The following is a 121,896-nucleotide window of genomic DNA, read 5'->3' on the forward strand; positions in this document are numbered from 1 at the left end:
CAAAGGAAGGGGCACCAGGGAGCCTAAGTGTGTGCCCACTCATTAAACTCTCGTAAGATGGGTCCAAGCACAGAGATCATGATAAAAGAGGAAACCCGGAGGTTGATACACTTTATTATTTCATTTATACACAGTAAAGAATTGGGGGGAAAAAAAAATCTATGGCATTAGAAGTCAGCACAGTGGTTATCCTTGGGGAGAGGGGGGTGTGTCAGTTACCTACTGCTGCTTAACAAACCTCCCTAAACTTAGTGACATAAAACAGTGGTAACTGATTACTATTATCACTCATGTTTCTGGAAGTTGGCTGAGCTGTTGAATATGTGATTGATTGCCATGTTGGAATTCCTTGAAGGTGATGGGCGGACACAGCAGTGTGTCTAGACCCAGGAGGCGTCCAATGGGAGGCAAGAGCAAGCTTGACAATCTGTAGTCTCTTTGAGGGCCCACAACACCTCACAGGGGTGTTGTGAAGATTCAAAGAAATCATGCAGGTAAGGGCCTCACATACGGCCTGACACGCAGTAGGTGTCCCCTGTGAAAATTAATAAAAGGAAACCTACTAAAATTGGAGTCAGAGAGGCCTGTAGAGGGAGGTCTCATGCCCTACCACTCGTTGTCAATTACCTCAAACAGGAGGAGTACCAATTACCCAGACAGGAAGATGCCAGTTACTGACCCCAGGAGGAGGAGAGGTACCTTGCGCTCCCAAACAGGAAGCACAACTACTTTACCGCCCTAGCAGGGGGAAGGAAGACTTCCTTCTTGTCTTGCAACAAGCCCAGCCAATGGAAAACACCACAGCTCAGCCAGTGAGAAGCCAGTGTCACCTGAACTTTTGTTTTCCACCAATGAACTTTCATTTTTTCCTTGCTGATAACTTTGTTTCCTTGTCCCATCCTCCTTACTATAAAAGCCTTCCATGTTGTGTAACTTCCAGGAATATCTGTCTGCCATATAGAATGCTGCCCAATTCATGAATTTTTAAATAGTGCCAATTAGATCTCAATTTACCCAGGGAAAATTTTTTTCTTTTAAGTCTTTATTTTTTTTTAATTGGAGCATAATTGCTTTACAATGTTGGGTTGGTTTCTGTTGTAGAACAAAGTGAATCAGCTATATGTATACATACATCCCCTCCCTCTTGAGCCTGCCTTCCACCCCACCCCCCATAAATTTTGTTTTTTAACACCCCTAAAATGTTAGCAGTTAACTCACCACGCGGTCACCAGTTAAGATGTGTTTGGCTACAGATAAGAGGATCCAAGTCAAAAGGGCTTGAATCAGAAGGAAATGCGTTACTTCACACAGCAAGCACTCCAGAGGCAAGGTGTTTTGGGGTTGTTAAATTCAAACAGTTAAGAAAATTATATTTTACTTCCAAAAGAATTTTACTTAAAAGTACCTATATTTATTGAGCTCCAAATAATCACCAGGCATGGAACTGGAACTGGAGACACAGCACAGAAAGCAAAGTCCCTTACCTGGCTCAGTGATTAAGTGGCTCAGGTCCTTTCTTCTGCCTGACCTCCTCAGCATGACAGGTGAGTCACCATATGGTGGCATTTGCCCCCAGCATCACCTCCTTACACAGTATATCCAGAGGCACAACAGGTAGTCTGTTCTGCCCACTCTCCTTTTTAATTCAGCTTTCCTGAGGTATAATTTACGCACAATAAAATATACCCATTTTAACTGCACAGTGCAACCAATCCCAAAAGATTCCCTCTCCCCCTTGCTATTTTAAGATACAGTTTTATCACATATTTTCAAATGCCTAAACAATGTTTCTGTGTGCTTGGTTTTGAGCTTTATAAAATAGTATCATCCTATATGAAATCTTCTGAATTTTGCTCCTTTCACACATTATTTTTCTTGTGCACCTGTAGTTCCTTCCTTTTCATTGCTGCATAATGTTCCACTGTGTGACTATACAATTTATCCATTCTCCTTTTAGTGGACATCAGGTTTCCGATTTTTTGCTGTCAGTGCTATTACATACTTTCTTGGACATCTCACCTGGTGCATGTGCTGATGAGATTCACAACATGTCTACTGCACACCCAATAAAAGTTAAAGCAGTTCAAAATGCTGCACTGACGTCAGGGCACATCAAAACAAGACCTCGAGAGCTGGCTTCATGGTCCAGTTCAAGAGTTACAAGTGCGCATGACCCACATCTTACTTGTCATTTCTTAATTCGGTTAACAGATATTACTGACTCTGTGCCAGGTTCTGGAGATAAAAGTGGTGACCAGAACAGACTTTGTCCCCATCCTCATGCATTTATCTTTCTAAAGAGGGAGACAGACATTTATATTGTGAAAGTGTCCCTCCTACTGTCTCCCTGTGGCTTCTTCTTTGTCTTTGGACATAGAATATCTTTTCTGGTAGGTTCCAGTCTTTTTTTGTTGATGGCTGTTCAGCAGTTAGTTGTGATTTTGATGTTTTCGTGAGAGGAGGTGAGCTCAAGTCCTTCTACTCTGCCATCTTGTCTCCAGTCTCCGGAAGACAGACGTTTAGACGCTGACATCACAGATGGTCAGGGCTGGGATGGGGGAAACCCAGAGAGCAGAAGCCCAAAACGGATACCTGACCCACCCTGGGGGCTCAAGGGGGCTTCCTGGAGGAGGAGACATCTTGAGACCTGAAAGATGTGTGCGATTAGTTGTGAAGAGGAGGTAGGGAGAAAGGGGGGGGGGGTGCTTCAAAAAGAGGGAAAAGCATGTACAAATGCTTAGAGGTGAGAAAGAGTCTGGCGTGTTCTAGACCAGCACGATCCAAGAGAAACATAATGAGAACCACAGATGTAATTTAAAATTTTCTAGTAGCCACATTAAAAACCAAAAGCCAAAAACCAAAAACAGGTAAGATGAATTTTAATAACATTTTATTTAACCTGATATATCCAAAATATTACCATGTTAACATGTGATCAGTATAAAAACTATTAATGAGATATTTTACATGTGCTAAGTCTTTGAAATCTGGCTGGTATTTTACACTTGGAACACATACCAGGTCACACCAGCCACAGTTCAAATCCTCAGCAGCCACACGTGGCTGCTGGCTGCCTTACTGAACAGCACAGCAAGAGCCTTGTGACGCGAAGCACTGGCATCATTTGGGAGCCTGTTAGGAATGCAGAACCTCAGGCCCCTCCCCAGACCCACTGACTCAGAATCTGCATTCTAACAAGATCTCACGGGATTTATATGCACATTAGTTTGAGAAAAATGGGTCCAGTTCTGCCTAAAACACTTCTGTGGCTTCCTATTGCCCTCATGATAAACGCCCAGATATTGACCTTGGCAATCATTCATTCATTCCCGTTACTGAGAGCCTACTGTGTGCCAGGCCCTGTGCTGGGTGATGGTGGGGACACAGCAGGGATAAAGACAGACCTGAGTCATGGAGCTCCAGGCAATTAATAGATAAGTACCCAAATCCCTGTTTCATTTCGACTATGTTAAACATACTGTGCTTGAAGTTACAGAGTGCAAGGGGTGTTACAGGAGGCCTGACCTGGCTTGAGTGGAGGGGGCATCCAGAAAATAACCCAAATAAGGAAGAGGCCACTATCACGGCAGAAAGCCACACGTAGATTAAATGTCCCTCTGCAGGGCGATGGGCCTGCCAGGCAGCACCAGCCATCCACGGTCACTAGGAGGGCCATTTTCAGGCTTCAGGGCAACGTGGAAAAATGCCCGGGGGTGGGTAGGGTTTCAGGAAATGGGAGAGCCAGGGACGGAGCCAGTGATAGTATCACATCCTGCACAGGTGTGTCTGCATTTGGAAAATGAGGGGAGAGGGAAGAGAGAATCAGGAAGGTGTTCAGTTTGCCAGAAGGGGGAGGACCTGGGGCAGGGAACTGTAGGTCCCCTTTTCTTTAAAGGCAATGTCTTTTAATAAAACATACCTGGATTTGCTTTCAAATGAACTGAGCAGGGGAGGAAAAGGTGCAGGACATGGATGGAGCGAGAATGGCCGCATGCTGGTTCACTGCTGAAGCTGCGTGATGGGTGCTCATTAGACTTTTCTCTCTGCTTTTGTGCGTGTTTGAAATTTTCCCTTAAAAAAGAAAAGTTAAAAGTGTTTCTCTTTGCAAGTAATTGGGGATGTTGAAAACAGATTTTTGGCAACTAGAAAAGAAAGTCATTTAACCTCTTCTGAAAAGAAGAAATTGCAGTATTCAGAACTGTGAACATCTCAGGGGCCTCCCTGGAGGTCCAGTGCTGAGCACTGCGGGCTTTCACTGCGGAGGCCCGGGGTTCAATCCCCGGTCAGGGAACTAAGATCCTGTTAGCCGTGCCGCGAGGCCAAAAAAAAAAAAAAAAGAAAGAAAGAACATGAGCTTCTCCTTTAAGAATGGAGTCCAGGTCCAGGAGGAAGGGGGTTGAAGGCACAGACAACAGAACCAACGGTATTCCTGGGATCAAATACCTGGGATCAAATCCTGGGATCAAAGCTGCCACTTACTAGCTCTGGAACCTGAAGCAACTGAGTTAAACTCTAAATGCCTCACTGAAAAACTGGGATGATGACAGCAGCTGCCTCGTAAGGGCCATGTGAGGTTATTACTGAATTCATACATGCAAAGGGCTTACACTGGTGCCTGGCATGAAGCAGCGCCATGTAAACGTGGGCAGTGATTATTAAAGCCCGTGCCAGCCAGATGTAAAGCTGCAAAAGGTCTCAAAGCAGATGCATCCATAGTTCCTTTACACGGAATTCACTGATATCAGAGGATAAGACAAGAATTCTCCCAACACCAATGTGCTTTAGTAACCTTCCTTTAGACGTACAAAATCCTTTTCTACAAGTCAGTTGTTCCAAATGCTTGTCAAACACCGTCTGAATTACATAAGTCCTGTCTATAATGATAACTGTGAAAATTAACGATAGAAAGTTCCCTAAGTTGATGTGATTTTGAAAGGAATCTTACAAGCACTCCTCCAAAGTCCAGTCTGGGGTGACTGTTAACAGTGTGCTGAGAAACACACCTCTGTTCTCTTCCTGCCTGGCAGGATTTTGTAGGTAATACAAATGATTCTTGAGAGGTCTCTTCCTCTTAGACCCAAACAGCATGTGACTTTTTTCTTGTTTAGTTAACTCTCTCTCCCGCAACAGCTCTTGGTGTGTTATGTTAGTGGTCAGCGAAAACGTGTTTGTTGCAAAAAAATTTTGCAACTCCCCTACTTCCAACACTCAGAAATGACCACTGGTTACATCTTGTTCATCATCTTTCCAGATGATGTCTGGGAGTGTTTCAAAGTAATATGAGTGGGAAGAAAGTGGGAGGTGTGTGGACTGGGCAGCACTGGCTGGGCTGAAGGTTGCTGGGGCCAAGAGAGGGTCCGTGCCGGGGCCCAGGTGAGAGCACTGGCCATGCTCAAGGGAAGAGAGGAAGTTCAGTGTGTCTGCAGCTCAGGCGGCCAGGGAGACAGGCTGAGCGACAGTCAGGGGCCAGATCACACCAAGTCTTCAGCATTAGTCTAAGGAGTTAGGACTTGGTCCTAAGGACTCTGGAGAAACATGGAAAGGCTTCAAGCAGGAGGGCACGATCAGTTCCGTTTCACAAAAATCCCTCAGCTGTCAAGTGGGAGGTGGGTTAAACAGTGAGATGGGAGGCCAGGCAGAGACAAGGTGGGAGAGGACAGGGTTAGCCCAAGGCAGGGCCACGAAAGGCGAGAAGGGGCAGGTGGGAGAAACGTCCAGGAGTCCTAGTGGTCAAGCTCTGGAGGATGACGGGTTGGGCCGCAGGGTGGGGACGGGGAGGGAGGCATCAAGGATGTAGCCCCGGGCTCTCCCTGGGAGCCTGGGGTGTGGAGGAACCACCCCTAAGATAGGGACCTGGAGGCGGAGCAGGTCTGCAGTGTGGCACACGGTGAGAATTAGGGGCGCAGGGATCAGCCGGGCCTGAGGGCAGGATGGGGACAGGGCTTCCTGAGGCCTCAGGACCCTGAGGTCTGGGGCCCAGGGAGGAGGTGGAGCTAAGGGCAGAGAGCGGACATCATCAGCACAGAGGCAGGAAACAGACCACAGAAGAGGGCAAGACGGCCCGGGGTGGGAGGAGAGAAGAGCCTGCCAGATTTAAGAGGTCAGCGAAAACAGGAACTTCTTGCAAAGAAGCAAGACACAGGAGAAAAACCAGGGGACAGGATTGTCGCAGAAACCCGGGAGAGGGTATCCTTACGGAAGGTGGGAATGGCCAACACTGCCAATTCCTGCCAAGACGGCCCATAAGATGAACACCAAAAAGTGCCCACTGAGCCAGGTTTCTCACTGCCAGAGAAAGAAGTTACAAAGACAACGAGGGGGGAAGGTGAGAATGAACCCTCTGGAGATGGATTAGTCAGAGATAGCAGTATGGACTGAGGTTTATTTTTATAAACAGATATCTGTATCTACATACACACACACACACACAGAAATATAGATGTGTGTATACATGGGTTTGTACACATAGCTTTTCCCCAGCTCTGTCAGCTGAGAGGGACTAGAAACAGGACACCTCAGCAGCAATGACCACACTCAGTGTCCAGACCTTGGTTTCTAATACCATTCTCCATCAAAGGAACCAGGGCTCCCTGGAAAGGGGCTGATTCTAGGGCTGGGGCAAGGAAAATGCAGCGTAAGCCTGGAGCGTCTTACGGTGCCAGAAAGTAAGGAAGTGCTCAAGGAAAAAAAAAGAATAAAGAATACAGAGCCAACCTGAAAGAGCCCCTAGGGCCAAAACTGGAACAATTTGAGTGAAAAAGTTAATTATGATAGTATTGGGTTATACCCAAAGAATAAAATAAATACCCATGAGTCCATACTGATATAAATTAATGACTATACAAATAAAATAAATGGGGTAGAAGGGACAAACCTTCCTACAGAAGAATTCCCAGTAATTCATGTAGGAGAAATGAGGAAAAGAGAAAAGTATCATTAGAACACCACAGTAATGATTTTTGCAGGCAAGGTCCACAGATGAATGCCAAAATTAGTGGGTGGAACTTTGAGGAGAAATAGGACATTTGCACAGCCTCAAAGGATCTTCCCGTGTTTATCAATACTGTAGTGGTTTTGACAATATGAACACAAATTCTCTGATATTTTCCCTCCAGGAACTGGAGCTTACGGGCTGGATTTTGTGACCTGCTTCTAAACAGCGTAAGGGAAGGGAAAACCTGTCAGATTACAGTTGAGAAACCTGGCGGACACCGCTGCAACGAAGTGATCCGGGTTTCCATCACCTGAGTGATATTCTTCCCCAAACGTACAATCCGCGTCTAACCATGAGAAAAACATTAGACAATCCCAGACTGAGGGACATTCTACAAAATACCTGACCGGTACTCCTCAAAACTGTCAAGGTCATGGAAAACAAAGACTGAGAAACTGTCACACATTGCAGGAGACCAAGGAGACAGGATGAATAAATGCAACAGGGTACCCTGGATTGTATCCTGGAACAGAAAAAGAACATTAGTGGAAAAACGGGCGGAATATGAACGAAGTCGGGAGATTCAGTAGTAGAATACTAATCAATGATCATTTCTTAGTTTTGACAAATGTACTGCCATTAAGTAAGATGCCAACATTAGGGGACACTGAGTGTAAGGTATATGGGAAGTCTCTGTACTATCTTTGCAACTTTTCTGTAAATCTAAAGTTATAAAAATAAAAAAAATTTAAAGTATCTACTAACTGGGCTACAAGCAGTCACCGGCAGAGTCCCTAACTCCCTTCATCTGACTCTTCAGGTCTCATCTCATGGGGTCTCTACTCCAGGAAGTCCTCCCTGATACCTTCAACTAGGTCAGGTGCTTCCTCTGGGCTCCCCCTTCCCGCCCTGACCCCATCTGGTAAGGGGTTGTCCGCCCCCCATGTGTGCTCTGTGAGGGCAGCATGGAAGCTGTCTCAGTCATCGCTGTGTGTCCCTTACTGTGGGAGCACCCACAGGTGGCAGAAGCTGTGCTGGAGCCCCACCACCTCTCCCAACCCGACCCTAACCCTTCTGAGCCAGAGCCTGCCGGACCCCACCTTCCTGGTTTCCCCTGCCCCATCACCCAACCCAGGACGAGTCTAAGGCTACGTAAATGGTCTGTCCCACCCACCTACCAAAACAGGGTCAAATCACGCCCAACGCCTGCCCATAATACACCAACTATCAGGAACACTGTGTGAAGATCTGAGGCGACCGCCCGGCCCACAGCCCTTCCCAGCAGACAGACATCACTGTAGGAATCCTCCAGCTACAGCGGGTTGAGCAGGATTGGATGCTGGACCCCAGCAATCCGAGTTCTGTCTGGGGGAGTTTGGAATGGGGACAGAAGGGCTGTGGGGCACTGCACTGGAAGGTCGCATAGAGTCAGGGCAAGAGCCCACCCAGGGCCAGCCCAGCTGCCTGCAAACAGAGGAAGCGGCAGATGCAAAGAGCAGCAGAGACCACAGGGCCTGGGGAAGGAGGGAAGCAGAGTCGCTGCCCCATGTTCTGACTCTATTCTGTTCTCGGGAGGCCCTGGTCCATTTCTTTGTCATCACCCGCAACCAATCCATTGTGGGTTCTGCCTTCAAAGTGCATCCAGACGACTGCTCACGCCTGCCTATGCCCTGGTCCAGGCCACCGTCATCTCTCGCCTAGACGACTGCAGTAACCTCCCCACAGAGCTCGCTGCTCCCACTCCCAGACCCCAGTGCCACCCACACTCCCTTCCTTAGTGATCTCATCCTGGGCCTTAGTACCGTGAAAATGCCAGTGACTCCCAAGTTTATATCTCCAGCCCAGAACTCGCCCCTGGATGCCAGACTCCTGTATCGCGCTGCTTGCTCACCCCGCTGGGATGCTTACCACGTCCACAGGCTCCCACAGCTACAGGCCCTCTGCGCAGGCTAAAAATCTTAACAGTCGTTGACTCCCCTTTCTCCCCCCACACCTAAATCCTGCCCACTCCTTCCTTCAAATTACACCCCCAAACCAACCACATCTGCCCACTTCCACTGCTACCACGCTGGCCAAGTCACCATCGTCTCTCGGCTGCACTAGTGCAGCAGCCTCTTCACTGGAGCCCTGCGTCCACCTTGGTGCCCACATGGCAGCCAGAGGAATCCCATTAGGACGTGAGGTCACGTCACTCTTCAGCTCAGGATGCTCCAACTGCTTCCCATCTCACTGCCAATCAAATTCAAGCCCTTCCCAAGGCCCATCCAGCCCTGCAGGCCCCCTTGCCCTCATCTCCTTCCCGCTCAACGGGCTCAGTCTGGTCCAGTTCACGCCTTTCTGCTCCTCCCACACACCGAGCACACCTCAGGGCCTTTGAACTTGCTGTTTTTTCCACTGGGAATGTCCTTCTTCCCAAAACAGGTGCACAGCTGGCTTCCTCCCTTTTTGTCAGGTCCCTCCTCCAATAACATTTCCTCAAGGATATCTTATTGAAGCCCTCCCCCTAAAACAGCAGCTCTTGTCACTCTCTATCCCTACCCTCAGCCTTCATAGCTCATATCACTAATATTAATCTTTAAAAATCTACCTTCGGGGCTTCCCTGGTGGCGCAGTGGTTAAGAATCCGCCTGCCAATGCAGGGGACACGGGTTCAAGCCCTGGTTTGGGAAGACCCCACATGCTGCGGAGCAACTAAGCCCACGTGCCACAACTACTGAGCCTGCGCTCTGGAGCCCGCGAGCCACAACTACTGAGCCCGTGTGCCACAACTACTGAAGCCCGTGCGCCTAGAGCCCGTGCTCCACGACAAGAGAAGCCACTGCAATGAGAAGCCTGCGCACCGCAACGAAGAGCAGCCCCCACTCGCCGCAACTAGAGAAAGCTCGCGCACGGCAACGAAGACCCAACGCATACAAAAATAAAATAAATAAATTTATTAAAAAAAAAAATCATCTACCTTCCCCACTAGAATGTAAGTTCCACGAGGACAGGGCTTTTGAGGGTCTTGTTCACCATTATAATACCAGCACCTAAACCAGTGCTTTAAACAGTATTCCATATCTGATGAATCAACAAATAACAGAACCCAGGAATCAGGATGTTGGTTCCAAGTAACAGAAAGCCCAATTCAACTGAGCTTAAATGATTAAAAAAAAAAAAAGCTTTATTGGATTCCCTAATAAGAAAGTCCTGAAGTAACTCATTTCAGGTGAAGCCTGATCCAGCACTTTGACAACATCACCAACCACCTGATGCCTTTCTGTCTCTCCACTAGGCCTTCCAAGAAAATAGCTTCATCCCTGTGGCCACAACACACTTGGATGCGTGCTTTTCAGTAATTATCATCCCTGCTGTATATTAGATGTTTGCCCCCTGTCAGACCCTGTGCTCCTCACAATAATCCTCTGAGATGAAAAGTATTATAATTTCCATTTTACAGTGAAGAAATTGAACCTCAGAAAGGTGAAGTCACTTATTTAAAATCATACCACTAGTAACTAGGTTAATAACGCTCTAATTCCTTTTACTGTCACTTTAACAATCATGGAAATTTTAATGCTGATGAACATGCTGCTGATAATAGCTATCACATGCTCAGCACTTACTATGTGTCAGGTATCTTGCTAGTACTCCACTAACTTCTCTGTGCCCTGGTTCCCTCTACATATAAAGGCAATAATAATATTACCACATAGAATGACTATGAGGATTAAATGAGCTAATACATAAAACGGTAAGATCTCAAAAAACATTCGTTTGTTTCAGTTAGCTATTGCTGGGTAACAAGTCATCCTCAAAACACAGTGGCTTAAAATAGCAACCATTTGTTTGCTTCCGATTCTGTAGTTTGGACAAGGCTCTGACTCAGGATGCCTCGTCTCAATGCCACATGGTGTCAGCTGGAGCTGGGCTAGACTAAGATGGCATCACTCATGTGTGATTTAGCACATCGGCTAAAACAGTGGAAGAGCTGGGGGATGACTGGGCCTCTCTCTTTCCACATCTCTCTCCAGTGGGGGAGCTGGACTTCTTTCTACAGTAGCCCAGGGCTCCAAGAGAGTAAAAAGCACAGCTGCCAGGCCTCTTAAGGCCCAGGCCTTCCAACCAGCAGAGCATCACTTCCACTGCATTCTGTGGGTCAAAACAACTCACAGACCAGCCCAGATTAAAAGGGAGGAGGAGACCCCACCTCTTCATGGGAGAAGCAGGAAAGAACACGCGGCCTTCTTTAGTAGCAGCCTCCTCACTGGTCTACTTCAATCCTTAATCCCCTATAGCCAATTCCCCACACTACAGCCTGGGGGAGTTTTTAACACACGTAACCAACCATGCCTGCTTCCACTGTTTAAAATTCTTCCACAACTTCCCTGGGAATTCTGGGAAGCCGCGTGGAGAGGCCAAAAAAAAAAAAAAAAAAATTCTTCTACAACTTCCCACTGCACGTGGGGTAAGGACACAGACTCCTTACAGGATCCACATGGTCTGGCCTCTTGCTCCCCCTCAGCCTCTAGGTTCCAAGCACCACACACACACTTACCTCTTAACAGAGTTAATGCCTACCCCATCACCTCAAACCTCACTTCCTAGGGTCCAGATTAGACTTCCTGTTAAGTGCTCTTATGACACTCTACCTTTCTCTGTAATTTCATATTTGCGTGGTAAGTTGACAATCTGAACCTCCACCCCGGAGACTGTGAGCTCTCTGGGGACAGGGAAACTGTTTTGTTCTCTGCTGTATTCTCAATCCTGAGCACAAAGCAGAGGCAAGGTGAAATGTCTGTTGAATGTCTGAGACCTCAGAAAACTTTAAGGCAGCCCCTTAAGGTTCTGTGCATAGAGGATCAACAGAGTCCCTAGAATACTAGGATCGGGAATTGTACTACTGAAATCATCCATCCATTCATTCAGTAAATAGTTATTGAGCCTGTACTACATGTCAAGAGCTCTTCTAGGTGTTAGACATAAAGCATGGAGTAGACAAAAGCTCCTGCCCTCACGAAGCTCATGATCTACTACAGGGAGAGACAGACAGTAAACAAGATAAATAAATTATGCAACGTGTTAAGCAGTGATATGATTAATGCTAAGGAAAAAGCTAAAGGGAAGACAGATACGAATTTTTTTTAACAAATTTATTTATTTTTGGCTGCGTTGGGTCTTTGTTGCTGCGCGCGGGCTTTTCTCTAGTTGCAGAGAGCGGGGGCTGCTCTTTGTTGCGGTGCGTGGGCTTCTCACTGCATTGGCTTCTCTTGTTTCAGGGCACGGGCTCTAGGCGCGCGGGCCTCAGTAGCTGTGGCGCATGGGCTTAGTTGCTCCGCGGCATGTGGGATCTTCCCGGACCAGGGCTCGAACCCACGTCCCCTGCATTGGCAGGTGGATTCATCACCACTGCGCCACCAGGGAAGCCCAGATACAAATATTTGTGGCACCATTCTAGAAGGGTGGTCAAGAAAGATCTCAAGGAGAAAGTAACATCTGAGTAAAGACCTAAAGGAGATGGTGGTGGTGAGCCTTGACTATTCGGGAGAAGAGTGTTCAACGTAAAGAAAACAGCAATTGCAGAGGCCCTGAGGCCAGTGTGGCTGGAACAGAGGGAACAAGAAGGGAGTAGATGATGTCAGACAGGCCACAGGGACAGATAATGCAGGGCCTTGCGGGCCTTGGAGAGGAACGTGGCATTTACTTTCTGTGAGATGGAGCCACAGGGTACCGAGCAGGGGAGGGATGTGACCAGACCCAGGTGTTCACAGTGTCCCTTTGCTGCATGTGAGAAACAGACAGTGGGGAGCAAACAGACCACTGAGGTCTAAGCAGGAGATAAGGGTGGACAGGGCCAGGGTCACAGGAGTGGAGGTGGGAAGAAATGGTCCGATTCTGAATATCCTTTGAAGGTATTTGCTGATGGACCAGACATGGATAAAAGACAAAGAGGGGAACCAAGGACTACTCTCAAGCTTTTGGTCTGAAAAGAATGGAGGTGGCATTTAGTGAGAATGTTTGGGGAAAAAACCAGGAGTTCAATTTCGCAAAGATTACTCTCAATATCTCTAGATATCCAGGAGAAGATTATCATGTTGGCAGTCAGTCAACAGGCCAGGAGAGGGGTTCTGGGCTAGAAACAGAAATTGGGAATATATATTTCCATGCTCATCACAAATTCCTCACAGGACCCACATGATTTGACTCCTGCTGATGTCTTGAGGTTCATCCTGCACCTTGCTAAGTCAATAGTTCACACACAAATCCTGAGCCCTCCACTTCCTAGCCATGTGATCCTGGGCAAGTTACTTAATTTTCTCTACCATTAGTAATCTTATTTGCAAAAGGGAGATCTCCTGCTTCCTACGACCGTTCATTCAAAAAAAAAGTTTTATAAGCATTTTTGATACGTCAGGCACTGTCCCACAGTGCTGGAGAGATCCCTTTCGCGCCCGTCTTCGCCTCCCTCTCCCACACAGCCTGTCAACTCAGCCTTCTGGAAGTCTCCCCCACCGACATTCATCTTCCCCTCCCATCCAAGGCCCCTGCCCTGCTCCATCCCCGACACCTCCTGCCTAGGATACCACAGCTGCCATCCTGAGCTCCCAGACCCTAGTCTTTTTCCCGTCGATCTATTCCCAGCTGGCAGCAAATTGGGCCCCTTCCCTTCTGGAAATCCCTCCGTAGCTCCTCACTGCCCTCAGGACAAAGTCCAAACTCCTTAAAGAGCCAACAAAATCTTCCACGATCTAATTCACACAGCATTTTCAATAAGATTTCCACCAACACCAATCACCTGCAGGACATTCACACACCAGGCTATTTCTCATCGTTGCCTTTGCGCAAGCCATTCCACCGCAATACCGCCACCCCCAAAAGTCCCTCCGTCTTCAGGTCTCAGCTCAGACAGCACCTCCTCCCCCGGCAAGGTTTCCCTACCGGTGCCGGGCCTGGGTTCTCTCCGCGTTTCACGCTGCCTCCGTTAGCGAACACATGCAGGCCCGTATTGGGGCCTTTGCCCGTCTCTCCTACTGACTGGGGCTTCCCGCGAGCCGGGCCCAACACAGAGGCTAGTGACGCCCCACGTGGTGGGGCCGCTTCGGGCCTCCGCGCTTACCTCCTGTTCGGTAACTATGAACGCCTAACCTGCGCGCTCTCCCGGCACAGCGCAGTCACCCACCTTCCGCAAGACTTAGAGAACTCAATACTCCCGGAGAGTCTGGCCAAAGCCACCCAATTACAGCCGTCTCCTCCTCTACAGCCCGCCTTACGCATCCGGGCTCCGGCTGCTTCTGACTGCCGATTGGCTACCTGAGAACCCGCCCCTAAACACGTGAGCGAAAAGGATTCTGGTCTTTATAGTTCAGCAGCGAAAACGGGGAGAAAAAAATTGCCAACTAGAACTCCATTTCCCAGGAAGCGCCGCGCCCCGGTGGCGGGGGACGATACCCTTTGATCCTGGCGGCTCTTGATTGGCCGGTTAGAGACAGAAGTTTCCAAATTACCATGGAAACAGGCCCACTTACCTGGAACCCCGGGAATTTCTTTTTGCCTGAGAATCTTAAAATGCTTTGCTCCACAATGGTTGCGAAGAGTGAGACAAGACGTGTGGGGGTAAATTCTGTACCCACTGCCTGCCTGCCTGCCATTCCCCAGGTGGCACCAATAAGGCCTGCTACATGCACTCAGCACCTACCGGATGCCTGGCAAAATAAGCCATGCCTTTGCGGACTCTGTGGAAGCCCTGGCTTATTAGCGCAGAACCTGATGTTTCCCAAAGACAGGCCAGAGCTGGGCCTTTACCTTTCAAGGTCTCAGTTTACCCTAGAAAGAGCAAGTGTGGGCTAGCATTCTATCCAGGATTTGTCTAGCATTCCACAGCCCCAGACCTCCTGCAGCCCCATGCCTGCACCAATAGCCATAACCTCCCCAGGGACCAGGGACTCATCCCACACGACAAAGCTCTTCCAGCACCCCTTCCCCAAACACCGTTCCCCACCACGCCTCTGAGGGCTGGGTGAGGGGAGCCGAGGGCCTGCAAACGCTCAGCCGGGAATGTGAGAAAGCTCTTTACTGGGGGGTACAGCAAGGAGGAGCAAGGCCATCTCCCCCTACCTGCCCCCACCCCCTCCTAGGGCCCTGGGGTGAGAGGGAATCTCCCCCTCCCCGCACTGGACCACCACTGTCTTTGGTACAATAAATAGAAAACAAGGGGAGAGAAGGGACCAAGGGTCCAGTCCTTAGTGGGGAGGTGAGCCTAAACCCCTCTCCTTGAACCCCTGCCCCAGGCCCCAATCAGTGCAGGCCTCACCCACCCCGGCTGGGTAGCAGCAATTCCAGTCAACGGGAGAGATGAGGATGGGAGCCCAGGGCGCCCAGATTGGGTGGGTGGGGGGGTATGGCTTCAGGAGGGGCCCCAGGGAGGGGGCAGGGTCATGAGCTGGCTGCCGTGCTCTGGGGTATACCACAGAGGCCCAAGTGAGGCCCCAGAGTGGCAGGGTCATCAGGGGGTGGGAGGGGTGGACGACCTCCTGTCATCCGAGTCCGGAGGGCTGAGGCAGCCGGGTGCTGGGGGGCAGGCGCTGGGTGAGGCTGGGAGCAGTCCGGAGGGCCGCCCACCAGGCTCACATCCATCAGCTCCGGGGGTGGTGGCGAGGTTGGTGACAGGGGACGGCCAAGGCATCGGGGTTGAGGGGGTAACTGGGCCCCGGCCCCCGGCAGTGATGAGGCAGAGGCAGGGGCCTGATGTGTCTTGTGCGGCACATCACCCCCTGCCCAGGGGCGCAGTGGCTGGGAGGGCAGGACCTAAAGGAGCAAAGGAACAGTTGGTGATGGAGACCTAGGTCCTGAAGCCCCGGACACTCCACCACCCACTTCCAAAGTCCCCAAGGTCCCATTACCTGGGGGCTGTTCATCTCACAGTCAGCGATGGGGGGCCCAGGGCCCCCACAATATCGGTTGCTATAGCGGTAAGTCCGGTTGTCACTGGAGGAGCCACTGGAGCCTCCTGGAAGTGCCAGGGAAAGAGAGGACAGGCCTTAAGCGAGGAAAGGTAGGGCTGGGTTTTCAGGTGGCTGAGTCTGGTTCATGGTCCAGGCCCAGGTCTGGGCTTTGGGGCCAGCACCCAGTCGAAGGATCAGACCCAATTTTGAGATCAGGGGTCAGAGTTCAGTTTGGGGGGGTCAAAGAGTCAGAACCAGTTTTAGAGATCTGAACCCAAGCTCAGTTTCAGAGACCAAATCAGGGCCAGTCTGAGCTCGCCTACCCCACCCATTCTGGAGTTGAGGATCATGCAGTTTCATAGCTCTAGGTGAAGGCCCAGTGACAAGGCCGCCGCCAGATCAGGCCAAACCAGAGCTGCCCCGACCCGTTCTACCCCATCTGGCACTGAGCACCCACCAGAGCTGGAGATGGAGCTGGCGGTGCTGGAAGAGGGGCAGGTATCGAGGGGCGCGGGCGAGGTGGAGGCACTGCTGCCTGCCGGGCCCGTGTTGGTGGCCTCATCAGCCGTGCGGCGGAAGAAGCCGTGCTGCAGAGCCCCCAGTGGGCTGATGCGGGCGGCGGGCTCATACTCCAGCATGCGCAGCACCAGGTCCTGGAAGCGGAGGTAGTCGGCGGGGCTGTGGCCCGGCTCCCCCGCCCGCCGGCCCCCGGGCCCGCCCGTCTGCACGCCCAGCACCTCCTGCAGCCGCCGTGTCCCGGGGCCCTGGTAATCCTGGCAGGGGGAGGTGGGAGGGGGGGCAAGAGAGTGGCCGTCAGTGGGCAGGAGGGGCAGGGAGACACACACGGGGAAAACAGAGGCACAGGAGAGAAAGTGGAAAGAGAGGAGCTAAGAAGAGTTGTGGGGTGGGTAGTAGGAGAGACGGGGTGGGTGGGGGAGGAAGGAAAGGACAGACGGGGCGGAGGGAAGAGGAAGGAAGGGAAAGACACAAGGGCAGGGAAGCAGGGAGAGGGGGAGAAGGGAGCCCCAAGTGTGAGAGTGAGCGGCCACCGGGGTAGGAGGAGCGGCATGGGGCAGGGGCCGCACCTTCCTGAGTTCCTTTGTCCTTCGCAGGGTCCAGCCACCCCCAGGCAGCCGCTCAAAGTACTTTCGAGCCTTGGGTGCCTGGTCCAGCATGGGGGCTGGTGGGATGCCCAGCACCTCCACAATCCGGTTCATCTGGTCCACCTGAGAGCAGGCAGGCAGTCAGGATCATCAGGCCGGCCAGGCCTCCACCCCCTCCAGCACACCCCCTCCTCAGGAGCACACCTCGTTGGAGCCACTGAAGAGGGGCTCTCCAGTGTGCATCTCCACCAGGATGCAGCCCAGGGACCACATGTCAATGGCCAAGTCGTAGGGTGTGCCCAGGAGCACCTCGGGAGAACGGTAGAAACGGCTCTGGATGTACTGGTAGATCTGGGGGAGGAGAGAGAGCAATAGTCAGAGGTCCCGCCTCCCCGACTTGTACCAGTGACACCCCCACAGCTAGGAGGACTGACTAAGGACAGGTCTCCTGCCCCCAAAACTGGGGACAGAGGTCTCCAAACCCTGATGTTATCAACACCAGCTTTCCAGGAGTCACTACCACTATCTTATTCATCGGCTTCAGGAGTCTCTGCTGGCCTAATCTGATCCTGATCTCCATTTCTGCTGGCCTGATCCTGAGCCCCTCTTGGTCACCAGAGGCTGGGAGTCTGTAAACCTAGGCCCTTCCCACTCTCCCACACTGGACACTTTTCAAACCACTACCAGCATCATCTTAAATGCCAGCTCACAGGAAACTGCAAAGCTGAAGAGCCCCACCCCCTTCCATCCCCAGCTTTAAGAGCACAGGGTAAACAAAACTTTGCAATCTACCACGCCAGGCTCAAAGCCACCCAAACTCCCCCTCTCCCCCCCTACAATCTGGCAGCCTCAAAACTGGCTTGTTCTCCCAGGCTCCACTCCTCCCTTTCCTTCCGGCAGTATACCCTGTGGCCCTCTCCTTCACCCACTGGCCCGACCCTCCGTACCCGCAGACACCCCCATCCCAAGCACTATCCCTCAGGCATCGGCCACTTCAAGCTGCACATTACGATCCCATCCCCTCCTAGCCTCGCCCCTTGGCCCCAGGCCACCAGTTGGCCCCGCCCACAGTCTGGCCACACCCACACCACTGGCCCTGCCCCGGGGCCGCACCCGCTGGCCAAGCTGGCAGGAGCTGCCGAAGTCCACGATTTTGATGGCGCTGCGCTTGGGGTTGCAGAGCAGTATGTTCTCGGGCTTGAGGTCGCAGTGAATGATGCTGAGCTCGGGCGTGGCCAGGAAGAGCAGCGCCGTGCAGAGCTGCTGCGCTAGTTTCCGCGTCAGGTTCAGCGAGACGCCACGGAAGTGCGTGTTGCGCAGGAGGTCGTATAGGTTGTAGGAAAGCAGCTCGAACACCAGGCACAGGTGGTTCCGGAACATGAAGTGCCGCTTCAGGTGCACTGCCGGGAAGAGGACGGAAATGGGCCGAGGGAGAAGAAACTGAGGCTCAGAGAGGGCCAGCGGCGGCCTGGGGCCCACGCTCATAAGGAGAGAGGCTGGAACCAGATCTGTGTCTCTGCTTCTGGAGCACAGGCCAAACTGTGGCGTGCCCACAGGTACCAGCTGTTAATCAGGATGTTTGTATATGTCTATAACTTGTTTCACACAGGAAGTTAATTTTCTTTTCAAGTCTCTGTCAAACTTCCTGATTAAACCAAAGAGAAAGTTTACATTTGGTGCTGATGGGTTTTTTAACACCATCCTACACTTCCTCATTTAATTTTATAATATTGTTTTAGTCTCAGTTCTGTTTATTTTTGTGACAAGGGATGCTTGCTTTCCATTTACTGTAAGGATGTGTATTTTCCTTTTAAAAGAAACACACTCCTTAAATCTACTTGCTTTTTCTAAGAGGAATCAGTACAGGAAAGAGGAAAAAGACTGGCATAGATGTTAAGAGTAAAGGCTCTGGAGTCCACTGCCTGGTCAAATTATAGCTCTACTGAGTACAAACACTGCGGCCTTCTGCAAGTGACAGCACCTAAGTGCCTCTGTTTTTTCATCTCCAAGCTGTGGGCAATGATAATGGGGCTGCGGTGCGGGTTAAACAAGTGAATTTATGTAAAGTTCTCACAACAGAGTCTGACCCTTAGTGAGCACGGGATAAACTCTGACCAGCATTCTCATGTGAATAGGGTAGACATCCTGAAAGCGGCAGGAGAAATCACTGATGTCAGGGAATTACAGACCAAACCCTGCCCTGAAGACACCAGCCCCTTCCTGCACCGAGGGTGACCCATCCCCAGGCACCTCTGCCCCAGGCCTCACCTATATAGTACTTCATCTCTGTGTCATGCTGGTTCATCAGCTCCAGCAGCCGCAGCTCAATCTGGGCCTGGTTCAGGAAGGCCTTTTTGTTCTTGATGATCTTGATGGCCACCAGCTCCTGGGTCTGATGATCATAGGCTTTCACCACCTGTGACCACAGGCATGTCACAAAGTGAGGGAATGGGGGCGTGGAGGACAGAGCCAGGTACCGCCACTCTTCTCCCTCCAGTAAGGAGACCCACCAATATCACCATCAGTAACACTAATAACTCAATTTGAGTGTTCACCAACAGTCAGACACGAGTGTGAACACTGGACATGAGATAACACAACAACCTTATGTGGAGAGTCCTGTTATTTGCACTATTTTACAGAAAAGGAAACTGAGGCACAGGTAACCAAGTGATTGCACTGGGGTGAGTGGCCCAGCACGGAACTTGAAGCCACTGAACCACTGGCTGTGTGGGTCAATATCAGTGGGTGCCCGTACCTCCTAACCCCTGGATCAGGGTCGGGTGGGGGGCATCCCGCACCTGGCCAAAGGAGCCTTTGCCAATGAGTGAGTCAATCTCATAGCGCTCCAGCCAGCGCTCGCCACTGCGCACGATGTAGTCATGGTTGTCATCGTCATAACCGTGGTTCAGGACCTTTTTCTCCTTCTTGGTGCTCGAGTCCTGAGGTGGCACCTGCTGGGCCCGCCGCTTCTTCTTCGCATAGTATACCTGCCCGGCCGGCCGGGAGATGAGGACTGGTGAGTGACCGATGCCAGGACCCCTCAGCACCCAGCCGGTGTCCCCCACCCCCTGCCCACCTCATTGATGTGCTTGTAGGTCTTGATGAGGTCCACGGAGAGCTTGCGCAGCGGGGCTGAGGTCGCGTCTCGGAAGGCCAGGGGCAGCCTCCGCGGCAGTAGCCGCCCATCAGGCAATACCTGGGGGAGGCGGGGTGACGGGTGAGCACTGAGCACAGGCCTTCACCTCTGACCTCAAGGGGCAGAACTGCATGGGCAGCTGGCTCATCATTTCCACACACATTATTTAGTTGGTCGCTGTCTGACGACCCCACTAGAATAGAAACTCCCCAAGGGCAGAAACTTTATCTTGCTCTTGCTTTATCTCCCGTGCCTGGAGCAGGGCCTGGCACATTGTGGGTGTTCGTTAAAATTTGCTGAGTGAATGAAGTGAACTATTTACCCCTGATCTTTCATCACATACCTTTACTCTTTTCTAGACACCTCAGTGGGAGAGATCGGATAGAAAACCTGGGCTCTGACCCTCCCAATCCTTCACCTGAGACCATCCATTTTGGGTATCCCATGTTGAGGAGCTCCCTATCTTGCTTTATCCTCATCCCTTGGGGCCTTCCTAACCCTCACCCCCCACTCTGTGCATCTTTGACCAGTTTTCTCATCCTAAGGATCTTGGATCTGGGTCCAGGACCCTGGACCTCCTACTCCATCCTGCTTCCAGCTCTCCAGTTTAGAGCCTTAACAGTCTACCCTTGAAGGTCTTTACCCTGCGCCCCCAGGCCTTGCTGGCTCCAAGACCCTGCAGCTCAACCTTCTTCCCTTTCAACCCCTCCAGATCTTTCACTCTGGACTTTTTTTTTTTCCCTTAATGAACATTTATTGAGTGCTTACTATGTGCCAGACACTGTTCTCAGCATTTCCAATTCCATTTCATTAACTTGTTTAATCCTCACAACAACCCTGTGAGGTAGGTATCATTATAGGCCCCATTTGACAGAACAGGAAACTGAAACACGGAGAACCTAAGTAATATAACTGTGGTGCCAGGATTTGAACCCAGGCTCTCCAAACCCTGACTCCGCCAGCAACTCCTCTATACCTTCCACTCCCATGGCACCCTTCATGCTCCTGGGAGACTGTCCTGGGCAACCACACCATCTTTTTGGCCCCAAGATCCTTCTATCCCAGCCTCCCCCGACCCCCAGGCAGGTGAGGATCCAGCTGGACGCGTACCTGCGTGTGCTCTTGGGGCCCCGGGAAGCCAGAGAAGGGACCATGGCCCGGTGGGACGGCCATGGTGGGCTCAGAGGGCCGCAGGGGAGTGAGGCCTGGAGCGGGAGCCCGGCCGGGGGGCGCCTTCTCGCATCCTGCACCTCGGCTGCCACCGCCGCTGAGACCTGAGAGCGGGCGGGAGGCGGGGGAACAACATGGAACAAGGGGATGTGTTGGGCAGTACCAAGCGGGAAAGAGGAGGACAACACAGAGAAGGCAGGGCACAGAGTGAGGAAGAAGAGGGTACGACACGGCAGCAGGTGGCAATGAAGAGAGGGGACAGACAGAAGTGGTGGGGGGGGCACAGCGGAGTCCCCAACAAATGATTACCAAATAAATGAAGTAGGCAGCACAAAGAGAGGAACATGGAAAAGGGAATGATTGGCAGCCAGGCAGGGATGTGGGCCATGACAGGAAAGGACAGAAAGACATGAATAATTGCGGGAGAGGAAGAGAAGAAGAGAGAAACCACAGACAGTACAGGGAGTAGGGTTCACTCTTCTCTCCGCATATCTACTCACGGCCCTCCCCAGGGCCCCTCACAGAAGATCCCACCATCCTGTAGTCTTCCCTGAACGTCACGACCTCTTACCACAGCAAGGACCCTCCACTTCAAGATCTACCCTTCCCAGTTGGTCCCCCAATCCAGAGAACTCTAAGATACCCCCAAACCACATGAGAGTCTTCTGGGCCCCCTCCAAAGCACAGCAGGGTCCTCAGGGACCTCCTGATCACACCAAGGTTATCTGAGGACCCCTTCATAACAGGGTCTTAACCCTATGGCATTCTCACCCACCAGGGTACACCCTTCCCAGGGGACCCTCCCCATATGGTGCTAAGACCTCTTCCCTATCATTTCCTCCCACTGGGGACCACCCCTCCGTAATTTCCCAAACCATATTCCAGTTCCCCCATGCCACATCAGGGCCCTTCCCCACATTACTCCAAGCCCCCGCCCACCCCCAATCAAGGCCCACTCCTTCTGATGGAAGCAAGGGGGAGGCGTTCCTTCCCACGGTTTAGAGTGGATGGTCCTTGTCTCCCCTACCCTGGCTCCTACCTCCACCATCCCTAATCGTTATTCCTGTCAGGGCCCTTTCTCCAGTCACTCCTCTACACCAGGGTCAATCCACAACTGTGCCCATTCCTAGAAGGCCCCCATAGGTAAATCCCCCAAATATCACAGAGTTCTCCCCTTCCAGAGCATCTATCACACCAAAATCCTCTCCCCACGGGCCTTCTCCCATGTCAATCCTCTTCCCCTATGCCAAGCCTTGCCACTCCACGACCCCTCCTCTCTCTTGGAGCTCCCCCACAAAACAATCTCTTCCTCGAGGCCCTCCCACACCAGGACCCTCTCTCCCAGCCCCCACCCCCTACCCGGGTCGGGGCTGGCGCGCCCACGGGGGGCTGGGGCGCGGTGGGGCCCCCAGTGGGGTGGGAGAGCGGCCAGCATGGCGGCGGTGTCTGTGGTGAGAAGACGGCCGCCTGTCCCGGCCCGGCCGGCCCGGCAAGCCCCGCGGCGGGGAGGACAAGCGGGACAGGCGGCTCGGTAGGTGACAACAGCAGCCGCCGCCCCGCCAAGGGCGGGGAGAGGAGGGGACGAGGGTCAGCCCGGGGCACGCGGGGGAAGGGGAAAGCAGGTGGACGGGGGAGGGGCGGGTTAACCCTCGCCCCGCCAGCACCGCCCCGCGCAGCCACCCGCCCCAGGGGACCCCAGCGTCCCGCCCCCCAACCCTGGAGGCCCGCCGGGGCCAGCAGAGCCCCGGCGGGCGGGGCCGGACAGAGCTTGGCAGTACACACCTACGATGGCAACAACCTTGCCATTGGCTGCTGCTGCCAAGAGCTCAACCAATTACAGTCCAGGACAGCTGTTGCTAGGCGACGAGGATGCGGCCGGCGGAGCCGAGCCCAAACAAAGAGCGGGAGCGAGGCCCGGCTACCCCCTCCCAGCCTCCCTCCCAAGACTGCTACCTCGGGGCTCGGCCCCTTCCAGGAATCCGACTAAGAATAGCCAGGCAAGGCCTGCACCTGCCCACCGCCCCCCTCCTCTTCTCCCTCGGCCTCATGCTAAATCTCGCGGCGACGCGGGCAGGGCGGGTCCCGTACTACCCCCCTCCCGAGAGCGCGTGCTGCCCCGCCCGTAGCCGCGTCGTTACCTGAGGGCGCGGGCAAGGGAACTCAAACTGCTCGGGAAGCCCGAGCTCAGTCCTGCCCACTGGCTGAAGATATCCGGCAGACGCAGCAAGCCAGGGCCCCGATTACCCAGTAATGCAACCAGCAAAATGGCGACCACAACAAACCGGCCCCCCCACCCCGCCCCGGACTCCGCCTCCCGCCCGCCCAATCTGTTTCCCCCTCACGTGACCTAGGGCAACACTCCGCGCCTGCGCTCAGAAGAGCTTACCGGGATCTACACGCAGGGAGCAACCAACCCCGCCCAAGCGCCGAAATCCACGTTACGGCTGCGCAGGAGGCAGCTACGATATGAGCATGCGCTGTATGACCAGATGAGGACGCCCGCCCCCACCAACACGCAAGTTGACCGAGGGCGCATGCGCCCTGTTGATAGAGGTCGCCAAGCAATCAGGGGCAAAGGGAGAGACTGATTAGTCTTTTAATAGAAAAACACACGTGTAACAGTAGCAACACAGTCTCTCTCGAGATCCAGATGGCGCTGGGCTTCAGTTTTTCACCTTGGGGGGTGGCCTGTGAGAGGAAAGAGATGAGGGGACTCAGAGCTCATCACCACTGTGGGACACTCCTAACAAGTACTGACCGGACCCCCTGCTCACCTGTACACACCCACGACCACAGCGTGGTCTCTTTCGTATGGCTCTAGCGTCAACTGCTCCTGGGGCTTCATGTTCTCCTGCTGCATCTTTTTCACTTCAGAGGCAAACACGGCCTCTGCAGAGGCTGTGGAGTCAATGCAGTTGGCCTGCAGAAGAGAGGATTTGAAGTCTGCAGCAAGGCTTTGGGCTGTTTTCCCTTTTTTGTTCTTCTTTAAACCAGTAGAATTTGTTTTCATTGGAGACTAGGCTTTGGGAATGTAGGGAAAGACTTTGTTAGATAAGTTTTCAATTTGGTTTGGATTGGAACAGGAAGCCTTCAACAGAGCCCTATTTATCTAAAAGCCAGTGTTTTAAATCTTACACTCCGGGTTTTTTTTTTTTTTTTCTACTTCCTCTTCTTTAACAATAGCAATAACGCAGCTGAGAATGCTAAAACAAATGCAGCAAAGGCTGCAAAAAACAATGGTGAATCTGGTTGAAGACAATGGAGAGGCCTCTGTACTTCAAAATGAAACATTTTTTAAAATACACCTAGCATTTATCTGGTATTTATTTTACACCAGGTTCTGTTCTCAACACTCCATACATATTGAGACATTTAGTCCTTACATCAACATTAAAAGAGATAGGACTAACATTGCTATTTTACAAGTGAAGAAACAGGCATATAGGTTAGGTAACTTGCTCAAAGACACACAGCAAGATGCAATTCAAACTCAAGATACTCAGACTCAGCGATCATGCACTTAATCGCTACAGTCTATGGCCTCTTTAAATTCTAAGCTTTTTACTTTTGTAGACATTTTTCATTATGTGCTACTTGATTGGGTGGCTTATAGGGAGCTGGGCATAGACTGACTGGATTAGGGGGATGGAGGCCCCCTTGTTTTGACTGGCTGCTTGGCAGTTACAGATAGAGAAGATACTGCCACCCCATCTTAAGACTCCTCTAAGCCCCGCACCTTAATGGAAATCACAAAGTGTCCTCCATTACGCAGGAAGGTATGGGCATTCAGGGCTACAATCCGCGTCTGGTCTGGCTGGGCCACGTCAGCAAAGATCACATCCACCATTGCTAGGGAGAAACAAGTAGCGGTTAAAAGCTGGATCCACCGGATCTTCCCAGCTCCTCCCATGGGGCCTGCGCCCCAACACCAGCAGGTTCCTGGCAGAGTCTTCCCTGCCTCCAGTCTCACTTCCCCCCGTTGATCCCCCTCCCTCCACAGTGCCCCCAAGATGGGTCCAAAACCCACAGTCACACCATTCATTCATTCATTCCTCTTGTAAACCGTGTTGCCACCTACTCTGTGGCCAGCCCTGGGCCGGGCGTGGGGGACAGAGAGACGAGTCAGACCCGGACCCTGCCCTCGAGACGCTCCCGGGTCTGGGGGTGGAGACAGACACGTCATCAAAAAGACAAGTAAAGGTGAGCACTTACAGGCAAGAGTGTCTGCAGGATTGTCAAATGAAAACAAGTTGCAGAACAAAGGGTAAGGTATGAATGCACAGGGGAAAAAACTCACGGAAAGAAAAACCAGGGGGAATGCAAAGTAGTATTTTTAAGGCAGTGATTAAAAAAATAAATAAAATAAAATAAAAAACTTCAAAAAATGAAAAGATGGTGCAATGAAAACTGACTTTTTTAAAATCAGGAAAAGCAGACATCAAATTGTTCATATTGGTTACCTCTGGGGGTGGTTTATAATGCGCTCCATTTTTATACTTTGCTTCTGAATTTGTTTTTAAAACAAAGTTATTTACATTCACAATGGGCCCCTCTGGGCTAGGCCGTACTCCGTTTGTGCTTTCTGGGTTATGATCTCCCCAGACGGTGCTGATGAGGACCTCCGAAGGAGGCTTTTATGCGTAAGTCAGGGGTAGTATAAAAGGTACCACATTTTGCAGGGAGGCAGGAAGTACTGGGGTGGGGGAGATTAGGGGGAGGGGCAAGAGATTGGAGGAAAGGAGGTTGGCCCTCCAGACATCCCAGACCCTGAAGCAGGACTGCCACCTCCACAACCTCACCTGGCTCCCCCGACCCTTTTCATTTCTGCAGACTCAAGAGGCCTGTTCATCCACTCCAATTCCATCCAAATCAGGGCTCTGGAGGCCTCTTCCAGGAAACCTGGAGTGGCCTGTCCTACCCCACCCGAGCCAACCCCAGACCCCTCACCGATGAGCATGCGGTATTTGTGCGGGTGCCGAGCATCTTCAATCACAGGAATAATGTTGGTCCTCTTCTTGGCCAAGTTAATGAGGTCACGGCCAGAACGGTGGGAGAACTCAACTGCATAGACCAGACCGTCCTAAAATAAATCAAAATCAAACAAAAACGACAATGATACTAGTTCTCATGTATGGAGTGCCTACTTTGGCCCATATACTGCATGCATCTCTTCAAATCCCCAAATCAAAACCCTACCATTTAATGACTTGTTATCATCTTACATGAATAAACTGAAGTCCAAGGGTTATTCAATCCTGCTTTGCCTGATCTGAGAGCCCAGGCCCCCCAGTTCAGGTTTAAAATGGGGAAGCTAGGGCACAGAGATGACATCATAACAGCTAAGAATATTTGCAATGGGCCAGGCACTGCTCTTGGCACTTTACAGGATTTAACTCATTTATCTTCACAATGACCCTATTTTCCAGACGGGTAAACTGAGGCTCAGAGAGGGACAGTAACTTGCTAAAAGCCACTTCACTGTTAAGAGCCCACACCAGAGCCTGGGGTTTTTAACCACTAAATTACACAGCCTACAGTCTTGTAGCTGAGTGAGGGGTCATGAAGTGAGACGCATGGGTGCCCTCTCAACAGGGAGCCTGTCCAGCCACACAGAAACACAGGCCCAGAAACTGACATCTTCTGTTCTTTCAAGAGAAACCAGAAGACCAGATTTGGGGGGTATCAATTTTTAAAGAGGGCAACCAAATCAAACGTACTCTCAGCTCTGGGCCCCTCTATCGCTGGTCACCCCGATACCCACGCCCCTTCCCTCCAGGCCGAGAACTCAGGAGTGAGGCTGAATGAGGCTTTGGAGACGATGTGCTTCAAGCCGCTCCTTTCACTCACAGGCATTGTGACCAGGAAGGGCCTGGCTCCAAGCCACACGGTGCAGAGAAGCGGCCAGGGCCTCTGACTTCCAGGCTGGCAGAGGAGGTGGCCTTTCCCTCCCTCCCACCCCTTCCTGCCCCCATCTGTCTACTCACCGGGCCTACGATATCAGAGACGTGGGAGACGGTGGTGCCCGAGGCAGCCCCGAGGTAGAGCACCTTGGCCCCTGGCTTGATGTGGATCTGGTCCACGCCGCCCAGGATTGCTGCCGCCAGCTTGGAACGGAAGGGGTTCCAGGCGCGGTACTCAATTTTGTCATCTCCCTCCTGGGCCGGGAGAGATGGGGACAGAAGTCAGTGCCAGGCTCTTCTGCAAGACCCCACTGCTCTTAACTCCTGGGCCCTCAAAAGGGACTGGGCGCCCAATCACCGTACAAGAAACGAACGTGGGTGCACATCTGTGGCCCCGGCAGAGGCAGGGCCTGCCCTCTCGTGAAGGCTCCTGACTCAGGCGCAAGGGACCACAAACAAACAAGATCATCCCAGGTAACAGCAAGGCAAGACCTATGCATTCATTCTATAAACACTGACCGTGCCGGCACACACTGTGTGCCAGCCCCTATGCTTAGGAACTGGGGAAACACAGTGAAGGGGACAAAGGCCTCGCCCTCAAGGAGTGAGGGTACGCTGAGCTGACTGACACACATGGCATAATAGCTAGTGACGGGGCTAAGGAGAAAAGAGCAAGCCAGGAAGGAAGATCTGAAGTATGGGGAGCAGGGTGAGGGCAGGTGAAAATGAGGAAGGGTGGCCAGGGAAAAGCCAAGGAGGAGACATCTGAAGCAGACCTGAAGCTGAGGGGCCACTCAAGTTATCTGGGGAAGTGCGTTCCAGGCAGCAGGAAAGCCAGCAGAAAGGCAGTGAGGGCAGCTTTTGATAGACAGGGTGGTGCAAGGGGGCCTTGTAAGAGAGACAAGGTGACACCTGACCAGAGATGCTGGTGATGAAAAGGAACCAGCCACACACAGGGCTGGGAGGAAAGTGTTCCAGGCAGAGGGAACAGCAAGGTTGTCGGTGTGGCTGGAAGACACTAGGTTAGGGGGACAGTGGGAGGAGACAGTGGGGAGGGGGAGCTAGAACGTGCAGGGCCTTCCAGGCCACACTGAGGACTTGGGACTTTAACCTGAAGCCAGCGGGACGTCACGGAAGGTATCTGAGGAGGGGGGTGCATGATCTGACTTATGGAATAAGATGATCCCCTGGCTGTCACGTGGAGGACGGACGGTGGGAACAGGGAGACCAGGCAGCCGGTTACACCGTCAGCTTGGGGCTCTGGTGGCTTAGCCAGGCGCCCAGGTCTCACCGAAATCGAGACTCTCTTCTCTCCGTAAACCGATTCTCCAGGGACCAGATTCTTGGTGACCAGTGCATCCTCCTTTCCTCGACAAATGAAGACACCTGGGTGAGGGGATCAGAGCAGGGGTGAACACCCCAGCGGGCCACACCTCACCCCTAACCCCAGGGGGCTCCCTGCCTTCCTCACTCACCCTCATGCCGATGAGGCTCTACCATCACATTCTTCCCCGACTGGTTTCCTCTTCTTCCTCCCCGACCACGACCCCGGCTGCCACCAGACTGGAACCCGCCACCTACAAGGCAGAGATGCAGTGAGAGGGAGACCCCACGATGCTTCCCTCCCCGCTCCCCAAGACCAGGGAAAGCCCCCTCCATCACCTCTTCCTCCTCCTCCTCCTCCTCCTCCTCCTCGTCCACGGCCCCTAAAGCCTCCGCCTCGACCTCTGCCCCCGCCAAAGCCTCCACGGCCTCCGCCAAAGCCTCCACGGCCTCCGCCGCGACCGCCACGGTCACCAAAGCCACCTCGGCCACTGAAGCCGCCCCCACGGGGGCTGAAACCTGTGGTGGAAACAGAAACAGGAACCATCAACGGGGCCATGGAGCTTGAGAAGTTACTCCTACGCCGAGGAACTCCACTCGGGAGAGAAAGTGGAGAAACGTGCGCACGTGGGCGCCAGGAGAGGTACCCACGCGTGTCCACAGCAGCAGAACAACGGACTAACCTGAGTGTCCATCAGCAGAATGGACAAATGAAAGAGGGACTATTCACAACCAACAACGAAAAGGATCAACAGCTCCACACAACAGAGACAGAAATCTCAGAATCATGGTGAGTGAAAAAGCAAGCCCTAGAAAACCACATCTAACACAATATCCTTTTTATAAAGTCCAGCAACAACTGAGAGGTGCTATGCTGCGTGGATATATGTGGTAATCCACGCACCACCTGCCCCCAAAAAGAGGCAAGAGAATGATAAAATGCGAAACTTACGATATTAGGCTTTGGGAGGGAGAAGTTATGGGGTTAGGATAGGGGAGGAAAACACAGATAGAGGTAGATTTACTGTCAACATTCTGCTTTTCTCGGTTGGATAGTAAATGCACAGGATCTGTTCTATTATCAATATTAATTAGTCTGAAGAAGAGTGTGCACTGTGTGTGTACATGCACTGTGGCAGTAGGGTCCCCCAGGCCCTGGAAACTTCTTCATGCCCTCCCACTCCTGCCCTTGTGTGTGGCAGAAAAGCGCCAACCCCCAAACAGAGGGGAGGCATTCGACATCACATCTTTCCTGCTAACTGATCCCCCTGCTTCCAAGCATGCACAAGTCTCTCCCAACTCAGGGGGGGGGAAAACAAGCAAAAACCAAAACTGTCCTTTATGGATGGGCGACTGATCATAAGCAGTTTAGGGCTTGTCAACAAGATGGAAAGTTTAAGGGAAAAAAAAAAACATTTAGAGAGACTTTATTTTCATCACTTCAGGAGAGAGCAAACATTGTTCACTTCACTGAGCACAAAACAGTGTCTGAAGCAGACAGAACTCTCCTGGTGCTAACAGATTCAGTATTTGACTCTTCTGTGACGGCTTCAAAAGCTCTGCAGTATTTTCAGAAAACTGCATTATCAAACAATCGTTCGTGTGAAAATTAGTGATGGTTTAAAATGATCTCACTTAATGTAAACTATTCAATAACGAACTTGCTAAAGTTTTTGCAAAGGTGCATTATATTCCCACCCTATGCAGGCTTCATTCGTTTTAATGGTGTTAGAGATGAAAATGTAGAACTTTGAATAGCTAGCCCTAATTTAGTTGTTAAAAATGAACGGTTTTCAAACTCCTACACCAAGAGTTGTTGACCTCTGGTCTCCTGCTCCCTCTGCAGTCTACTGCCCACACAGCAGCTGGTGACTGACCTTTTCAAAACAGCAAATCAGCTCTCATCATTCCCCTGCCCAAATCCCTTCAAAGGTTTTCCATCACATTCTAAATGAAATCAAAATTCCTTTCTCTGGCTTCCAAAGCTAGAAATCGGTGGGTCTCATCCTTGCCCAGCGCTGTTGCTTACATCCTCATGTAAATTGTCTGGGGTGGAGGCCCGGGCATGGGGCTTTTTAAAGTTCTCCAGGTAACTCTAACGTGCAGCCCAAACAGAATCACCACCATTGGGCTTGGCTTTTGCTGACTTTTCTGACCTTACTCTCTCTATGTTGGGTCCCATGCTCTTCCTCCCCAAGAACAAACTCGCTTTGCAGCTTCTAAACCTTGAGCATCTCCTGTTCCCACTGCCTGGGTCCAGAGGGCACTGCTTGACTCACCCACTCCACTGCACTCAGGTCTCTGACCGAATGTTCCTTCCTCAGAAGGGCCTTCTCTGGCTACCTGACCTTTACTCTGCTTTCTTTTTCTTCCTATCAGTTATCATACATGGCATTTTAAAGATTATTACTGCCTGCCTCCCCCACTAGAATCAAGCTCCAAATGGGCAGGGATGTTTGTTTTGGTCATCACTTCATCCTGCACAACACCTGGCACAAAGTATGGGCTCAACAGATAGTAAATGGGCTGGTAACTCTTAAACCCCTGGGTTCTGTCTCATGAAGAAAACACCCTCTCTGTTCATTCAGGAAGCAGGGGATCAGATGGTGACCAGAGCCCCAGTCCCTCCCTCAAGCAGCTCATGTATTGATTACAGGGAGACGGCCATGCCATTCACGACCCTAGAGAGTAGGGAAGGCTTGTGGGTATCTTGAAAAGTTCACCTGTAAGAAGGAGATATGGAAATAACACAGTGTCCACCTCGCAGAGTTGTAAAGATTAAATGACAATACACACAGAGCACTTAATATGCTACCTCGCACACAGTTTGAATATATTATTCAAACTCAGGAGAATGAATCCCTCCTCCTTCCTACTTAGGGGAGAAACCACTAGGCCTAAGAGACCCTCAACACAGGCCTGATAGAACAGAGACCCAGAAAGTGTGGGCACGGCATGGGGCACAGTAGGCACGATACTCAAAACATATCTTAATCCATTTCAGGTCCTGGGGCTCTTAGAAAAATGTACTGAAAGTACCCACTCCTCAGAAAAACACACATTCACATAACTTTTTCTATAAGTTTTGGCTGGAGGGTCCACAGACCCCCTCCCCCACCCCAGTGTAAAACTGCTCTCCTGCCACAGCCTTCCCCATCTCAAAACTGGCAACTCTACCCCTCCAGTTACACACGCCAAAACCCTTCATTGTCCTTGACCCCTCTCTCTCACACCCACATACAAGCTGTTGGCTCTATCTTCAAAATATATTCCCTGACAATTTGTCAGCCAGGTCCACTGCTACCACCCTGGTCCAAGCCACATCATCTCCTAGTAGATGACAGCAACAAACTTCCCACTGATGTGTCTACTTTCACTCTTGTTCCCCTAAAGTCTTTTGCACACAGAAGCAAGAAGGATCCTTTTAAAGGTCTCAGTCAAGTCTGACTGACATCAGGTCCCCGCTCAAAATCTCCCAAAGGCTTCCTCTCTCAACCAGACTAAAATCCTCGCTAAAGAGCTGACTCCTGACAACTTCTACAACTTCTTATCCTAACACAGTGAGGGAAGGGTTGGGAAGGCGTACCCTCCATTCCTGGGACAATCCAATCCAGGCAATCAGGATGCCTGCAGGCTTGCCAGGGTCTCAGTGGGAGACACACTGCCTGGCACTTCCTATTCCACCAGTAGATCCGTAAACACTGAAGAGAAAGGGAACTTGGGAGGGGGCATGGACCCACAAATTCTGCCCCCCCCCCAGATGACCCCATCTCTCCACAGGCTGAAGTGGGGGGGGAAGAAAGGAAAAAAGAAAACCTGTACTAGGAAACAGACCCTTTCAGTCATGGCAGAAGATTTCCCCAACTCCAGGGGAGCAAGTTGAGGGGAGGGGAGAGGGGCTTGGCCTGATTCAGGAAGAGCTGAGACACCAGGGAGAAGGACCCTAATTTTGCTCCCCTTGAGAAGAAAGATAAAGATAACAATTAGAGAAAATACTATTATATGTCAAGCACTGTGCTATATGAGACGTAACTGCAAAATGTAACATTGTGTAAGTTTAAAGTGTACAACCTGTTGATCTGATACACATACATTGCAAAATGATTACCACCATGTGCTATTTTTTCTTAGCGTGCTCTCACTAAATTAGAACTGGGTGCCATTTTATTGATGAGATAACTGAGGCTCAGAGAGGTAAAGCCACTTGCCCAAGGTCACACAGTAAGTTAAGCATAGTTAGGATTGAAACTTTGAACTGAGGCCCTTCTGCTGTCAAAGCCAAGACTCTCATCATTCCACTAGGAGGGAGCTGTGGAGGGTTCATCAAAATCTCGAGTAAAATCGGAATGAATAAAACCACTCACGCCCTGTGATTACGTCCCTTGCCCACCCCACGATAATCCTATACTGGGCGTGTGAAGTTTCACCTCACCTCTCACGGCGAGTTGAGAATCACTAGGCCCAGGAGCTCCACTCCATTCTCAGGGACCCGCCCCCCTCCGGAGAATAGAGAGCGGGAAAGTGGGCCAGGGAGGGCAAGCCGGGAATACTCATCTATGCCGGCCCTCTCTGAGAAGCTAGGTTTGGAGCCAAGGGTACTGTAGTTGCGGCGGCGACAGGGGAGCATATGGGGTCCTAGAAGACCCAGCCCCGGCACCCAAGACCGGGGGCTCTCCGCCTCCCAATCAGGACAAATCCCCAAATCCCACGCCCAGAGATCCAAGACCCCAGATGCCTGGATCTAGATTCTGCTTCAGTACCCTCGACTGCCGCCCGCGGCCCAATATCCAAGACCCCTAATGACTGCCTCAATGAAACGAATCCCAGTTCAGGAAACCCCCAATTCTACGCCCAAGACTCTCTACTAACGACCGTGACCTCTGAGAAGTCAATCACAAACCTCTAGACCAGGAACCCGAACCCCAGGCTCAGGTTCGATCACAGGGCGGAACCAAGCCCTCCCATCCCCACAAGAGACCGGAACAAGACCCCTTCCCCACAAGAGACCGGATCCGGGGCTCAGAATCCTTGCCCCCAGGCCAGGACCCCGCCCCTCCGTTCCGGCCTGGCACCCCGATCCCCGCCGGACCCCAGTCCTGAGCTCCGACCCCAACCCCGGCCTCCACCTGGCTTCATAGCGAGCGTGGAGCTGCACGGCTCGGTAATCCGCGGCTTCCCGGGGTCCAAACGTCTGGGGCTTTCGCACGTGGAAAGGAGCGCACGCGCGCGGCGACGTACACTGCGTGATGCAACCACGCAGCCCCGCCCCTCGGAGCCTCAGCCCCGCCCGGAGCCTGGTGCGCGCGCTGTGGGCGGAGATTTCTGAGCCTCTCGGGGCGCCTCCCCCTCGACCGTCCTTGGAGCTGCCTTGACCTGTGCAGCGTTCGCTACTCTAAATACGCTTCCCGCTTCCCTTTTACTGGTGCGATCACCCCAGTGATCAGGGCTTATCCCCAAACTTTCGCACGGGCTGTGCCCTCTGCTTCTCTTCTCTATTCCTAGTTAGCTCCCTAAGATTCCCTCTACACTCAAAAGCCTTCCCTGATCCATTTCCATCCCCAATAACAAGGGCCGACTCTGGACTCCCATTCATACATTGGAAAAGCATTTGTTGTGCGCCTGAATGTACCAGGCACTGTTCTAGGCACTGGGAATACGGTAGGGAACAAGACACACAAATCCTGGAGCTCATCTTCCAGTGGGGGAAACAGACACCAGACAAGTTATTAAAAGCACGCTGAATGATAGACGGCAATAAATGCTTTGGAGAAAATGACAAGCAGGGAAGGGGGATAGGGACTGGTGCTGGGACGGGGGTGTGTGGGGTGTGTGTGTGTGTGAAACTGCTTACGAGGTGGTCAAGGAACGCATCCAGTGACTTCTTAAAAATTAATTAATTAATTAATTAATTAATTATCTTTTTGCTGTGTTGGGTCTTGGTTGCTGTGTGCAGGCTTTCTCTAGTTGCGGTGAGCGGGGGCTACTCATTGCGGTGGCTTCGAAGCACAGGCTCTAGGCGCGCGGGCTTCAGGAGTTGTGTCACGTGGGCTCAGTAGTTGTGGCTCGTGGGCTCTAGAGCACAGGCTCAGTAGTTGTGGCGCACGGGCTTAGTTGCTCCACGGCATGTGGGATCTTCCCGGACCAGGGCTCGAACCCGTGTCCCCTGCAATGGCAGGCGGATTCTCAACCACTGCGCCACCAGGGAAGCCCCATCCAGTAAGGAGTGAGGCATGCTCCTATCTGGAGGAAGAAAGTTCCAGGCAGCTAGGATTTTAGGTGCAAAGGCCCTGAGGCAGGAAAAGTAAGGAGGGTTGCAGAAACACTGAGGAATGTGGTCGAGACAGAGTGAGGAGGGGAGAGTGGGAGGAGATGAGGGCAGGGAGGTTAACAAGGCAAATTATGTGGGGCCTTGGGGTGAGAACTTTGACTTTTACTCTGAATGAGATGGAGGGTCCTGAACAGAGAATGGATATGATCTGACTTGGGTCACTCTGGCTGCATGTGGGAAACAGAATGAGGGAGCGGGGTGGGAGCAAGAAGACCAAGGAGGGGCCTGCTGCAGTGGATCAGGTAGGAGACAGGATGGACCAGATCAGGATGCAGGCAGAGGACGGAGGGAGGAGGGAGAAGATTCTGTGTAAATACTGAGAATTTTTTGGTAATTTTATAATTTGAATATTCATCCTCATATTCATTCCACAAAGCAAAACAAGTGCTACTGTGAGAAGTTACTAACAACCTCCAGGAGAATCCACTGGTCTGTTCTGTTCATTGTTGTATCACTTTGTACCCAGAACAGGGCCTGGCACAGAGTGGGTGCTCAGTAAATGTTTGTTGAAGGAACGAATGAACCTATGCTATCTTGAGTTCTCTGTGAAGGGTCTCAGAAACATTCCTGAAAATTTGTTTACATATTAAGATGGAAAATCTGCTGAGTCTATGCTGGATTTCCAGGAGCTATGTAATAATTCAAATGGCTCCAATTCAGGGTGATGTTACCTACTACTGATGGATTTTACTGTTTGCCTTCCAATTAAAAACGTTTTTTTTCTAAAGGATGAAAATCCTCAGTGTACAGTGCAGACTGTATTCTGGAATCCTGGCACCATCTCCTGGGTCTGAGGTATTTCACCTGCCAACTTGCAACCTGAAATGGCCACTACCAGTGAGTAATTACGGGGTGCCTTCTGGTTTTGTGCTGGGGGCACAATGGTGACTGAAAGAGTCCAGGCTTCCTGGAGCTGCCTCAGACAGTTGGCAGCCCAGAGGGGTCAGGGCCAGAATGGGGGAAGTACAGGCAGAATGGTCAGGGCTGGGATAAAGCACTGAGGGCTTTATCGGAGGTCCCCCATGTCCTCTGAACCTTCCTTTTGCCTTGCTGCTCTGACCACAACCTAGCTCTCCCATGAAGACATGCCTTTCCATGCAGCCCTTCTAAGCAGGGGCTGTTTCCTCTTCCTCAGCCTTCATGCCCCCTGGGCCTGTAGATAGCATAAGCTCCTCCGTGCTCCTCGTGGCCGCTTCTAAACCATTCTCTGCCTCTTCTCTAAGCCCCTAACTTTGAAGTTTATACACAGCACCTGCTCCCATTCTTGTAACCAGCTTTATCAACCCCCAAGTCACTGCACCTCATCGCATCTTTTTAGCTCCAGGCTCACTGCCACACAAGCTGCTCCTCTCATAATTCTTGGTGATTTCCAAATTCAGATAGATGAACCTTTGAGCATTCTGGCCTCTCGATGCCTTGACTTCCTCTTCTCTAGCGATCTCGTCCTCCACCCAACACTTCCTTCCCACACTTAGACTTTGTGCTGGGGACACAATGGTGACTGTGGCAGCCCCGAGATCCCAGGCCAGTGGGGGAGAAAGGCCCACCCCCATACAGTGGCAACCCCAAAACCACAGCCCCTGCAGAGTCTCAGTTCCATGCGTCTCACTGTCTGCCCATCACCTCCTGTCTTTCCAGCTCACTCCCTCTAAACCTATTGCTCCGAGGAGCCTTCACCCCCATAAGCTGACCTCCTTTTCCCTGCCCCTCACCCCCTTGTGACCACAGTACTCTCACCACCCAGCCCGATTCCTCATCCAGTGTTCTCTCCTTCGCTCACACCCTCAAACTTCTAACTTTATCTTTTGCACCCAGTTGAGTCCACTCTCCACCTCCTCCGCACCTGCTCACTGGAAGCTGAATATGGATGGAGAAAAACCCACACCCACCCTGGCTGGTCTCACTTCGCATTCACGACCACAAACCCAAGTGGGCCCTAATGCGGCCCAGCCATCCTATCGCATGTCCCTAATGAATTCATTCTCTCATTTCCTTTTTTTTCTTAATAGTATGGGTAATGTGCTCATTTAAAAATGCCTGATTAAGGCATAATTTACATACCATCAAATCCACCTATTTTAAGTGTATAGGTCCACACATTTTAGTAAATGTGTACAATTGTGTGCCCATCACCGCAATCCAGTTTCAGAACAGATCCATCATCCCATTTCATACAAACAAAACCATACAATATGTAGCCTTCTGCGTCTGGCTTTTGTCACTTAGCATCATGTTCCAAATGGTTGCATGTATCAGTAGTTGGTTCCTTTTCATTGCTGAGGATTCATCGTATGGCTATACCGCATTTCGTTTGTCTGTCCACCAGTCGAGCATTCGAGATGTTTCCAGCATGCAGGTTATTAATGCTGCTATAACCATTCACTTACAAGTACCGGTGTGGACAAATGCTTTCATTTTTCTTGAGAGGAGTCCCAGGAGTCAAATGGCTGAGTCATGTGATCAGAGCATGTTTACCTTTTTAAGAAACTGACACACTTTCCCAAAGCAGTTGGACTCATTTTCTTGAAGGATTGTTTTGCGCTCTCTCTTCTCATCAGACCTCAAAACTTTCTCTTTCTTTCTTACTCTTAGCTGATGACCTTGCTTCCCACTTGCATGAGAACATACAAGCAATCATAAGAGAACTGCAGTATCCTCCTATCCCCGTATCTACCAGGCAACGGCACCTGTTACCTCCTGTGCCGTAAAAGAAAACTGTTTTTGTGCTCATACACTTCACTTCTGACACCAAATGTATCTCCACACCAAGCAACTCTCCAGTTCTCTGCAGACTCCACCTGCTGACCTATAATTTAATTCAGTTCGGACACTAACTACCCGGAGTTGCATCAGACCCCACAGGTTAAGGACGGAAAGGAACAGAGGAAATCACTTTAAGTGAGGTGGTTGTGGAAGCCCTCTCTAAGGTAGCAACACGTAAGTGGACATTTGAAGGATGAGAAGCATCTAGTCATGTGATGACAGCTTTTCGCAAAGGAATGAAGTGAAAAATTTTGCCATGTTCAATACCCTGAAAGATCAGGTTCCCAAATCGTAGTTAGCAGGAAGTACAGTGATAGGAGATGAGTCAGAAGAGGTTAACAGGGGCCTTGTAGGACAAGGTGAAGGAATTTGATTTTATGACAAGATAAATTTATAGCCAGTGGTCCTATTTACATGTAAAGAAGAGTCATCTAGTGGCTGTGAGGATGAATTACAGGCAGGGAAGAGCAGATGGTAGGCTATTGTTGTTGACTTGAGTGAGGATGGTGGTGACAGTGGGCACAAGAAGAAAGACAGACAGATTTCAGGTGTGTTTTGATACCATCCAAAAAGATTTGTTGATGAACTGAATAGATGGCAAAGGGGAGGGAAGACGCAAGAACATTTCCCCATTTTCTGGCTGCTAGACTGAGGATTGGTAGTGCTATTCACTGAGGTGGGGAAGACCACAACAGGCAGGGCACGAGACAGGTTTCAAAGGGAAGAGAGACTTCAATTTTTGACTTGTAGTTTGGATGAACACATTAAATCCTTGCTCCAACTCTGAGAGGTAGGTACTATCCTTAGTTCTACTTTATTTTTTAAATATTTATTTATTTGGCTGCACCGGGTCTTAGTTGTGGCACGCAGGATCTTTAGTTGCGGCATGCAGGATCTTTAGTCGCGGCATGCAGGATCTTTAGTTGCAGCATGCAGGCTCTTAGTTGTGGCATGCGGGATCTAGTTCCCTGACCAGGGATTGAACCCGGGCCTGCTGCTTTGGGAGTGCAGAGTCTTAACCATTGGACCACCAGGGAAGTCCCATCCTTAGCTCTACTTTAAATATGATGCTTTTGGCTGAATGTTTGTGTCCCCTCAAAATTCATGTGTCGGAACCTGTCTCCAATGTGATAATATTTGGAGGTGGGGACTTTGGGAAGTGATAGGTTGTAAGGGTGGAGCCTTCATGAATGAGATTAATGCCTTTATAAAAGAGGCCCAGAGAATACCCTTGTCCTTCCAACAAGGGCGCGTGACATAGCCACCTATGAACCAGAAAGCAGGCTCTTACCAGACACCGAATCTGCTGGTGCCTTGATCTCGGACTTCCCAGCCTCCAGAACTGTGAGAAATTTAAACTTTTGTTGTTTATAAGCTACCCATTTTATGGTATTTTGTTACAGCAACCTGAGTGGACTAAAACATATAAGGAAACATTAATGTGCCAGGGTTATAAATGATAAAGTCAGAATCTATTGATCTTTCTTTTCATTTTCTACTTCTTCCGTCCAATTATTCATCTTCTCATCCATCCATTTTTCTAATCCTCCATTTCTCCATTTTCCCATTTCCCCACCCATCTTATTCCCAATCTACCCATCTATCTCCATCCATCCATCCCCTCACCTGCCAACAAACATTCATCATGTGCCAGATTCCCCAGGCATCTGACACCTACTGTGCAGGAAGGAAAGTCAGGGATGAGAAGACATAAGACAGGCACATTGGTATGCAGCTTAGCTTAAGCTATTTATTCAATGCTTTCACAGTTGGCCTCAGTGGCTCAGCAAAGGGGTAGAGTGGATGAGGGACATACAGTGACAGAGTGCATCCTTCAATTATTGCAACCTCCAGGAGGTTTGGGTCCTGAAGTCCTCATTCCCGGTGGATGACTGCTCAGTCCTGACTGCAAGAGACAGACACTTAGCACTTTTTGTAGACTGAGCACCCACCCCGACTGCCCCTTTCCCATGAGGACCCAGGTGCCCCTGCTCCAAGTAGCCTGGCTTCCAAGCTACATTCCTCACCATGGGGAGAAGTCCTGTGCTCTCCACTTCTCCAATGCTGTCTCCTCCTGGGAGTCATGCCCATCGTTGGTCTGGTCTGCGTCAAAGTTTCCGCAGGCCCCACACAGCATCCCAGCATGGTCGTCGCTGACCACCACAGCCAGCTTCCCATCGGTGCCAAGCTGCACCCGAACCCCCGCCTTCTGCTGGACTAGCACGGAGCCATCCGGATTCCGACTCACGGACACAGATGTTAACACCTCAGCTGGGAGACCCACTTGGAGACCATTCACCTGGTGGTTGGGGGAGGGTGGGTGAAACACAGAGGTGAGGCTGGAACCACAGGAGAGCTGGGGTGTTACTAGGATGGAGACCCCAGGGAAGACAACAAGTTCAAGGAGTAAAAGCAGAGAGGCGGATTCTGAGAGAGATGAAGACCTGGATGAATGCACCAAATGGAGAGATGGAAACCTAAGGTAGTTGGAGATGTGGATGGATGGATGGAAGGACAGAGAGTGGATGGATGAACAGATGGATCAGTGCATAAGCAGGCGTGCACACAACATTCCAAGGGCGGCCGGGGTTGGGGGGAAGCACTTGTACCGGATAAACAAACAGTCAGTCAAACCCCAGCATCATCCTGTCTGATTCTAGTTTTCAAAAGAAAAGAACACTTGAGCATGTCCTGTAAGTTACTGGTTCCCTAACAAGGCAACTTCATCCCTTATTTTTTCAATGCTGATGTCTGAAGACAAGTAATGACCTAGCAAGTATAATAATCATGTGAGAAAATGACTATTTCTCCATTACTGGCTGTGGACTCAGTAACCTTGTGAGTTTTTCCCTTTAAATAACTGTTGTCTGTTGGTTTTTTTAAAAAATAAATGTATCTATCTATCTATCTATCTATTTATTTACTTATGGCTGCGTTGGGTCTTCATTGCTGCACACAGGCTTTCTCTAGTTGGGGCAAGTGGGGGCTACTCTTGGTTGAGGTGCGCGGGCTTTTCATCACGGTGGCTTCTCTTGTTGCGGAGCACAGGCTCTAGGTGCATGGGCTTCAGTAGTTGTGGTGCGCGAGCTCAGTAGTTGTGGCTTGCGGGCTCTAGAGCGCAGGCTCAGTAGTTGTGGCACACGGGCTTAGTTGCTCCATGGCATGTGGGATCTTCCCGGACCAGGGCTCGAACCCGTGTCCCCTGCATTGGCAGGCGGATTCTTAACCACTGTGCCACCAGGGAAGTCCCGTTGTCTGTTTTCTTCGATGAGTTAACCCTTCTAAAGTTATATTCCCTAGCAAGCCTTGTTTCAAAGAAAAGTACTTTTTTTCTAAATGCTTTTTTATGTGACTCTTCCTCTGCCAGATGATTGGAGAGTTGGGTAGATAGACTGGAAAGATAAGTCGATAGGTCTGAAAAGATGGATGGATGGGTGGGTGAATAAATGGATGGATGGAAGGAAGGAATGGAGGGAGGGGAGGGGGGAGGAAGAGAGGGAAAAAGGAAAGAGAGGTGGAAGGAGGAAAGAAGAAGGAGGGATGGATGCAGTGAAGGATAGTTGGAGAGATGGATGGAAAGTTTCACCTGGCTGCAAGCTTCGACGATATAAGAACTGGGTCTGAGTTATCTGTGTTACCCAGCATGTGGCCTGGCGCGGAGGCAACAGGGATGAATGTATTCACAGAACCAAACGTTTCCTGGGTACCCTCTTGGTGCCAGGCCCTGATCTGGGTACCGGTGACAAAGTGATGATCAAGATGAACAGGATCCCTGCCCACCTGAGGATTATATTCTAGTAATGGAGAAAGGCAACAAACACAAAGAAATAATGGATAACCTCAGATAGTGATAAGCACTTGAAGGAAATAAAACAGAGTAACAGCACTGAGTCTGGGATGGAGTCAGAGCTTCCATTGGTAGTTGGGAAAGGCCTCTCTGTAGAAGCGATGCCAGAACTGAGGTCTGAAGGATGAGAAGGAGCCAACTCTTAGAACATCTGCATTGCAGCAGTGGGAACAGCGAATGCAAAGGCCCCGAGGTGGGAACAAGCTTGCTCTGTTGTATGAATAGAATAAAGGTCAGCTTGGCTTATTATCAGCACAGCCAATGAGGGAAGGAGTTGTAGGAAATGAGGTTGGTGAGGTTGGCAGCAGTCCGATCACACAAGGCCATGGAAGGGAGGTGGCTTGAGTTTGGAATGTTGTTCTGGGAAGTCACTGTAGAGTTTTAAGCAGCAGAATGCCCTGATCTGATTCACATTCCTAGAACATCTGCTGTGTAGAGAATCGTTTCTTGATAAGAGGAGCGAGGGAAGGTCAAGAGTAGGGGTCTGTTCACCCGAATTATGGATCAAGCAGAGGGCCAGAGAAAAAGAGTGACTGGTCCAGATTACACTAACAAGAGAACTCAAGCTTCCCTGCTTTCAGCAGGGCTGAGTCTCGGACCATCTCGATGCATTGGTGGAGGGATGTAGACAGACCATTCACTGGGGGAGAAGTGTGTGGAGCATTGGCTTTATCGCCCCACTAGACCCAGAAGACACCAGTGGGTGTCTCTGCCATCAATGAACAGGTCATGGAAACAGAGACATGGGAACTTTAGGGCAGCCTGACATCTGTGTTTGGGTCTTAGGCTCTATTACTTGGGCCACGGCTGATTAGACTCTGAGTCAGCGTCAGCCCTCAATCCGGCCAGATTCTCTCTCTAGAAATTTGGAATTGGGGTGGTGAGAACTGTGGGGTTTGGCCAATGCAAGGCCGTGGTAAGTCAACAGAAGTCAAGGGGCAGAAGGGAGGACCCACTGGGGCTGGAATGGACTCATGAGGCAAACAATGACAGGCCTGAGGGGGCCCTAAGAGCAAGCTGAAAGACGGCTGAGGGAAGGGTCAAGTGGCCTGGAATTGAGAGAGTCCAAAGGATGTTCCCACTGAGCAGGGCACCTGGAGTCCATCTTGGTCCCTTATATCCACACAGTCACCACCACACTCCATTCCCATCAAAGTGGTTCAGAGCCTGGGTGCTGGTGGGTTCAAAGCCTGGATCTCCCAGGTACTCTCTGAGTGACTTGAGTAAATGATGTCACCTTTTGGGGCCCTAGTTTCCCCTCTGTGTAAAATGGGGATAATAATAGTCCCTGTCTCATGAGTATGTTGTGGGGAGTCACAGAGAATGAAGCTGATTTGGTGGACAGCAAGTCTAAAACACAGAGGTACAAATCTCGATGACACTGCCAGGCACCTGGATCCAGACACTCCTGAAGCTCTGCCCCTGGATTTTCTAGTTATGTGGGCCAATCAATTCATTTTTACTCAAGGCACTCTGAATTTGGTTTTCTGTCACTTGCAACCAACAGAGTCTTGATTAACACTAAAATCAAAACTAGTAAGTTACTTGAATGTGTTTTTGCTCTTCAAGAGCTCAGCCAGAATAGAGGGACTAAGTTTGAAGTATTGACACAAATACAAATCCAGAGAAACAAACTGCAGAGATCTGTAAAGAAAACAGACAGCAAGACAGATGGGCTGCCAGGAATGTAGGGACACTGCAACAGGAAGAACAAAGCCCGGGGGAGACATGCCCCCTGTGTCCAGGCTTACCCACACGCCCTTGTTTCGGGTCACGGTCACCAGTCCATCCTGGAAGAAGATGTGAACCCGGCCCAGAACTTCAGCTTTGCCGTTGCAGGGCCAGACATCAGCGACCACACGGTACCACGGGACGGTCTCCTGTAGTCCTGGGCAGCGGAAAGAGAGCTCGTAGATGCCGGGGGAGCTGACGGCACTGCGGGCCCCATCGAAGGTGGTGAGGTTGGCATCCACAGAGAGGGAACAGAGGCCATGGGGGACCCAGCAGTCCCGGGCCCCAGCCTGGACCTCGCATACGCGGCCTGACGGACAGCTGGCCGCCTGGCACGTCAGGCCGGAGCTTGAGGAGCAGGAACAGCGCTCGCTGCAGTCTGAGGTCAGCAGGGAGGAGTTCACCTGTGCACAGAAAGGGGCCAGTTTACAGTGGTGTGGTGGACTGCAAAATCAGACACAACCCTTCAACCCTCTGGATCCATGCAGAGTGACTTTGCAGTAGCTCCCATTAAGAAATGGAGTTTATTTCCCCTTCCTCACGAATCTGGGCTGGCCTTACGACCATGCCTTGGTTATTACAATGCAGCAGAAGCAACGCTGTGCCAGGTTCAAGCCTGGACCTCAAGAGACCTTACAGCTTTCCTCTCTCTTTCTCGGAACCCTGCCCAGACACCACGGGCCAGCCTGCCTGAGTATGAGAGACCCCGTGGAAGAGAGACAGCCAGCCCTCAGCTGACCCACTGGGGGGCCACAGATGTGTGAGTGAGCCCAGGGGATGGCAGAAGAACTGCCCTGCTGATCCCAGCCCAAACTGCAGAGCTGCATAATTGTGAACTAAACAAACCGTTGTTTTAAGCCACTATGTTTTGGGGGTGGTTTGCAACCCAGCAAAAGCTAACTGATACAGGTAGGAGTGGGCACTGGAGATATTCCAGAGTCCTGGCACCCCCAGCCTAGAACAGAGGGCCCTGGAAACCCAGTTCCAGGAAATGGACTTTCTCCTGGTTTTCTCCTGTCTGAGTGGCTGTTCTTTCTTCACTGCATTTTCAAGTTCCTCCTCATCTCCCGAATCCTGAACACTATCCTGCCCAAGGCTTAGTCCTCAGAACCATTCTTTCTCTATCTACCATTTACCACCTGGTGATCTCACCAAATCTCATGAAGACTAAAAGCAGTGTCTGATCCTCAGTTGCACTCTGGCCCAGGGTGTGGGTCGGGTGGGGGTAATTGTTATAGAGACCATTATTGGGACAACAGGTGAAATTCAAATAAAACCTTTACGTTAGATAACAGTATCGAGTCAGTATTAATTTTCTGACTTTGAATTGTACTGTGGTCAGATCAAATGAGTTTTTTTATTCTTAAGAAATCCTAGCAAAAGTATTTAGCGGTAAAGGGGTACTATGTCTGCATCATACTCTCAAATGGTGCAGGAAAAGCAGTATGTGTGTATGCATACAAACATATATACATATGGAGATAGAGAGAGAGAGAGAGAGAGAGAGGGGATGATAAAGTGGCAAAAAAAGTCAACATTCGAAGTACCTGAGTAAAGGGTAGGCAGGAGTTCTTTGTACTATTCTTGCAATTTTTCTTAAATTTGAATTATTTAAAAATAAAAGTTTGAGAACTTTAAACAAAATGAATACATTTAATTTAAAAAAATTACCATCTCTATACTGATGACTCTCACATTTATGTCTCCAGCCCAGACCTCTCCCCTGAATATCAGACCCACAAATCCAAGAAACCTTCTAGCATGGGCAGAGCGGTCAAGGCTGGCATGGGGAAGCAGAGGGGTCTGTGGGAGTCCAGAGGAGGAGCCTAACCCAGCCTAGGGGATCAGAGAGGGCTTCCTGTAGGCGGTGAGGCCTGAAGGAAGGAGTAGGAGGAGTTTGGCATCTTCTTCCGCAGAAGTCCTACACTTCTAGACACTCTAGCCTACCTTTCTGCCGTTAATAAAACTGGGAGGAACGGGGAAGGGATGTGGTAATCCATCTTTCCTTTATTTGATAAATATGCTTTTGAAGAAGCAGGACAGCCTAGTAGTTCAGAAGGTGAGCCCAGGCTGCTGGGGTGTGCATCCCAGACTCCCTACTTGCTAACGGGTAGCCTTGGGCTGACTTCTCTTTGTCATCCATAAAATGGGGAAAATAACAATAGTACGTGTCTTGTAGAGTTGCTGTGACTATCAAATGACGTCTATGACAAACTTGGTGCATAGTAAGAGCTCAAAAAATATCAGTCACAAAAGTAAATCAATTATTAACTTTCGATTCCCATTATTAAATGACTGTAGCTGTGCTGCTGTAAATTACTATTATTTTTACTGAGTGTGATGAACATTGAGGGTGAGGCCCAGTGCTCAGTGAGTGCCTTTCAAGCACAATCACCCCCGATTCCTCAGACACCTATGGTGCAAGGATGATGATTAACCCCATTTTACAGATGGAGAAAATGAGGCTCAGGAAGGAGACTGTAGTAGGCCCGATAATGGCCACCCCAAAGACATCAGGTCCTAGACCCAGTAAATGTTACCTTATGTGGAAAAAGGGTGTTTGCAGTTGTGATTAAGAATCTTGAGATGTTGAGATTACCCTGGGTGGGCCTTAAATACAATCAAGTGTATCCTTATAAGAAGGAGCCAGAGGGAAATTTTATGACACAGAAGAGGAGGGGAAATGTGACATGGAAGCAGAAATTGGAGTGATGTGGCCATAAGCCAAGGAATGCCTGCAGCCACCAAAAGCTGGGAGAGGCAAGGAACAGGGTTTCCCCTAGAGCCTCTGGAGGGAGTGCCGCCCTGCCGACATCTTGCCCCAGTTATCCTGATTTCTGTCTTCTGGTCTCCAGAACTGTGAGAGAATAAATTTCTGTTGTTTTAAAGCACCGAGTTGCGGTCATTCGTCACAGCAGCCACAGGAAACTAACACAGGAACGTTACTAACATTGAGTCACACAGCAGGGAAGTGGTGGCAGCCTCTCTGTCCCCATCCTCGAGGCAGTCGGCACAGAAACTCTGAGTCCCCCTCAAGCTCCTCCAGCCTCCCTGCCCATCTCAAGCTCCTGCTTACCGGCAAGTATCGGCCATCATGGGTGCAGCCGCAGTCTTGGACAGGGATGCAGACACCCTGGGACAGCAGGAAGCGGTCGTCACACTCACAGCCCTCAAAGCAGCGGGTGGTGCAGCCCGTGAGGCCAGAGAGAGCCGCACAGGAGCCCTGGCAGGAGCGCGTGCAGATGGAGTAGTGGCTGTGAGCAGGGCACTGGAGCGCTGCGGAGAGAGAAGGCAGGGTGGCGTCACACCTACACACGGCCACTGAGTAACGAATGGGGCCTACTGCACACCCAGCTCTGGGCTGCCGGTGCTGGGGACACAGCAAGGAAGACAGCTCCAGGCCCTGCCCTATGGAGCTCATGTCAGTGGGACAGATAGTGATGGCCCAGGGCTGCACTGGGGAAATACAGACAGAAGGTCCGGGCCAGGGTGCGGGAAGCAGAGGCAGAGGGGTCAGGGCCAGGATGGGAGCTGTGAGGATGCAGGGGGAGCAACCAGAGTGAGGGTCTGGGCTCTGGCTCAGCAACTGGTGGATGGTGTGGCTGCCCCGAGATGAGGACCAGGATCAAGGAATAGGAGGTGTGTGAGGGACCCTGAGGACACCAAGTGGAAAGTGTCCAGGAGGTCACTGGACCCATGAGGCTGGCAGTCAGGAGAGAGGTCAGACATGGAGACAGACAGTGTCTACTGCCAGCACCGAGGACAAATCTAAGGCTATAAGGGTAGGTATGGGCCTGGATGTAGGTCCTACCCTGAGGAGAATGAAGGAGACACAGCCCTGCCCTGGGGGCATGAGTGGTCACTGCCTTGTCCAGGAGAGTCCAGGGAGACATGGCCCTGTCCTGGGGGTTTGAAGGAAACAGATAAGCCCTAACTGGGGGTATCTAAGAGGTACAGTCTTGGGCTGGGCGTCTGAGGGAGCTGCAGCCTTGTCCTAAAGGATCTGAGGGGCTATGGTCCCATCCTGGAGGAACTGGGTGAGCCACAGACTCAGGCTTTATTGTGTGAGCTTCTGACCTGCCCGACCCACCCTCCAAGGTCACCACAAAAATGTTCAGGATGGGCCTTGAGAAGAACTGTATCTGAGGTCTCAGGAGAGCGGGTCCCTGAAAGGAGTCTGAGAAGGGCCAGTCAGCCAGGCAGGAGGGAAGCCAGCAGGGTGTGCTGTGGGAGGAGCTGGGGACTGCTCCTGAGATGCAGACAGGACAGGGAGCAGGCCAGAGGGGGCCCCCGAGCCTGGGCTGAAGTCCTCCCAGGGGCCCATGGACACTCACGGCAGAAGCTGTCTGTCCTCCAGGGCTTCACGGCCACGCCAGCTGCCTGGCAGGCCGCTGTGTAGGCTGACAGGCTGCGGCAAAGGGCGGCACTGTTGCCCTTCTGGGCACAGAGGTCATACACGCACTGGCGGAAGTACTCAGAGGGGCTCAGAGACGCATGGCAGGCGGAGAAGGGGCCCTTGACATCCCGGAGCCGCCCGCAGGCCTCAAGGCTCTCATGTGGCGCCGTCTCCTCTGCTGAGCACAGGGGGCAGCCCTGGGGCCCGCAGCCCTCGCTACAGCCCTGGGAGGAGCTGGGCGCCCGCCATGCGGCTCCAAAGGCATCCACGCTGGGGGCCATGGCGCCATCGGGCAGGACAAAGTCATCATTCCAGTTGCCGTTGAAGTTCCCACAGAGGCCACAAAGCCGGTCACGGAAGGGGCTAGGGATGGATATGAGGACGTGGGCATCGCCGTCAAAGAGAAGACGCAGCTCCTTGGTGGTCTGCAGAATCATGTTCCGGCCCTCGGCGGTCACCCGCACGTGGCCCACAGCCACAGGCAGGGCTACGGCCTCACCGTCCACAGTGACCTGGATGGAGGGTCAGATGCGTCAGGGACTCATAGAAGCACAGGTAAGGCAGGTAAGGCAGTTCCCTCAGACTCCCAGGATGCAGCTGTCTCTCTCTCAGTCACATTGGGGTGGGGCCATGTCCTCCCCAGACTTCCCAGGGCAGGGTCGTGTCCCCCTCAGAGACCCCAGGGCAGGGCTGTGTCTCGTTCAGTCCCCCCTGGGGTGGGGTCATATCTCGCTCAAAACCCCCAGGGTGGGCCCTGTCCCCCTCAGAGCCCCCAAGGTGGGGCCAGGTTGCCCTCAGACCCCCAGGGCAAGGCCATGTCCACTCACCTGCGGCCCTCGAGCCAGGCCCACAACCTGGCCAGCCACAGTAACCACCAGACGCTGGGGATCTCCAGCCGCATTCTTCTCAAGCACAATGGTAAAGTCCTCGTCCCCAGGCTGTGGGTGGCAGACCTGGGCCAAGATATAGGAGCAGGAGCCATGCAGGTCATAGGCACGGCCGTCGAGGGTAATGTAGTGGACGCCCCCGCTGGCCAGGCAGCGGCCACAGCCTGTAGGGCGACAGGCCTGGACCCCGTCCTGTAACCGGCACTCCTCATAGGGCCCACAGGCCGCGCCCTCCTGGCAGCTGACCTGGCCGCCCGGCCCACACTCGCAGCGCCGCCCACACTCAGAACCCGGGTAGAAGTCCTCGCCCAGCGGGTAGTAGCGGCCCTCGTGGAGGCAGCCGCACTGGCCCACAGGCATGCAGGTGTCTCCACTAAGCACAAAGCCAGCGTCGCAGACACAGCCCTCCCGGCAGGTGGATTCGCAGCCCTCGGGCGCTGAGAGGCTCGGGCAGCTCACAGGGCAGGAGTCACCACAGAGCTTGTAGTGACTGTGGGCCGGGCACTGGAGGGCTGTGGGGACAAGAGGGGAATGAGCCAGGCAGGCACGAGGGAGGGGGACACAGGGGAGGCACAGAGCGGGAGAACCTGCCCAGGTGAATCTGTATGTTTTGTCTGAGCACATTTCGTGAGTGAATCTGTCTGGGGATCTGAGCGGGGTGCCTGATCCACTACATCTAACGGGGGGGTTCAGTGTGGGGATCTGGGGTCTCTCTGCCCAGGTAGTGTGTCAACCGGATCAAGTGTTTCTAAAGATCGAGTCGATCTGACTGGGTGAATCCAACCTCATATATCTGACCAAGATATGCAGGAACCAACTGTGAGTATCTCAGGGTGTGAATCTGGCCGGGGTGTGGGCCCAGATATATACCTTGGGGTATGAATCCACACGAGTATGCCGGACTGTCAGTGTCTGACCTGGAGCCTCTCACGGTCTCGACGACAGGGTCTGTCAGTGTGTGACTCTGACCACATGTATGTGGATTGGGTGAAGCTGACAGGATAAATCTGACCAGGAGATCTGTCTGAGGGGAACTGCCCAGGACTATCTGGCCATGAATCTGTATGTATCTGCCTGGGGCTATGTCAGGGTCCTGATTCTACGTGGGTGTATCTGCCTAAGTGTGTCTCAGTGTAAATGTGATCAAGTGTCTCTAACCAGAGGAGTCTCTGTCTGAGGTTATGGGACCAGTTCTATCCGACCCTGTGTATTTCCCTGTTTAAAACCGTCTAGGGGCATCTGACCAGGTGTAACTCTCTAGGTCTCTCTGACCAGGGGGAGCTGAGAGAATCTACCTGACCAGGTGTTATCTAGCTGTGTAGCTTGGACAGGGTCAGCCACCCCAGTCTATCTGAGCGCATGAATCCTGAGAGGGTACTGGACGCAGGGTTTCCAACCACGTGTATCTGAGTCTCTACCACTTCAGTATGTGACCTGGTATATTTCAGTGTGTGAACGCCAAGATGTTTCTTTCACAGGAGATATCTGGGCTCAGGGGAGGCAGGGTGGTGCCTAAGCCCCACCGAGAAGAAGGCTCTTGTCTTAGAGGCCTGGGAACGGGGGAGGAGGGGAGACCCCTGCTATGCGGCCCATGCATGGATCAGTACTCACGACAGAAGTCCGGCCGCCTCCACTCGCCGAGCTGGGCCCCAGCGGCCTGGCAGGCTGCCACATAGGCGGCCACGGCAGGGCAGAGGCCTCCCGGATGGCCCTGAGCCTGGCAGGTGTCCAGCAAACAGGCCTGGAAGTACTGCGCGGGCGGCACGCGGCTGTGGCAAGGAACCAGCGGGCCGTCGGGGGCAGAGATCACGCCGCAGGCGTCCGGGCCGCCGAAGGGCTCCTGCTGCTCCTGCGTGCAGGGTTGCGGGCACGGCCCGGGCACGCACTCTTCGCAGCCCTTGGCGCCGCCCACTTGCCAGCCGCCCGGGTTCCCGCCCACCGCATTCAGGTCGTCTTTCGGGTTCTGGTTGTAGTTCCCGCACAGGCCACAAAGGGCGCCCGCGTACGCCGCCGGCACGCGCAGGCGCACGTTGTTGTCTCCGTCGAAAGCCAGCGAGATCATCGTGGCCGTGGTTACCACCACGTCGGCGCCGCTCAGGTGTGCGCGCAGGCGCGAGTCCAGCTGGAAGGGCAGCGCCACCAGCTTGCCGTCCACCTACAGGGTCGGGGTGGGAGTGGGGGTAGTGAACGTCGCAGGCACAGATTCGAATCCTGACTCCACTATCTAGTGGCGGGGGGTGGCGGGTAGGGTCCCTGTGCACGTGACCTCCCCCCTTGTAATTAGTAGTAGTACTAATAATGAGCGACTATAGGCACGATGTCACTGGCTCCTCACACTACCCTCTGAAGCAGGTACTGTTCTTAGACCCATTTTACAGAGGAATAAACTAAGGCTCAGAGACGGGGAAGCCACTACTCCAAGCCATCCAGCTCCAAGGCCTATACTCTCGATCCCTCCATCTGCCCTGTTAACCTGCGAAAGGCAATCAGAGTAGTGGCAGACCCCTAACTGTCCCAGGCAACTCCAAGGCTGGCACATGCTCTTGCCTGGCCCACTGACCCCTCACCTGCAGCTGTCGAGGCCGGCGGGCACTGAGGGTGAAGCTGTGGCCGTAGATGTGCAGGGTGACAGTGCGGGTGTGACTGACGGCCTGGCTGCCCCGGTGCTCATTGGCTACAATGACCGTGAAGTTCTCTACCCCCGGGGGTAGTCCGTGGCAGGGCATACTCAGCAGGTACTCGCAGGCGCCTTGGAAGTTGAAATGGTGTCCATCCAGGGTGATGTAATGGGGGTCACCCCAGGCCTTACACTCAGCTGTGCTGATAGGGTGGCAGCCATGCTGGCCTGAGGGCAGTAGGGCACACTCTTCACCTAGCCCACAGCTGGCAGGCTTGCAGACCAGTGAGCCACCGCCAGGCCCGCAGTGGCACCGCTGGGAGCAGGTGGCATCAGCCCAAAACTCGCTGCCTGCCTCGTGGTAGGTGCCGTTGGCCCAGCAGCCGCAGCCACCATCCAGGGGAACGCAGCGGTCGGCGCTCAACACGAAGCCTGAGTCGCACTGGCAGCCCTCGGCGCAGGGGCCCTCACATGGGGCAGGGGCGGTGGGGGGTGCAGGAGACGGGCAGCTGGCTGGGCAGGGTGGGCCGCAGAGCTCGTAGTGGCTGTTTTCTGGGCAGGAGAGCTCTGTGGGTGGATGAAGAAGCGGGAGGGAAAGAAAGGGAGAGAATGGTGTCAGGAGGTGGGGTCTGAGGATAGGGTAGGAGGAGACAGACAGAGACCACGAGAGACAGAGCAGGAGACAACGAAAGACCCAGAGACAGGGAGAGAGAGGATGAGAGACAATCAAAGGGAGACACAGAGACAAGCGCCAAGAGACTGAGAGACAAAAACAAAAACAGAAAGACAGAGAGAAAAAAACAAACAGACCCAGAAGGACTGGAGTGAAACCAAACCGGCCCCAAAGAGACAGGACCCCTGCCCCCAGCTTCTGCTCTGTCCCCCAACACTCACCGCAGCCGGCCTGTGTCCTCCAGTCCTTAATGACAATCCCAGCAGCCTGGCAGGCAGCGGCATAGGCAGCCAGAGCCTGGCAAAGTATGTCCTGGGCCCCACCGCCCAGGCAGACATCCAGAACGCAGCCCTTGAAGAAGCTATCAGGGGCCACGTGGGCGTGGCAGGCAGCGAAAGGGCCTCCGGAGCCAGGGGCCAGGGGTCCACAGAAGCCGGGGCCCCTGTACTCCTCCAGTCGGTCCTCGGTGCATGTTGGGCAGGACCCCTGACATTCATCCCAGCACAGTGGGTCCCAGCCTGGAACCCGCCAGCTGCCGCCCCAGATGGGTATGGAGGGAGCCAGCGTGCTGTTAGGGAAGGCCCGGTCGTTGCTGGGGTTACGGTCCATGTTCCCACAGAGCCCACACACCGCGCCGTGATAGCTGCTGGGCAGTGTCACCTCCACTCGCCAATCCCAGTCATAGCTGACCCGCAGCCCGAAGTTGGTGGCCAGCACCGCTCTCGATGCGCCCTGGGTGACTGAAAGCCGCCCACTGGCCACAGAGACAGGCAATGCCGTCAGCACGCCGTTCACCTGGGGGAAGAGGGGGAAGGGAGGCAAACACAGGTCACTGGAGATGCCGAGGCCCGGCTCTGGCCCCCTGCCTCCCTCGCTTGTCCTGCCGTGGCTGGGAGCTGCCAAGGCCTTCCCCATGACTGCTGGTCATATAGTCATTTGACAAACATTATGGACATCTGCTCTAGTCCAGGCCCTGGAGAATGAAAGCCCCCTCTGCTGCTTTTTCTGGGTTTCTCTTTTGATCTTTGTCTCCCTCCCTTATCTCTCTCTCTCTCTGTTTCTCTCCCTCTTTCTACATCTAGACCTATCTCTCTCTCTCTGGATTCTCTATGAGTTTCTCTCACTTTGTCTCTCTCTCTGGGGCCCCTCCCTTCTCTGTGTCTCTCTCACTTGTGCACTGTCTCTCTCTGCATCTGTGTGTGTGTGTGTGTGTGTGTGTGTGTGTGTGTGTGTGTGACATTCTCTCTCTGGGTCCATCTCTCTGGGTCTTTCTCTGGGTCTCATTCACCTAGTCCCTCCCTCTCTCATCATCTCCTGTGCATCTCTGTGTGTCTGGGCATTTCTTCCACTCACTCACCATCGTTTATTGAGGGCCTGCTCTGTTCCATACCTCATTCTCTCCCTGTGAGCTGCCATTAATCTGCATCTCCATTATTCTGGGCAGAAAGGGCAGTCCATCTCTCTCTCTCTCCATCTCTCTCAATTTCTCTTCATGTCGGAGGCTCTGGGCCTCTCATTTGTTCCCTCACAAACAATCAAGGGTGCTTACCTGGGTCAGATCCTCAGCTGAGCACTTTACATGCATCACCTCACTGTGGGGCAGGGCCTGCTATGATCCCCATTTCACAGATGAGGAAACTGAGGCCCACCAAGTCAAGTCATTTGCCCAACATCACACAGCTCATAAGGAGAGCCTGGATTCAAACCCGGATCTCTAAAAAGGCAAATTCTAAAACGGCAAAATTTAAGTCCTACATTAAAGCCCTTAACAAAGGGCTAGGCTCATTTAATTCCCGATAGAGGGGTGATGTTCTTGTTGTAATTATTATTGCTCTCGCTGCCATTTTGTTTCAGGCCTAAGTGAAGAGAGAGAGCACTGAGCTCCTAACTGTGGCTGGCAGGACCCTTCCCACCCTACCTGGGGGCTCAGGGGCCATCCTTACCCGGACTTTGCCAATCTCGCCTTTGTGGATGGAGATGTTGGTGTTGAGGGTGGTCACGGTAACCAGCCTCACGTAGGACACAGAAGGGTTGCCCCGGTTCTCATTCTTGGTGGTGACAGTGAAGGATGTCAGGCCCTGGGCACTGCTCCCTGGGCAGCTGGTTGATGCCAGCACATAGTTACAAGTGCCCTGGAAGTCAAAGTTCCAGCCATCGAAAGAGTGGTAGTGTGGGTCACCCCACAGCCAGCACGTGGCCTCGTAGTTGGGCACGCACACACCCTGGCCATTCTTCTCCTGGCATGTCTCCTGTGGCCGACACGTCACACCATGGCACGGGTCTGGGGGCAGAGGAGAGAGGACCTTGAGGGGCTGCCAAGCATACGACCAGCTACTTCCCAGCATCTGCCCCAGTCTGTGCGAGGGATACTGGCTCTAAGAGCAACTGGGGGTGAGACCAGATTCCAGGTTCCTCCCATCTGAGATGCAGGCCCTACAGTCTGCCATTTCTGAGACCAGGCCCTGGGCACCCCTCCACGTCTGAAACTCTGTGTCCAAGACCCTGTCAAAGGTCCCCACATCTGAGACCCAGGCCCTGCTGTTTGTTGTCTGAGACCCAGGCCCCAAGGTCCTTGCAGCCAAGACACAGGTCCTAGGGTCCCTACATCTGACACCCAGGCTCTGGGGTCCCCTTGCTTGAGATCTTAGCCCCAGAGGACCGAGGTCTGAGACCAGAGACACAGGAGTCCCTGTGTCTGTGATGCCAGCCCTGTGAGCATCCATGAGAACATCTACAGCCCAGGGTTCTCTGTGTCCAAGACCTCGGGCCCGGGTTCCCCCATACCTGAGCTCCCAGCCTCCTGGGGGCCACCACACCTGAGACCCAGGTCCTGGAGGTCTCTGTGCTCAAGACCAAGGTACTGCAGGAACTTTCTGGTGATAAACTAACCCCAGAGGTCCCACCATTTGAGACCCTGACCCCGGGGTCCCTGTATCTAAGTCTCATAGCCTGGCAATCCCTCTGTGCAAGATTCTATCTCCCTGGGGTTGCTGTGCCTAAGACCCTGGCCTTGGGGGATCTCATTTCTCAGGCCCTACCTCCGAGGGTCTCTTTGTCCAAGACTGTTCCTAGGGCCACTGAATCTGTGAACCCAGCTTTTGGAACCCCTGTGCCCAAGACCCCAGCCTTAAAACTTCCTTCTCTCTCCCCCCTGTGCCAGTTTTCAGTTGACTGCCCCTTAGCTCCAAATCCACCAATAAAGTTAGGCTTTGTCAGCAGAGGGCGCTGGAGGGTCACGGCAGGAGGAAGGGGCTGCTCTGCTTCCAGTGGGCTTTGCTCTCCAGGCTCCAGGTGGCAAGCAGGGCCAGCAGCCTGGGGGACACCCACTCGGTGAGGTTCACTGGCCCCAGCTGGTTTCCCAGGGAGTCACTCAGGCACCCCGGCAGGTGGCTTCCCAATGAGTTTTGCCAGCACCCCAGTGGGGGTTTTCCCACCTTCCAGCTCAGGCTGCACAGCCTCTCTGCCACCCTGCAATGAGACCTGCCTCTCAGCCGTGGAGCGGGGGCCGTCTTCCCAATTCCTCCCTTCCTTAGGTGCTCTGCTGTAACCTTTGGGGGCAGGGGCTGCTCCCTACATCTGCTCTTCCTGTGTTCGTCGGCGTTCTTTTTATCCCTTAGTAGTCAATCCCTATTACAAGCAAAGAATTCTATTAAACTTTCCCTATTTAAGCTACTGTGTGGCTTCTGTCTCCTGTTGGACTCTGACCAAGATACTCTGGTCCCTGGGAGTCCCTGATATCCTGCCCATCAGCCCTGAGATCTCAGTCAATTCTGGAGGTATATCCCTTTATCCTCAGGAATAAGGGAATTATTCTGTGCCCTCCACCCCGAGAAGTCAGTCCTGTGGGGTGGCTTTGTGGCTTAGACTTAATCCTGAGGGGTGTCCCCTGCCTGAGAGTGTGTCTCTATAAATCCTGATCTTCCACTTGAGGTGGGTCCTGTATTCAAGACCCTGGCTTTGGTGGGGTCTCTGCCTTAGACCTCAGGACTCTGCTTTCTGTCCCTGTGGGTCCCAGTCTCCTCTACCCCTGGGGGATGGTGTCTGAAACCCTAAGCCTAAACCCGCATACCAGTCGCCAGCAAACTATACACTTCCAGCTTCTGGTTTCTGTAAATAAAATTTCATTGGAGCCACACCCCTTCACTTACAAAGTCCACAGCTGATTTCATGCTGCAAAGGCAGAGCTGAGTAGTTGTGACCGAGACCGTATGGCCTGCAAGTTTAAATATTTACCATCTGGCCCTTTAGAGAAAAAGTTTGCCGGTCCCTGCCTTATACCGAGGGTCTCTGCCATCTGCCCTGGGAAACCTATCCCTGAGGGTTCCCACAGCCTGGTTTCCACCATAAGAGTCCCTGCCTTCCACGCTGGAGAGCTACTGCTCCTGGCCCTGGGAATCCCAGCCTAGGGGTCCCCAGGTCTGAGACTTCAATCGTTAGTCCTCTGTGCCTCCCACCATGAAGAGCCAGGTCACATCACCCTCAGCTCCAGAGTCCCTGTCCTCTGTTACCGCAGCCACACCGGCCCTGGCCCCAACCCAGCACCTTTGTTGACGCAGCTCAGGACGCCTCCCGAGGGCTGGCACAGCTGCCCTGGATTGCAGCTGTGGTCCTGGCACAGCAGGCCTTTTCCGGCATGGCACACGCACTGCTGCTGGCAGTTGTCAATGAGTACAGTCTGCCCCAGCTGTGGGGACAGAGGACACAGCTATCAGGGCGGGAGCTGACTCTGGCAACTTTGGTGTTCCGGGCATAAAGGGGTCTGGAGGACATAAAAGGGACATCTTCCAGCAGGGTGGCCCCTTGTCTAAGGCACAGCATGGCCTTGGGGCCCAATTTATTCATTCATTCAGTTTCATTCATTTACTCACTCATTTGTTTATTCCAAAATAGCTACTAAATGTCTGCTGTATGGGAGAAACATAGGAATTAAGGGCAAAGGCTCTAGAGCAGATTGCCTGGGTCTGAAGCCTGTTTCTGCTGTTTCCAAGTTACACCACTCTGCTTAAATTACTTAGCCTCGTTATGCCTCAGTTTCCTCATCTGTAAGTTTCAGGTAATAATGGCACCAACTTATGAAAGTATAACTGAGTTAATAATACATATAAAGTACAGATGAAATGAAAAAGGATTTCCTTTAAATATCCAGAATGGAGAGGAAACGGGGGTAGCGATGAAATAAGACTGGGAAAATGTTGATTATTTTTGAGGCTGAGTGATGGGTACATGGAGATTTATTATACTGTTCTCTTGACTTTTGCCTGTGTGAAAATTTTTATAATAAAAAGTTTATACATAACATTATATTAAAAGTATATATATTACATATAAATAAATAAATTCATATATATTGTACATACAGCACTTAAAGCAGTAACCGGCACATAGTAAGCACCATATACCTGTTTGCTGTAGTGCTATTATTATTCGTATGAGGAGGTAAACAGAGAGGGTTCCTGCCCTCACAGAGCTCTCAGACCTTTGAGGGAGACAAACTTTAGATAAACACACACTCAAATCAAAGGAAAAGGAGTAAGTCTCAGAGAGTGGGAGAGGGAAGCAGAGGGAGTTAGCCTCTGGTATCACAGAGACGAAATCTAGACCTGGATACAAAGCCGAAACTTGACCTGGGGAGCCAGGGGATGGTTTCAGGTTGCAGGACCTATGGTCATATTTGGAAGGGTCTTACCTGCTACCTTGGGGATGGTAGACCAGAGGGAGCAAAAGTGAGGGCTGGGAGGGAGCCAGCTGGGAGAGGACAAACTTGGACCACGGTGGGGCCATGGCGAGGGGAAGAGGAGTGGGTGGGAGAGACGTTCAGGAGGCCAAGCGGACAGGCTGTGGGGCTAATGGGCAGTGGGAGGGGGGTCCAGCTTGCAGTCCTCCGCTCTGCCCAGGATGACCAGGTCCCTACCTCGTAGTAGACACCGTCGTGGTAGCAGCCGCATTCCTGGATGGGCACGCAGGCTTGGCCGTCGTTGAGGAAGCCGGAGTCACACTGGCAGCCCTCGGCACAGCTATCCGGGCACTGCGGGGGGGCACTGAGTGCCCAGCAGCCCAGGGAGCAGGTGTCTGCACAGAGCTCGTAGTGGCTGTTAGGGGGGCACTGCATCGCTGCAAAGAGGGCGTGCGGGTCAGAGCCCCTGGGAGTGAGAGGCTGCAGGGCCCAGGGTCTGCCCCTTCTGTGCCTCTACCTCCCCCTCTCTCTGCCCCTCACTCACGACAGAAAGATTCGGTCCTCCAGGGTTCGACGTGGCCTCCAGCTGCCTGGCAAGCACTCACATAGGCATGAACGTTGCTGCAGAGAATGCTCTCGTTCCCGCCACCCACACAGAGATCAAAGACACAATCTTTCAAGGGACCCTGGGGATCCACCAGCTTGTGGCAGGCAGCCAGCGGCCCCGTGGGGCTGGTGAGGAGCCCACAGAACTGCTGCTGCTCGTATTTCTCCTGCAGCTCAGGTTTACACTCCAGCTCTGTGTCACAGCTTCCGCCAGGCTTGCAGGTGGGCGCGCAGGGAGAGCCCGGCACTGCCTCCTCCCAGGAGCTGCCGAACTCATTGGAGCTGCCTGCCTGTGAGCCGTCGGGCTTCTGGAAGTCGTCCTTGGGGTTGCCATTGTAGTTCCCACACAGGCCACACAGCTGCTGGTAGTAGTTGCCTGGGATGGTGACCCGCACATTGTACACGAGGTCGTAGGCCACGCGCAGGCCAAAGTCAGTCTCGATCACAACGTCTGAGCCATGCTGGGAGGCGCGGACCCGGCCCTCGGCCAGCACCACGGGCAGCCTCTTGTCCACACCATTCACCTGGGAGGTGGGAGATGCCGTGCTTCAGAGGGTACACTTCGAGAGGTCAGACCCTAGATCAAGCCCCTGCCTGACACTGAAGATCTGTGTGACTCACCTCTCTGGGTCTTAGTTTCCATATTTGTAAAATGGGCCTAATAATAGGGTCTTGTAGTTGGTTGAATGGTGGTTCCCCAAAGATATGTCCATCTAGAACCTCAGAATATGACCTTATTTGGAATAAGGGTCTTTGCAGATGTAATTAGGGTAAAGATCTTGAGATGGGATCGTCCTGGATTAGGGTGGGCCCTATATCTAATGACAAGTGTCCTTAAAAGAGCCAGAAGAGGAGAAGAAACAGGGACACACAGGGGAAAAGGCCATGTGAAAACGAAGACAGGGACTGGAGTGATGCGGCCACAAGCCAAGAACACCTGGAACCACCAGACGCTGCAAGAGGAAAGGGAGGATTCTCCCCCAGAGCCTTTGGAGGCGGTGCATCTCTTTCCAACACTTTGATTTTGGACTTCTGGCCTCCACAACTGTGAGAAAACAAATTTCTGTTGTTTTAAGCCACCAAGTTGGTGGTAACTTGTGACAGCAGCCTCAGGAAACGAATACAGGTCTCAATGTAATAACACCCTTATGAAAGCAGGGACCAGGAGGGAGGGGAAGATGGAGTGGAAGGGGTGGGAGAGATGTCCGGAGGGGATAATCAAGGGGCAGGGAGGTGGAGACTGAGCCACATGGGAGAAGGTCTCGGTCCCCAAGGCCTCCTCCCTCCTTGGTTCCGCACTGTAGCCTCTGACGGGCACCTCCTCTCCTTGCGGACCCCATGCCTCCCACATCAGCTCGGAGCTCTGTGCCCCCTGCCCCTGGCCTGAGTGCTGCACGTGCTCCACCCACAGATCACCCTCTAGCCCAGGCCCCTTCCCTTCACGTCCCACCCCTGCTCTCACCGTGACCTTCCGCTGCCTCTGCTCCAGCCGCAGGGTGAAGTTGGCCACCTGGACCGTGATCGCCCTGGTCACGCTGACTTTCCCATTGCCCCAGGCCACGTTCTCCTGCAGGACGGCAAACTGGGCCAGGCCAGGCCGGGTCCCGCAGGTCCGAGCCAGCGTGTACACACAGGTGCCCATGAAGTCGAAGCGGCGGCCGTCGAAGGTGGTGTAATGCGGGTCTCCCGATGCCTGGCAGGTGGCAGAACCCACGGCCACACAGCCCAGGACGCCACCGGACGGCTTGCAGGCCTCGTGTGGGCCACAGCTGGAGGGCTCACAGGACACCAGGCCACCCTCCTCACAGCGGCAAAGGGAATTGCACCCCGACCCCGGGTGGAAGGTCTGGCCGGGCGGGTGGTAGGTGCCCTGGTACACGCAGCCACAGGAGGGCAGCGGCACGCAGGACTCACCGTTGAGCACGAAGCCCTCATCACACACGCAGCCCTCTTTGCAGTCGAAGCCACAGCCCCCAGGCACCGGGAGGTCTCCGCAGGACAGCGGGCAGCCGTAGGAACACGCCTCGTAGTGACTGTGGGGCGGGCAGCTCAGGGCTGCAGGGAGAGCGGCCATCAGCATCAAGAATCCCTGCTCCCCGGGGACACCGTGGACCTCCCCCCCACACACACGCATGCACACACACATGCTCACACACACTCACACATATAAGCGGTCCAGCGGCAAGGAGACCCTCCTCTGTTCAGTGGGGCCTGGCAAACATTGTATCACAGTTAATCTACTCCTGATAATTAAGATACTATTCCAATTTAACGGTGGTCTGGGTTTATCTGTAATGTCTTTAATGACCTTATTCAAGTTGGTAACAAGTTGTGGATCTGTGGTACATATTTTAACCATGCAAATGCGTGTGTGTGTGTGTGTAATCTATGCAGTGTATTTGTGAATGCAGTATTTTTAGCTTCTTCACTCTATAGCAGTAATGTAGTAGTAGTGGTAGTAGTAGTAATTCTATAGTAAATTAAAATATTTGGCCAGGGTGGTAAAGAAACAACTAAAAAAGAATCCCTGTTTCTCTCTCCAAACTCCAGTCATCCCAGATTATAAAACAGGTGGTTTCCTCACAAAAAAAAACCCAAAAAAAAAAACCCCTAAAACTGAACCCAATCAAGCCTCTATCTGTACCATCCAATACGATAGCCACACGTGGCCATTTAAATGTAAGTTAATTAAAATTAAGTAAAATTGAAGATTTAGTTCCTTGGTCACACTAGCTCGATTTCAAGTGCCCAATAGCCACACGTGACTAGTGGTGACCAGATGGGACAGCTTAGGTATAGAACCTTTCCACCATCACCAGAGTTCCACTGGACAGCACCATTATAGATCTAATATCCAGTTTACAAGAGAATCAGGGGACAGAGGGACAAATTAAATACACTGTGAAGAAGCAACTAGCCAAATCCAGAAAGTAGGAAATTCTGTAGAATAAATGACCTGTTTTTTCCATGAACAAAGGAAGGGGTGGATAGAGGGATAGACGTGTGATAAAGCAAGTATAGTAAAACACAGATTGTAGAATCTAGATGGTAAGTATATGTGCGTTCACTGTAAAATTCTTTCAACTTTTTTGTATATTTGAAAATTTTCATAATAATATGATGGGGAAAAAAAGGAGGGGGCTATTACAGGATAAAAATGAATACAGAAAAATCAACCCAGTGCAGTGTGGATTTGGTCTGGATCCTCATTCAATTAAAGTGAAAAAAAACACATTTTTTAGACAATTGGGGAAATTCGAACCCAGGTTGGGTTTTAGAGGATGTTAAAGAATTAGTGTTATTTTTATTGTTGGTAATAACAGCACTGTGGTCATGTTGCTTAAAAGTCCTATCTGCTGGAGATGTTTACTAAAGTATTTGTGGCAAAATTCATGTCTAGAATTTGCTTTAAAATATTTCCACAAAATAAAAAAAGAAAGGGGCGGTGGTGGAGGAGATAGAGGAATGAGAATAGCAAAATATCCACAAGAGCTGAAGCTGGTGCTGGGCACATGGGTTCAGGCACCGCCCAGGCCTCCCTCTGCCTGGTGTCTGAGTCCTCACAACCCAGTCTTCTAGAACTTCCAAGGGGTCCAAGGGAAAGAGTAGTTTTAAGGAAATAAGAGATTCTCAATTATTACAGAGGCCATAGAATGCAACAATTAACTGTACAAATTCAGGAGCCAACCGGCCTGGGCTCAAATCACGCTGCCCTGCGGTGTGACCCCAGGCAAGTTACTTAGTATCTCTGCGGTTCCATTTCCTTGATGATCCCACCTCACAGGGTGGTGGTGAGGATGAAATGAGAGCTGTTAAGCCCTTAGAACAGAACCTGCCCAATGGGAAGTGTGCCACACAAGTCCTGGCTCTAATTATGCAAGTCCTTCCTAAAACGATCAGCCTGAGAACGCACCTCTGGTGGAGTTGCATCTGCTTTCCCACCGTCCCTTTTGCAAGTGTGCTTCTCCCACTTTACAGAAGAGAACAGTCCCGAATCTTAAAACAGTGTGCTGCTGTGGGGATGTGAAAACTTCCAGGGACACGAAGGGACAATTTCAAATATTACCATAAGCATGGAGACAATGGATGACAAATCATTACTGGTAACAAATCAGTTCCAGCTCTGCTCCCGACGAAACAGAAGGAGGGCCTCATAGAATCAGCTGCTCAGAAGTCATAAAAAGTAAGTTTTGTGGCATCTCTCAGTGTGACTAACTTCCCTGCAACTCAAAAGGGGTTCAAAGAACGGACTGACGTTGCTCTAGCAGAACTCCTGCCACTTCCACCCACTTAGTAATATCATATTTACAAAATGAAAAATAGAATTGATGCTACACCCTGTCTCCTTCCAACAACAGACGTGAACTATTGGGGGGAAAACCCCATCCATCTCATTAAGAGATGTCTTTCCAATACGTGTTTAATATTTTTTATCAGTTGTGTACTAACGAGACTTGCGATGATAACTCACTCTATCTTTTTTTTTTTTTAACACTTAGAGTCTATGGTCTCAGGCATTTCTAAAACTTATTAAATGTTGCTCACTCATGCATATGTTTGTGGCAGAGATGTATGATGGGGATTGTGACAGACTGACACTGGCCACCCTTTACTCTGGGTTTGGCCATGGTACTGACTTTGGCCAATGGGACATTAGCAAATGTGACGTCAAGCAGAGGCCTGGAGTGTGCTTGCCCGCTGGGGGCTGTCCGCCCTTGCTGCTCTTAGGAACCTTGAGACCACTGTGTGAAGAAGCCTGTGCTAGCCGGCTGGAAGATGAGACCAAGCAGAGCAGAGACAAGCAGTCCTGACTGAGGTCCTCCAAACCAACCAGCCTGACAACTGCCAGATGTGCAGGCAGGGATCCTTAGGAGCTCATCTCTGAATGACAGCTGCCAAATGGGAATCAGACCTGGGGCCACCAGATGTATTCAGCCAACTTACAAATATTAACTGCATCTGTGACTTCCTAGCTGTCATGATCCCAGGCATGTAACAACCTTTCTGAGCCTCTGTTTCCTCATCTGTTAAATGGGTATAACCACAGCCCCTACCTCATGGGGCTGTTATAAGAATTCAATGACTTAATGATATTTATACATTAATGAATATACATAAGGCTGAGTCCCCCAGTCGTCACTCTCGGTACTCACGGCAGAGTTCCTCACTCCTCCAGGGGTGCACAGCGGCCCCGGCGGCCTGGCATGCAGCAGCATAGGAGGCCAATGCGTCACACAGTGGTCCAGACTGGCCTGGCAGCAGGCAGCGGTCGTAGACGCAGTCTCGCACAGCACCCTGTGGGTCCAGTGTGTGGTGGCACTCCCGGAAGGGCCCACTGGGGTCGGCAAGGATCCCACACTCCTTCTTGCTCTGCAGCTGCTGGGCCACCAGGGTGTCCAGCTTGGGACAGTCGCCTGGCTCAGCTGCTCCACAGCCTGGCCTTGTTTCCGCCTGCCAGCTCTTCCCGAAGGCCAGTGCGTTGGCAGCTTGGCCTCCACCCCTCAGAGCCAGGTCGTCAGCTGGGTCCCCATTGAAGTTCCCACAGAGCCCGCACAGGGCCCCCGCATAGCTGCTGGGCACCTTGGCAGTCACATGGGCATCCCAGTTATAGGTGACAGTCAGGCCAAAGTCTGTGCGCACGACAGCATCTTGGCCCTTGCGGAACACCTGCACCTGCCCATCTGCCGCCTGGAAGGGCAGGTACTGAAGGATGCCGTCCACCTGGGTAGAGATGCGGGAGGACCAATAGGTCAGGGTATTCAAGGCTCTGTGGCTCACCCTTCACTCACTCAGCTCTGGCTACTCTGGGCTCCTTGCTATCCTCTTGAGCACATTATGCTTGATCCACCTCAGGGCCTTTGCACTTGCTGTTCCCACTGCCTGGCAAATCATCCACCTCTCTTCATCCTTCAAGTATTTGCTTAAATCCAAATCCCTAACCCATGGCATTCAAAGCCTACAGGATCTGTCTCCCTATTACCTCCCTGACCTAACCTCCTCCCACTCTCCCTCTCACTCATTCTGCTGTAGCCACACTGGCTTTCTTGAGATTCCCCCAACTCTCCCAGTTTAGTCTAACTTTAGGGCCTTTTCACCTTGCCAAGAACACCACCTACCACTTTGCTCCTGGCTGCTTCCCCTTCATTCTTTAGGACTTGGCTTAAATCTAAGCCCCTTCCCTAGAACATCCTGCTTAACCTTGGCTCTTGTCCACCTTTGTGCCTGCACCACCTTCCACATCACTCACTCGGGCTCCCTCCTGTCTCCTTGCTGTCTCCCAGGACATGTTAAGTGCACTCCCACCTCTGGGCCTTTGCACTTGTTGTGACCTCTTCCTGGGATACCTCTCATCACTCTTTACTTGGCCACCTCTATTTCATATTCTAGGCATCAGCTTTGATCCAAACCCCTTACAATGGTCTAAAAGACCATACATGATCCGAGCCTCACTGCTCTCCAATTTAATTCTTCAGGACTGCCTCATTCCCCACCCTTGGAACTCCAGCCATGCAGGCATTTTGATATTCTCCTGAACTCACCAAGCTCAGCCCAGCCTCAGGGCCTTTGCACTTGATATACCCTATGTACCCTATGCTTGCAACATACCTACCCTCTTCCACATCTTTATTCTTTGTCTGGCTGCCTCCCCATCACCCTTCACATCTCAGCTTAAAATCAAATCCTCTACCCACTAGGCCCTTCTTGTCCCCTCTTTTCTGACTTCATCCCCTACCAACCTCTCTATCCCATCTCCCCAGGCTCACTCTCTCAGGTGCAGCCTCCTTGGCCCCATGCTGTTCTCCTGAACTCTTCAAGCTCAGTCCAGCCTCAGCCTTTGCACCTGTTGTTCCCTCTGCCTAGCAACCACTACTCTTCACCTGGTGGTCTCTTCCTCATCCTTCAGATTTCAGATTAAATCAAAAGCCTCTAACATAGCCATCCCCTACATCATCTCCTACCTCGCTCTCCCTTCCCTCTCTCCATTCCAGGCCCACTGGTCTCCATGCTGTTCCTCTACCCCTCATGTTTGTTCCTGCCTCAGAGCCTTTCAGTTGCTGTTCCTTCTGCCTGGAACAGTCTTCCATCCACTTCCATCCCTGCCTGTTCCATCTCTTTCTTCAGGAAAGGCAATAGAATGCAGAGGTTAAGAGTATGGACTCTGGAGCCAGACAGCTTGGCTTCAAATCTTGGCTCTGCCACTCATTAGCTGTGTGACCTTGAATAGTTGACTTAACTTCTCTGTGCCCAGTATTCTCCTCTAACAAGATTACCTATTTCACAGGGTTGTTACAGCGATTAACACATGAGTTACTGTATGTCAAGCATTTAACACATAGAAGTAAATTTTATATATATATATATATATATATATATATATATATATAAAATTTACTGGGTGGTGGGCCCTGTAAGAACCCTCTATCCAGAACCCTGTGGGCCCATCTGTAAGTACCCCCACACCCCTGTAACACTCCCCCAACACCTTTTGTTCCCGACTTTTCACATGTCACCTTACTCTCTGAATATCAATTTTCCTCCAGAAAATGCACCAGTTTTTAACTTTGGAGGGATCATAACAATAAAACATTGAGTCAACATTTACTGAACACTTGTTGGGCACCAAGGTCTCTTTTAAACATCCTACAAATATTAACTCGTCAAACCTCCACAACCACCTTGTGAAGCAGCTCGCATTGGCGAGGCACCATCTTATTATCCCATTTGTCAGAGGACAAAACTGAGGCACCGAGAGGCAAAGTCACACAGCCAGGGAGAGGCAGCACCGCCTGGCTGGGGCGCCCCAAGCCTAATCACTGGCCACAAGGTCTTCTAGCAGACCCCCACCCTCCCCCAGTGGCCAGACCCCTACTCTTTAAGGGGGATTCCCTGCCCCTCCACCCGGCCTTGGGCGCCCATCACTCACCAGCACTCGCCCAGGGTACTCCCGGCGCACGGCCACCTTCACGCCGCGAGCCTCCACGCGCAGGGCGCGCGTGTAGCTCACCCTCTGGCTGCCCCGATGCTCGTTTTCCACCAGCACCCGGAAGGCAGGCAGCCCCGCGGCCTGGCCGCACGAGCCGGCCAGCAGGTACGTGCAGGTGCCCATGAAGTCGAAGCGCCGGCCGTCGAAGGTCACGTAGTGCGGGTCCCCAGACGCCTGGCAGCTCCCGAAGCGGTCGGGGTAACAACCCAGGAGACCGTTCTGGACGCGGCAGCGCTCGCCCGCTGGGCAGCCCTGCGTGTCGCTGCAGCGCATCTGCTTGGTGGCGGCGTCACAGGTGCAGCGCCGCCGGCAATACTCATCGGCCCACACCTCCTGGCCGGGAGCGAGCGGGCGGCCCTCGAAGTTGCAGCCGCAGGACGAGGCGGCCACGCAGGCGCCGCCGCTGGCCACGAAGCCCGGGAGGCACACGCAGCCCTCGACGCACGGGCGCGCGGAGCAGTTGGACGGCGCGGCGGGGGGGTTGCAGGAGGCCGGGCAGGCGGGGCCGCAGAGCTCGTAGCGGCTGTTGGCGGGGCAGGACAGGGCTGCGGGGACACGGGAGGGGGGGTCAGGCCAGCACAGTCAGAACGTGCCAGGACTTCCCTCCCCAACCCAGCTCCTTCCTCAGAGCTCCCCATCTCAGTTAATGACACTTCCACCCTTCTGGGTGCGCAGGCCCCAAACCTCAGAGATATAGTTGACTCCTTCCCCTTTATTCACTGGACAACCAACATGTCGGTAAATCCTGTGAGCTCCATATTCAAGATCTATCCAGAATCTGCCCCTTTTTCCTTTCACCACAGTCCCCACCCTTGTCCTGTTCACCCCAGCAGCCTCCTGCCTGGTCTCCCCCCTGCTCCCATCCTGCATCCCATTCTATTCCTCACATGCAGCCAGAGGGATCCTGTGAACACTTGAGTTAGATGACATCCCTCTCCTGCTCAGAGCCCTCTTGTGGCTCTGTCTTGCTCAGGGTAAAAGCCAGAGTCCTCCTACTGGTCCTTGAGGCTTCCCATAATCCACGCTCTGCCCCCATCACCTCCCTGTCCTCACCTCCTCTCACTTTCCCTCTGGCTCACTCCGCCCCAGCCACAGTGGCATCCTCTCTGGTGCTCACACTCCCGCCTCTGGGCCTTTGCACTGGCTTTTCCCTGTGCCTGTATTAGCCTTTCCTCACATGGCATGTGGTTAAGAGAAGGTTACTGGAATGTAGATGGCCTGGGTTCAAATCCCAACTCTCCCCTTCTTAGCTGTGTGATTGTGAGCAAACAACTCCAATTTCTCTGTGCCTCAGTTTCCCCATCAGTAGAATGGGATAATAATAGTCCCAATATCACAGGAGGCTCATCTATGTAGAGACACCCCATGTAGAGCATCATTATGAGCTCACACTGTTCCAATGGCAGCTTCTCCCAAGGGCCTTCCCTGAGCACTCTCTTCATGAGCCTCCCATTTGCTCTTATCCCATGAACTCTGTTTCTTTCACTCTCTGAAGCTATTCCACAGTTCACTGCTTACTCTCTGTCTCCCCCGCTAGGATTATAAGTTCTGTGAGAGTGGGAACCTGGTCTGTCTCAAACATGGCTGAATCTCCAGCGCCAAGGACGGGGCCTGGCCCACAAGAGATGCCCAGTAAATACTTCGAAAATGAATGGGTAGATAAGTGAATGCACTGGTTCTTCTTTTGCACCAGGCATTGGGGAACTCGGCGGTGATGGGGAGTGGTGTTTCCTGGGCAGTGAGGACACTGCAGTGACCAAGACAAACCCCAAATGGCCTCAGTGTCTCCCCCAGACTTACCCCTCTCTGGAGTCCCTGTCCCAAGCCATGGGCCTGGGCCTGGAAGCCTCCTCCTCCTTCCTGTGCTAGCCTTTCTGCCTCCTGAACATTTCTCTGGGAGCCTCACAAGGGCAGAGACAGGTGTTTTGGTCCCCACTGTGCCCATCGTCAGCACAGGGGTGGGGCCAGATAGGGACTCAGGGAATGCATGTTGAATGAATGAATACATGAGTGAATGAATGATTCAGTGGATGGATACCTGGCTATGGAGCTGGGACTTTATCCAGAAGACATCGGGGAATCATGGAAGAGTTATAAATGAAGAGATGTTCGCACGTCTGCTTTGGGACATCTCATGCCAAGTCTTTGCAGATGCCCTTCTCTCAGCTTGGAACCCACTTCCTGCCCCCCCTTTTTTCTATCTAGCTCCAATCCCACCTACAGGCTTCAGATTGGGCATCCCTTTCTCTAGGAGATCCTACTTGATTCCCCAGACTGAGTCAGGAAGCTTCTCTGGTCTCCCATAGCCCCTCTGAACTTCCCCCATCCCAGCCCTGACCACTCTGGACCGTCACTGTCTAGTGTGATACGTCTGCCCCAACCTTAGGCTCACTGTGGGCAGAGCCTGGCCATCTTGGCCATTGCTCCGTCCCTGGCATGGTCCAGCTCCAGGCTGGACCACAGTAAATGCTCAGATATTGAGCAGGTGCAAGGGGTCCCCTGCCTCCCACATGTGCTCCCAGCCCCCACCAGGGTATCACTCACGGCAGCTGGCTGGCAACCTCCAGTTCCCAACAGAGATGCCAAACTCCAGACAGGCCTGGGCGTAGGCGCTAAGGGCACGGCACAGGCTGGCCCGGTCCCCATGGGCCACACACAGGTCATATACACATTCCTTCAGGAAGGGCTGGGGGTCCAGGGCGTCACGGCAGACAGCAAAGGGGCCATCGGGCTGGGTCAGCATGCCGCAGAGACGGCTGCCCTCATAGTGCTGGGCCTGGTCTGGGGTGCAGGAGGGACAGTTGTTCTGGCAGCCGTCCTCACATAGGTAGTCCTCGTCGTCCAGCTTCCAGCTACTGGCAAACTCCACAGCATCAGGAGCCTGCTCCCAGTCAGGTGTAAGGAAGTCATCAGTGGGGTCACCATTATAGTTGCCACACAGACCGCACACCTGGCCTTGGAAGTGCGCGGGCAGGCTGAGTGCCAGCTGGGCATCCCAGTCATAGGTGACTACCAGCCCGAAGTCCAGCTCTACCACGGCCCGTGTCCCACTCTGGTACACGCGCAGGCGGCCCTCAGCCAGGGAGGCAGGCAGGTGTGAGCGCTGGCTGTCGATCTGCAGGAGTCAGGAGAGGAGGGTCAGATCCCCGTGTGGTCTGGCCTTCAGCCCCTCAAATCCTCCCACTTGCTTCCCCTGCTCTAGCTGCGTGAGGATTCCTTCCTCCTGTTAGTGCCACCGACCAAGCCTCAGGATCTTTGCTCCTGCCTTCCCCGTGACCTGAAATGTTCTTTCCCTAGATATACACTTGGCTCACGCCCTCACCTCTTACAAAAACTTTGCTCAAATGTCACCGTCTCAGGGAGGCCATCCCAGACCACCCTATTTTATATGGCAACTCCCCCCTACTCCCTATTCCCCTTCCCTGCTCTATTTTTTTCCCTATAGTGTCTAACCTTCTAAAATGTCATCTGCAAATATCTGATGTTTATCATCTCTCTAACTTGACTACGCTGTCAGCTCCACGAAGACAGGGCAGCTGCTTCATCTCCAGTGCCTAGAACTGTACCTGGTAGAATAGCAGGTGCTCAGTAAGTGAATGAAGCCCCTGCTGTATTAAATAAACATTCACTGGGCACTGACCCTGTGCCTGGCCCTGGCCTGGGAGATCCTGGAGATACACTGATGACAAAGATAACCCCAGACCCTACTGTCATGGGGCTCCCAGTCCAATAGGGGAGACAGACCTGTCACTAGACAATGACAGATCAGAGCGATCAGGGCTGGGATAGTGGAGGCACAGGAGGCTGCAGGAGCCTAGAAAAAGAACCAGACCCAAACTTTCAGGTCAGGGAAGGCTTCCTGGAAGAAGGGACAGCAGAGCTGAGCCATAAAGGACCAGTGAGAGATAGCCACGAAAACCAGGAGGGGGAGTGGTGTTCCTTTGCAAATGTCCTGAGTGGAGAGAGAGTCCAGCCAGGAGATAAGGAGTGTGCTCTCTCTGTCCCCTGGGCCCATTTTCCTCTTCCTGAGCATGTCTTTCTTATCCTTTCTTCACAAAGTCTTGTCTTAGCCAAGAGGATGGGGTATGAAAAAAGGAGTAACAGGCAGAGGGGACAGCACGAGCAAGGTCACAGGTAAGATAGGTTGTTCATTCAGTCAGCAACGCCTCCATGAGCCTTCCTGTGTGTCCAAGCCTATGCCAGGCAGTGACCGAGACAGCCCACATTCACAGGCTCTCAGTCCAGGGACCCCCGTTCAAATCTGTCTTTCCCCTAAGACCAGTGATCTTCATTTTTAAATGACACAAGTAGTGCCTGTTCAGTACAGAAAACTTACAAAGTATGCACGAGCAAAAATGAAAAAAGAGAAAATCACCCATAGTGCTGTACACATACACACGGGGAGAGGGAAGGGTAAGCTGGGACGAAGTGAGAGAGTGGCATTGACATATATACACTACCAAACGTAAAATAGATAGCTAGTGGGAAGCAGCCGCATAGCACAGGGAGATCAGCTCAGTGCTTTGTGGCCACCTAGAGGGGTGGGATAGGGAGGGTGGGAGGGAGACGCAAGAGGGAGGGGATATGGGGATATATGTATACGTATAGCTGATTCGCTTTGTTGTGCAGCAGACTAGCACAACATTGTAAAGCAATTATGCTCCAATAAAGATGTTAAAAAAAATACTCACATTTATGAATCATGCCAGGTTTTTTTCTACCTTTAAATACATGTATGCTTAAAAAAAAATAATGAGACCATGCTGAAGTCACCATTTCATGAACTCCTCTTTTCTCCTAACAAGCTCTTGTGGACATCCTACCATGATCCTACCAGGAACTCTAAACCTTTGTCAGGTCGCTGACCTCTGTAAGGATCTGACAAAGTAATGGACCCTCTCCCTGAAAAACTACACAGCATATGCAAGATTCTGCACATAAGTTCAAGGGATTTGAGGTCCCCCTGAGCTTGTGTTCAACCTCTCTAGCCTTCAAGAACACTACTTTAATCCACTTGGTTATTGATCTCACAGATCCACCTGCACACTCACAAAGCGAGGGAGATACAAGAATATTCACGGCAGTACTGCTTGCCAGCATGAACAAAGCGTCCAACCACAGGGGCCTGAGCTAAATAAACTGTGATGCATCCAGCCGATGACAAACTGTGCAGCTGTAGAAAGGAAAGAGGAGGCCCCCTTCCTACTGACAAAGAGACAGCTTCAGAATGCACTGTTCAGTGCAAAAAGTCAAGTTCAGAACAGAGCACAAGTACAGTACTGTTTGCTAAGAAAGGGGAGACGTAAGAATGTATTGCTTGTGTCGGCATAAAGAAACCCTAGATGAATACTCAGGAAACTAGTAAAAGTCATTACCTGTGGCGAGCAGGGAAAGCAGGTAAAGATAGGCGTAAAAGCAGGATCTTTCACAACATGCCTTTTTGTTTTGAGCTGTAAATTCTTTTCCTATTTAAAAAAATTAATCGCAGCAACACGGAAGAACCTCGAAAGTATCATGCTGAGCAAAAGAAGCCTTACACAAAAGTCTTCTTGCACTGGATGATTCCGTTACTATGAAGTTCTTGAACCAGCAAAACTAATCTATGGTGGAAAAAAATCAGAACTGTGATTGCCTCTAGGGGTGTGTGGGCCATTGTTTGGGAAGGGGCATGAGGGAATTTTCTAGAGGGATGAAAACCGTCTATATCTTAACAGAGGTTTGGTTTGCACATTTGTCAAAACTCAGTGAACAGTGATTCGTGGATTTTATTATGTTTAAATTTTGATTTGTGGATTTATTTATGATTTGTGGATTTTATTATGTTTAAATTTTGTTTCAAAAGTAAGCAAAAAGAAGTGTGAAAATATTGTATTCTAGTTAACGGTATGCCTGCTAAAATCTTTAGGGGTGAAGTGTATTGATGTCTAGGACTTACTTTAAAGTGCATAAAAAGTAAGAGGGTTTGTTGAGTGGACAGAGGGATGGACAGATGATAGATGTGGGATGAACTAAGAAGAGTAAAATGTTTAGAATCTAGGTGATTGGCAAATGAGTGTTCACTGTACAATGATTTCAACTTTTCTGGGTGTTTGAACATGTTCATAATAATACGGTAGGAAAAAGGGAAATTATTGTTTCTATTTATTTTGCTGTTATTATATTTCTGTAATTTATATTGGCTGAGTAGTAATCCATTTACCAGAGGCAGAATAGCCTCGAGGTTAAGATAGAGACTCAGGAGCCAGCCTGAGGGCGTTCCCAGCTCCATCTCTTACTAGCCCTAAGCCCTTGGGAAGTCATTCATCTCTCTGGACCTCAGTTTCCTCATCAAAAAGTGTTAATGGGGCTTCCCTGGTGGCGCAGTGGTTGAGAGTCTGCCTGCCAATGCAGGGGACACAGGTTCGAGCCCTGGTCTGGCAAGATCCCACATGCCGCGGAGCAACTGGGCCCGTGAGCCACAACTACTGAGCCTGCGCGTCTGGAGTCTGTGCTGTGCAGCAAGAGAGGCCGCGATAGTGAGAGGCCCGCGCACCGCGATGAAGAGTGGCCCCCTCTTGCCGCAACTGGAGAAAGCCCTCGCACAGAAGACCCAACACAGCCATAAATAAATAATTTTTTTTAAAAAAGTGTTAATAATAATAACGCCTACCCCCATAGATTGCTGTGAGCATTAAATGCGTTAACACATGGAAAGTGCTAAGTGACAAACCCAGCACATAGGAGGCGCTCACTACATTTTTAGTGTTTAGTGACTTAAAAAATTACCCACTGTTGGACATTTTGTCTTCTTTCTTTCTCTCTCCGCCCGCCCCCTCTTCTTGCTATTATAAACCCATCGGCTTAAACTTTTTTCCCCCTAACCATATCTCTGAGCATTCTAAAAAATTTTAGAAATCGAACTGCTGGACAAAAGGGGTTTAAGGTTCTGCCACTGATTTTCAAATCCCCCCTCCCGAGCCCCCACGCCCTCGGCCCACTTCTCTGCACCCTCCACCCCTTGGCAAAGGGCTCGGGTTTGGGGCCTGACACTCAGGCACTGCCTCCTCCTTCTGCTTGTTGGGTGACTCATGGGTTTCTTTTTAACCCGGAAGCGTCCTCTGGGTCCTTACCCGAGCGAAGCCAACTTCCCCGCGGGCCAGCGACACCGCGTGGCTGTAGGCGCGCACGGTAACCAAGCCCACGTAAGAGACTCTGCGGCTGCCCCGGTGCTCGTTCTTGGTCTCGACGCTGAAGGCAGGCAGGGTCTGGTCGTCGCTGCACAGCTCCGCCATCGAGTACAAGCACGTGCCCATCATGTCATAGCGGCGGCCATCGAAGGTGGTGTAATGGGGGTCACCCTGGGCGCGGCAGGTGGCCACGGAGGCCGCCACGCACCTGGCCTGCCCATCCAGCACCTTGCAGAGCTGCTTGGGACCGCACTGCTTGCCTTTGCAGGAGGCCTCCTCCTGGGTCAGCACGGCTGGGGAGGGAAGGGGGGTGGCCACAAAGAAAGAGTCAGGAGTGTCCACCCCACCAGGAATCCTGGAGCTCTCCCACCCTGGGGAGTTTGGGCAGTTGGCTCACAACTACCCATTCTAGAAGTGGGGGGACTGAGGTCTGGAATCTCAGAGGGAGAGAGCTGCTCAGGCCTGACTTCTCTTAGGTTTTCTGGTTCCCCAGAAAACACAGCTCAGCCCAGAAGAGCTGGAAGGTGGTGAAGAACCACCAGGCAGGAACAGTCATGGAAAGGTTAATGCGTGGCTTTTCTCTCCCTGTTTCCCCCTTGCCCCTACCTTCCCAATCAGGCTAAAAGGCTAAGGGACCGTTTTTATTTTTTATTTATTTTTAATTTTTGGCTGCACCACACAGCATGCAGGATCTTAGTTCCCTGACCAGGGATGGAACCCGTGCCCCCTGCAGTGGAAGCGCGGAGTCCTAACCACTGGACCGCCAGGGAATTCCCTAAGGGATCTTTTTTAAAGATAGAAAATGGAAGACAGAGACTGTTCAATAGAATGGAAACGGTGGCGTCAGGCTGCCTAGGTTAGAATCCTGGCACAGTCAATTAGCTGTGTGACACTGGAAAGTAATTTATAATTCTGTGTGTCTCAGCTTCCTCACTTGTGACATGGGGGTGATAATAATACCTTCTTCACAGGGATAGTTGGGGAGGGGGGAGTGGCCTGCTTTAAATAAGCTAAAATATAAGCAGGGTTTGGAACTGATCCCAGGTGTTAATTAGATTAATTATTACCTGTTATAATCAATCACCCACCTCTTCCACATTACTATTCAAGCCTGAAGTGGCCCTTTGAAGTTGGGTGGCTTCCATGCCCTGGAGGATGGATGGGAGGGGCACTCTTGCCAGTGCTGGGAACCCTACTGTCTAGGATCCTTGCTTCGGGAAGGGGATCCACATAGGAAGAAACAGCTGTGCCTCCCCTGCCTCCTAGTCTTCAGAAGCTCTTGCCTTCTGTCTGCTCATAATGATAGCTCACCCTTATGTAGCCCTACTCACTTGCCCGATACCGTCTAAATGAGCTACAAATGTTAACTCATTGCACTGTCACCTAACAGCCCTGTGAGGGGTGCAGTTATGATCCCCAGTTTACAGATGTGGAAACAGGTCACACAAGCAGAGGTGGGATTTGAACCTGGGAAGCCTGGCTTTAGCATCTGTGCCCTCAAACGCTGCACTGCTTGGAGGCAACTCCTCGACAGGCTGGGCCCAAAAGTACACACAGGGCCAGGTCCTAGAAATTAACTATGTTAACACATACAAGGCACCTAGAGTGGACCCTGGTATGTTGAGAAATACTCCCCCCACATGGTAGCCATCATTATTATACTTTTAGACCTCCTGAGTTTGGCATTCCTATATGAGGTGTTGGGGGAGTGGCAGTTAGCAACTGGTATGGTTGTGTGTCAGTAGCTAAAATAACAAAATATTCCCAAGCTGGTTGGTGAGAAGCTGCTGACCTGACCCGACCCCCCACAAAGATCCCTCCCTCTTGGCACCTTGGCTCTCCCCAGGAACCTTTCCCCAATGCCACCCCCCACAAAAGCAACAGACAAAGGGCTGATGCCAGACACCCTGGGGGCTTCTAGGACCCTGCTGCAGTGCTCTGACTGGCATCTCTTCAGACTGGTTGGGACCCTGGATCATATCAGTTGCTAAACACTTAGAGTATTGTTCCTGCAGGGGGTGGGGGGACAGGGAGGGCTTGGGAAGCCTTAAGGAAAAGAAGGATGGCGGGGAGGATGCAGGTGAGTGGGGGACAGCCCAGCTGAGCCAGGAAGCCACAGATGAGCACAGAGAGGGTGGGAAAGGGGAAAAGGCAAGCGAGCTGGCAAAGGGGTCCCCAGGTGGACAGGGCCAGAGGTCATTTCTGATCACTCACTCCGGCCGCAGGCAGCTGCTGTCCCAAAGCTCACGTCCTGGTCCAGCCCAAAGGTGAGCAGCCCAAAGTTGGTAGCAGCCTCAGCCACATGGATACTGTCCGTAGTGCCGAGGTCCACTTCAGCATATGAGAACTCACTGCCTGGCACAGCGGCCCAGGTGAGCTTGGCCCCCAGCCTCTGCCCGTCTATGGTCAGCTCACCAGCAGCCTTTGTTGGTGCCACTACCAGGGCCGTGCACTTACAGTTTGGCACGCCCTTCACTACATAGGCAGGGCAGTAGGCTGCCACGTCTGGGATCAGGACCAGGTGGGGGTCATAGGTCTCTCCATCTTTGGTGGTACCCGTGCCAAACAGCAGGACTTGGATGCCCACATCTGCAGACAGGTAGAGTGGCCAGAACTGCTGGATCTCAAGCTCTGTCACGTCACCTGCCTGGAGCCCACGGGAGCCAGTGGTGCCCCCGAGGTTGTAGGTCAGCTTCGTGGCCTGGCTGGCCACGACATAGACCAGGTCCTGGCGGGTCTGGAGGGACAGAGGGGGCACCACATAGCGGGTGCCCCAGGCAGACGTGGGTAGCAGCTGCTCCACCACATGGTTGCAGTTCGTGTTTTTCTGGGCACAGCTGTGGCCGGAGAGGACAGCCACGGGGCTGCTGGCGGTGACCTTTGACCCTGAGAGGTTAGCTGTGCTCTGCACCTGGGCCACCTGGTAGGGGTCCAGAGTCACACTCAGGACATTGCCCGCTGAGTAGGACTTGCCCTGGAATGTCACTGACCCCTTCAGCTGTATACTGACAGAGGCACCAGCTGCACCCGCCACCACAGCAAACTCCTTGAGATTCTGGGACGAAGCGCTGGCGGGTGTGAGCACAAAGTACTCAGTGCCTAGGGCGCGGACAGGCCACAGCTGTGTCACATCTGCTGTGCTGGGCTTAGCGTTTATTGCCTGCACAGAGATGGTGCGGTCAGAGTGGACCACCACCGCACGCTTGAAGGTATTGCTGCCGACCATCTCAGCCTTGGCAGTGATGTTGACCATGACTGACTGCCCGGGCCCCACAGTGACCTTCTGTGAGGTGCCGTCTACCCGGCTGAGGATGGAGACTGAGGTGAGGCTGTCCGACAGACTGGAGAGGAGGAGGTAGAGGTAGGCTTTGCTGTACCCGAGATTATAGTTCTGCAGGAAGGCCGTGAGGAATTCCTCCCCCTCGCTGTTCTTGGGGTCCACTGAGGCCTCCTGGGTCAACCCTGGGGTGAGAAAATGCAGCTGTGGGTCTGCTTTATCCAATCCTCCCCATCAGAGAAGTAACCTCATACCGTGTGCCTGGGTCGCACGTTGAAATACTAACGTGGGTTTCTATTTTCTCTCTTCTCTCTCCTTTCCCCTTATTCATGCAGTGTTCACCTACCAGCCTTTCTGGCTTTTGCCTTCCAAAAGCCTGAACACTTCAGACAGGGATCTCAAACTCAAACACTGACGGGGCCAGGCAAGTGACGTATGTGTGAAACAGAATGGGCAGACTGTGCAGCTAGAGCATTCACATGCCATGGAAAGTGGGGTGTTGCTATTAGCTTTAATCTGTTGTTATGATGATGGCTTATGGGCTCTTTCTTAAAAATGTCACATCTTACCATTTTTTCAAGGGAAATTGGATATCTGAATTTCCATGTGAAATCTCCAATCCAAAACTGTTTTAAGTAAGAACTATGGGGCCTAAACTGGCTGGATTCAGGTGCCAGTTTGTGACTTCTGTCTTCATAGGATTAGGGGTGTATGTGAAGGGGAAAAGGGGATTATGGGAGTATGGACAAAATGTCTCCTAGAAATAGAGAGGAGTGGGGACTTTTCAACACCTCAATCTGGGAAAAGATTCTCCAGGGCTGAGAAGAGAGAGGGGGAGGGAGAGAGATCACTCTACAGGATCTTGGAGAGAGTTGTGGTGGTTATAGAAGGACTGTCTGCCGAATAAGGGGAGCCTTGAAGGACATCCCAGTGTCCCATGGGGCCAGGGCATCAGGGTCAATGAATGTTTCTAAAGTAACCTAAATAGATGTTGACTGGTAAAGAGGGCCGGGATGTCCCATCCCTCCCCCCAAACTTTGGCTTTACCTAAAACTACAGTTCTGGACATAACCCTAGATAATTGGCCACCAAGTCCCCCCTACCCCCTGCCAAGAAAGACTTTAGTGAAATTTTCCATCACCTCAGCAGAATGAGGCTCTAAGTCAAAACTTTAGTTGAGTTGCAGAAAATCAAGAAAGTAGTAGTTCTTACCTACTTGAATTTGGGGACTAAAGTTTTTACCTGTTTCCCTCTGGAACAGAGAGAGGATGGGTGAATTCCACCACATTTCTCTGCAGTACTTAAAGGGCCTCTCTCTCATCTCAGCTAGCCTGGGGTGACACTGGGAGATGTATTTGTGGAGGGGGCTCAAATGGATGGTGCTGACCCAGGCAGGTAGAGTTCTTCAGACTGGAACCAGGACATAGATGGGATTTTGGTCTGACTTACCCCACAGGAGGGTTGCCCCGGCCCAGAGCATCCACCAGCTCCGCAGAGAACCCATGTCTGCAGTGGAGAAAGAGAGGGGGTCATAGGAGGCTGGTCTGCCCCTCCTGCCAGAGGACAAAAGGGCCCAGTCTCAGGACAAGGGCTTCCTGGGCACCAGGAAGGCTGAGGTGGGCTGAATCCAAGGGCCAGTGTGTGCGTGTGTAAGGGGAATTGGACATCTGGTGGGTCTGGGGGTTGGGCAGGGAGGGCAGGACAGAGGTAGGATAGGGAGTTGGATGTCCAGTGGGTCTGGGGGGAGTGGGATGGGGAGGCCTAGAGCCAGGGGCAAGGGTAGGGGACCTGATGTCCCACTTCCAAAGGGGATGCAGCCTCTCTCACCTGCAGGTTCCCGGAGCTGCAGGGCTAGCTCCAGGTTCCCTGGGCTGGGCTATATAGTGGAGTTTCTTGACTCAGGCCACGCCCTGGGCCACCTGCCAGGCAGATGGTGCCAACTTCTTAGAGGAGGCTGCTGATCCCAGGGCCAGCTGGAATGGGGCCCCCGAAGGGCTGAGAAGGGTGGAGGGCAAGCCTGAATGCCTGAGTCCTGAGAGGGGTGTGAGAACAGCTGGTGGCTCTGCCTGGGGAGCCTGCTGGAAACTTCAGTCCTGGAAGGGTGGTGTCCCTGAGGGAAACAGCTGGGGAGCAGGGTGCTGAGGGCCTGGACCTGCATCCCCAGTGGGTGGGGAGCAGGAGTCGAAGGTGGCATTTGGTCTTGTTTGCTGGTTCAATGGCTAAATTTTTTTCCTTTGGCTCCTGCCAGGAACAACAGTGAAGGACCCACATCCGGGTCCCCACCCGCCACAAGCTGTTCCCTGGTCCCCAGCCACACATATCCTCTTTCCAACCACTCACGGTGGGGGGCAGGTGTCTGAGGTGGGCAGGAACCTGAGCACCTGACTCAGGACTTTGTTGTGGGACACAATACCTCCACCCCCAGACCAACAGGGCCTCCTGGGTACCTAATCTGCAAAATAGGAACATCAAAACTAGCTTCACTGGGCTTACTTGTCTCCCAGAGGGCACTCTGTAAACTCTCAAGGAGTATAGGTGGGAGGCAGGCTCTTCTGGTGTGGTCCCAGGTGGGGAGCAGGTGGCACCTGGGGGCTGGAGCTGTGTGTAAAGAACAATGCAGGCCCCTGTTTCCTGGTTCCATGCAGACACTGGGCTCCACTTTCTGGAGAATTTGTTTTCTGGGAGGTGTTTTTTTCTTCCTGAGAAGGGACTCGCTGAACAAGTTTTGGGTGATTCTGTGCCCCCATCACCCCAAAATCTGCCTAGGATGGGAGTTGGGGGTGTAGGTCGCACACAGGGAGCAGTAGCAGAGACAGCTGAGAGGTGGTGTGGGCGTTCTGAGGCGGAGTCCCTTCCTCCCGAGGGGCTGGCCTGACCCATGCCCTGCTCTCCTCCGCCCAGCCCCAGGACTCATTGCCTGGGGAGTCTCCCCTGGAAACAGCAGCTGCAAAGCCTGGGTGCCCTCTTGGACAACACCCCAGCAGCTGCTGCCCCCAGGACTTCTCCTCTCTTATCACAAGGCTTGGGCCTCTTGGTGGTCGGGGTGGATGGGGGCTGTTAGAGCCCCACCCAGGGCAGGTTCCCAGAGGGAGAGAGAAAGGCTCAGAGCTGACTGGGGCCCAAGGTCAACCAGGAAAATGAGGTGAGTAAACAAGAGACTGGATAAGAGCCAGACACATCAAGAAACAGGCAGGGGTGAGGGGGGACCAACGGAGAGTGAGAGCTCTGTGGGGAGTGGTGCCTGGGTCCCTGAGGAAAAGGACCGGGAGGAGGGGCTGCTGGGACTCCTAAGGAGGAAACAGCTATTGCAAACCAAGATGTCAAAATGTTCTGTCGAATACACCTTGTTTAGCCTGAGACACTCAGAGAAATAAGGGATGAGGGAGCAGAAAATTAGAGTAAGACTCAGAGGTGATTCTGCCCCCCAATCTCTAAGCCTTGAGGTCTCCCCTGGTTGACCCCAGAGAGATGCTTTCCCCCTCCTCAAAACCCATTGTTGCATTCTGCGGCCAGAGTTCCCAGAAGTGGGGCGGTGGTGGTGGGAAACCTCACAATTTTATATTTGACACCCCTGGGACCTTCTCCCTCCTTTCAGAGCCTAAGGGGTGTGAGTGTGGTGGGTGTGTGTAGGTGGGTGGGTATGGTATGACGCACCCTGTACTGTACTCCATATCATATCGATTCTCAGAAACCCCACGGGGAACCCCTGAGATAACCTGTGGGGACACTTCCTTGTGGTCAGCGAAATCACATCCATCCTGCCACTGGCAGCCCTGCTCTGAGCCAAAACAAGGGGTGTTTGTGTGTCCAAGCCCTCTATCCTCTCCCTGCTGACAAGATCTGTAGGGGACAGATCTGTACTGGTCATATGACTTGAGACCCCTGGGACCCTCTGGCTTGTCTGGGTTTTAGAGATCCAGGGTACAGGTGGAGACAATTTACTCTGCAGCTCAATTCAGATTTTCTGGCAATTTTGAACTTCATTCTTTCATGTTCTGGATCCCACAAGGGGTCTCTGTACCCCCTTGGGGAACTCCTTCATCTTGCACAAGTTGCCACTAACCTCCCTGAGGTTCAGACTTGATCTTGTTCCTCCCCTGCTCAAGGAAATTCCATGCTTCCCTGTCCCTGTGAATGTAAGTCCACACTCTCGGCAGGACTCTCTCAAGCCCTAATGCTCCATTTCCTGCACCTTCCACCTTGCCATTGCCTGCGCAGTTCCTTCCACTTGGAACACTCTTCTTCATATTCTACCTGCTAACTCCATGCCTGGAATCCAGACATCATTTTCTGCATGTGTGATCTCCTGAGAACCCAAGCTGAGGCTAATCTCTTTTATTCCTCCTATACGGCACTGGCCATCTGCTCCCTTGCTTTATGGAAATTCCCTTTATTTGTTTTACCTTCTTGAAACTTCAGACCTGCTACAGCTATGTTCCTGTTCTTCACCTCCCCACCCATCTCTCTTTTATTTATTTATTTATTTATTTATTTATTTATTTATTTATGGCTGTGTTGGGTCTTCGTTTCTGTGCGAGGGCTTTCTCTAATTGCGGCAAGCGGGGGCCACTCTTCATCGCGGTGCACGGGCCTCTCACTATCGCGGCCTCTCTTGTTGCGGAGCACAGGCTCCAGACGCGCAGGCTCAGTAGTTGTGGCTTACGGGCCTAGTTGCTCCGCGGCATGTGGGATCTTCCCAGACCAGGGCTCGAACCCGTGTCCCCTGCGTTGGCAGGCAGATTCTCAACCACTGTGCCACCAGGGAAGCCCCCCCCCCCACCCATCTCTCTTTGACCCACCGCAATCTGACTTCCATGTGCACTGAAACTGTCCTGCTAAATCCTCCAGTCACCTCTTACTCGCCACTTGATTCTAGCTCCTCTTTAACATTTGACATGAATGCTTCCTCCTCAAACATTTCTAATGTCTTGGTTTCCATGATATCACTTTCTTCTGGATCTTGTGTTACTTCGGTCTGTTTCCTACAATAACCTCTTTAACATTGGTGGTCCTCAGAAACAATGCCATTTGCAGCAACATGGATACAACTAGAGATTATCGTACTAAGTGAAGTAAGTCAGAAAGAGAAAGACAAATATCATACGATATCACTTATATGTGGAATCTAAAATATGGCACAGATGAACCTATTTACAAAACAGAACACTCATAGACATAGAGGACAGACTTGTGGTTGCCAGGAGGGAGTGGGGGAGGGAGTGGGGGAGGGAGAGGGAGGCACTGGGAGTTTGGGGTTGGTAGATGCAAACTATTACATTTAGAATGGATAAACAACAAGGTCCTACTGTATAACACAGGGAGCTATACTCAATATCCTGTGATAAACCATAACGGAAAAGAATATAAAAAAAGAATGTAGGGCTTCCCTGGTGGCGCAGTGGTTGAGAATCTGCCTGCCAATGCAGGGGACACGGGTTCGAGCCCTGGTCTGGGAAGATCCCACATGCCGCGGAGCAACTGGGCCCGTGAGCCACAACTACTGAGCCTGCGCGTCTGGAGCCTGTGCTCCGCAACAAGAGAGGCCGCGATAGTGAGAGGCCTGCGCACCGCGATGAAGAGTGGCCCCCGCTTGCCACAACTGGAGAAAGCCCTTGCATAGAAACGAAGACCCAACACAGCCATAAATTAAAAAAAAAAAAAAAAAGAATGTATATATATGCATAACTGAGTCACTTTGCTGTACAGCAGAAATTGGCCTAACATTGTAAATCAACTATACTTCAATTTAAAAAAACTGGTGGTCCTCAGATTCTCTTTCTCTGCTTCTTTCTCTAACTACCTCTTTTCTCCAGGAGATCTTATCCATGTCCACTTATGCTGTCTAACAGAACTTTCTGTGATGATGAAAATTTTCCGTGTTTTGTGCTGTGCAGTGTGAAAGGCAATGGCTCCATGTGTCTACTGAGCTCTTGAAATGTGACTAATGTAATGGAGGAACTGAATTTTTAATTTAATTTCATTAACCCATTTAAAATTAAAGTAACCAGCTGTAACTTGTGTCCATATTAGACAAGACAAAACTCTAGAACTGTTGCTAGCCCAGGCTCCATTTCATCTACCTAGTCAGCTGCTTATATGTCTTGTCACCCACCTACCAACCTATTTATTCTCTTTTATACCCATTTTTACATTCCTGGCCCCCTTGTAGGCAACCATTCTAATGTGATTCATGAGAATATTTTTAATGTCTTCTTGAAATAAAATACACATATTAGTAAGTGTACAAATCATAAATGTATGTAGCTCATTGAATGATCTCAAAATGAATACATCCTTATAACCTACACCCAGGTTAAGAAAGAGAATGTTTCCAGCATTCCAGAGGCCCTCTTCATTCTCCTTCTTAATCACTCTCCACTCCGTACCTCCCATAAGGAGCCACTATTTTGGCTTCTTACACCACAGATTATTTAGCTTGTTTTTGAACTTGACACAAATGGAATCATATGTTTATGTTGTTTTGTGACTGGCTTCTTTCACTCAGTGTTATCCTGTGTACATAACTATAGATCATTTTCATTGCCATATGGTACTTGCTTGTTTAAAAATCACTACAGGGACTTCCCTGGTGGTCCAGTGGTTAAGACGCCGTACTTCCACTGCAGGGGTCCCAGGTTTGATCCCTGGTCAGGGAACTAAGATCCCTCATGCCGTGGCCAAAAAAAAAAAAAAAAAATCACTACATATTTACCCATTCTACTGTTTCCACTTTGGGCTAATGAATACTATCTTCTGATGCACATGTGCACAGTTTCTGTTGGGATGTGCTGTGGAGTTCCTAATGGTCATTGCTGGGTCATTTGGCTCAGCTTTAGTAGATGCTACCAAACATGTTTCAATGTCAACTCCCACGATCGGCATATGACGAATCTGGTTGCTCCACAGCCTCACCAATATTTGGCCTTGTTAGACTTCGTAATTTTAGCCATTCTAGAGGGGTAGTGGTATTGGGTTGTGGTTTTCATGTGCATTTCCTTGATTTTTTAGTGAAAAAATCAAGAATGTACCTGTTCATTTTAGTAAGCTATTTGTTCAAGTCTCCTGCCCATTTTTTAAATTGGGTTGTCTGTTTTTTTTCTTATTGATCTGTACAAATTCTTTATATATTCTGGATACAAGTCATTTTTTTGTTAAATGTTTTGCAATTTTTTTTCTCCCACTCTGTGACTTATCTTTTCACGTTTTTTTTGGCCCACATTGTGTAGCTTGTGGGATTTTAGTTCCCTAACTAGGGATCGAACCTGGGCCCACAGCAATGAAAGTGCACCAAGTCCTAACCACTAGACCATCAGGAAATTCCCTTTTTTCACTTAAAAATATATTGATTGATTGATTGATTGATTTGGCTGCACCAGGTATTAGTTGCAGCATGTGGGATCTTTGTTGCTGTGTGTGGGATCTTTAGTTGCAGCATGCGGGCTCTTAGTTCCCTGACCAGGGATTGAACCCCAGCCCCCTGCATTGGGAGTGCAGAGTCTTAACCGCTGGACCATGAGGGAAGTCCCCCTTTTCACTTTTTTAATAATGAAAAAATTCTTAATTTTAATGTAGTTCATTTAATCAATCTGTAACATTTCATGGCTTGCCTTTTTTTTTTCTGTGTTGAATTCTTCTAATCCAGAAACATTCTATTTTTTCCCATTTATGTAGATTTTCTTGGATTTATTTCACCAGTATTTAAATTTTTTTCAGAAATATTATGGGGACAGGAAGTAAGAATTCTGAGGGGACTTAGAGAAAATAGAAAAGTGATGTGAGCCCTGTCACCTTGGCATGTGCTGTGTCTGAAGAAACTGATAAACGTGCACTCTGAAGACTTTCAAAGGGACACTTTGTGCTTGATGTAATGGTTAGTGAGAGTGAGTGCGCTCTGGTAGATATTGACTCTGATGAGGAATGAATAGGTATTTCTCATCATTCTCAGGACTTGTGATCAAACCCTTTTACACCTGGACTCTGCAGAGTGGATCCTCCTACCTAGAGTGAAAACATGACACCATCCAGGAAGTTGAAAGAATGCCTCCCAGTCAGAGATGCCATTTTTCTCTTCTTTGAATAGGTGAACTACAGGGGTTTGACAACTTCCTGCCCGAGCCATGCCTTTCTCCAGCAACCACAGATGGAACTGAAAGGAAAAAGGAAAAGCAGCAGGTAGTGGGCAAAATTATCTAACTCAAGATTTCAGAGCTGAGTTGATGCAATTCTATGAAGAGAAGTTTTTGGAAAACCCTTAAGACTGAGTTAGGGGACCCTAACTCAGAGAGCTGGGTTCTCCACCCCCAGCACCCTGTAATTCCTTTACCAAAACACATTTCACATTGTTTTGTAATTGTTTTCTTGACTTCCTTAATCTGAATAAGGATGTGTTTATTTCGCTGATCAGTGGATCCCCAGGGCCTGGTATAGTCCTGGCTCATAGTGGGTAGTTAATAATTATTTCCTGATTGAATGGAGAAATGAAGAGAAGCTCTGGAGGGGTGATACAGGTTTGTGGGGTTCAGCTCTGTCTGTTGTATGGCCCTTCGGTGGAAGTTGTCCTTCCCATAGCGATAATGGAGGGTGGTATAGACACTTTGCAGAGGCAGAGTGGGAGAATCAGGCTGCCTGGTCATATAACATGGATACGCTGTACTTGAAGTACACAGCTCAGATCAGTGGTCTCTGTGTTCAGATCTTTTTCTAGGAAAAGTGATGCTGGCTATTTTTAGGCTTAGTCAAATATTGCTGTGACACACAACATACATGTATTAGCCAGATCTGAATAAATATAGACCATGGGACTACATATCTGAAATTTACAGAAATATTTAAAGAGAAAAACGCAAATGCCCTGGTGGTTAAGAACCTAAGGTCACTTGGCCAGCTAGTGCCAGAAATGGAATTCCATCTGGCTCTCTGGGCTCCAGGTGTAGTGCTATTTCCACTCTGCCACTGACTCACAAGTCCTTTTGGTGGGGACATATAAAATATTACTGTTTTGCACATGGAAAAGTAGTCGAACAATTTTGGATCACTTAACTGTTGTAGTTCCCACTTCTCTCCATGGAAGCCCAGTATCTACCTTGAAGGACATCTATAAGGTGCCTTAAAGGCTCTTAAGTTGTTTGCTTAAATTTGCAATAGTCATACATACTTGTTGAACATTTTTCAACCAATTCAAAGTGTGGAGATAAAAAGTATAAGTATTGCCCACCTACCCTCCTCATTCCCCATCATTTCCCAGAGGATAACTCCAGTTAGCAGTTTGATGTGTACCATTCAGTCCTTTATATAGTCATATATACTTATACACACATATGCATATGTACACATATATAGCTCTTCTAATAAGGAAAAATGAGATCAGTTATAGGTTCAACTGTGTCCCTGCACAATTCATATGTTGAACCCCTAATCCCCAATACCATAGAATGTGAGCTTATTTGGAAATAAGCTTGCTGCAGATATAATTAGTTAAGATGAGCTCATACTGGAGTAGGGTGGGCCCCTAATCCGATATGACTGGTGTCCTGATAAAAAGGGGCAATTTGGACACAGAGTTAAACATGCACACAGGGAAAACACCACGTGAAGATGAAGGGAGAGATTGAGGTGATGCATCATCTACAAGCCAAGAAATGCTAAAAATTACCAGTAAAACCATAAGAAGCTGGTAGAAAGGCATGGAACATATTCTTCCTCACAAAGGAACTAACCTTTCTCCAAACCCTTCTGACATCTTGGTCTTGACTTTCTGGCCTCTAGAACTGTGAGACAATGCATTTCTATTCTAAGTCCAAAAAGTGTGTTTTCTCAACACACAGATCCTGAACATGTTTTGTTAGATTTACGCTTAAATACTTTATTTTTCTTTGGATCTATTGTAAATAGCATTGTGTTTTAAAATTTGGATTCTACATTTTCATTGTTAGGGTATAGAAATGCATCTGATTTTTGTGTGTTTATTAGTTGTTTTTTTTTTTTTTAGAATCCTTGGGATTTTCTATGCAATCATGTCATCTGAAAATAAGGACAATTTTATTCCTTTCCAATCAGTATTTTTTTAATCTTTGTTTTGCCTTGTTTAGCTGGCCAGAACTTCTAGTACTATGTCAAATAAGAGGTGATCATCCTTACTTTGTTCCTAATAAGGGGAAAAACGTTCAGTCTTTCAGCATTAAATATGTTAGCTGTAGGTGTTTTTTTTTTTTCTTTTTTCTTTTTTTTTTTTTGGCCGTGCCACGCAGATCTTAGCTCCCCAACCAGGGGTCAAACCCACTCCCCCTGCAGTGGAAGCACAGAGTCTTAATCACTGGACCACCAGCGAAGTCCCTGTTAGTTGTAGTTTATTGGTAAATGCTGTTTTATCAGGTTGAAGCAGTTCCCCTTTATTCCTAGCTTGTTGGGTTTTTATCATAAATGGTGTTGGTTATTGCCAAATTATTTTCCCATGTCAATTGATATGATCATATAATTTTTCTTCTTTACCTTGTTGACATGGTGGATTACATTGATTTATTTTTTCATATTGAAGCAGCCTTGCATACCTGGAATAAATCCCACTCGGTTATGGTATAGAATTCTTTTTACACTTTGCAGGCTTTGATATGCTAATATTTTTAAGGGGTTTTAAATCTAAGTTCACAAGAGATACTAATTTTCTTTCTCTCTCTTTCTCCTCCTCTTTCTTCTTTTTGTAATGTCTTTGCCTGGTTTCGGTGTCAAGGTAATTCTGGCCTCAGCGAATGAGTTGGAGAGTGTTCCCTCTTCTATTTTCTGGAAAAGATTGCATAAAAGTGATGCTGATTCTTCTTCAAATGTTTGATAGAATTCTCTAGTGGAACCATCTGGACCTGGATATTTCTTTCTTTAGGCTGTGGTGAATAGTGCCGCTATGGACCTAGGGGTGCATGTATCTTTTAGAATTATAGTTTTGTCTGGTTATATGCCCAGGAGTGGGATCACTGGATCATATGGTAATTCTATTTTTAGTTTTCTGAGGAACCTCCATACTGTTTTCCGTAGTGGCTGCACCATCGTACATTCCCACCAACAGTGTAGGAGGGTTCCCTTTTCTTCACACCCTCTCCAGCATTTATTATTTGTAGACTTTTTAACGATGGCCATTCTGACCGGTGTGAGGTGGTACCTCATTGTAGTTTTGATTTGCATTTCTCCAGTAATTAGTGACATTGCACAAAAAAATTTTTTTATGACAGCCTATATCAAATGTATGCTCCACTGGTGGGAGTGTAAGTTAGTACTATAGTTTGACAGTGTCTGCTAAAGCTAAGCACGTACCTGCCCTGGATTATATTCCCATGTTTACCAGAGAAATGTATTAGAATATTCACAGCATCAATATAGCCCCAAACAGGAAAATATCCAGTTTTAGGCATATTCACACAATGGAAACCATACAGAAGTGAAAATGAAAGAACTATCCCTACACACAATGTGAATCTCACAAACATAATGTTAAGTAAAAGAAGGTAAAAACACAGTACACACTGTATGGGTCCCTAGAGAGTTTGAAACAGACACAGTAATCCATGCTGTTAGAAATCAGGTAAATGACAACTTTCAGAGGGGATGAGGGTGGCAGAAAGAGCATGTGCGGAGCTTCTGGGGGCTTCTCTGTTTGGTTTCTTGATCTGAGTATTGGTTATATGGGTGTGTTCACTTTGTGTAAATTCGTTGAACTGTACACTAATGATATGTATACTTCTCTGTACGTGAATAAAAAGTTCACGTGACAAAACTGTAGCTGGTGTGATGAACAGCGGCCAGAAGAACAGGCTTTGAGCCCAGAGAGCCCTGGGGCCCCGCGCTCTGGTTTCTTTCCCTGTAAAAGAGGGAACATAATGTCTGTCAAGATTCGATGAGGTGAGCACGTAAGACTCAAGCACAGGGCCTGGTCTATATAGGCCTGCAGTTCTCCTGCGTGACCCAACTCCTGGCACCGCTGCAGCCCTAATGCGTGGGTTCCACTTGATTCACGGTAATGAAGTAACCGGTAATGGCGGGCTTGGGGCTCCTCAGCCCCGGGGATGCAGCCCGGTAAGAAGTGTCATTCTCAGGGGCAGCCCCCGTCTTCCCGCCCCCGCGCGGGGGGCAATCCTCGGCTGCAGCCTACTTGGAAACCCCCTAAAAGAGCCCCTCTGCGAAACCCGGCCAAAGGCAGCTCCAGCCCCGCCACTAAAGAAAAAACAGCACTTTGCCGTCAGATTCTGACAGATCTCTGGGAAACTCCTCAGGTCAAAGAGCAACGAGGGCAGCGCCGCCTGCCGGCGAGAAAACCCGCGCGCCAGAACGCCATGCGAGACCGCGCCAAGGCGCGCTATTGCACACGCACACCGCCCCGGGCCCGCCCGCGCGCTCGCGCGGTACGGAGTGCGCATGAGCATACCTTGGGGGAGGAGCTCAGGACGAGGTCGCCCTGCCCTTCACCTATCCGGCCTATCCGGCCGTCTCTCCTTGGTGTCTTAAACTACACTTCCCAGAATCCATCCAGGCCCTGGCTTTCCGGTGGCGTCAGCGGAAGCGGTGACTGGCTTAGGCCGGGCCGCACAGAGGCCGGCTTGGTGGCTATGGAGGAGATAGGTATCCTGGTGGAGAAAGCTCAGGTCCGGTGGGGCCTGGCTCGCGGGGAGAGGGCGAAGCCGACCTCAGTGGGATGTTGAGCGACTTCGGGGATCCAGGCCTGGGTCTGAGTGTTTTCGGAGGTCTCAGTGGAGAGCTTCGTGCCGTCCCGAGGCCTGGGCTGTGGCTGAGTGATGTTGGGAGGGCAGTAGGGCTCGGAAAGCTGGGCTGGGGAAACGAGTGACGTTAGAGGTTCTTTGGGACTGAATGATTTCGAGGTTTAGCTGGGAATGCTGTGACATCGGTGACCCGGCGGCACTGGGGATGGGTCAGTAGTGAGTGATGTATGGGATTCGGCCGTGGGGCCGAATGATATCTGAGGCTGGGCTGGGGAGCTGACTGACATTCGGGGCTTAGCTGGTGTTGGAGGGCCGAGTAATGTATGTGGTCTGGCCGAGTGATGTTTGGGGACCACCTGGGAGCTGGATGACATAAGGGCCTAGTGTGAGTTGGAGTTCTGTGACATGAGGGGTCTTCGGGAGGTAACTGACTAATGCCCGGACTGTATGAAGGCATGGTGACTTTAACAGTCAACTGAGAGAGCCATGTGATATTAGGAACCTGTTGTGGGGGGCTGGAGGGCATTGGGGTCTGGTAAGGAGTTGATCAGACACGTAGGCCCTAGATGGGAGTTGGGTGACATTGCAGACATGTTACAAGTGGCATATAATACCAGAAGATCTGTTTGGAAGGCTGTTTGACCGAGGGGCCTGTGAGGAGTTGGGTGACTTCAGGAACCTGTTTAGGGGACTGAGAGGTTTCCAGGATCTATTTAGGGAGCTGAATGATGTCAGGAGCCTATTAGGGGCCAAGTGGCTTCATGGTGAAGTGGGAGGGGGGCTCTAGATTCTTTCATAAGGGGACCTTCTTCTTCCAACCTGAGTTTCCCTCCATGGTCTAGGATGAGATCCCAGCCCTGTCTGTGTCACGGCCCCAGACTGGCCTGTCCTTCCTGGGGCCTGAGCCTGAGGACCTGGAGGACCTGTACAGCCGCTACAAGGTACATTCAAACCCAATCCGGACCCTGCACAGGGCCCAGCATCCCATACTTCCCCCACCTTCCACTGCTCCTTGGCTCAGCAAGGCCTGGAGCCATCCCCTACCTCTTCCCTCTCTGCTCACAGAAGCTGCAGCAAGAGCTGGAGTTCCTGGAGGTGCAGGAGGAGTACATCAAGGATGAGCAAAAGAACCTGAAGAAGGAATTCCTCCACGCCCAGGAGGAGGTGAAGCGAATTCAGAGCATCCCACTGGTTATTGGGCAGTTTCTGGAGGCTGTGGATCAGAATACAGCCATCGTGGGCTCCACCACAGGTGCGTGGGGGTTGTTTACTCATCTGTTCATTCAACAGCTGTTAACTGTTTCCTGCCACATGCCAGGAACTTACAACGGCAAATGAGGCAAGACGGTGTAATGGTGTTTTTCAGAGTATTTTGAGTCTGATGCAAAAGTGGAAATATATTTTACGTTCTCTCTCTCTCTCTTTCTTTCTCTACGTGTGTGTGTATAACTCACATAGTAAAAAGTCTGACCAAACGATAGTTAGCCACACTATGTGTGACATACTCTTAACTAGTTTCCCATTTTGTTCTAGTCTGTTTTGTTTTAAACAACGTTCTGGTCATGACTCTCAAATGATTTCACAACTACTACTGGGTTGGGACCTGCAATTTGAAAGCACAGGTGAAGTGTTAAGAGATTGGGCTCTGGTAAGGACCCAGTATACGGGAGCTGCCGTTATTAACGTGGGTCTAGGCTCTGCCTTCATGATGGGCGTTGTCTCTGCATCTTATCTGTCTTTTCCTGCTTCTGGCCTCTGCTCCTCTGGACCAAGCCATATTCTTATAAAGCTTGCGGGGAAAGGTGTGTGACTGGGCCTGGAATTGGACTGACGGGCTGGCAGTGAGGTAGTGAAGGGAGGGAGGTATCCAAAATGAGGCCTGTGTCTTTGATCTTTAGGACTTAGGGGGACAGTGGCTATCCCTGAGATGGCGACATGGGCAGAAGAGCAGGTTTGCAGGGAGACAGTGAGGGCAGTCTAGGACATCACAGGGAAGTGTCTGGGAGGTCACTGGACAGCCAGGTCTGAAGGTCAGGAGAGAGACTGAGGCCAGAAAGAGATGTGCGTGTCACTACCATAAATGTAGAAGGTGGACTGGGGACGTGAGACTGGAGGCTGGGCGAGCAAGGAGGAGTCTGCTGCAGAGACCTAGATGGCAGAGGATGGTGCTGAATCAGGGCAGGGTCCCTGGGCAGGAGGGAAGGGATTAGTCAGAGAGACATTTTAGGAGGCTGGTGGACCGCCATGGTGACTGACGGGCTGTGGAGGGAAGCGGAGGAAAGTCCAGAATGAGGCGTAGGGCTCTCGCTGGTGACTCGGCACCATGGGCCTCCCTGAGACAGAGACCCAGGAGGAGCAGCACAAATGGGGGAAGATACTGAGAACACGCTGAGACATGGTGAGTGAGACGTGCCGTGGGGATGCCCACGGGCAGGCATTCCAGGAGGCTGCTGGTCACCTGGGGCTGGAGCTCAGGAGTCAGGGACAGACAGGGAAGTTGTGAGTGTGGATGCGGGGGGTGGACTGGAGGAGGCAAGACTAGAAGCCGGGAGGGCCATCTGAGGTCTGAGTGAGATGCTGTCGGCCTGGAGGTCCAGCTGTGAGGTCGGCAGTTTTGAGGTTCTGGCACTTCTCACTTTCCCCTCTTCCTTCTTGTCCTCTTCCCAAAGGCTCCAACTACTATGTGCGCATCCTGAGCACCATCGACCGGGAGCTGCTCAAGCCCAACGCCTCGGTGGCCCTCCACAAGCACAGCAACGCCCTGGTGGACGTGCTGCCTCCTGAGGCCGACAGCAGCATCATGATGCTCACCTCAGGTGAGGGGGCGCCCAGGGCCAGGGAGGCCTGAGGGGACCCTGCGGGCCCGGCTGGGAGCCCCAGCTCTGCTCTCCCACCAGATCAGAAGCCAGACGTGATGTACGCGGACATCGGGGGCATGGACATCCAGAAGCAGGAGGTGCGGGAGGCCGTGGAGCTCCCCCTAACGCACTTTGAGCTCTACAAGCAGGTGAGGAGCTGGGGCTGGCAGGGAAGGGAGAGGCCGCCCCCACCACGTCTCCGGCTGGTGAGGGACTCCCCGGCTCACGCTCTTCTCCACCTCTGTGCTTCAGATCGGCATCGACCCTCCCCGAGGCGTCCTCATGTATGGCCCGCCCGGCTGCGGGAAGACCATGTTGGCAAAGGCTGTGGCTCATCACACGACAGGTGAGCCGCTTGGCCCCTCCCCCGAGCTCTGACCTTCTGGGCTCTTCCAACCTTGCCCTCAGCTCTCTCATCCTCCCCAGGAAGTAGCGTGGCACAGCGATCAAGAACATGGGCACTAGGGTCAAAGACCCAGTGTGCGTCTTACTGAGTGGCTGTGCCGTCCTGGGGAGGTGACTTTACTCTCGTGCCTCAACTTCCTCATCTAATAGAACACTCATTTCACAGCATGATTGTGGGGAATTAATGAAATAATGCCATGTTTTTCCTACTAATGGGTCATTTGACCCATTAGTAATTATGAATTCAAATTCATGGGTTGCAACCAGCATTTTAAAAAATGAAACAGAACAGAAAATGTTGGAGTCCACCCCACATAGTAAGAACTCGTATTGTTTGTGAACACACACAGACATTGTACACAGGTGTGCTGTGGTTGTTTACAGATGTATTTCTTCTTGTAGGTTCTAAACAAAAATGTCTGGAAGTCACTGTATTACTGTTTGTAAAGCCTAAGGACAGGACTCAGCTCATCTTAAAATCTTAATATATCTAAGCCAGGGAGCAGTAGAGGGCAGTGGGTAAGCAGCGTGTTTTCTGGGCCAGACTGCCTGTGTTTGAAATCTGGCCCCCCTACAACTACTTATATAAGTTAGTACTACTTACGTAAGTTAGTTTATGTAAGTACTTGGCAAGTTAGCCTTTCTGTGCCTCTATTTCTTAATTTTCTGGATTATTCAGAGGATTAAATCAATATAAAGCTTCTAAAACCATACCTGGCACGTAAGTAAGTGGACAGTAAATGTTAGCCATTGTCATCATCATTCATTGAACTTCTGCTCTCCCAGGTGCTGGGATATAGGGATGAGTCAGACCTGTCCCCTGCATTGGAGAGTCTCCCAGTGTGGCTGAAAAAAAGGAAAATAAACACTTAGAACTCAGTCAGTTAATATTTATTGAGCACCTAATATGTACCAAGCTGTGTTCTAGGTGCGGAAGGCACGGCAGTGAACAGAACAAAGTCTCCCTTCCTCGTAAAGGTGATGTCTTAGTTGAGGAAGCACTAACAGATGAATGAGGAGATTATATGTCATGTGGTGCTAATGCCTGAAGAAAACAACTAAGGGGCAGGGGATGGGGAATAACGGGCTGCAGCTTTATGTGCCGGGACTGGCGGTGGTCAGGGAAGACTTTTCCGAGGTGACATTTACATAAAGACCTAGAAGAAGCCTTGAGGGAGTGAGTCATGTCGACGTCTGGGGGAGGGAGTGTGTCAGGCTGAGGGACTCGGGTGCAAAGGCCTTGAGACAGGTGTGTGCTTAGTGTTCTAGGAACAGTGAGGAGGCCCCAGTAGTTGCAGCCAAGTGAGCAAGGGGGTTATGGTTGGAGGTGAGCTTCGGTGGGAACGGTCTGCAGAGTAGCAAATGCTCCAAGGAAGCAAGGAAGGTGGTGGGATAGCCCTAAAGGAGGGTTGTCAATCCATTCTGCGTAGGCTCTTAGGTAGGGGTCCCCAGAAGAGAGGTGTGAGGAGCCTGTCAGGCACACAGCTGGGAGAAGGAATAGCATTTGCGAAGGCCAGGGGGTGGGAAAGAACTCATTTAGGGAGTCGTGAGGAGTGGTGAGTAGACCGTGACTAAACTCCACGAGGGCAGGGAACTTGTGCATTTGTCCTTTTTTGTGTTTCCAGTGCCCGCCCAGTAGCTGAATTGTGGTAGGTGCTCAGAAAATAACTGTTGAATGGCTGGCTGAAGGAGGGGCTGTGCAGGTCCAGGTATCAGAATGGGCGTGAATATAAATAGTCTTAGTGCTAACCTAAGAGATTTCGACTGTTGTCCTGAGATCAGGGTGGTTTTAGACAGGCAGGGTTCAATAGAAATACAGTTGCCCCTCGAACAACAGAGGCTTGAACTTCGAGGGTCCACTTATACCCAGATTTTTTTCACATGATGCATGGTTGGATGAATCCGCAGAGGCAGAACTGCAGATCTGGAGGGCCAGCTATAAAGTTATACACAGATTTTATGCACAGAGGGTCAGCACCCCTAAACCCTGTGTTGTTCAAGGGTCAACTGTATAATGAAACTACATATATAATTTAAATTTTTAAGTACTCATTTTTTAAACAAGTTAAAAGAAGTAGGTGAACTTCGTCTAAAATATGTTTTTTTATTTAACCAATATACTAAAAAATATTATTATTTTAACATGCAGCAGATACAAAACTTGAGTTTTTTTCTATAATTTTTTATTGTAGTAAAATACATATAGCATAAAATTTACCATTTTAACCACTATATAAATATACAGTTTATAAGTGGCATTAAGTGGATTCACAGTGTTGTGCAGCCATCACCACTATCCACTTCTGAGACTTGTTCATCATCCAAACTGTAACTCCATACCCATTAAACAATCATTCCCTATTTCTCCCTCCCCGCAGCCCCTGATAACCTCTATTCTACTTTCAGTCTCTATGAATTTGCCTATTCTGGGCACCTCATACACATGGATGAATCATACAGTATTTGTCTTTTTGTGACTGGCTTATTTCCCTTAGCATAATGTCTTTGGGGCTTACCCATGTTGAAACATGTGCCAGAATTTATTTCCTTTTGAAGGCCAAATAATATTCTATTGTATGTGTATAGCACACTTTACCTATTCACTTGTTGATGGACATTTATTGAGATATTTTACTTTTTTTGTACTGTCTTTTGAAGTCTGGTGTGTATTTCACATTTACAGCACATCTCATTTTGGACCAGCCACATTTCGGTTGCTCAGTAGCCACTTGCGGCCAGTGGCCACCACATTAGAGAGGGACAGGGCTGCAACTTGCACAACTCCTAGTTTATGACCAGATCTACATAATGGACTTTGTGTCTCCTTTCTCTGTGGTGGCTGGAAGGAGTGTCCTGGAGGTTGCTCTGTGCAACACAAAGCCACATCCAGTCACTAACAAGTTAAACTCTAAGAAAAGATGGAAAGGAGTGGCAAGCCCAGAGCAAACCTGTCTTTAACCCCGTTGCCACTTGTTGATTATGTCAGAATACGTATTCCTGGTTCCTGACTCTTGCATGATATTCAAAAGTGGGTCCTTAGAGCTCTTGGTGAGGCAGCATGATGCCTGTGTATGGAAAACCTGTTTTCTTACTGATTTTTCAAGCACTCCGGAAATTCACATTTTTTGGTATGTTGGATTCCATGAATGTCTCTAGCTCTACTTTGTCGGTATGTGGAAGCACAGACACATTTTTTTTTAATACCCTGATTTTTAAATGTTGGGCCAAAAATTGGCACATCTGGAGGCAGGATTCATGATTTGGGCTGCTGGGTCTCTGTGGGGTACAAGCTGGTCCTCCTGGCTGGATCTGGGACCCAGCCCAGGCCATGAGAGAATGACCTGGCTACTTGGAGTGGGTATCCAAAGAAAGAGATGTCCTCAAGGAATTCTCAGTTTCAGTTAAAGTATTATGGGGCCCTACAGGTGTCCCATTCTCATCTAACCCCTGTCATCCTGCCATCAGCTGCATTCATCCGAGTTGTGGGCTCAGAGTTTGTACAGAAGTACCTGGGTGAGGGCCCTCGCATGGTCCGGGATGTGTTCCGCCTGGCCAAGGAGAACGCACCTGCCATCATCTTCATAGATGAGATTGATGCCATTGCAACCAAGAGATTCGATGCCCAGACAGGGGGTGAGTGATGCCCAAACAGGGCCTGGGGTCTTTTTTTTTTTTTTAAATGAATTTATTTTTTTGGCTGCGTTGGGTCTTCGTTGCTGCGTGTGGGCTTTCTCTAGCCGCGGCGAGCAGGGGCTACTCCTCGTTGCGGTGCCCAGGCTTCTCATTGCAGAGGCTTCTCTTGCTGCAGAGCACTGGTTCTAGGCGCACAGGCTTCAGTAGTTGCAGCGTGTGGGCTCAGTAGTTGTGACTCACAGGCCTTAGAGCGCAGGCTCAGTTGTGGCGCACGGGCTTAGTTGCTCCGCGGCACGTGGGATCTTCCTGGACCGGGGCTTGAACCCGTGTCCTCTGCACTGGCAGGCGGATTATTAACCACTGCGCCACCAGGGAAGTCCCAGGGCCTGGGGTCTTGGGCAGGCTTGTCATGCGGCATGCCCTGGACTGACCGTGTTATATACTATCCAGCTGACAGGGAGGTTCAGAGAATCCTGCTGGAGCTACTGAATCAAATGGATGGATTCGACCAGAACGTCAATGTCAAGGTTTGGGGTTCAGGATGGGCAAGGGGAGGTGTGGTTGTGGGAATCAGGGAAGGATGGAGGCTGGCGTGTGAGGAGCTAGGTATTGCGACAGGATGGAGAGTATAGTGGGGACAGAGGTCTGAGCTGGCCTGTCCCCAATGCTAGGTGATCATGGCCACAAACAGAGCAGACACCCTGGATCCTGCTCTGCTGCGGCCGGGACGCCTTGACCGTAAAATTGAATTTCCACTCCCTGACCGCCGCCAGAAGAGATTGATTTTCTCCACTATCACCAGCAAGATGAACCTCTCTGAGGAGGTTGACTTGGAAGACTGTATCCTGCTCTAGAAGCGAGGGGAGGGTCACCGTTGAGAATGGGGATTAGATCTCCACCCCTGCCATCACCACCACCCAGATTGTGCAGGTGGGAGACCAAGGTCTGGGGAGGGGGATGGTGACAAAGACAGCCCAAGAACGACGTCTAGCTCCAGGCATTTACCCAGTCATGCACGGAATGGTTTCCTTAACTCACCTGCCATAGATGTGGCCCGACCAGATAAGATTTCAGGAGCTGATATCAACTCCATCTGTCAGGAGGTGAGTGATGGTTTCTCTCTAGATTGGGCAGGGGGTGTGTGAAGACCCTCCACTCTGCCGCAGTCCTGTCCATCGTTGCCTCCCTGGGTCTTAGGCTGCGTCTGTCTCTTCCTGCACCATCACTAGGGGCGGGGAGTGCAGGGAGTAGATTTTAACTCTCATCCCCCAACAGAGCGGCATGTTGGCTGTCCGAGAGAACCGCTACATTGTTCTGGCCAAGGACTTCGAGAAAGCGTACAAGACAGTCATCAAGAAGGACGAACAGGAGCATGAGTTTTACAAGTGACCCCTCTACCCACACCACAGGGGCCAGGGGATTCTCTCACTTCCCCAACCTCTGTCCCCAAAGCTAGTTCTGTTTTTTCTTTACCCAGGATTGATTTATTCAATAAACTAACAAGATCAAATCTGTTTAATTTCTTCTTACAAGTGTAACTCCTTTGGAGAAGCTGGGCCTTGAATAGGATCCTCTGTGCCCCTCCTGCTCTCCTGACATATGAGCAGTTGAGGTACATGGTCTGGGTTACAGCTTGAGAGAGAAGTAAAGAATTCAAACTAAATGACCAGAAGTTTGGGGAAAAGGATGGAAAATGAGCAGACTGCAGCCCCTGACCAGAAAGTAAAGTCTCTATCCATCTTCCCACCCACATTTCCTACAGGTGGTAGACCATTCGAGTCTCGGGCAATTCCTGCCTTCTTCACACTCGGGGGGAGTATCAAGGACACAGAGACCACCCATCAGAGTCCCCCAGAGCAGGGATGAGGGGCCAGGGGGGAGGTTGGATGCCTGGGTTCTGTGAATGTCTCTGGCTCTTCATGCCATCTTGTTGGGGCACAGATGCGTTTGGTAGGACCAATTCTCACTTTCTCTTGAAATCTGTTTAAACACCTCTCCCTCTGGGGAGTCTTCTCTGATGCCCCAAGAAGGGAAGTCACCCTTCCCCTACACTGCCCTGGCGTCGTGCACATGCTGTGCTTTGCACTCCTTACATCTCCAAGTGCTTGCCTCCTCCAGACTGGCACCTCTTGTAGAGTAGTCAGGGATTGTAGCTTGATCACAATTCAAGTCCCAGCACCCACACATGGTAGACATTCAGTTCATGTTCCTTGAACAAAAGTATGAATGTCACTGTATATTTGGGAGTGAGATGGGAAGAAGGTATAAGGAAAAATAGTTGAGGAATCACAGGTCCTTGAAGAGACGGGGGTGACTCTGCTAGATAAGCATGGCATGTTGAGCAGAGAAGTTAATTCTTCCTCTCTTCTGGCACCTCACTAAAACAAAAGTAAGGTATAAATTTACATGGACACAGGAAGAGAGAGGAGATGGCAGCAAGACAATTTTGGAAAGAGGCAGATACCTGCTCATTGATGAGGCAGACCTGAGGAAACTTGAACCTGAACTCAAGGGAAGCCCAGAAACAGTCATTTTCCCCTTTCAGAAACCAGAGGTGCCAGGTTCTGAAGGTGAGGCCTGGAAACAGGAGGACTACCTGAAAGGCTGTATAAAAACCAGAACTGATACACTGATGATGCAGGAAACAAATGAGCTGTTGTCACCCCAGGCCCTGTGACCCTTCCCCAGCCTGGCTGAAGACCTCAGATTTACTCTGGAAAGGCTGGATCAGCAGTCTCTGGGCTGGTGTGCCTGGAGCAAGGATGAGAGCGGGGCCGTGCAGAAGACGAGATTGAGATTAAGTGAGATCCCTGGGCAGGCAATTGAAGGATTCCTTCTGAGGAAACCAAGCAGCATGAGAGAAACAGGAAAGTGGGTTGTTAAGACACCTAAAGTCCTCATCGTTCACATTCAGCAGCGGCTAATATCTAAAACTGATGAGTTTACAAAAGTGTGTAACTTAGATATATGGAAGTAAATTTCAAAAGAAACAAATGAGGATGGGAAGTCCTTGCCTCCTGGAAGTAGACAGGGAAATACAGGGTGAGGGTGCCATGGGAATGCTTTTTGTTTCTAATATACTTTATATATATTTGACCTTTTAAAATAGGTACTTACAAAACGACAGTGACAAAACCACGCGAAAAAAAGGATTTTACAAGTCCTCTTGGAGGAGGGACGGTAAAGGAAGGAAATTGCTGAAGTGACAAAACACATCCTAAACATCAGTGATAAAGGGCAAAGAGATTGGGAAAAGAACAAAGCCATGTACCTAAGAAATGACAGCAGACCAGTGTGAGGCTAAAGCTATAACTGGTAAGAGGTGGTAGCCACTCACATTAGCTGGGAGAAGGGATATTTGGTATATTTTGTGGGTTGCCCAGCAATCTTGTCTGTGCTTAGGCAAAATTATGAAATGGCCTACCATTATTATGGTCTCAGAGTGACCATAATGTTGATGTTCTGTGAGACTGTTCATGCGCAACAGGATAACAGGCCCAGCTGTGAGCACCAGGCCAGCTTTCAATACCACTGAGGCCTACCTGTAAGTGTCAGGCCAGTTCCTGGATGTCAGGGGCTGCTTTTTTTTGTTCTCAATTACATGCTGCCACGTTAAGAGGGAAAAACTAAGGCCGGCTTGCTGAACAGCCCAGACACTCGTGCATTTTGGAAGTGGAGTCTTGAAAGCAAGTGTTTTCCTGCCAAGCGAAACACATATCGCTCTTCTCTGTTCTGCTCTGCAAAGACAAGAGGGAAAAAAACCCTTAAATATATGTAAACCTTTTTGTGTATTTGTTTTTAATTGTCTTAATTGTAAAAATAATACACATAAAGGAGCCCAAAATATAAATGTATAATGTAACAACTTATTATAAATAAAACACTTGCATAAACATCATCCAAGGACCAGGCTGTAGGCTTCCACTGAAAAGGAAATTCCTACACAGCTGCCCATAGGCAGTGACAATCCATTTTGTGACTACATCTGTAATTACTGCAATGGAGAGTGCACCCTGGATTGATACAGCCAGTTTGGACAAACGTCAATCATTTCCCCAGGTTTCATGTGTTCTTTAGTAACATTTCCTTTGAGTACGCCCAGCATCAGTAAGCATACCTCAGATGAGACTACCGTGCATGTACCGCTAAGTAGTTAAAAAGGACTCTGTTGATCAAAAATGACTCTGTACCAATGCAGCAACGTGACAAACGTCACCACTGTCTGCACAGACCAGAAGCCATGTCATGATGGCACAGATCACACCACAGCCAACCTAGATGACTCAAACGTGGTCTTCCACGTCAGTCTCAAAGGGAGAGGAGGAGGACGAAGGAGCATCAGAAGGAGCCAGAAGAAGACAGTGCTCAACGTCCTAATGACTGCATTTTTTTTTTTTTTACTTGTCCTCACAAATTATCCCAAAATATTACTTGGACATTTTACTTCTTCTTCAGGATCTTAAGGTGTATTTACTGTCTTACGTCATAGGATAGGAGGCTCCAGTGGAACGCTCAGCATGGTGACTCCTCCTGCTGAAGCAGGGACACATCAGGCCAGGCAGACGCTGAACCCAGAGTCCTGCAAGGGGGAGCAAGGTTCTCCCCAAAAGTCAGCCTGGTGACCTCAGTGGCCCAGCACCTGCCTATTTTTATTTTTATACCGATCCATATATATAATTGTGAGTTCATACCATTGCATCTAGTTTCAACCTGCCATCACAAGGTTCATTCTAGTTCTCTCCTTTTCCATATCTGAGGTTCCCCGCTGACAGGGAGAAGCTTGGCTCCTCCCAATGCACTTATTGGGTTGGCCAAAAAGTTCGTTCGTCATAGCTTCCTGAGAAACCCGAACGGAATTTTTGGCCAATCCAATAACATATTTACTTACTTGATCAGAACCCCACCACCTCCACCCCCGCCTGCCACTGTATGTAACAAACTCCTATCACCCTGTTGCACCCTTCCCCATACAGATGCTCTCCTCACCCTACTTGGGTTCTGAGCCTCACCACCTCCTATCCAACCGACATGAATGTCTCCAACACCCCAGTTTGGGCTCCGACACCCAATGCTGGGCAGTACCCATACCCACATGCCCTTTTCACCCTGCTCAGGCTCTGAAATCCCGTACAGGGCATTCCTCCTGTGTGGACGCCCTCCTTATCCTGCTCAGGTTGACACTCCCATGCTGGACCATTCCGCCACCTGGAACGCTCCCTAGTAAGCCCTGTCACCCTCCACCAAGCCACCAGCTGCATGCACACCCTCCTCATCCTGCTCAGGCGCGAAGACCCTGCTCTAAGCCCATCTGATGGCTTTAGGACTGAATTGCTCAGGAAGGGAAGGGAAGAGGAAGAGCAAAATGTGTTAGCGTCTGACTAATTGCGGGCTCACTACACTATGGCACGCTGCCTTTCCAAGCATAAAGCTATTCCCTCAGCCCAAGATTCTCAAATGTATCTGCCATGAGACCCCTAACAGCACAGAAGACTGGAAAGAATTCCTTCATATTTAAAAAAATTACTATGATTTACATTTTTCTCTAGGAAAAAATTCATTTGATTCTATACAAAATTGTTTGACAGATACATTACAAATCTTCGGTCCAAATCTTGAAATACAGCTGATGCTGCAAGAGGAGGCACCATATTCTTTTTATAACAGGCCTGTGGCTGCACACGATCACACACACCCAGTCGCGAGGCCACTGGCACCCGTGACGTTCTACACGCAGATCCTCAGATTCACACAGCCTCGCTGCACTCGCCACTCAACCACCCCGGGCACACAGCGACCTGCACACCCACCCCATCACACGCACATCACCCACAGTCCAGCACAGCCGGTCTCCCACCGCGCCTCTCACCTCACTGCTCAGTCACGAATCACACTCCAGGCTACTTTCTGTGGCCTCCCTCCTGTCAGCTGCCGCTGCAGGCACACACCGTCTCGCACCCAAAGAATTACACACACGCAGAAACACAACTCACCCTCAGCCAGAGGCGGGGTCGGCCCCGCAACCCTCACGGCGTCGCGCGCGTGAAGACAGGTGCACACACACAGACACACGCTCATGAGGCCGGGTACAAAGGGCCACACGCCTGTGAACCACGCGAGGGGACTACCCCGAGGGAAGAATCGGACAGAATCCGCCTCGCACGTGCTCGGCCTCAGGACGGCACCCACGGACGCACTCGGCGGTCAAGACTCTGGAGGTCCGTCGAGGCCCGCACAGCCTGGACAGGTCCCCGCTGTGAGCTCTCTCAGCTTACCTCGCGAGGGCGCGGGTCCCCGGCTCCGGGACTGAAGTCGCCCGGTCCTCCGCGTGCCTGCGCCTGCGCACTCAGAGCCCAGCCCACCGGCTTCCGGCTGTAGACTACATTTCCCAGAAGCCCCAGGGGGTGGTGTAAACTTCCACCCGGAGGGCCCGTAGCCGTGCGTACTGGGTTTTTCAGTCACCGCGGGTGAGTTAGTCGAAACCTGGGGAGAAGTTGGTGCTAGGTGAGGCGGAGCAGGACTCGTCTGGGGTAGGGAAAGGGATGGAGCTGTAGCCCAGAGTGAGGAGCCCAGGGCGCATCGTGCCCGCAGCCTCGGGCCTGTATTGGAATGAGGAGAAGACGGGGTGGGGGGGGGGGGGGGGGAGATTGTGTGACTAATTGTGACAGGCTGTGTGTGTGTGTGTGTGTGTGTGTGCGCGCGCGCGCGCGCCCACGAGCTTTCCAGAACCAAGTTGGGCCTCCTGTCGGTGGGCGCGGTTGTCATTCTGATACTGGTGCTTGGCTCAGTGGTGTGTGTGACTGACCCACGCTCCTGCTGCTTTCCCCTTCCTTCCCACACAGCCCGGGTGTCTGTACAGACTTTCCCAAGAGGGAAGTCAAATATTGAACCCTAGAATGAAGATTCCCAGAAAGCAAGAAGACACCGTCCTGGGCTTGGGATGGGACTTTTAGAGCTAAAAGTGTCTCCAAGACAAACTCCTGGTTCGAAATGGTGGGAGGGGTTCCTACTTGGAGGTTTTCAGAACCACAGCTTTCCCGTATCTCTGGTTCTAGGAATCGGCTGTGATTTCAAAGACAGGTTCCAGCCTCCCTGTCTCACCTGGTCATATGTGTGAGGTCGGAGCTGATGTGGCCCTGGAGGGGACCTCTCCGTCTCTCTGTGCTCTAAGAAAGGCCTGAAGAAGGTCTCATGATTTTCTTCTTCCCCAGTCCTGCCATTCTCCCCCAAGAAGTATCCTGAGCAGGAGGGGACAATTGTTGTTGCACATCTAAAAGTACAGATCAGGTGAGTTTCTACTTCCTCTTTGTTCATAAATGCATCTTTGTTTTTAGTACATGGAAGCATTTGCTCTTCTTTTCATGAAATGTCCAGTGGCCTATTCTAGGCCTTCCTTCCCAATGAATGAGGGGCCGTGCAGGTGGCCCTCTCTCACTCACTTTTTATAATAGTAAGAAATATATATCCTGGAGTCTAAAGTTAAATCTTTTGTTTTATTGAGATTAATATTTAAGTGGAATCACATCATTGATCTTCTGCAGAACCTAAGTTTAAAAGTAAGGCAAGATCAGAGGTAGTCTGACGGGTGTCAGTAAGTAAATGACACGGGCATCTGTTTTTTAAGGTGTTTAGGAGCAGGAATGTGAATGGAAGTCTGAGCGTGGAACTCTGTATCATCATGCTCAAGGGTTTCTTCCAAGGAATCAATGGGTTGAGATTTATGTTTATAAAGAGTTTGTCAAAAGAAAAAAAATGTACATATGAGTACAGTAATATTCATTGTGATGAACGATAATACTCAAATTTTAAATTTTATATGAATGTCATTTACTATTAATTGGAATTCAGAGACATTTTACAAGGGTTATATCCAAAGCGATATTTCAGTTGATTATTCAGTGGAGAAAGAGAAAAAGAACCAAACACTGTTCTGTCTGCTTTGCCCAAATTTTCTTATTTAGTCTGCAGATGCCCCTCGCCTGACATGTCCATTCAGAGGAGAATTTTGTCAGTAAAAAGTTCTTATTGTATTGAAGAAGAATGTTCAAGAATTGGTAGGCTTTATTATAATGGTCACACTGATCCCCTTACTATTCCCACACATGTCAAACAGATTTGCTTCCAAGAATTTTCAAATATTTTAAAATTGGATATAGATTTATTGTATACTTAAGATGATGGAATTAATGCTCATTTTTTGCAAAAAGAATCAGTTATTCAATTATATTACATGAGGGACTTATAAAAAAGAAAGTTAAATAGCCCCAGCACCACTATTAATACTTTGGGGAGGTTTTTTTTTTTTATACTATGCTTTTTGAATTTTATTTTGGAACATCTCATTCAGATCAAAGTGACAACAAAACTTGTAGTAATAAACAACAAAAATTCCATGAGGAGTGATTTGTTGAGCCAGATTTATTTAGAATTCTACTAGAAGTCTTTTCTTAGGTAATGACATTCTTAGTTCTCCCTTAGCCAATTGTAGTGAGTTCCAAAATATTTAGATCCCAGCTAGTAGAACTGAAGTTTTGAACCCAAACTCATAATTTCTTTTTTTAAACTTTTTATTTTATACTGGAGTATAGTTGATTAACAATGTGTTAGTTTCAGGTGTACAGCAAAGTGATTCAGTTATACATATACATGTATCTGTTCTTTTTCAAATTCTTTTTGGGGAGGTTCATTTTAGCAAAATTTTTTTCTCTCCAGCTGTATGTGTGTGTGTGTGTGTGTGTGTGTGTGTGTGTGTGTGTGCACGCGCACAGAATAGAAATTATTCTAATTGAACATTCAAAGGACACAGACTCCCCAACTCCTATTTAGAAAATGTAATTCTACCATAGGTTTCTTATACCTCCATGATTATAGAAAGAAGAGGAAAGTGCCAATGAACCCCTCTAGTTTGACAAACCTTCCAAGTATTTACACCTCCAGACTTATGCCTTTTAGGGCTATATAAATCAATTCAGAGTAACTATTATGGCACAATTTATCAAATAAGATAACCTTCAGATTACACTTTTTTTAGATTTTTAAAGTTGCTTTCACAGGACATAGCAATACCCTCTCCAGTCCAAGTATCTTTTAATGCAAATAACATTTTAGAAGACAGATTTATAATAGTAGGAAACAGAATAAGATGGTAAGAACTATAAATATTCATGTAAATCTTTACATAGGACAGGAGAGTAAGATTGAACCTCTTATTAATGTTCTCCATTTAATACCTTATTAGGATCTTTACTGTAGCTTTATGTTGAAGAATGCTGTCTCTTCTTTGGTAGCTGCAGGGACGAGGAGAGATTTGGTTAGCACTTCCAAGCCTTGCCTCTAAAATATTTAAAATGTCATTATAAAAAAGAATGGGCATAAGACTCAAATTTTACTATAAAAAAAGAAAGTAGAAAATAATTTTATCTAATAACAATACTATCTAACTTTTATTTAGTAATTATATGTCATTAAGTGGTGTCTATGTAATTATCCCAACCTTCATGACAACTGTAGGAGGTAGGTGCTATTCTTATCCCTGGTTTATCAATAAACTAACTGAAAAGTTGGTAGTTGTCAGACTAGGACTCAGATTCTGGAAGTCTGACAACAGAGTCTGTATTTATGAATGACATTATAATCCCTCCCCTCATTTTACATACTTTTTTGTTTTGTTTTGTTTTTTGGCCGCACTGTGCTGTTTGCGGAATCTTAGTTCCCTGACCAGAGATTGAACCTGGGCCCTCGGCAGTGAAAGCGCAGAGTCCCAACCACTGGACCGCCAGGGAATTCCCTATAATTCTTTAATTTGCCTGTATCAGTCAGTAATTCATCATGAATGTCTTTCTCCAACATTAATAAGGCCTAGTGTGCCATCATAACTGACCATAAGTTATGTAACCTGTTGCCTCCTGTAGCTATTTATTTTTCTAACAGTTGGTTACTCTGAGTTGTTATATGATAAACATCTTGTGCATGTATCTTAGTGTGCTAAGAAAAACTGCCAAAAATGGAATTTTGGTCAAATAACAGACATAAAGGCTCACAGTATGCTGAATCTCATGATAGTAGTTAGAGGAATACACGCACTGAAACATAGTTACTATCCCTTAAGTTTCTTGTTATACAGCAAATAATATAAAATCAGAGTAGACAGAATAAGCATGAGATAGGAGGTAATAAAGCCACTAGAGAAATTCAGGTCACATGCCTTGGGAATTCATAGGAAGAGATATTATATCTCTAGCAATCTCTGTCAGGTTTTGACCAAATTATTCTGAGTTCAGAGGAACTCTACGGTAAAAAATGGAATTTAGGCTGTATGATTCATACCAGCTCTGTCCAGTGGAACTTTCTGTGGTGATGGATATGTTCTGTACTTACATTCTCCAAATGGTAGCTACTAGCCACATGAAGCTATCGAGCACATGAAAGGTGGCTGGTGCAACTGAGACACTGAACTTTATTTAATTTTACTTAATTTAAAATTTTGATTTGATTTAAATAGCCATGTGTGGCTATCATGTTGGATCGCACAACTTCAAAACTTACAGTTTTTTTTTCTAATGATGTTAGATTCAAAGTGACACTAGTGGAACAGCTACAGATCAACATCATCAGCAATTGGGGTGGACTAGAGACCCTTCTGCTAGAGTGCCTGGTCTGGCTTCATGCAGGAGGCCGCTGCTCTGTGTCTACACTTGTGCAGCTGGTTCCGTGTGGTATAGGAAGGGTTCGGCTTCGTCCAAGCTCCCTCTTATCTCTCCTGATTTGTATCTGGGGCACTGTGGGGTGGAAGTAGAAAGAAGGCAAAACAGGATCGTATTAACTTAAGTCATTTGGGGATTTCTTTGAGACACGCCTGGTCTCAAAGCTTCCTCTTCCTCCCCCAGTCCTGGCTTCTCTGGACTCTGTGCTTTTCGAGTGGAGGAAGCCCAAAGAGGAGAACCAGTTCTTGCGGTTCTACAACCATGGCCCATGTAAGTTCACGTTCATCCTCCTTGAGATGTTGTGGTTTTGAATTCACGTGATCATTTTTATTTTCCTGAGACTTCCTTCCTAAGACAACCTGATTGCTGAAGCTGCACCCAGTTGCTCTGATCACAGTGAAGGATGGTGTCATACAGCCTAGTGGCCTCCTCCTTTGCCCCTCTTCTCTCTCACCTGTCTTCACCTATTCATCACCTCTCCAAGTGCCCAGTCTCTCTCAGGAGCATTGATGGAGCAGTGATGGATGAAGTTGCTTGAGGGAGATATTTGAACTTCCCTTGTTAGACTCATGATTCTATGACACAGAGATGATGGTCCATTAGACTCCACAGACCTGAGTTTTACAGGTTGATAAGATGGAATTTAGTGTTGAGTGTTCTGCATGTGATGAGATCCCATACCCTGAGAAGCTTATAGGGCTAGATTGGAGTGTGACTGAGGCCTGCACGTGGGGATATCAGGGATCTATCCAGGGGGTCCCCAGAGGGATGAATAACAGGACAAAAGTCAATTTTGTGGTTGAGGAGGCTGTGCTGGTCTCTAGTGACATCAGTGTCATTGTGGATCATCCTACATCAGCATCCTCCAGCTCAGGATCAAGACAAGTGTTCCTGAGGGATGGTGGCAGCAGGTAGGAAGGCCCTCCGGATCCCTAATGGGGAATGAAGAAAGGCTAATGGGACTGGGGAAGACCTGAGACATCTTGTCCAAAATAAATGCCTGAATATGACAGAAGGATTAGTCTGATATATCCACAAGATGGATGATTAGCCAGCCGGTAAATAAATTAACTAAAGAGTTTGTCATTTGTTATAACAAGGAAAAATGCTTATGACATTTTCTTGCATAATGATGAGCCTGAGTTTTAAGGAAATCAAATGTCAATCGCGTCCTATTTTCTAAGATAGAGATTTTAGAGTACTTTTGGGGAAAAACAATTCATTACTTCATTTTTTTTTTTAATTCCTTAAAAAAAAAATTCCTTGAAGGGAAAAGAGAATGGAACTCACATTTCTTCAGAACTTAAACGGCAGGCACGTGATAGGCAGTGTGCTTATTTTTAGGATTTCATTTCATTGGGAACCTTTGATTATTTTATTCATTCATTCATCCCATGGTATACAGAACATTCTGTTTGTACCAACTGTATTCTTTAAAAGCATATAGGCACTCCACTTTAGAAATCACTGATTTTCTTATTCTTCCCTACATATCACGGGCTTGAACCTCAGTTTACTGCTTGCTATATCATTGCCTCTTTCTTGCATAGCAGTTTTCCATCTTGAAAATACATTTAAAACGTTGTTTATGATACATCGGTCTGTCATTTCAGATGTCCTTGTCATTCAGGGACGTGGCCATAGACCTCTCCCAGGAGGAATGGGAGTGCCTGGACCCTGTTCAGAGGGCCTTGTACAGGGATGTGATGTTGGAGAACTACAACAACTTGGTCTCATTGGGTAAGGATAATCTGTGCAAATAACTGACAATCTGTTTTCTGGAATATCAGTTTTCTCCATTGTTGAATTTCAGAGCTCTGTTTTAAGACACCAGCTGAATGTCTGCCCCCTATTTTGAAGGAAATGGTTTGAGCATTATTGGGTTGGAAATAGGCACTTGGTTAAGCATCATCTTCTCCATCCTGCAGTGACCTTCTCTCTTCCCTCTGGCCCTTCCTATAATTGCCTGTTTTTTTACATTAGTCCTAGATTTGAGTCCCAAGACATTTTCAGAGAAGCCAGGTGTCATATAATGGGTATGCTCAGAATTCCTGTAGCTGCACTGTGTTCATGTCTGACTCACCTGAAAAGAGATTAGCTAGTCTCAGGGTTTTGTGTTTTTGTGATCAGATGAACCTCTACATTTTATATAGTGGTGAACTGGTTTAACAATATCCATTTAAAATTCAAGCAAACATATCCCATCTGAGAAAAGACGTATTCTCTTCAACCTACTTTGTGCTTGAAAATTCTAGTCTGTGAATTTTGCATTTTCTACTGAAAGAATTCTGAGGAAGAACTTGGAAGTGTTTTAGGAAACAGTATTTTTCTTTTACGTAAAAAAATAATAAGAACAACAAAAATAATACTACATGTTAGGCATCCTTGCAAGCCCTTACATATATTAATTCACTTAATTCTCACAAGAGCCCTATGAAGTAGGTAATATTAGGCCCATTTACATTGATAAAAGCATAATACACGGAAGCAATAACAGCTGGTGGGTGACAGAGGATCTGAACCCAGACCATAGGGCTCCAGAGTCTGTATCCTCAACCCCTCTCTATACTGCCTTTAAAAGCAGAGCAGATCTTTTCCCTCCCCTATCTGGCCTCTTTAGTCCTATGACCATGAGTCCATGTAAATGTCAATATTCTTCAATGGCCTTTTTTCATTTTATCAAATACTATTTTGACCTACAATTTAATATAAATGTAACCAAGTCTAAATTAAGTCATTTTGAACTTACGGTTTTTTGTTTGTTTGTTCTAAATCATGTGGCATTTCTTTCCTGTGAGCAGGATGTTCCTCGCCTAAGCCAGACGTGATTACTTTATTGGAGCAAGAGAGAGAGCCCTGGATGGTAATGAGAGAAGGAACAAGAAGCTGGTACACAGGTCAGTGATGGCAAATCAGGCGAGGGGGATGCCGTCACAAGTTATAGCCCTTTGGGTCAGGGAGAGGCATGGCCCTAAGATGTTGTTTGGAAAGCTCCTTTCAAAGGCCCAAGGCCTGTGGGGAAAAGGCCTGAAATCTGGGAAAACGTTCAAATCCTCTCAACACGAGCTCCCATATATAGGACTTGTTTCTATAGATTTTGATTCCGCTTGTCTGGGTCGGTGCCTGAAGAGCAGTATATGTAAGGAACTCCCCTACATCCATCCTACGTGGGAGGACCACTGACTTAACTTGTTCCTCTAATCACTTATTTTACCCTCTTTTAGAGTCACATCATTAAGTCTTTTGCCTTCTTTCAAATTGCATTACAATTTAGAGTTCTTTAAATCAGGATCCAGCAAACTTAGGCCCAGGGGCCAAACAGTTCACCATCTGCTTTTGTACGGCTCACAGGCTAAAACTGGTTTTTACATTTTTAGTGGTTGAAAAAAATCAGAAGAAGGATATTTTGTGAAACATAAAAATTTTTGAAATTCAAATTTCAGTATCCGTAAATAAAGTGGTACTATAGTATACCTACACTTATTCAATTACATACTGTCTATGGCTGCCTTTGAGCTATAAGAGCACAGCTGAATAATTGCGACAAAGACCACATGCCCTACAAAGCCTAAAATTTTTACTCTCTGGCTCTTTACAGAAAAAGTTTGCAGACCCCTGCTCTAAACCTTTTCATCTAATGTGTATTGTTTTTAGTTTGTCTTTTATTTTGACTATGAGATGCAATCCCTTATTCTACCCCAACATAGAAAAATCACATCACAGCATTTGTTTCCTTCTTGGTTTTTTTTTTTTCTTTTTTCAGATTTGGAGTCTAAGTATGTCACCAAGAAGTTATTTCCAGAAAAGGATATTTGTGAAATATATCTGTTTCAGTTGCAGAGAGTGGACAGAAGTAAAACGTACATCCATGAGGATACCATTTTCAGAAATGATTTGCAGTGTAAACATGAGTTTGAGAGACAAGAAGGACATCAAATGAGATGTGCTAGTCAAATGATAATCCAAAAACATATACCTCTTCTTCTGCATCAGAAAATTCATGCTAGAGAGAAATCATATGAATGTAAGGAATGTAAGAAGGCTTTTAGACAACAGTCATACCTTATTCAACATCTGAGAATTCATACTGGTGAGAGACCCTATAAATGTAAGGAATGTGGGAAAGCCTTTTGTCGTGTAGGGGACCTTAGAGTACATCAGACAATTCATGGCGGGGAGAGACCCTATGAATGTAACAATTGTGGAAAGACCTTTAGGCTTCATTATCATCTTACTGAACATCAGAGAATACATTCTGGTGTGAAACCCTATGAGTGTAATGAATGCGGGAAGGCCTTTAGTCGTGTTCGAGACCTTAGAGTACATCAGACAATTCATGCTGGGGAGAGACCTTATGAATGTAAAGAATGTGGGAAGGCCTTTAGGCTTCACTATCAGCTCACTGAACATCAAAGAATTCATACTGGTGAGAGGCCTTATGAATGTAAGATTTGTGGAAAGACCTTTAGGGTACAACGACATATTAGTCAACATCAGAAAATTCATACTGGTGTAAAACCCTATAAATGTAATGACTGTGGGAAGGCCTTCAGTCATGGCTCATACCTAGTTCAACATCAGAAAATTCATACTGGTGACAAACCCTATGTATGTAAAGAATGTGGTAAGTCCTTTAGTTTTCATGCAGAACTTACTCGACATCATAGAATTCATACTGGTGAGAAACCCTATGAATGTAAAGAATGTGGAAAAGCCTTTCGTCTCCAAACAGAACTTACTAGGCATTGTAGAATTCATACTGGAGAGAAACCCTATGAATGTAAGGAATGTGGGAAGGCCTTTATTTGCGGCTATCAACTTACTTTACATCTGAGGGTTCATACTGGTGAGATTCCCTATGAATGTAAGGAATGTGGGAAAACCTTCAGTAGTCGCTATCATCTTACTCAACATTACAGAATTCATACTGGTGAGAAACCCTATGGATGTAAAGAATGTGGAAAGGCCTTTCGTCTTCAAGCAGAACTTACCAGACATCACAGAATTCATACTTGTGAAAAACCCTATGAATGTAAGGAATGTGGGAAGGCCTTTATTCGTAGCAATCAACTTATTTCACACCAGCGAATTCACACCAATGAGAACACCTATGAGTGCAAGGAATGTGGGAAGATTTTTAGTCGTCGCTACAATCTTACTCAACATTATAAAATTCATACTGGTGAAAAACCCTATGTATGTAAAGAATGTGGAAAGGCCTTTCGCTTTCAGACAGAACTTACTCAGCATCACAGAATTCATACTGGTGAAAAACCCTATAAATGTAAGGAATGTGGGAAAGCCTTTATTCGTAGCAATCATCTTACTCAACATCACAGAATTCATACTGGTGAGAAACCCTACGAGTGTAAAGAATGTGGAAAGACCTTTAGTCGGCACTATCATCTTACTCAACATCACAGAATCCACACTGGTGAGAAACCCTACATATGTAATGAATGTGGGGATGCTTTTATTTGTAGTTATCAACTTACCTTACATCAAAGAATTCACACTGGTGAGATTCCGTATGAATGTAAGGAATGTGGAAAGACCTTTAGTCGCCGATATCACCTTACTCAACATTTTAGACTTCATACTGGTGAGAAACCTTATGGGTGTAAAGAATGTGGGGATGCCTTTCGTCTTCAGGCAGAACTTACTCGACATCACACAATTCATACTGGTGAGAAACCCTATAAGTGTAAAGACTGTGGGAAGGCCTTTAGTGTTAAGTCAGAACTAACACGACATCACAGAATTCATACTGGTGAGAAACCCTATAAATGTACAGAATGTGGGAAAGCCTTTATTCGTAGTGATCAACTCACTTTACATCAGAGAAATCATATTAGTGAGGAACCCCCATTCATAATGTAAAGAGGATACAGTGGCCTTTAGAAAATGCCTTTTATAACAACAGAATTCATAATTGATTTAAGAAAGTTTTTACTTGTTAGGGAACATACGGGAATCCCTTTTGCTTCATGCTCAAACCTTAACAGCAGTAGATTTATACTATATATATTGATTTAAAGAGTTGAAAAATTACAGCATCACCCAGCCTTGGTTAACTTTAGAGAATGATACTGCTGCAGTACATCTCAAACCAAGATAAAGTGTACCCCCTCCCCCCTCAAAATTGTTGTTGACCAATACTTTTACAAGATACAATGAAATTAGATTACCAGATACATGAAATTGAAAGAAAAACATACAAAGTGAAAGCCCCCAAGTTTTTATTATTGGACTTAACAGACAAATTAGCTCTGTCATTTTTCTGTAAATGTCTCTAAATATTTGCTCTCGGTGTCTGTACCTTAACTCATTGCAGAACAGAAGCAAACAACCTGTGGACCAGCATCAGTACATGGACCACACTTTATATAGCATTGTAACAGAAAGTAATTCTGTTAATGTAACAGATGTGGGAAAAGACTTCAGCCATAGCAAATCTTCACTATAGTTCTCATAATTCCACCCCTGCCTGTGTAGTATTGGCAAGACACTACTCCCCTCTGTGCTTTATTTTATTTTATTCTATTTTACTTTATTTAATTTTTTTGTGCCTCAGTTTTAAAGTGGTGATTATAGTACCTACCTAATAGTACTTTTGTAAGGATGAAATGTTAATAAAAAACAAAACCTTTAGAAGAGCATTGTTCAATAAATATTATTTTATTATTAGTGATATTAGTAAGTTCATGTGAAAGGAAGACCCTGTGAATATAAAGATTTTGTAAAAACTGTCCACTACCTTTCATTTTGTTTACTTAAATTAATAATTAATTATGGATAAAGTTTAGTAAAATAAACTTTCACTTCTAAAATTCAGAAGTCATTTCTGAAAACTCATGTGAGAAAGAAATCTCTAGAGTTGATGGATATGGAGATTATGAGAGAAAGCTTTTGAAGAATCAGGGAGAGCTGTAATGCTTTTTCTTTTATAATCCATAAAGCAGACATGTTACAGTCTTCTTTTTCTGCCCCAAATTCATGATAAATTAGAAACTAACAATGAAAAGGCCACTGTCCATTTGGAAAAAAATAATAGTACAGGGAACACTGGTATGCCCTCTCTAGATTCAGTGATTGTTAAAACGTTGTCATATTTGGTTTGCTTCTGTATAATTTTTGACATATTTTTTGCTGTGGTATTTAAGTATAAATATAGACATTATAACATTTCACCTCTCTGTATATATCATGTAACTCCTAAGAATAAAGGCTGCCTCCTACTTAATCACTATATAACTTCACACCGAAGGAGAGTAACAGCAGTACCATATCCGTAATATTACAGATAGATAAGCAGTGCCTTAACCCAACATATCTAAAAGAATGTCTCTGGGAACAGTAGTATTTAATGGTACTTGAAAAATGTTCTGTGGTCACAGATACTTATGAACTTCTAAATACTAAATCCATTCTAAGAAAAAAATGCTAATTATCACGCTAGCAAAGGACTTAAGAGGCCTACAAAAAGAAAATTTGCTTAACTTAGTTTATCTTACTGTATCTTAAACTTTACTAAGGAAGTCCCATTCACAATACCTAATTTCTTCGGGATGTGAACCCACACTGAGAAGGCTGCCATAACTGAAAAGCAGTGACCCTAAAGATGGACACTCCAGATAACCATGGCAGATGCTTAGCTATGTTGAGAAAGGAAATGCATGATGTATTTCTCTGCTGCTCACATCTCTTCCTCTGCAGTCAGTTGCTTGCCCTCTGAATGTAGGGCTGATACTTTCTACAAAATTAAAAACCCATTTGGTTTAGTTTTTTATATGAACATACCATGACATATTTAAACCTTCTCTTCTTTTTTAGTGTTTAACAATTTTTCACTATTTCAGATATACTTCAGTGAATATCCTTGTCTGTGACCATTGGTTTCTGTGAGCTGGAATTTCTTTAATTGTACACATGTGGAAGTAGAACTGCTCATACGTTATATATTCTTTCAGTTATGTTAGATATTGCTACATTGATCATAGGTCACATACACTTCCAATTCTATTAGATATTGCCAAATTGTTCTCTTAGACTCCTATCAAATTGAGTATTCCTACAGCCTTATGTTAGGTATAAGTTTTAATAAATATTTTCATAAATTTCAATTTCAGTTGCACATTTTTTCAAACGTGTTTCTTGGCCAATCATTATTCCTTTACTTTGAATTTCCAATTCTTGACTTTCTCCATTATTATTGTTCTGTTGTTTGTTTGTTTTCTAATTGACTGGAATGGCATTCTGGATAGTTCATTTGCAATTATTTTCTCCTACCTTAATTATAGCATTAGTTACGTATCTACTGAACATTCATTCTATTTTTATGAGACAGATTTCTAGGTTATAAATTGTATAATCTGTATAATAAGTTTTATTTATTTTCTAATATTTATGTTTATTACTTTACTTTTCTTTTTGAGATAGACTCTTCAGAACAGAATTGAATATTACAGTGATAGCAGTCACCAATTTCTCTGAATTTAATGGAAATTTCCCAACATTTAATCATTTACCATAATGTTCACTCTATTTGGAGATAAATTCTCTTTGTTGCCTCTAAATAATTTCCTTCAATATTTGTAGGGGACCAGAAGAGACCTACTTTGTTTGGTAGTGATTGCTGAATTTTGTCCAAGGCCATTTTGTTATTTATTGGTATAATCTTATGTTTTCTCCCCTTAAATTTATTGATGTATTGATTTGTTTTTATTAGTTCCTTGATATAAATTTATTGATGCATTGATTTGTTTTTATTTAAAATTGAATTTTAAACAATTCTGGTCATATACCTTGATTTTTGTCATACTGCTGAAGTACATTTGGTAATATCTTACTTAGAATTTTTCCATCTATAGTATGTGAGGCAGTATTACCATTTCCTTTTTCTTTGATAAGATTTTAGAATTCAAATTAACTGTTCTTTAAAAATTAGAAACAACTTGTCTCCAAAATATGCTGAATTTTGCTTTCTATTTTTTGGCCATGCTGATTGGCATGTGGGATCTTAGCTCCCTGACCAGGGATCGAACCTGCACTCCCTGCAGTGGAAGTGCAGCATCTTAATCACTGGACCGCCAGGGAAGTCCCTGTTGAATCTTTATATATTGACTATGTATTTGATATCCTTGCTATAAATTCACTTAGTTCTAGAAGTTTTTGTTTTTTTTTTTTTATAAATTAGAGTTTTCTATAAACACAATCAAGACACATATCCATACAAAGATAATTCCTTTTTCATTTTCATTTCCTTTTATGTCCTTCAATTGCCTTATTGCACAGGCAAGGACAGTGTTGAAGAAGCACTCAGAATGGACCTTGTTTCTGACCTTAGGGAAAAAGCATTCAATATTTTATCATAAAGTGTTATGTTAGCTGTTCATTTCCATAGATATCCTTATCAGATTGTGAAAGTTTTTTTCATTACTAACTTACTGAGAGCTTTATCATGAACAGTGTTGAATTTTGTCAAATACATAAAAAGCAACTATCGACATGATCTTTTGGTTTCCCTCCATCTTTAATGTGGTGAATCGCTTTGATTAATTTTAGAATGTCATACCAGCCTTGCGTTCCTAGCTTATGCCCCACTTGGTCATGATGTATTATCCTTTATATATATATTGCTGAATTCCATTTGCTAATTGTTTTTTGGAGATTTCTGTGGATATGATTATTATTGATATTGATCTGTAATTTTTTTCTTATGATCTCTTTCTCAGGTTTTATTATCAGTTAAGTTGATGTCATAGAGTGAGGTGGAAAGTGTTCTTTATATTCTGAAAGCAATGTTGTAAGATTCATATTATTTCTTTCTTAAATTCTGGGTCAAATTGCCATTGAAACCATCTGAGCCTGGAGTTTTCTTTGTGGAAAAGATTTATAGTTTCAACGACAATATATGCCCCCAAATTGAATTTTTATATTACACCAAACTAGTGAAAATGGATTGTAAAAGAGAAAAGTTCCATTTTTAGAGAACATAAAATACATAGCAATAAGTTTAACAAAATGCATGCAGGACGACTGCTTAAAAATTATACAGTTTTGCTGAGAGAAGCTAGAGAATACCTAAATAAATGGAAAGATACACCATAATCATGGGTGAGAAGACCCAAAAATGTATGAAAGGCAATTCTCCTCAAATTTACCTGTACGTTCAATGGAAGGTAATCAAAATCCCAAGAGGCATTTTTGTAGAAGGTGCTAAGTTGATTGTAAAACATATATGGAAATGCAAAGGACTTAGAATGCTTAGATAATATTTTAAAAGAGGAACAATGCTGGGGGATTTATACTACCTGAACTCAAGGTTTAATATGCAGCTAGAATAATCAAGACAAGGTGGTATTGGTATAATGATAAACAGATAAGTGGAACAAAATAGAGAATCAAGAAATAGATTTACACTTATACAGTCATTTGATTTTCCTCAAAAATTTCAAGGTAATTCAGTGGGGGAAAGGACAGTTCTTTCAACAAATGGTGCTGGAACAACTGGCTAAACTTGGTAGGGAAGTTAACCTCAACCTATACCTAACAGCATACAAAAATTTAAATTGAAGTGGATCATAGATATAAACAACTATAAATTCTGACCTAAGCAAAAAAGAAAAGACCAGAACCAGAAATATGAAAAGTATAAAGGAAAGACTTTATGGGTAAAGGCAAACATACAGTAAACTTGGTAGATAAATCACTTATAAAGCTAGTTGGAATGTTAGAAGACAAAACTAGTAAAATCATCTATATCCACAATAATTAGTGAAGGGATACACAAAACAAAAAGATGTAAAATATGATGTTAAAAAATTAAACATTGAGTGTGTTAAAAAGGCAGAGTTGTTAGAATGTGTTTGAACATAAGAGATCATTGACTTAATATATTCAGATAGATAGATGATAGATAGATAGGTAGATAGATGATAGATAGATTCCCATCATAACCACAAACCAAGAATATATAATAGATACACACAGAGGAAAAAGAGAAAGGAATCCAAACACAACACTAAAGATAGTCATCAAATTACAAGGGGAAGAGAACAAACGAAGGAGACAGGAACAAAAAAAGAACGACAAAAACAACCCTAAAACAATTAACAAAATGGCAGTAAGTACGTACCTATCAACAATTACTTTAAATGTAAATGGAATAAAGGCTCCAATCAAAAGACATAAAGTGGCTAACTGGATACAAAAACGAGACCCATAAATGCTGCTACATGAGACTTCAGATCTAAGGACACACAGACTGAAGGTGAGGGGATAGTAAAAGCTATTCCATGCAAATGGAAATGAAAAGGAGGCTGGGATAGCAATACTTATATCAGACAAAGTAGACTTTAAAACAAGATTGTAGGGACTTCCCTGGTGGTGCAGTGGTTAAGAATCCACCTGCCAATGCAGGGAACACAGGTTTGATCCCTGGTCTGGGAAGAACCCACATGCCATGGAGCAACCAAGCCCATGCACCACAACTACTGAGCCTGCGTGCCACAACTACTGAGCCCATGCGCCCTAGAGCCTGTGCTCTGCAACAAGAGAAGCCACTGCAATGAGAAGCCCACACGCCTCAACGAAGAGTAGCCCCCACTCGCCACAACAAGAGAAAGACTGCATGCAGCAAAGAAGACCCAAAGCAGCCAAAAAAAATAATACATTAAAAAAAAAAGATTGTAACGAGACAAAGCACATTACATGTTGATAAAGGGATCAATTCAACATGAGATGTAACAATTGTTAATATATATGTAACCAACAGAGGAGCACCTAAATACATAAAGCAAATATTAACAGACATAAAGGGAGAAATGGAAGCTTGCACATTAATAGTAGGGGACTTTAACACCCCACTGAAGAGATCATCCAGACAGTAAATCAATAAGGATACATTGCCTTAAATGACACATTAAAGCATACGAACTTAATAGATATATACAGAACATTCCATCCAAAAGCAGCAGAATACATATTATTTTCAAGTGCACGTGGAACATTCTCCAGGGCAGATCACATGCTAGGCCACAAAACGTCACAATAAAGTTAAGAATATTGAAATCATACCAAGCATCTTTTCCAACCACAATGATACAGAACTAGAAGTCGAATACATGAAAAAAAAACCCTGCAAATAAACACAAACACATGGAGGCTAAACAATATTCTCCTAAACAACCAATGGGTCACTGAAGAAATCAAAGAGGAAATCAAAAAATACCTTGATAGAAATGAAAATGGAAACACAATCCAAAATCTGTGAAACACAGCAAATGCAGTTCTAAGAGAGAAATTTATAGTGATGCAAGCCTACCTCAGGAAACAAGAAAAATGTCAATCTAGTCTTACACATAAAGAAACTAGAAAAGAAGAACAATCAAAATCCAAAATTAGTAGAAGGAAAGAAATAATAAAGATCAGAGTAAAAATAATTGAAATAGAGACAAAAGACAATATAAAAGATCAATGAAACTAACAGGTAGTTCTTTGAAAAGATTTCACTAAGTGAAACAAGTCAGACAGAGAAAGACAAATACTATATGATATCATTTGTATGTTGAATCTCAAAAGTACAACAAACTAGTCAGTACAACAAAAAAGAAGCAGACTCACAGATAAAAAGAACAAACTAGTGGTTAGTTACCAGTGGGGAGATGGGGAGAGGGAAAATATAGGGGTGGGAGAGTGGGATGTACAAACTATTGGGTGTAAGATAGGCTACAAGGATGTATTGTACAACACAAGGAATATAGCCAATATTTTGTAAAACCTGTAAATGGAGTGTGACCTTTAACAATTGTTTAAAAAATTAAAAAAAATTTTTTTCATCATCACATTGTACACCTTAAGCTTACACACTGTTTCATGTCAATTATATCTCAATAAAGCTGTAGAAAAGAGCAAACTGTAAAAGCAGGAGGCAAAACAGCCTGAGGTGAGGAAGTGTAGGTGTTCTCTGGGGAGCTGATCCGAAGTCAGATTTTATCAAGTCCTGTGGGAATTTCAATCAGATGAGTGAAAACTAACTTTGATCACTTTTCTGGATTCTGAAGTTAACTTTATGATGCAGTTCAACTGGGGAAAATGTACATCCCCAAATGGTGACTTTGCACTCAGATGGTGACTTTGCACTCAGATGGTGATAAGTTTACCAGGAGAATCATTCTGCATCTGGGAGAGCAATTTGTTGCTCCTCTGGGTGCATCAAGATGATCCCCAATAAACAAGGTCATGAAGACAGCAGGTGACAAGGTGATGCACTGGGAGAAGTTTTGCCATCTCATCCCTGATATACAGTCTGCCAGTCAAACCCAGTTTTTCAAGATGTTCCACATTCTTGAGGAAGCCAACTGCTTTTAGTAAGGATCTGTGTCACTCAGCCTTGAGAATGAGATGGAGGTATGAAGACGTTTTCAATATTCCCATTGCTCATCCTAAGCTTTTTTACAGAGACTTCCAGTTTTTTCAAATTTAACCTTCTGTTAATTTTCTGTTTGACATAAGTATACTTTATCTTGTTTCTTACATTATTGTCCCTATTTCTCCCTTCTTTCATATATGTTGTTTTACTATCTTCATTTTTTTCATTTTTTATTCTTTAGTCTCTCTTACAGCTCCAGTACTGTTTCATTGTCTTGATCAATTTTGTTTCCTTTAAAAACTGTATCAAACTTTCTTCATTGTATGTTGACTTTTCAGTTTATTAGTAACTATTTGAAAATTCCATATATTCCATGAATTGGCTGATATCTCCCCTTACTTATGTTTTCTTTTATGTCTCTTCTTTATTCTCTACACCTTAATTGATATTTATTTACATTTGATACATTTGCCTCTCAATTTCAATACTTGACCTCTTTTCTAATCATCTTATCCTTGCTTTTGTTTCCCTGCATCGTTTTTATATATAATACCCCTTTCCTCAAGTTATTGTACATCATTTTCAGGTAAAAATGCTTTAATCACATTTACGCTAATTTATAACATTGCTTCCTCTTAGAGGTTTTGCACATTTGTTAACATATATTAAATCCTTTGTTCAACATATTTTATGCTATTTAAATGGTTTCATTGTTTATATTGCATTTAAAAACTATCTTCATTCTGACATATAGAAATCCAAATGATTTTTATACTAACTTTGCGGCAAGTGGGGGTCACTCTTCATCGCGGTGCGTGGGCCTCTCACTATCGCGGCCTTTTTCTTGTTGCGGAGCACAGGCTCCAGACACGCAGGCTCAGTAGTTGTGGCTCATGGGCCTAGTTGCTCCGCGGCATGTGGGATCTTCCCAGACCAGGGCTCGAACCCGTGTCCCCTGCATTGGCAGGCAGATTCTCAACCACTGCGCCACCAGGGAAGCCCAAAGGGACACAAATAAATGGAAAGTTATTCCATGTTCATAAATTGGAATAATTAATATTGTTAAAATGTCCATATTACACAAAGTGATTTACAAATTTGATGCAATCCCTATCAAAATTCCAATGGCTCTTTTCACAGAAATAGAAAACACAATCCTAAAATTCATACAGAAATAAAAAGATTCTGAATAGCCAAAGCAATCTTCGGTAAGAACAAATCTGGAGGCATCACATTTCTGACTTAAAATTATATTGTATTATAAAACTACAGTAATCAGACAGTATAATACTGGCACAAAAACATATAGACTAGTAGAACAGAATAGAGAGCCCAGAAACGAACCCACGCTTATATGGGGAACTAATCTAGACAAAAGAGGCAGAGATATACATTGGGGAAAAGACAGCCCCTTCAATAAACGGTGTTGAGAAAACTGAACAGCTACATGCTAAGGAAACTGGACTACTTTCTCACACCATATACAAAAATAAACTCAAAATGGATTAAAGACTTAAATTTAAGACCAGAAACCATAAAACTCCTAGAAGAAAACATAGGCAGTAAGCTCTTTGACATCGGTCTTAGCAATATGGGGGGAGGGGTAGATAATGTCTCCTCAGGCAAGGGAAACAAAAACAAAAATAAACAAATGGAACCACATCAAACTATAAAGCTTTTGCACAGCAAAGGAAACTATCCACAAAACAAAAAGGATCCCTACTGAATGGGAGAAGATATTTGCATATGATATATCCAATAAAGGGTTAATATCCAAAAATATACAAA

At 48.8% G+C, this 121,896-nt stretch overlaps 5 protein-coding genes and 3 long non-coding RNA genes across 13 annotated transcripts; 3 read left to right on the forward strand and 5 right to left on the reverse strand.

Annotated features, from left to right (window-relative positions):
* Positions 1 to 2,873: 2,873 nt before the first annotated feature.
* LOC137753646 (uncharacterized) lies at positions 2,874 to 14,232 on the reverse strand. The gene is made up of 3 exons (XR_011071530.1): positions 14,031 to 14,232; positions 3,920 to 4,071; positions 2,874 to 3,786 (listed from the first exon to the last, which is right to left on the reverse strand). It is a non-coding gene; the product is annotated as an uncharacterized lncRNA (long non-coding RNA).
* Positions 14,233 to 15,025: 793 nt separating this feature from the next.
* On the reverse strand, positions 15,026 to 23,550 carry DYRK1B (dual specificity tyrosine phosphorylation regulated kinase 1B). Of its 4 annotated transcripts, XM_068528828.1 has the most exons (12): positions 22,627 to 22,933; positions 21,208 to 21,371; positions 20,038 to 20,157; positions 19,760 to 19,948; positions 19,227 to 19,374; positions 18,072 to 18,358; positions 17,163 to 17,309; positions 16,941 to 17,081; positions 16,593 to 16,628; positions 16,313 to 16,508; positions 15,814 to 15,920; positions 15,026 to 15,718 (listed from the first exon to the last, which is right to left on the reverse strand). In XM_068528828.1, the coding sequence occupies exons 1-12, from the start codon at positions 22,700 to 22,702 to the stop codon at positions 15,347 to 15,349; spliced, it is 1,983 nt and encodes a 660-aa protein (XP_068384929.1). In that variant the 5' UTR covers positions 22,703 to 22,933; the 3' UTR covers positions 15,026 to 15,346. The 4 variants fall into 4 exon arrangements, with proteins under 4 accessions (XP_068384929.1, XP_068384931.1, XP_068384928.1 ...); XM_068528830.1 differs by lacking the exon at positions 22,627 to 22,933 and adding an exon at positions 23,406 to 23,550 and having other exon boundaries at positions 16,313 to 16,628; XM_068528827.1 differs by having other exon boundaries at positions 16,313 to 16,628.
* A 297-nt stretch (positions 23,551 to 23,847) lies between these two features.
* FBL (fibrillarin) lies at positions 23,848 to 33,740 on the reverse strand. The gene is made up of 9 exons (XM_068527614.1): positions 33,617 to 33,740; positions 28,830 to 29,009; positions 28,643 to 28,744; positions 28,459 to 28,553; positions 27,252 to 27,422; positions 26,215 to 26,347; positions 25,004 to 25,116; positions 24,042 to 24,187; positions 23,848 to 23,955 (listed from the first exon to the last, which is right to left on the reverse strand). Exons 1-9 carry the CDS (start codon positions 33,624 to 33,626, stop codon positions 23,931 to 23,933), a joined length of 975 nt encoding a protein of 324 aa, XP_068383715.1. The 5' UTR covers positions 33,627 to 33,740; the 3' UTR covers positions 23,848 to 23,930.
* A 5,597-nt stretch (positions 33,741 to 39,337) lies between these two features.
* Positions 39,338 to 84,489, reverse strand: FCGBP (Fc gamma binding protein). The gene is made up of 20 exons (XM_068528314.1): positions 84,438 to 84,489; positions 77,889 to 77,945; positions 73,106 to 73,455; positions 68,541 to 69,111; positions 65,937 to 66,541; positions 63,166 to 63,733; positions 59,475 to 60,067; positions 57,951 to 58,536; positions 57,644 to 57,843; positions 56,275 to 56,416; positions 53,676 to 54,013; positions 51,954 to 52,527; positions 51,010 to 51,626; positions 50,054 to 50,597; positions 48,383 to 48,954; positions 47,494 to 48,067; positions 46,236 to 46,435; positions 43,180 to 43,563; positions 39,609 to 39,880; positions 39,338 to 39,487 (listed from the first exon to the last, which is right to left on the reverse strand). The coding sequence occupies exons 2-20, from the start codon at positions 77,941 to 77,943 to the stop codon at positions 39,478 to 39,480; spliced, it is 7,755 nt and encodes a 2,584-aa protein (XP_068384415.1). The 5' UTR covers positions 77,944 to 77,945; positions 84,438 to 84,489; the 3' UTR covers positions 39,338 to 39,477.
* LOC137753247 (uncharacterized) lies at positions 79,374 to 87,742 on the forward strand. Its single transcript, XR_011071426.1, has 3 exons — positions 79,374 to 79,581; positions 84,520 to 84,611; positions 87,166 to 87,742. It is a non-coding gene; the product is annotated as an uncharacterized lncRNA (long non-coding RNA).
* Positions 87,743 to 88,972: 1,230 nt separating this feature from the next.
* PSMC4 (proteasome 26S subunit, ATPase 4) lies at positions 88,973 to 97,546 on the forward strand. The gene is made up of 11 exons (XM_068528316.1): positions 88,973 to 89,065; positions 89,983 to 90,081; positions 90,206 to 90,392; positions 91,810 to 91,956; positions 92,038 to 92,147; positions 92,251 to 92,344; positions 95,869 to 96,036; positions 96,487 to 96,563; positions 96,708 to 96,876; positions 97,084 to 97,139; positions 97,312 to 97,546. The coding sequence occupies exons 1-11, from the start codon at positions 89,030 to 89,032 to the stop codon at positions 97,423 to 97,425; spliced, it is 1,257 nt and encodes a 418-aa protein (XP_068384417.1). The 5' UTR covers positions 88,973 to 89,029; the 3' UTR covers positions 97,426 to 97,546.
* Positions 97,536 to 102,372, reverse strand: LOC137753246 (uncharacterized). Its single transcript, XR_011071425.1, has 3 exons — positions 102,309 to 102,372; positions 99,579 to 99,773; positions 97,536 to 98,414 (listed from the first exon to the last, which is right to left on the reverse strand). It is a non-coding gene; the product is annotated as an uncharacterized lncRNA (long non-coding RNA).
* Positions 102,373 to 102,433: 61 nt separating this feature from the next.
* On the forward strand, positions 102,434 to 113,451 carry LOC137752541 (zinc finger protein 546). Of its 3 annotated transcripts, none has more exons than XM_068527215.1 (6): positions 102,434 to 102,500; positions 103,089 to 103,320; positions 106,920 to 107,006; positions 108,350 to 108,476; positions 109,538 to 109,633; positions 110,500 to 113,451. In XM_068527215.1, the coding sequence occupies exons 3-6, from the start codon at positions 106,998 to 107,000 to the stop codon at positions 112,614 to 112,616; spliced, it is 2,349 nt and encodes a 782-aa protein (XP_068383316.1). In that variant the 5' UTR covers positions 102,434 to 102,500; positions 103,089 to 103,320; positions 106,920 to 106,997; the 3' UTR covers positions 112,617 to 113,451. The 3 variants fall into 3 exon arrangements, with proteins under 3 accessions (XP_068383316.1, XP_068383318.1, XP_068383317.1); XM_068527217.1 differs by having other exon boundaries at positions 102,442 to 102,500; positions 103,245 to 103,320; XM_068527216.1 differs by lacking the exon at positions 102,434 to 102,500 and adding an exon at positions 102,505 to 102,537.
* The last annotated feature ends 8,445 nt before the right edge of the window (positions 113,452 to 121,896 follow it).

Source organism: Eschrichtius robustus, chromosome 19, assembly GCF_028021215.1.
Source record: "Eschrichtius robustus isolate mEscRob2 chromosome 19, mEscRob2.pri, whole genome shotgun sequence".
In the NCBI taxonomy this organism is placed as follows: domain Eukaryota; kingdom Metazoa; phylum Chordata; class Mammalia; order Artiodactyla; family Eschrichtiidae; genus Eschrichtius; species Eschrichtius robustus.

Excerpts from the sequence above, each read along its gene's own strand:
- PSMC4 (XM_068528316.1), top strand. The coding sequence starts at position 89,030 with ATGGAGGAGATAGGTATCCTGGTGGAGAAAGCTCAG. Across the intron at positions 90,393-91,809 it reads CATCGTGGGCTCCACCACAG|GCTCCAACTACTATGTGCGC; the intron begins GTGCGTGGGGGT and ends CTCTTCCCAAAG. Across the intron at positions 92,345-95,868 it reads TGTGGCTCATCACACGACAG|CTGCATTCATCCGAGTTGTG; the intron begins GTGAGCCGCTTG and ends TCCTGCCATCAG.
- FCGBP (XM_068528314.1), bottom strand. The coding sequence starts at position 77,943 with ATGGGTTCTCTGCGGAGCTGGTGGATGCTCTGGGCCGGGGCAACCCTC. Across the intron at positions 50,598-51,009 it reads GCCGGCCTCGACAGCTGCAG|GTGGACGGCAAGCTGGTGGC; the intron begins GTGAGGGGTCAG and ends CCGACCCTGTAG. Across the intron at positions 48,955-50,053 it reads GAGGCGGCCGGACTTCTGTC|CCCTCCAGTGCCCGGCCCAC; the intron begins GTGAGTACTGAT and ends TTGTCCCCACAG.
- DYRK1B (XM_068528827.1), bottom strand. The coding sequence starts at position 22,702 with ATGCTGGCCGCTCTCCCACCCCACTGGGGGCCCCACCGCGCCCCAGCC. Across the intron at positions 15,921-16,312 it reads CAGCTCCATCTCCAGCTCTG|GAGGCTCCAGTGGCTCCTCC; the intron begins GTGGGTGCTCAG and ends TGGCACTTCCAG. Across the intron at positions 15,719-15,813 it reads GTGAGATGAACAGCCCCCAG|GTCCTGCCCTCCCAGCCACT; the intron begins GTAATGGGACCT and ends TTGCTCCTTTAG.
- LOC137752541 (XM_068527215.1), top strand. Across the intron at positions 108,477-109,537 it reads CAACAACTTGGTCTCATTGG|GATGTTCCTCGCCTAAGCCA; the intron begins GTAAGGATAATC and ends TCCTGTGAGCAG. Across the intron at positions 109,634-110,499 it reads AACAAGAAGCTGGTACACAG|ATTTGGAGTCTAAGTATGTC; the intron begins GTCAGTGATGGC and ends TTCTTTTTTCAG.
- FBL (XM_068527614.1), bottom strand. Across the intron at positions 26,348-27,251 it reads TCTCTGATATCGTAGGCCCG|GACGGTCTGGTCTATGCAGT; the intron begins GTGAGTAGACAG and ends GATTTATTTTAG. Across the intron at positions 23,956-24,041 it reads GTGGTCGTGGGTGTGTACAG|GCCACCCCCCAAGGTGAAAA; the intron begins GTGAGCAGGGGG and ends TTCCTCTCACAG.